The 144,179-nt window shown below is 42.0% G+C and overlaps 5 protein-coding genes across 11 annotated transcripts in view; 2 read left to right on the top strand and 3 right to left on the bottom strand.

Annotated features, from left to right (window-relative positions):
- The window catches only part of LOC135547343 (alpha-1,3-mannosyl-glycoprotein 4-beta-N-acetylglucosaminyltransferase A-like), a 51,161-nt gene extending 2,466 nt beyond the window's left edge, over positions 1-48,695 (top strand). The window contains exons 3-17 of the mRNA XM_064976270.1: positions 33,286-33,453; positions 34,014-34,154; positions 37,558-37,691; positions 40,312-40,358; positions 40,482-40,595; positions 41,357-41,432; positions 42,766-42,880; positions 43,232-43,362; positions 43,456-43,563; positions 43,796-43,870; positions 44,092-44,210; positions 44,872-44,950; positions 45,217-45,277; positions 45,444-45,556; positions 45,665-48,695. Coding sequence (XP_064832342.1) covers positions 33,286-33,453; positions 34,014-34,154; positions 37,558-37,691; positions 40,312-40,358; positions 40,482-40,595; positions 41,357-41,432; positions 42,766-42,880; positions 43,232-43,362; positions 43,456-43,563; positions 43,796-43,870; positions 44,092-44,210; positions 44,872-44,950; positions 45,217-45,277; positions 45,444-45,556; positions 45,665-45,691 — 1,508 coding nt within the window. The 3' untranslated portion in view covers positions 45,692-48,695. The remainder of the gene's footprint in view (positions 1-33,285; positions 33,454-34,013; positions 34,155-37,557; positions 37,692-40,311; positions 40,359-40,481; positions 40,596-41,356; positions 41,433-42,765; positions 42,881-43,231; positions 43,363-43,455; positions 43,564-43,795; positions 43,871-44,091; positions 44,211-44,871; positions 44,951-45,216; positions 45,278-45,443; positions 45,557-45,664) is intronic.
- Positions 48,696-56,836: 8,141 nt separating this feature from the next.
- si:dkey-4e7.3 (uncharacterized protein LOC402865 homolog) lies at positions 56,837-63,880 on the bottom strand. 2 transcript variants are annotated; one of them, XM_064976268.1, is made up of 7 exons: positions 63,732-63,880; positions 60,676-60,773; positions 59,370-59,560; positions 58,030-58,209; positions 57,843-57,954; positions 57,594-57,730; positions 56,837-57,501 (listed from the first exon to the last, which is right to left on the bottom strand). In XM_064976268.1, the coding sequence occupies exons 1-7, from the start codon at positions 63,824-63,826 to the stop codon at positions 57,154-57,156; spliced, it is 1,161 nt and encodes a 386-aa protein (XP_064832340.1). In that variant the 5' UTR covers positions 63,827-63,880; the 3' UTR covers positions 56,837-57,153. The 2 variants fall into 2 exon arrangements, with proteins under 2 accessions (XP_064832340.1, XP_064832341.1); XM_064976269.1 differs by having other exon boundaries at positions 63,747-63,879.
- A 4,219-nt stretch (positions 63,881-68,099) lies between these two features.
- LOC135547341 (inositol polyphosphate-4-phosphatase type I A-like) lies at positions 68,100-105,984 on the bottom strand. 6 transcript variants are annotated; one of them, XM_064976261.1, is made up of 25 exons: positions 105,836-105,984; positions 92,570-92,879; positions 92,386-92,430; positions 89,190-89,308; positions 88,571-88,687; positions 88,376-88,455; positions 88,127-88,235; positions 87,659-87,749; positions 84,367-84,514; positions 81,432-81,562; positions 79,211-79,315; positions 78,054-78,162; positions 77,603-77,620; positions 77,124-77,310; positions 76,463-76,774; positions 76,179-76,329; positions 75,651-75,803; positions 75,476-75,514; positions 75,109-75,281; positions 71,908-72,031; positions 71,395-71,662; positions 70,809-70,906; positions 70,582-70,694; positions 70,235-70,389; positions 68,100-69,935 (listed from the first exon to the last, which is right to left on the bottom strand). In XM_064976261.1, the coding sequence occupies exons 2-25, from the start codon at positions 92,673-92,675 to the stop codon at positions 69,803-69,805; spliced, it is 3,084 nt and encodes a 1,027-aa protein (XP_064832333.1). In that variant the 5' UTR covers positions 92,676-92,879; positions 105,836-105,984; the 3' UTR covers positions 68,100-69,802. The 6 variants fall into 6 exon arrangements, with proteins under 6 accessions (XP_064832333.1, XP_064832334.1, XP_064832337.1 ...); XM_064976262.1 differs by having other exon boundaries at positions 77,124-77,307; XM_064976265.1 differs by lacking the exon at positions 75,651-75,803.
- Positions 105,985-108,060: 2,076 nt separating this feature from the next.
- LOC135547340 (major facilitator superfamily domain-containing protein 9-like) lies at positions 108,061-117,824 on the bottom strand. The gene is made up of 6 exons (XM_064976259.1): positions 117,281-117,824; positions 115,524-115,611; positions 115,036-115,079; positions 113,813-113,942; positions 111,832-112,041; positions 108,061-110,225 (listed from the first exon to the last, which is right to left on the bottom strand). The coding sequence occupies exons 1-6, from the start codon at positions 117,365-117,367 to the stop codon at positions 109,321-109,323; spliced, it is 1,464 nt and encodes a 487-aa protein (XP_064832331.1). The 5' UTR covers positions 117,368-117,824; the 3' UTR covers positions 108,061-109,320.
- A 13,294-nt stretch (positions 117,825-131,118) lies between these two features.
- On the top strand, positions 131,119-138,010 carry LOC135546948 (transmembrane protein 182-like). The gene is made up of 5 exons (XM_064975506.1): positions 131,119-131,596; positions 133,732-133,864; positions 135,968-136,066; positions 136,308-136,445; positions 136,646-138,010. Exons 1-5 carry the CDS (start codon positions 131,438-131,440, stop codon positions 136,870-136,872), a joined length of 756 nt encoding a protein of 251 aa, XP_064831578.1. The 5' UTR covers positions 131,119-131,437; the 3' UTR covers positions 136,873-138,010.
- Positions 138,011-144,179: the final 6,169 nt, after the last annotated feature.

Raw genomic sequence — 144,179 nt, 5'->3', positions numbered from 1 at the left:
GAGTGTTGGAGGCTATTTTGTAAATTACATCACCGAAGTCAAGGATCGGTAGGATGGTCAGTTTTACAAGGGTATGTTTGACAGCATGAGTGAAGGAGGCTTTGTTGTGAAATAGGAAGCCGATTCTAGATTTAATTTAGGATTGGAGATTCTTATTGTGAGTCTGGAAGGAGAGTTTACAGTCGAACCAGACACCTAGGTATTTGTAGTTATCCACATATTCTAAGTCCGAACCGTCCAGGGTAGCGATGCTTGTCGGTCAGGGAGATGCGGGCCGCAATCTGTTGAAGAACATGCATCTAGTTTTACTAGCGTTTAAAAGCAGTTGGAGGCAACGGAAGGAGTATTCTATGGCATTGAAGCTTGTTTGGAGGTTTGTTAAGTGTCCAAAGAAGGGCCAGATGTATACAGAATGGTGTTGTCTGCGTAGAGGTGGATCAGAATCGCATCGCCAGCAGCAAGAGCGACGACATAGATAGATATATCTATCTATATCACACACAAAAGAGATGTTGGAACATTGATGCAGGGACTTGCATCCATTCATCTACAAGGGCATTAGTGAGGTTGGACAACGATGTTGGGCGATCAGGAAAGCTTGTGTGGCCTACTGCTAAGCCATTGCTGCTTTAGATGTTGCCACTTTACAATAACAGTTCCTACAGTTGGCAGAGTAGAAATTTGATAAACAGACTTATTGGAAAGGTGGCATCCTATGACTGCGCCAAGTCATTGTGCTCTTCAGTAAGGCCTTTCTACTGCCAGTGTTTGTGTATGGAGATTGCATGGCTGTGTGCTCGATATATATTTTTCAACTTTATTTGTGTATATATATATATCACACACACACAGTGGGGCAAAAAAGTATTTAGTCAGCCACCAATTGTGCAAGTTCTCCCGCTTAAAAATATGAGAGGCCTGTAATGTTCATAGGTACACTTAAACTATGACAGACAAAATGAGAGAAAAAAATCCAGAAAATCACATTGTAGGATTTTTAATGAATTTATTTGCAAATTATGGTGGAAAATAAGGATTTGGTCAATAACAAAAGTTTCTCAATACTTTGTTATATACCCTTTGTTGGAAATGACAGAGGTGAAGACTTTTGACAACGTTTTCACACACTGTTGCTGGTATTTTGGCCCATTCCTCCATGCAGATCTCCTCCTAGAGCAATGATGTTTTGGGGCTGTTGCTGGGCAACACGGACTTTCAACTCCCTCCAAAGATTTTCTATGGGGTTGAGATCTGGAGACTGGCTAGGCCACACCATGACCTTGAAATGCTTCTTACTAAGCCACTCCTTCGTTGCCCCGGCGGTGTGTTTGGGATCATTGTCATGCTGAAAGACCCAGCCACGTTTCATCTTCAATGCTCTTGCTGATGGAAGGGGGTTTTCACTAAAAATCTCACGATACATGGCCCCATTCTTTCCTTTACACGGATCAGTCGTCCTGGTCCCTTTGCAGAAAAACAGCCCCAAAGCATGATGTTTCCACCCCCATGCTTCACAGTAGGTATGGTGTTCTTTGGATGCAACTCAGCATTATTTTTCCTCCAAATACAACGAGTTGAGTTCTTACCAAAAAGTTATATTTTGGTTTCATCTGACCATATGACATTCTCCCAATCTTCTTCTGGATCATCCAAATGCTCTCTAGCAAACTTCAGACTGGCCTGGGCATGTACTGGCTTAAGCAGGGGGACACTTCTGGCACTGCAGGATTTGAGTCCCTGGCGGCGTAGTGTGTTACTGATGGTAGGCTTTGTTACTTTGGTCCCAGCTCTCTGCAGGTCATTCACTAGGTCACCCCGTGTGGTTCTGGGATTTTTGCTCACCGTTCTTGTGATCATTTTGACCCCACGGGGTGAGATCTTGCGTGGAGCCGCAGATCAAGGGAGATTATCAGTGGTCTTGTAAGTCTTCCATTTCCTAATAATTGCTCCCACAGTTGATTTCTTCAAGCCAAGCTGCTTACCTATTGCAGATTCAGTCTTCCCAGCCTGGTGCAGGTCTACAATTTTGTTTCTGGTGTCCTTTGACGGCTCTTTGGTCTTGGCCATAGTGAAGTTTGGAGTGTGACAGTTTGAGGTTGTGGACAGGTGTCTTTTTATATTGATAACAAGTTCAAACAGGTGCCATTAATACAGGTAACGAGTGGAGGACAGAGCCTCTTAAAGAAGTTGTTACAGGTCTGTGAGAGCCAGAAATCTTGCTTGTTTGTAGGTGACCAAATACTTATTTTCCACCACAATTTGCAAATAAATTCATTAAAAATCCTTCAATATGATTTTCTGGGAAAACAATTCTCATTTTGTCTGTCATAGTTGAAGTGTACCTATGATGCAAATTACAGGCCTCATCTTTTTAAGTGGGAGAACTTGCACAATTGGTGGCTGACTAAATACTTTTTTGCCCCACTGTGTATATACACTGCTCAAAAAAATAAAGGGAACACTAAAATAACACCACCTAGATCTGAATGAATGAAATATTCTTATTAAATACTTTTTTCTTTACATAGTTTAATGTGCTGACAACAAAATCACACAAATTATCAATGGAAATCAAATTCATCAACCCATGGCGGTCTGGATTTGGAGTCACCCTCAAAATTAAAGTGGAAAACCACACTACAGGCTGATCCAACTTTGATGTAATGTCCTTAAAACAAGTCCAAATGAGGCTCTGTAGTGTGTATGACCTCCCTACAATGCCTGGGCATGCTCCTGATGTGGTGGCGGATGGTCTCCTGAGGGATCTCCTCCCAGACCTGGACTAAAGCATCCGCCAACTCCTGGACAGTCTGTGGTGCAACAGTCTGTTGGTGGATGGAGCGAGACATGATGTCCCAGATGTGCTCAATTGGATTTAGGTCTGGGGAACGGGTGGGCCAGTCCATAGCATCCATGCCTTCCTCTTGCAGGAACTGCTGACACACTCCAGCCACATGAGGTCTAGCATTGTCTTGCAGTATGAGGAACCCAGGGCCAACCACACCAGCAAATGGTCTGACAAGGGGTCTTAGGATCTCATCTCGGTACCTAATGGCAGTCAGGCTACCTCTGGCGAGCACATGGATTGCTGTGCGGCCCCTCCAAAGAAATGCCACCCCACACCATGACTGACCCACCGCCAAACCGGTCATGCTGGAGGATGTTGCAGGCAGCCGAACGTTCTCCACGGCGTCTCCAGACTGTCACATCTGTCACATGCTCAGTGTGAACCTGCTTTCATCTGTGAAGAGCACAGGGCGCCAGTGGCGAATTTGCCAATCTTGGTGTTCTCTGGCAAATGCCAAACGTCCTGCACGGTGTTGGGCTATAAGCACAACCCCCACCTGTGGATGTCGGGCCCTCATACCACCCTCATGGAGTCTGTTTCTGACCGTTTGAGCAGACACATGCAAATTTGTTGCCTGCTGGAGGTCATTTTGCAGGGCTCTGGCAGTGCTCCTCGTTGCACAAAGACTGGGGTAGCGGTCCTGCTGCTGGGTTGTTGCCCTCCTACAGCCTCCTCCACGTCTGCTGATTTACTGGCCTGTCTCCTGGTAGCGCCTGCATGCTCTGGACACTACGCTGACAGACACAGCAAATCTTCTTGCCATATCTCGCATTGATGTCCCATCCTGGATGAGCTGCACTACCTGAGCCACTTGTGTGGGTTGTAGACTCATTTTCATGCTACCACTAGAGTGAAAGCACCGGCAGCATTCAAAAGTGACCAAAACATCAGCCAGGAAGCATAGGAACTGAGAAGTGGTCTGTGGTCACCACCTGCAGAACCACTCCTTTATTGGGGGTGTCTTGCTAATTGCCCATAATTTCCACCTGTTGTCTATTCCATTTGCACAACAGCATGTGAAATTTATTGTCAATCAGTGTTGCTTCTTAAGTGGACAGTTTGATTTCACAGAAGTTACATTGTTGTTTAAGTGTTCCCTTTTATTTTTTGAGCAGTGTATTTGTAATAATGACAATTACAACAATACTGAATGAACAATGAACACTTTATTTTAACTTAATATAATACATCAGTAAAATCAATTTGGTTTAAATAATGCAAAAACGGTGTTGGAGAAAGTTAAAGTGCAATATTTGCCATGTAAAAAAGCTAACATTTAAGTTCCTTGCTCAGAACATGAGAGCATATTAGTTCGCAACGACTCAGGCGGCCCAAATTGTTGCGTTCATTGCATGCAGAGCCAGGGTATATGCAAGAGAAATTACACAATTTCCCTAGTGTAATATTGCCTGCTAACATGAATTTCTTAACTAAATATGCTGGTTTAAAAAATATTTACTTCTGTGGGTTGATTTTAAGAAAGGCATTGATATTCATGGTTAGGTACATTCGTGCAACGATTGTTTTTTTTCACAAATGCGCTTTTGTTAAATCATCCCCCGTTTGGCGAAGTTGGTTGTCTTTGTTAGGAAGAAATGTTCATCACAGAGTTCGCAACGAGCCAGGCGGCCCAAACTGCTGCATATACCCTGACTCTGTTGCACAGAACGCAAGAGAAGTGACACAATTTCCCTAGTTAAAGGAAATTAATGTTAGCAGGAAATATTAACTAAAGATTCAGGTTTTAAAATATATACTTGTGTATTGATTTTAAGAAAGGTGTCGTTTATGGTTAGGTACACATTGGTGCACTGACTTTTTTTTGTGTGTGAATGCGCTTGTTTAATCACCCGTTTGTCGAAGTAGGCTGGGATTCGATGATAAATTAACAGGCACCGCATCGATTATATAAACTCGTAATATCAACCATGTGTAGTTAACTAGTGATTATGTGAAGATTTATATATATATATATATCTATCTATCTATCTTTTATATATATATATTTTTTTTTTTACAAGGTAAGTTTAATGCTAGCTAGAAACTTACCTTGGCTCCTTGCTGCACTCTTGTAACAGGTAGTCAGCCTGCCACGCAGTCTCCTCGTGGAGTGCAATGTAATCGGCCATAATCGGTGTCCAAAAATGCTGATTACTGATTTTTTTTTTTTAACATTTTTTTATTATTATTATTATTATTATTATTATTATTATTGTTTTTTTTAATGAACTTGAAATCGGCCCTAATTAATCTGTTGACCTCTAATAGTGGGTGTTTTACATTACAATGAGTTAATAATGTCAGGGTAGTGTTATTGTGTCAGGGTAAAAACCAAAGTGTTCTCTAGGGGACTCTAATCTTTGGCTACATTTACTGTTTTTGTTCTTTGCTACTTCATGTAGCTAACATATATGCTTCCCCTATTCTGTTGCATAAACAACATGCTGATTTCGGTCTACAACATCACTGGTTTTATCAGGCTTTATAGCTAGTTACGTTTTTCACTGACTCAGTAAATTTTATTAGCTACTTAGCTAGCCAGCTAACTAGCGATTTAGCTTTGGCGTCTAACAAGATTTAGGCCCAATATGCTAAGAGAAGACAAACTAGCCATTTTTTTTTTTGCAGATGTAAGAAACAAACTAGTGTAATTTATAGAAAGCTAGTGGATTTATATTAAGTAAAACGGGCATCATTGTCATCAACGTTATTTGTGCTGCATTGACCATATCGACTGAACACAAGTGTCTCATGGTCAAGCAACAGCGGTCCTTGAGTGACGGGACGAGGCTACGTCTGTGTGGAAAGCGGCATGGAGAGAGCGAGAGAGGGGTGACTAACGTAGCGGAGTGAACAATAAAAATGGACATTACACACGGTATATCACATTTAACAAATCGGACATTAAAATACCATTTTAACGAAGGTAAAGTAAAACCCGAAACCGGTCCGTGCATCAATACCGGTATATTGTAAAATACGGTATACCACCCAGCCCTATTCAAACTGGATATGTAACAGGTTCCTCTTTGTGCTATAGATAGTATCGGGATGGTTGCCATCACAGGGGGACATGGCTATCCATAAAAATGATCGCATCTGGCTGGCTGTGTGAGAATAGCAGGTTATTCAAGCCAGATGCAGCAAAGTAATGAAAATCCACAGCCATTGAGTTTTGCATGCCGAGGACAAGATCAATGCTCATGTATTTTGACATCATCATTCAGCAGTCAATTATTTCCTGGTTTGACTCGTCTATTTATTGATTTAGAAGCAATTTTACATGCTCCGCCATGACTACTTGATGCTCATTAAAAGTCCTAGTATGTTAAGATGCCAGCTATGTCTTCTGTTTCCCCCTCCTTTCTATTTTGCTTCACTCTCTTTTCGCAAATAACGAAAGCAATGTGATTCATAGGTGTGTTCCTTCCAACGAAATGCTTCTGTGGTTACTCTTCACAAAACTGTTACAGAAGCACACGCACGCCAAGGCCTCAGTGATTTAGGTTTTTTATAAGCTCAATGGTATCATAGCTACACAGCTCTCGAGGGAATCAAGTGCCTTTACTGCCTTAGCTAGGTCAGGCCAGCAGTGTTTCATCGCTTGGATCAAAATGAAGGACAAATTGGGTGTGTAGTATACCGATGTAGGCTAGTACATAAGAATCCTTAGTATAAGTTAGGATTGTACATCATAAAGCATCACTCCTCTTTTCATGCTTCTGTTGGTACCACCCTAACTGTTTGTGTTAAGCTTGTATGGAGAGGGCAGGCTTTTCCAAATCACAGGTATGAAAGGTGTGGCTCATTGTGAAACCAAATACTGTTCGTTTTGGAAATGGGTTGTTCCATTTGATTTCAATCACCTTTTGACTGTTCCCCTTTTTAGATTTGAACAATTTTAAAGCTTTCAAACAGTTAAACTATTTGATAATTTATTGAAGATTAGAAATTTTCACACCACATGACCGAAAGTATGTGGACACCTGCTCGTCAACCATCTCATTCCAAAATCATGGGCATTATTTTGGAGTACCCCCCCCCCCCCCCCTTTGCAATAACAGCCTCCACTGTTCCAGGATGGCTTTTCACTAGATGTTGAAACATTGCTTTGGGGACTTGCTTCCTTAAAGCCACAAGCATTAGTGAGGTCGGGCACTGATGTTGGGTGATTAGGCCTGGCTCGCAGTCAGGGTTCCAATTCATCCCAAAGGTGTTCGATGGGGTTGAGTTCAGGGCTCTGTGCAGGCCAGTCAAGTTCTTCCACACCCTGATCTCAACAAAACATTACTATTTCTTTTATGGACCTCGCTTTGCGCATGGAGGCATTGTCATACTGAAACAGGGAAGGGCCTTCCCCAAACTGTTGCCACAAAGTTGGAAGCACAGAATCACCTATAATGTCATTTATATGCTGTAATTGGAAATAAGGGGCCAAACCATGAAAAAAATCCCCAGACCATTATTACTTGTCCACCAGACTTTACAGTTGGCACTAAGCATTGGGGCAGATAGCTTCTTCCTTGCATCTGATAAACCCAGATTTGTCCGTTGGCCTGCCAGATGGTGAAGCGTGATTCATCGCTCCAGAGTGTTTCCACTGCTCCAGAGTGCAATGACGGCAAGCTTCACACCACTCCAGCCGACGCTTGGCATTACGCATGGTGATCTTAGGCTTGTGTGCTGCTGCTCAGTCATGGAACCCCATTTCGGCTGAACAGTTCTTGTGCTGACGTTGCTTCCAGAGGCACTTTCCAGAGAAAAGAAAATTTAGCTTTTTTTTTTTTTAAAGCAAATATTCCTGCAATTCTACACATTTTGCATGGGGCAGAGATTTTTTGTTGTTGCTGTTTAAAGCCAATTTCCTGCAATTCTATGCCTTCCATGTCGTGTGTTTATGATACCAGGTGTCGAAGCCTGAAACATGTACAAAAAATATATATTACACACACACGGTACCAGTCAAAAGTTTGGACACCTACTCAAACTATGAAATAACACACAATCATTTAGTAACCAAAAAAGTGCTAAACAAATCAAAATAGTTACCCTTTGTCTTGACAGCTTTGCACACTCTTTGCATTCTCTCAACCAGCTTCACCTGGAATGCTTTTCCAACAGTCTTAAAGGAGTTTCCACGTTTTGTGGGGTTACTACATGATTCCATATGTGTTTAGATATCTTCACTATTATAGTGTGTGTGTGGATAAATATTTTTTTTTTCTGGGACCTGCGCTCTGTATTGATCCCATTCTGGGTACAGATCTGGTCCATGGTCCTTCAGTTGACTATGGAGAATCTAAAGTGTTTGTCTGCCATCAGTTGACACTGCATACTCTTGAATACAGTGTGGGTGTCTTTTCAATCATAGAATTAGACCACTGTAATTTTGCTGGTACCAGGGTTGGGCGATATCCAGATTTTCATATGGTAATACCGTCCCTCTTTCAACCCCTGATTTACAGTATTACTGGCTTAGCACATAAGGTGGTGCCAAAACATGCAAAAAAACACCTTTTGGGCTTCTATTACCAGAATGCTAACAAAATAACCACACGTAATAGCCTCCATGGAAATTTGCTAACGATTGCAAACTGTTTTATTTTTAGCAAAGAAAGGCAGTACATCTCATAAAGTTGTGCGTGTAGACACTACTGTTCAAACATTTGAAGTCACTTAGAAATGTCCTTGTTTTTGAATGGAAAGCACTTTTTTTGTCTTATTTTAAAATAACTTCAAATTGATCAAATGCAGTGTGGACAATGTTGTAAATGACTATTGTAGCTGGAAATGGCAGATTTAAAAAATAAAATGGAAAATCTTCATAGGTGTGCAGAGGCCCATTTTCAGCAACCATCACTCCTGTGATCCAATGGCACGTTGTGTTAGCTAATCCAAGTTCATAATTTTAACAGACTAATTGATCATTAGAAAACCCTTTTGCAATTATGCTAGCACAGCTGAAAACTTTTGCCTTTTCCCCAAACAAGAATAGACTGCAGAGTTTCAGAAGAAAGTTCTTCGTTTCTCTCCATTTTGAGCCAGTAATCAAACCCACAAATGCTGATTCTCCAGATACTCAACCAGTCTAAAGGCCAGTTTTATTGCTGCTTTAATCAGAACAGTTTTCAGCTGTGCTAACATAATTGCAAAAGGGTTTTCTATTGATTAATTAGCTAATTCTAGTTTTATCATTTGAAAAGGATAACACAACATGCCATTGGAACACAGGAGTGATGGTTGCTGATAATGGGCCTCTGGACGCCTATGTAGATATTCCATTAAAAATCTGCCGTTTCCAGCTACGATAGTCATTTACAACATTGACAATGTCTACTCTGTATTTCTGATCAATTGTATATTTTAATGGGGGGAAAAAAACAGCTTTTCAAAAACAAGGACATTTCTAAGTGTCCCCAAACTATTAAAAGGTAGTGTGTATATAGGTAGGAGCTACCAAATTTTCATTTTTGGTGAGTTTGAACATCTATAACGTGACCCCTGTCAATAAACAGTTGGACTCCGCTATTCCTGCTTTCTCCAGTTGGGCTCTTTACATACACGTGACTGGCTCATCAGTTCTGGGGAACTACGGTAAGCTTCATAATGTGACCGGTGAATTGAAGAACAGTCTGCTTTATCTTAACATATTGCACCAGTTGACTGCAGGGATTTACTTAGAAAGGAGCTGCACAATATAATAGTTATGACGGTATTGGCTAAACCATTCGATGGCTATTTCCAAATACCCCGGTATACCGCCGAAGCCCAGCTGATATGTCACTGAAATTTTCAATTGAATTGAAATTAACTTCCAATTATTACCACCATGATGGCTGCTGGTTTACCCACTGTCAGATTTCTATTTAAGTAGGAATATCTATAATTTTATATTTCAATAGGTTTCAAATTCTGTCAATCCTCTAATTTTAAAACATATATTCACATTCAATTCAACATTGTGTGGACTCAACCATCTTTGATACCATTTGAAAGTTTACAATTATCCAAAAGGAGACACCCAGCCTGTATTCAAGAGTATGCGGTGTCTCAACCAATGGCGGGCATAACACAAACACATCAAATAGGGTCTAAGCTACAATATATTTGAAAATGTAAAAAAAACTTGCGTTTACGTGGCAGGGTGGGGGAATGCAAACAGCAGGTCTGGAACAAGGTAGCACGTCCGGTGAACAGGTCAGGGTTCTATAGCCGCAGGCAGAACAGCAGAATCTGGATTAGCAGCATGACCAGGTGGACTGGGACATACACAAGTTATCAGGCCAGATAGTCCTGGGGCATGGTCTTAAGGCTCAGATTGCCCGGGAGAGAGAGATGGGAAAATTAGAGGTCGCCTACCTAAGATCACACAGGACACCAGATAAGACCGGTGAATTACACCAACTAGGACAGGCTGATCCTAGTCCCACGGCACATGGGCAATTGCAGCATAGATACTGGAGACTGAGACTGGTGGGTTCGGGTAACACTATGTTCCTGTCCAAAGTAACTTTGGACAGGGCCAACCAATCAGGATATAGCCCTACCCACTTTTCCAAAGCACAGCCCCCACACTACTAAAGGGATATCAAGACTACGAACTTACTACCCAGAGACGAGGCCAAGTATAGTACATGAATATATCCACCACTGTACAAGCCTGAGGGGGTATAAAACTGGACAGACAGGAAGATAACATCAGTGACTCAACACACTCAAGTCATGTATAGTGGGTGGGGGGGGAGCCTGCTACAACATGGGAGAGTGTGAGCAAGCCCATGACTAAGCCCCTGTAATGGATCAGAGGCTGAGAATCCCAGTGGGGAGAGGGGAGCCTGTTGTTGTAACCGTTGTCATGGTAACCTGACAGCTGCATGTTCTAAATTCCTCAATTTTAAAGGGTAGGGAGCATGTTTTTATTCCAAGTAACAACAGTGTGGTCAAAAAGACTTAGGTAACCAGATCGTTACTGAAACTACAAACACTTATGGTTTTAAACATATTTATTCATTCATTTCCAGGTATCTTCGGAACTATCCACTATTTCTACTTTATGCTACTGCGTTTGTATGCTATCTCAAGCTGTCTAAGCCACACCTCATGCTCCTCAGACTTTGCCTATGTTATCTAGTGTGAACCCTGGGATGCTCTGTGGCCTTCTTGCTGTGGGCTCAAAATAAAATAAAATAAAATAATTATGCTCGAATTGTGTAATGGTGGTCCCTCATTTGCTCCTTTTTGTTTTGTCAATTTTTCGGCTTGTTCTCTGAAGTGGGCTTGGAGTTTTGTAACTTTTCCCACCTTGACTTCCACCTATAATGACAAAGCGAAAACTTAATTTTTTTAGCTAGTGTGTGTGTGTGTGTGTGCAAATAAATTTTTGAATAAAATGTAAGTATTCAGACCCTTTGCTATGAGACTTGAAATTGAGCTCAGGTGCATCCTGTTTCCATTGATCATCCTTGATGTTTCTACAACTTAATTGGAATCCACCTGTGGTAAATGTATTGATTGGACATGATTTCGAAAGGTACATCTGTCTATATAAGGTCCCACAGTTGACAGTGCATGTTCGAGCAAAAACCAAGCCGAGCTATGGAATTGTCCGTAGAGCTCAGAGACAGAATTGTGTCAAGGTACAGATCTGGGGAAGGGTACCAAAAAAGATCTGCAGCATTGAAGGTCCCCAAGAATACAGTGGCCTCCATAAATCTTAAATGGATTAAGTTTGGAACCACCAAGACTCTTCCTAGAGCTGGCCGCCCGACCAAACTGAGAAATTGGGGGATAAGTGCCTTGGTCAAGGAGGTGATCAAGAACCAGATGGTCACACTGACAGAGCTCCAGAGTTCCTCTGTGGAGATGGGAGGAACTTCCAGAACAATCCTCTTTGCAGATTGGCCGAACTAAAGCCACTCCTCAAAAGGCACACGACAGCCCACTTGGAGTTTGCCGAAAGGCACCTAAAGGACTCTGACAATGAGAAACAAGATTCTCGGGTCCGATTAAACCAAGATTGAATTCTTTGTCCTGAATGCCAAGCGTCACGTCTACCGGAAACCTGGCACCAGCTCTACGGTGAAGCATGGTGGTGGCAGCATCATGCTGTGGGGATGTTTTTCAGGGATTGGGAGACTAGTCAAGATCGAGGGAAAGATGAACAGAGCAAAGTATAGAGATCCTTGACGAAAACCTGCTCAGAACCTCGGACTGGGAAGGTGAACCTTCACCCCAACAGGACAACAACCCTAAGCAGACAACCAAGACGACACAGGAGTGGCTTCGGGACAAGTCCCTGAATGTTCTTGAGTGAATCAGCCAGAGCCCGGACTTGAACCCGATTGAACATCGTTGGAGAGACCTGAAAATAGCTGTGCAGCAACGCTCCCCATCCAACCTGACAGAGCTTGAGGATCTGCAGAGAAGAATGGGACAAACTCTCCAAAAATCTGTTTCATACCCAAGACGACTCAGGCTGAAATCACTGCTAAAGGTGTTTCAACAAAATAGTAAAGAGTCTGGAATACGTAAATGTGGTTATTTTAAAATAAAACAAATATTTGTAATACATTTGATAGACAACTGTTTTTGCTTTGTATTTATGGGGTATTGTGTGTGTGAGGTTGAGGGGGGGGGGAATATTTTAATACATTTTAGAATAAGGCCGTAACCTAGCAAAGTGGAAAAAGTCAAGTGATCTGAACACTTCCCGACGGCACTGTAGCTATTGGATTTTCCATTACTTTTCCCCGATTTTGGTTTAATTTGAAGTTATTTCTGTTACATTTTCGGGAATAGGCTGGCTTGTCGGGTACTCCATTTTATTACACCACCCCATTTTCCCACATGAATTCGGCGTTCTGATCAGGAACAAAAACAATTGAAAAGTGAGGTGTGACTTTGCATTGGGACTTGATGCGTATGCTAATCCATATGTTACGTTAATGCCTACCATTTTAAATTCAGACCTTCTGCTTTAATTTCTTCATTCACAACAGGAAGTTAGCAGCTTGCCATAGCCTACTTGTAAATTATGTTTTTTCCTTTTACTGTGAATAAAACGTTTGCTTCTCAAAATGTTGTCATATGTTCTGGTAATTATGAGCTGACAAGACAAATCCATTATTTGTTTATACAGGTCCTAAGAAACATTTTAAGACTAATCAAATGTATATCAAGAAAAAAATATGAAATAGCATTGTGCTACACTGCATTCCCCCAGGCTAAATGCCAAAGCATTTTTGTGACGATGGACAAGAACTCAAGAACAGAACTACATACATTTTAAATAGCGAGAATAAATGTAGCTCATTTCTGTGAAGCTTTGTGATTGCCGAGGACAAGTTTGATGTCAGACAACAATAGAATGTAAATTAATTAAAGACATTAAGGTGAAAGGCAACGTTTATACTGAGGGGTTGGCAGGACTTCTAGATGCATTACCACAATCATGACGAGGTCGGTTGGCAGGACTTCTAAATACATTACCACAATCATGACTAGGTCGGTTGGCAGGACTTCTAAATACATTACCACAATCATGACTAGGTCGGTTGGCAGGACTTCTAAATACATTACCACAATCATGACTAGGTCGGTTGGCAGGACTTCTAAATACATTACCACAATCATGACTAGGTCGGTTGGTGGGACTTCTAAATACATTACCACAATCATGACTAGGTCGGTTGGCAGGACTTCTAAATACATTACCACAATCATGGTTGGTTGCTGGACTTCTAAATACATTACCACAATCATGTCGAGGTCGGTTGGCAGGACTTCTAAATACATTACCACAATCATGACTAGGTCGGTTGCTGGGACTTCTAAATACGTTACCACAATCATGACTAGGTCGGTTGGCAGGACTTCTAAATGCATTACCACAATCATGACTAGGACGGTTGCTGCGACTTCTAAATACATTACCACTATCATGACTAGGTTGGTTAGCAGGACTTCTAAATACATTACCACAATCATGACGAGGTCGGTTGGCAGGACTTCTAAATACATCACCACTATCATGACTAGGTTGGTTAGCAGGACTTCTAAATACATTACCACAATCATGTCGAGGTCGGTTGGCAGGACTTCTAAATACATTACCACTATCATGACTAGGTCGGTTGCTGGGACTTCTAAATACATTACCACAATCATGACTAGGTCGGTTGCTGGGACTTCTAAATACATTACCACAATCATGACTAGGTCGGTTGGCAGGACTTCTAAATGCATTACCACAATCATGACTAGGACGGTTGCTGCGACTTCTAAATGCATTACCACTATCATGACTAGGAAGGTTGCTGGGACTTCTAAATGCATTACCACTATCATGACTAGGACGGTTGGCAGAAATGAAAGTACAAGGCTTTGTTGCCGGCATTACCGTTAAAATATTAGGAAAAGGCAGGAAAGTTGGCGGCATGGTAAAATGCCATGGTATTAAAGTTATAATTAACTTTCTTACCATTTCTACCATAGGCAAATAGGTCTAAAAGGTTTTGTTTTTAAATCAAAAGGTGTGCCAAAAAGTGGAACGGTCCTAATGTCAACGTGCTGTGCTCACATTATGAGAATATACAACCCACACATGATGTGCTGTAGCTTATTTTATGACGCGTCACTAAATATAGACATTTTCTAATAGCAGGAAATTAATTTCACATGGTCTGTCTGACTTATCGTGATCACAGTGAGTTGGTGTCAGTGAGGTATTACGAATTGTTTAGGTGTTTTGTTGGTATGATACATAGAAGTAGAATGAGACTTGTCTGTGGTATGCTAGTGTATTTCCTTGTTCTGGAATGTTTTCAGTCCTACAAGAGAAAGTCTCTACCAGGCATTGATTCAGTGGGTTAAGAGCAGAGAACGGGCAAACGTTGATTTTCATGTAAAATGTCATCTTTGAGGAAGAGGTTTGTGAATTGACTGTTGACTAGAGGTCGACCAATTTTAATTGTAATGGCCGATTTTAATTAGGGCCGATTTTCATAACAATCGGTATTTTTGGACACCGATTGGCATTTTTTTTTAGACATTTTTCATATATTTTTACACCTTTTTAACTAGGCAAGTCAGTTAAGAACACATTCTTATTTTCAATGACCACCCACTGTTCGTAGGCAAACTGCCTTGTTCAGGGGCAGAACGACAGATTTTTACCTTGTCAGCTCGGGGATTTGTTTTTGCAACCTTCCGCTTACAAGTCCAACACTCTAACCACCTGCCTTACATTGCACTCCACGAGGAGCCTGCATGGCAGGCTTGACTACCTGTTACACGAGGGTAGCAAGAAGGTAAGTTGCTAGCTAGCATTAACTTATCTTATAAAAAACAATCAATCTTAACATAATCACTAGTTAACTACACATGGTTGATATTACTAGTTTATCTAGCGTGTCCTGCGTTGCATCTAATCGATGTAGTGCCTGTTAATTTCTCATCGAATCACAGCCTACTTGGACAAATTGTTATTTAACAAGCGCATTTGCGAAAAAAGCACTGTTGTTGCACCAATGTGTACCTAACCATAAACATAAATGCCTTTCTTTAAAATCAATACACAAGTATATATTTTTTAACCTGCATATTTAGTTAATATTGCCTGCTAGCATGAATTTATTTTAACTAGGGAAATTGTCACTTCTCTTGCGTTCCATGCAAGCAGTCAGGGTATATGGAGCAGTTTGGGCCGTCTGGCTCATTGCGAACTGTGAGTCCATTTATTCCTAACAAAAGCCCTAATTAATTTGCCAGAATTGTACATAATTATGACATAACATTGAAGGTTGTGCAATGTAACATCAATATTTAGACTTAGGGATGCCACCCGTTAGATAAAATACGGAATGGTTCTGTATTTCACTGAAAGAATAAATGTTTTGTTTTCAAAATGATAGTTTCCGGATTTGACCATATTAATGACCCAAGGCTTGTATTTCTGTGTGTTTTATTATATTGTAATTAAGTCTGATTTGATAGAGCAGTCTGACTGAGCGGTGGTAGGCAGCAGCAGGCTCGTAAGCATTCATTCAAACAGCACTTTCGTGCGTTTTGCCAGCAGCTCTTCGCAGTTCTTCAAGTATTGCACTGTTTGACTTCAAGCCTATCAACTCCCGTGATTAGGCTGGTGTAACCGATGTGAAATGGTTAGCTAGTTAGCGGGGTGTGCGCTAATAGCGTTTCAAACGTCACTCGCTCTGAGACTTGGAGTAGTTGTTCCCCTTGCTCTGCATGGGTAACGCTGCTTCGAGGGTGGCTGTTGTCATTGTGTTTCTGGTTCGAGCCCAGGTAGGAGTGAGGAGAGGGACGGAAGCTATACTGTTACTGGCTATACTAAAGTACCTATAAGAACATCCAATAGTCAAAGGTATATGAAATACAAATGGTATAAAGAAAAATAGTCTTATAATTCCTATAATAACTACAACCTAAAACCTCTTACCTTGGAATATGGAAGACTCATGTTAAAAGGAACCACCAGTTTTCATATGTTCTCATGTTCTGAGCAAGGAACTTAAAACGTTAGCTTTTTTACATGGCACATATTGCACTTTTTTCTTCAACACTTTGTTTTTGCATTATTTAAACCAAATTGAACATGTTTCATTATTATTTGAGGCTAAATTGATTTTATTGGTGTATTATATTAAGTTAAAATAAGTGTTCATTCAGAATTGTTGTAATTGTCATTATTACAAATTTTAAAAATGGCCGAATTAAAAAATCAAATCTATCGGCTTTTTTTGGTCCTCCAATAATCCGTCTCGGTGTTAGTCATAATCGGTCGACTTCTACTGTTGACACAAGCACTGGGGTTCAGACCCTCCCTTCAGTAGAGACTTCACTGTTGTTCAGTCTTTACTCTAATGTTACACATTTACATTTACATTTAAGTCATTTAGCAGACGCTCTTATCCAGAGCGACTTACACGGTGCTGTTCTGAAATATTGAAGGGATTCCACAGAAATATACTGAAATAAGAAATCCTCACAAATGAAGAGACATCCAGGAACAGGCCTCAATCGGGCACTGCATTTTTTTTATTTATTTAAGTATTTGGTTGTCGTCGTAGTTAATGAGGAATGATTATAAAACTGCATTACTGCACGCGTTCTTCCACTCAAGCACCTAACCTCATGCTTGGGTTTACTGTTTGTCTGCGTTTTCAGGAGGAGGAACACAGACGTGCATAAACGTCTCCCCAAATGTCAGCCAGCGGGACGTTGAAGAGCAGCGTTGTGGCACAAAGCTTTGCATTCATGAACACTCGCTGGCTGCTCCTGCTGGCCCAACAGTCAGAATCCATAGCTAAGCTGTGCTGTGCTTTGGATCAGTGTGTCTTGTGTATCTCACATTCAGACCAGTGAGGGCAGTTGCTTTGGTACTACAGTAGTGTTCCTCATCCTGCCCAGCACCACTCCCTGGAATTTTATTTATTTATTTTACCTTTAACGAGGCAAGTCAGTTAACTTAATCTTATTTTCGATGATGGCCTAGGAACAGTGGGTTAACTGCCTTGTTTAGGGGCAGAACGACAGATTTTCACCTTATCAGCTCGGGGATTCGATCTGGCAACCCTTTCGGTTACTAGTCCAACGCTCTAACTACTAGGCTACCTGCCGCCCCAATGTTGCTGACCTGTACCTGAGATGGGTCACTGACATCATTTAGTTTCAAGTTATTTTCAAATGCTAGTTTTAATGGAAGCGGATGGTCCTCCAAGGTGGAAGAACCATAGCGTGGCTGTCCCTGGTATGCGTAAGTTTAGCAGACCTAAAATGAACACCTGACAAATGTGGGTAGGATGTCTATTTCACCAGCCATGTTGGCAGGTGGTCAGGGCTCCACAGTGTGACAATTTCACTCGCGTTGTGAATAAAATGGTTACATACGATCACATTTATAGTAAAATAAATGCTGCAGTAAATGTTTTCAAAGTATTTATTCCGTTTTTGTTTCATAGCTGGTAAATTAATTTCAGTCAAAGAACTACAAATCCCATATTACCCTATTCCACTTGCGCTGCAACACTGCCTGGCTGGAGGTTGTGCGCTCATGAAGCGCTGCGCACAGACAAACTTGGTCTAATTTACTTGAAATGAAAGTCTACTGAAGTGAGACTTTGTCCTTGTGTTGATTGGCTCTATACTAAACGGAACATGTAAAGTGTCAGTACCATGTTTGATGAACTGAAATAAAAGATCCCAGAAATGTTCCATACGCACAAAAAAAAGTATTTCTCGCAAATGTTGTACACACAATTGTTTACATCCTTGTTAGTGAGCTTTTCTCTTTTGCCAAGATAATTCATCCACCTGACAGGTATGGCATATCAAGAAGCTGATTTAAACAGCACAATAATTACACAGGTGCACCTTGTGCTGGGGACAATAAAAGGCCACTCCTAATTGGTGTATTTTAACACCAATATACCCATCCATTAAAAAAATGATTTTAATATGTCAATCTAGCAAAGCAGGCAACTAAAACCAACTTTATAAATGACTCTGTTCAAAGATGGGTAACATTAGACTATAACTGGCTAGACTATAACTGACTATGCAAATGGCACTGAGATACATATTACATTAGTACACAGATCATACACTTAACGTGAGCTAGCCAGCTAACAGTACGCTTCAACTTGGATGAGCGCTTCTCTCCCTCTGTCATTGTTGCCCTTGGTTTTAAGATGTAATCCGGAGACAGGTGTTTTATACAACAGCCTTCTGTGTTCTCTTTTCGACTCCCTCATATTTGCAATCAAATGCCAGTATTTTCTCCTTATCCTTAGCTATCATTCTCTGCTTCCACCAGGCATTCCACTGATTTCAAAACTCGGTCCTCCAGAAAGTGGAGAGCAAGAATTGTGGAGTTCATGATATCTTTAAGAAAGAGCAGCATTAGAAATTATTACCTACACATACTGAGCAGCTCACATACTTTTATTTTACCCCCCTTTTTCTCCCCAATTTCATGATATCCAATTGTTAGTAGCTACAATCTTGTCTCAACGCTACAACTCCCGTACGTGCTCGGGAGAGATGAAGGTTGAAAGTCATGCGTCCTCCGATACACAACCCAACCAAGCCGCACTGCTTCTTAACACAGCGCCATCCAACCCGGAAGCCAGCCGCACCAATGTGTCGAGGAAACACCGTGCACCTGGCAACCTTGGTTAGCGCGCACTGCGCCCGGCCCGCCACGGGAGTGGCTGGTGCGCGATGAGACATGGATTTCCTTACCGGCCAATCCCTCCCTAACCCGGACGACGCTAGGCCAATTGTGCGTTGCCCCACGGACCTCCCGGTCGCGGCCGTTTACGACAGAGCCTGGGCGCGAACCCAGAGTCTAGACTCATAATTTTAACAATTGTATTTGTATTTGCAGGTGGCATAGAAGTTTGTTATTAAGGCACATGAAAGTTCACATTCGAGAAGGCATTTCTGCCCCCAAAAATTTGATTGAATTTTGTTTACGTTCAAATGCCTCTCCTGTGACGAAGTGACGTACGACACATGCCTAGTTTCTTGAAACGAGTCACATTTTATGGCGTAAAGGGTAGATACACGGAGTATCCAAGTAAGCCTAAAGAGCTTGTTTTACGATGAAGCCCTTCTCCTTTTACTCCCACAACCCTTCCTGTCTTTGAACACAAGGTTTATAGAGACCATCTTTTTTCTCGGTTGAATCTTGGCCTCTTTTGCTAGTCTTTGACTCCATCCCCCTCAAGGTCTGTTTCCATCGCTCTATCTTCATCTCAAGGCCTCCTATCTAGTGTCTTTCATCCTCCCCCTCTCTCTCTCTCTCACTCAGGGTCCTACTTTGTCATTTCCATTTCAGTGTGGGTGTTCAGTCAGCCACAGGCAATGAGTCACTCTGAAAGTGAAGTGTTTGAATGGTCAGTGTAAGTGCATGCAGAGAACACTGTGGGAATGGTGTGGATAGACCTCGACGCTAACTGTCGGTATGCGTGGCTTTAGGCCTATGTTTCTTGGATTTTTTTTTTTGTGGGGGGGGGGGGTACTGTTGTGTGTAAGCATTTTGGTGACTGATTTTGAGTGTCGGTAATTGCAATGAGAATTGGCTGTCTAAGTAGTCAAGCAGCCTATTGGATGACCCTCAAGAATGTGCACTTCTCTGTGCAAGATCTCTGAATGTAGGACTGTAAGATCTGACAGAAGTACTTCTCAGCAGTTTGCTGCTCTATTGATTGGTCTCTTATTGTGTAGGAAGAGACCTTGACAATGGCGGTCAGTGCAGAACATATGGGTCAACAAGTGCTCGGTGGGAACAGAGGTCTGAGTGCTGATATCTGGGGACTGTGCTTAGTTGGCTGGGAGACAGGAGGTTGTTGTGAAGACCTTTATCCTTCAGTAAAAGTGCCAGGAAGGGAAATGTCACTTAGGCTAATCAACACATTTGAGGATTAAAAGGAATCGGGTTGAAATAAATCCCCTCCCTCCTCCCGCTCTGCTTTTCTACCTCATTCTCTCTTCTTCCTTGTCTCTCTCTCGCCGTCTGTGGGCATGTTTCTCTTAGCAGCGCTGCTCTGCCGTTTTTTTTCGTCAGTTCATTGCAAACACAATGGTCCCAAAATAGCTGGAGAAAGGCGTGGTTATGGCAAATGAATGCTACTGACTCAGGAGATAGTGGGGGGAGCCAGGAATTGTGCTGACCGTACCCTTGGAAAGAGGCAGAGATGGAATGAGAGAGAGCCTGTATCCCTTTTTGTTCTTCTGTGGTCTGTTTGGGTTTGTGTGTGGTATTTTCTGACTGAGGGAGAGGGACTCCTGCCAGAAACTTCTAAGATGGACCAAATGGAGAGGAAGCAGGAGAGCGAGACAGTGAGAAGGGCCCAGATTTAAGGAGCGAGAGGGAGAGTAGTATTGCGAGGGGGAAGAGTGCTGACCGGAGCCTTGGCCCTGAGACACTGAAGTGTTTTGCCTTGCTCTTTAGGATGAGTGTACACACACACCAGGTTTTTTTCTGGATCAATAAGAGGCTTAAGTGGTGGGCCGGCACATCGGTGCAGCTTGATGGGTGGGGGCATCATTTTAGAGGGGGCATCATTTTAGAGGTGGTGTGGAATTTTTTTTTTTTTGGGGGGGGGGGATGTATTTAAGTAAATTTCCTGCAATTCTACAAATTTCTCCATGGAGCTGAGAGAAAATGTTGCAGTTTTAAAACAAATTTCCTGCAGTTCTTTGCATTTTGCCATGGCTGACGCAGTGTTATTTTGCTTAAGCATAATAACAACCAATACTGCTAAATTCATTTTCAATTCTCCCTGACCAGGGCCAGCACGCCCATTTCTTTAGCTCTAGGCAAGATCAACATATGCTGCCCCTTTGTCATGCATGGCAGAGCAGAATGTGCGCAACAGTTAATAAAGATTTGGAATGGATTGATAGACTAGAATGTCTATCATAAGCAATTGGTGCATTTCAGTTGAACTTACTTATTCAGTAGCACCTGGGTTGCCAATTAGTCACATCGTAGAGTTACAATGTTACAACCGCTAGGCAGCCAACTGCCTATAGTAAGAAACAGTTGTAACTAATTATAAGCCACAACACCACGATTGTTCAAGTGTCAATAATCCGATTGATTGACGTAATTTTATATTCCAGTAGAACTGTAAAAAGAGTGCGATATCATTTGAGCTTTGGAAACAGGTGTTTTGAAAAATGCATGGCAGGCCTCGTTTTGCTGGAGGATTGTAAAAGAAGCTTAGGCCCTATTCCTGCTACGAGATAGGAAGGAGAGTCTGAGGAGCGGGGTGGTGAGAAATTCTACTTTTCAATTCACTTTAGGTCCTTGCCTTACCTTTCGCTGTGGCTGACAACATGGCATTCTTGATCAGCAGTAAGCACAAACTGTTCAATGACAAACCTTCTGAAACACATTACACTATTGAATAACTCAACCAAACCATATTACTCTTGAATAATGCAACAAATCACAAGCATGTATGTGCAGACAATTAAAGGGTTTATTTTCTGTCTATGCTCATTACATTTTAGCTTCAAGACAAAAGCACAGTTTGTTGCTATAACAGCGTAGCTGTGTTCGAATACCCAGACCAACATACTACGTAGTGTATATACTATTAGGCCATTTTAGTGTATTGTAAACAAAAGGTATCCTTTCAGTTGAGCGTGTCTACTGGAAGTTGACGTTGATGCTATGTGTTCCCTTTTTATTTTTTTGAGCAGTGTGTGTGTGTGTGTCAGTGCTGCATTGGACTAAGGTACAGTGGCATAGTATAGAGGTCGACCTATTTATTATTTTTCAATACCAATTTATTGGCGGACCCAAAAAAAAGCCGATACCGATTTAATCGGCCAATTTATTTTATTTGCAATAATGACAATTACAACAATACTGAATGAACACTTTTTTATTTGAACTTTATAATCAATTTGGCCTCAAATAAATTAAACATGTTCAATTTGGTTTAAGTAATGCAAAAACAAAGTGTTGGAGAAGAAAGTAAAAGTGCATTTACCATGTAAGAAAGTTAACGTTTAAGATCCTTGCTCAGAACATGAGAACATATGAAAGCTGGTGGTTCCTTTTTAACATGAGTCTTCAATATTCCAAGGCAAGAGGTTTTAGGTTGTATTTATAGGACTATCTCTCTATACCATTTGTATCTCATATACCTTTGACTATTGGATGTTCCTATAGGCACTTTAGTATTGCCAGTGTAACAGTATAGCTTCCGTCCCTCTCCTCGCCCCTACCTGGGCTCGAACCAGGAACACATCAACAACAGCCACACTTGAAGCAGCGTTACCCATCGCTCCACAAAAGCCGTGGCCCTTGCAGAGCAAGGGGAACAACTACTCCAAGTCTCAGAGCGAGTGACGTTTGAAACGCTATTAGCGCGCACCCCGCTAACTAACTAACCATTTCACATTGGTTACACCAGCCATTAGGCTGATGGGCTTGAAGTCATAAACAGCGCTGTGCTTACAAAGAGCTGCTGGCAAAACACACGAAAGTGCTGTTTGAATGAATGCTTATGAGCCTGCTGGTGCCCACCATCGCTCAGTCAGACTGCTATATCAAATCATAGACTTAATTATAACATAACACAGAAATACAAGCCTTTGGTCATTAATATGGTCGAATCCAGAAACTATCATTTAAAAAACAAAACGTTTATTTCAGTGAAATACGGAACCGTTCGGTATTTTATCTAACGGGTGGCATCCCTAAGTCGAAATACTTGTTACATTGCACAACCTTCAATGTTATGTCATAATTATGTAAAATTCTGGCAAATTAGTTCGCAATGAGCCAGGCTTCCCAAACTGTTGCATATACTGTGACTCTGCGTGCAATGAACGCAAGAGAAGTGACACAATTTCACCTGGTTAATGTTGCCTGCTATCCTGGATTTCTTTTAGCTAAATATGCAGGTTTAAAAATGCATACATCTATGTATTGATTTGAAGAAAGGCATGTGTTTATGGTTAGGTACAGTAGTCCAACGATTTTGCTTTTTTCGCAAATGAGCATTTAAATCATCCCCCAGCGCTGCATCGATTATATGCAACGCAGGACACGCTAGATAAACTAGTAATATCATCAACCATGTGTAGTTATAACTAGTGATCATGATTGATTTTTTTATAAGAAGTTTAATGCGAGCTAGCAACTTACCTTGGCTTCAACTGCATTTGCGTAACAGGTCTCCTTGTGGAGTGCAACGAGAGGCAGGTGGTTATAGCGTTGGACTTGTTAACTGTAAGGTTGCAAGATTGAATCCCCCGAGCTGACAAGGTGATAATCTGTCTTTCTGCCCCTGAACAAGGCAGTTAACCCACCGTTCCTAGACCGTCATTAAAAATAAGAATGTGTCCTTAAAACTGACTTGCCTAGTTAAATAAAGGTATAAAAAACAAAAAGAAATCGGCAAAATCGGCGCCCAAAAATGTGTTTGTTGTGAAGACTTAAAATCGGCCCTAATTAATCGGTCGACCTCTAGTACAGTATATACATATGAGATGGGTGATGCAATATGATCAGGGAGTACAGGAGGGGGCTGAGCATGCACTCTTGTGGGGCCCCAGTGTTGAGAATCAGTGAAGTGGAGATGTTGTTTCCTACCTTCACCACCTAGGGGCAACCCGTAAGGAAGTCCAGGACCCAATTGAACACGGTGGGGCTCAAACCCAGGGCCTCAAGCTTGATGAGCTTGAAAGGTACTATTGTGTTGAATGCTGAACTATAGTCAATTAACAGCATTCTTACATAAGTATGCCTCTTGCCCAGATGGGACAGGGCAGTGTGGTGGCGATTGCATCGTCTGTGGATCTAACACGTTGGTGTCCGCCACGTGGCTGGTTTTCCCTTTTATAATCTGTGATTGTGGCAGGGTCTACAGACATACGTCTCGTTTCTGAGCCGTTGAACTGGGACTCAACTTTGTCCCTATACCGACGTTTAGCCTGCTTGATTGCTTTGCGGAGGGAATAACTACACTGTTTGTATTCTTCCATATTTCCAGTCTTCTAGCCCTGGTTAAATGTGGTAGTTCCGCGCTTTCAGTTTTGCCGGAATGCTCCCTTTTTATCCACGGTTTCTGTTTGGGGTAGGTTTTCATAGTCAGTGGGTACAACATCTCCTATGCACTTCCTGAATCTCATTCACCATATCAATATATTTGTCTATTGTTTTCTGAAGCTACTCTGAACATATTCCACTCCGCGTGATCAATCTTGAAGCATGGATTCTTATTGGTCAGACCAGCATTGACTTGTCCTCATAAGGCCCTCCCCCACCTTCCTGTTTGAGTTTCTGCCTATAGGAGGGGAGGAGGAAGATGGAATTGTTGTCCGATTTGCCAAATGGAGGGCGGGGGAGGGCCTTCTATGCATTCTGGAAGGTACTATAGCAATGGTCGGGGGTTTTAGCAGCGCCAACGGAGATGGCAGCATCGCGACTAGTTCTTAAGGTTCTTGGTCACTTCCCTGACCAAGACCCTTCTTCCCCGATTACTCAGTTTGGCCGGGTGGCCAGCTCTCGGAAGTCTTGGTGGTTCCAAGCTTCTTCCAATTAAGAATGATTGAGGCCACTGTTTTTGCGAATATTTTTTGGTACCCTTCCCCAGATCTCTGCCTCGACACCATCCGGGTTTCGGAGCTCTACGGACAATTCCTTCGATCTCATTGCTTTTGCTCTGACATGCACTGTCAACTGTGAGACCTTTATATAGATAGGTGTCTTTCCAAATCATGTCCAATCAATTAAATTTACCACAGGTGGACTCCAATCAAGTTGTAGAAACATCTCAAGGATGATCAATGGAAACAAGATGCACCTGAGCTCAATTTCGGGGTCTGAATTCTTTGGTAAACAAAGTATTTCTGTGTTTTTAATACATTTGCAAAAATTGATTAAAAACTGTTTTTGCTTTTTAATAATGGGGTATTGTGTGTAGATTGAGAAACTATTTAATCCGTTTTAGAATAAGGCTGTAACATTGTGTAGGCTAGGCTACCTATGCCTTTTTTAATCCCAAATTATTGACTGGAATTAATCACTGTATGATTAAGATGCAAAGGCCAACATGACGCAACCCTACATACAGCAAGCTCAGCTCTGTTAGTGTTTGTCCAATAGCATTTGTCTTTGTGTAAAGGGTTTTCATCCTCTCTTGGGCTAAGAGGTTTTTTTTAAATTTATCAACCTCTCTAGGCCAGATGGGACTCTACTGTCCCACCTGACCAACATCCAGTGAAAGTGAATTGTAAATATTTAACGTTCTTGAAAATACACATGCAATATGTCAAAATAAAGCTTAACTTCTTGCTAATCCAGCCACTGTCAGATTTCAAAAGGCTTTAATGGTGAAAGCAAACCATGTGATTATCTGGGGACAGCACCCCATCAAACAAACACAGACAATCATATTTCATCCCGCGACACAACTCAGAAATAACGATATAATTCATGCCTGACCTTTGAAGAGCTTCAGTTCCAACTCTCGCAACATGAATTCAAAATATCTAATAAGTTGCCTATAATCTTTGTCCAAACATTTCAAACAACTTTAGGTATTTTTTTTACGTCAATAACCAATCAAATTTAAGACAGGATAAACTGCCTTCAATGGCGGATAAAAACAAAGTGGAGCGAACTTTCAGGTTTACCAACCACAACAGTACACTCGACCCTCAATCTGAAGAGCCCTACTTCATTTCTCAAAGGAAAAACATCAACCAATTTCTAAAGACTGTTGACATTCAGTGGAAGCGATAGGAACAGCAAGCAAGTGCCTTAAATCTGGATCCACATAGAAAACCCATTGTAAAGTGACCCCCCCCCCCCCCCCAAAAAAAAAACCCTCAAATAAGTTATTTTATACTCAGACATCATTGAAAAAGTTTTATAAACTTCAGTGTCTTCTATCCAAATCTACTAATTTGCATTTTCTAGCTTCTGGGCCTGAGGAGAAGGCAGTATACTTTAGGCACACTTTTCATCCGGACGTGAAAATACCGCCCCCTAGCCTAGATGGTACTTTTTAATTTTTTTTTAACCATGACCTGATTATTTTTCCTAATCTGTTCCCATCATAGCCTATGTATGTATGTATATGTGTGTGTGTGTGTGTCATAACTCCAGACCATAGCTGTAGCCTAAGTTAGCCTACTACCAGATAAAGAAAAACTCTATGCCCCAGGAATAATTCCCCCCCCCTCTCCCCCGTAGTTTTAGGAGGCTCGATGCAGCCGGCAGCTACTGCGACAATTTTTAAGAATGTAATTTCAGAATGTCTATTAGACATTTTAGCAAATCTCTATAGATTACTTTTAGCTGGATCCACTAGCTAACCGAACCTTTTTTAACCTACTTCCTACAAAAAACTAAAGCTGGAATTGGGGGCTGTATATACCCCACCAGGTGCTGTAGCAGAGAGCACAGTCTGACTAGGGCTGCTGGAGTCTTTGACAATTTTTAGGGCCTTCCTCTGACACCGCCTGGTATGGATGGCAGGAAGCTTGGCCCCGGTGATGTACTGGGCCATGCGCACTACCCTCTGTAGTGCCTTGCGGTCGGAGGCTGAGCAGTTGCCATACCAGGCATTGATGCAACCAGTCAGGATGCTCTCGATGGTGCAGCTGTAGAAATCTTTGAGGCCCCATGCCAAATCTTTTCAGTCCCCTGAGTGGGAATAGGCTTTGTTGTGCCTTCATGACTGAGTTGATGTGTATTGGACCATGATAGTTTGTTGTTGATATGGACACCAAGGAACTTGAAGCTTTCAACCTGCTCCTCTACAGCCCTGTCGATGAGAATGGGGGTGTGCTCGGCCCTCCTTTTCCTGTAGTCCACAATAATCTCCTTAGTCTTGGTTACGTTGAGGGATAGGTTGTTATTCTGGCACCACACTGCCAGGTCTCTGACCTCCTCCCTATAGGCTGTCTCATCGTCGTTGTTGGTGATGAGGCCTACCACTGTTGTCATCGGCAAACTTAATGATGGCGTTGGAGTCGTGCCTGGCTATGCAGTCATGAGTGAACAGGGTTGTCGGGAACAGCTGCTGATGCTCTCATAAATGCTTCAGCGTTGCTTGTCTCAAAGTGAGCATAGAAGTAATTTAGCTCGTTGGGGTATGTACGTACAGTCACTGTGGGGACGAAGCCAGTGACTGATGTGGTGTACTCCTCAATGCCATCGGCAGAATCCCGGAACATATTCCAGTCTCTGCTAGCAAAACATTTCTGTAGTTTAGCATCGTGTCATCTGACCACTTTATTGACGGAGTCACTGGTGCTTCCTGCTTTAATGTTAGCTTGTCGACTTACCAACCTGAAGATCATTGACGTCATGATTTTTCAGTTGACTTGAAAGCACCATAAGTCAGTCGAGTGAACTATCCCTTGTTATAACATCTTTGGTCTGACAGACGCTGAAGTGACACCCAGAATGCATTGTATGATATCAACCAACATGGTGCCACACACAGCTGTTAAATAGCTTGGCATTAGCTCATCATAATCATTACAACACTCAGTGTTTTGCACACGTGTCCTGTGTCCACTGCAATCTATGCAAGAATCAGAATGCATGTTTTGTCACCAGTACTTGAAAAGGTGAATAAAACCAGTAAATGCATTATGACCCACACATACGTGTGTGCTACAGCAGAAACGACAACATGATATACAGCAAATAAGCCACTTACTTTTGAAAGGAATGCACATGTGTTCAAAGTCCAATTTGTAAGGAAAAAACCCTGAAAGCAATGCGGGCGCCAGGCAGAAAATGTGCTGGGGGGGAAACGTTTGTGCACAGCCTGTTCTGCCTAGAGATGCGCAATGTCTTCATACTTGATCTGGGGAAACACTGGGGAAGTGCTTAGGCTCTCATTGAAGAGAAGTTTTCCGTCTCCAGTAAAGGCCTCAAACGTAAATTGTCCGTTTTTACTCCTGAACTTTAGGCTTGTCATAACGAAGGGGTTGAATACCTATTGACTGAAGACATTTCAGCTTTTTATTTTAGTAATTTCAAAAAATATAATTCCATTTTGACATGGGGTTGTGTGTGTAGACCAGTGACACACTTTCTATTCAATCCATTATGAAATTCATGCTGTAACACACCAAAATGAAGAGAAAGTCAAGGGGTGTGAATACTTTGAAGGCACTGTACTTTATATCTGGTTTAAGTCATTTCAAGTTTAGACAGAGTTTTTCCATCCCAAATGTGTTTTCATTTTTATACACACTGGTCTCAACTCTTGATAAACAAGAACAAGTGTCCACAGTCCCTCAGCCTCACTAACGCTTCATTTTCTCATGATCTTCCTCTTCCCAGGTCGTCTGCTCTTCATTCATCCCTCCCGTTCCCATTTGCCTCTGCATTCCTCACTAATGGGACAATTGTCACAGTTTTAGGGTTTTTCTTGTCCCCTTTTGACTACATGGGCAGCATTGGACACACACACAGACCACCACTTTCCTTTAATGCAGCTGCCTGACTGAACAGTGGACATGTTTCCTACTGCTCTCTTTCTGTGTCTTTATTTAGCCTGTCTCTGATCTTACACAATCAGCAATATGGAACTACCTTGCTTCACAGTGATGCAGTAATTTCCTCTCACTCATGGTCATGCCTGGGTGATGTTCATTTTATAGTGCACAAATCCATTGGCTGGTGTAGCATTTGTTTGTGGATGAAGGGAGATGTAAGATGGTGACAGAGAGCAGGATAAGAAGTGTAGAAGGAGCAGGGACAGATGGCGGGATACTGAGTGTTTGTGTGTGCGCCAGCCTTGAAAGGGCAAAGGATTTTGGCATGGTGACACGAGGGCATTACTGGCACACGCCAACCATGTCACATCTGTGGGGGGGGGATTAGAGTGAAAGATGGAGTGAGTGCGAAGTAGAGCTGGGACAATATACCGAAAAATGCCTAAATAACGTTTCTGCAGATGTCTTCGTTCGAAAACCATTATTCTGTCAACAGTAATAGCCTATGCATTATGTTGATTCCTGCTATAAAATGATCTGCTTGTCTTCATCTTGCTGTTGGCTGCTGTGTGAGCGAGCCACTCACTTACTCTTCCCACTGTGTGCACGGAGGAGGGGGAGAGATTCGGAGAAGCGTAACCATTTGACCTTTGCTTAATGTTTTCAAAACAACTACTGCGAAAGATGGGCATGTGAGAGTAGTGCTCACAATATGGGCAAAATGTGTCAGTATTTTTTTGTTGTTGACTATTTTATGTTTTTGAATAATAGATCTGAATTAGCTTTGAGTTGTGCGTGATTGTTTTAAACTGTTCAATTCAACCCAAAAATTATTTTCTGAATATTCTGCACTCATTTGAGATCATTTCTACACTGCCACATAAATTCACTCTGGCTATCTACTCCGATTTCAGAGCACTCTTGTCTGAGTGTACCAGAGCGCACAACCTGGTTGGATATGACCGGTGTCAGTAAAAAAACATAAATTATAACATCACAGTTAGTCACCAATGCTCTATATAACAGTTCATATTTAAGGGGAAAACCAGAGGGAGGTGGTAAGCAGTTATAGTACGTGGTAAGTAAAATGGTCCATGAGTTCTCTCATTTGTCTGGAAGTAGCTAGCCAACGTTAGCCAGTTAGCTTGGGTGCTTGACTGCCCTAGTTAGGTCAGAACACTCGGATCAGCCCTACTCCTCGGCCAGAGCGTCCAGTGTGTGCTCTAAACACTCAGAGCAAAATGCTTCGAATTTACGCACTCCAGAGTGACTATACAAACACATCCTTGGGTGAACTATTGTCATGGAAATAGAATGTTAATTCTACACTTAGAATATAAATATATAGTGGGCACTTAAGTGTTTGACATGACAACGAATCAAAATGTCAGGGAGAAGTTATTGTGACCGGTTAGGAACCAAAGTAAGGGTGTGTTTCCTAGGGGACCCTATAATCTTTAGCTACGTTAAATTTATCTTCAAGTAGCCAACATATTCATGCTTTGCCTATTCCTCTTTTGATTTAGAAGATATCTTTCCACAAACATGCTAATTTAGGCCGACACCAGCACTGGTTTCAGGCTGTATTAGCTAGGAAGGTTTGCTCTGACTCAGTACAGTTATTAGATAACAACATGATTTCGCTAAAACTTGCTAAGAAAATACAAAATAGCTAGTGTAAATATAGTCGCTAGTGGATTTCTATTAAGAAGCGAAGTGGAAACAGCATTGTTGTCATGAACATTATTGCTTGTGCTGCATTGACCATGTAGACTGAACACAAGTGCCTCGTGTTAAAGCAACAACTTGCGGTCCTTCAGTGACGGGACGGGGCTACGTCTGTGTGGAAAGCGGCATGGAGAGAGCGAGAGAGGGATGACTAATGTAGCGGAGTGAACAATAAAAATGGACATTACACACGGCATATCACATTTAACAAATCGAACATTAAAATACTGTTAAAGTAGAAACCCAAATCGGTCCATGCATCAATACCGGTAGATTGTAAAATACAGTATACCATCCAGTCCAAGATGAGAGAGATTTAGGGCTGTGGTTTAAGCTCTGTCAGGAGTCTTGTTCTTGGAGGCTGAAACAGTAGAAGTGTGTGTGGTGGGGTGGTGGTTTCTCTTCGGCAGCGTGTATAGGCTGTATCCCTTATAGCGTCACAAGATCAGCCCGCACTGGATCGACACACCGCTACACTCAGGGGAACACGATCAGAGATCAATAACCACAACTACTGCAGTGTGTGTGTGACCTGTGTCTTCTGCAATGGCAACCTGTTCATGCTGTGTGTTTTAACCTCAGAGGGATTGACTCGTGCTGTCGGTTAGTTGATTTTGCTTTCACCTCCACATCAGATGAGATGGAGACATTCCATTGTATTAACCTGGGGATAAGTGGCTTTGAGACTATGATTTGACTGCTCTTCTCTGTTCTGTGTTCAGCATTCTCTCTCTAGATTTGTCTCTCCCTCATGGAACGGCTGACCTACTTTAAGAAAGTAGCTTAGAAACATGTTGCCGTGCTCCAGGCAGAAAGAACACAGCCGCAAGGCATTGTGGCATGGCAAGGAGGTTGTAGGTGCACCTCCAACTGGGAGACAGTCACTCAGACGCGCGCCACGTCAACTGCTTTCCCTTTCACACATTCTCCATTTTTACTCTGTAATGGGTATGAGCCACCAAACAAAGCACTAATGGACTAATGGATGTATTGATTGGCACAATAAAGAAATAAAAAAAATCAGTCTCAACATGTTGTATGGGAACTCCTATCCATATACAGGGTGTTGCTGTGAAATGTTTTGAGAAAATCAATTGACCTGATGAGAACTTTGAGATGCATGGTTCTCGAGATATAGGACACTTAGAGAGAGGGGTAGTGAGAACATTTCAGTGTCAAGTTAACTCAGCCACCCATATAAATACTGTCACACACACTAAAACTGTACAAGTACCTCATCAGCACTCATGAACACACCGTCAGCAGCATGAATCAGTGAGGGGTATGGAGGTCACACACACACACGAGATCAGTGTCACAGTAGGAAGTAGGTGGGGACAAAGTCATCAACGGCATTTTGGGAGTGTATGGTTCATGTTGCTAGTAGCCTATGTGTGGTAGTGATTATGACTGCACAACATAAAGCCTGTTTTTTTATTTGTGGAGTTTTCTTCACTATCAACAGAGGTGTAAGGTTTAATAACACACCCCATCAGAGACTGAATAACTCCAGGAGACTGAGTGACTTGATCCTGTCTGTTAGAGTGGTGTGTTCTCTCTGTGTGCTCCGTCTCAGAACCGGCAGTTTCTTCAGCATTTCCTCCTTAGTGATGCCACTTACTGTTGATCCTGGGTGTTCCCCTGCACATGCTTCCTCTCTGGGGTTAAAGGGGGACAACCGGGCAAGCCAGGGAGCGGAAGGAGGGAGAACGAGGTAGAGCGAGGGTTGGGGAGTGAGTTTGGGTGTGACACACATCAAACAGCAATGTAATGAATCTAGATGTCTTTAATACCGGCCACTAGGGACAAGCTAACCACGTATTACTTTATGCTTAACATCAAGTTTTTTTCTGTTTCAACAACCTTAGGGAGAGTGGGATAAAGAGAGGTAGATGAAGTACTAGGAAGAGTGAAAAGGAGAGTGAGGTAGAAGAGAACGCGAACGCACTTGCGTAGGCACACACACAACTACTGTACATTGACATTTCCACATTGCCCTGTGTGATCTAGCTTCTTGAATGAATTCTGTAAGAGCGTTGTCTTAGAGGAGCTAATCCTCCTCGCGTGTTGCCTAGGGTTTAGGAAGGTTGAGGTGCGAACTTGCTCTCTTGCACTTTCACACACGTACATATGACCTGTTTTCAGGAAACTAGGCGTATGTCACGACTTCACAGGAGACGTTTTGAACATAAGCATTTAAAAAAAAAAGTTGTGGCAGAAATGCTTTCTTGAACATGTTAACTTTCGTGTGCCTTAATAACAAACTGTATATAAATGCACACTTGTGTATGCACGCAAAGACAGTGTGTCACGGGCTGGTTTCTCAGTAAAACCCAGGCATGAGCACTGCATCACTAACCTCAAACAGCAGAGGTTAATTCCAGTAAAATTACCCCCCCCCTCAATTTCCTCCTTTCTGACCACAACCTCCCCTCAAACTTCTCATTCCTCCCTCACACCAGTCGAGATAACAATGCCAGGAACGGGGTTTCTCATAACACTCAGTATACCACAGCACTAAGGGGGACGTATACTGCCCCCACAGTTTGTAAAGATTCTTACAACACTTAATGCTCTATTTTGTATTCGAAGTTGTTGCATGACTATTAGCCTACGCTGGGACACAGTGAGATTAATGTTGGAGAAAAGAGCAGGAAACTAATCCTTCCCCCCTCTATCTCCCCCTCTCTCTGTCCCTATAGAGAAGTTGGTAGCATACCAGAGGGAGTTCCATGCCCTGAAAGAGCGCCTCCGTGTGGCCGAGCACCGGACCCTGCAGCGCTCCTCAGAGCTCAACAACATCCTGGAGCAGTTCAGACGGGCCATCGCTGAGACCAACGGCAGCAAGGACGCTCTCATCAACTTCTCAGGTACACACACACAATATATTTTACTATCGTTGTGGGGATCTAAAATTTGATTTCCATTAGGAATCCTATTTTCCCTAACCCTAAACCTAACCCCTAAGCTTAAAATAGCCTTTGTCCTCGTGGGGACGGGGGAATTGTCCTTGTTTTGGTATCCTTGTGGGGACTTGGGGGATTTCCGATTCCCACAAAGATAGTAATACAAGCACACAATACACACAGGATGGATCTCCATTCACTAGTTTCAGGTCACTGATCACAATATACTCCCACATCAAGAAACATGCAAGCTGAATCCCCCCTTTTCTTAATTGGGAACTCAGGTTGAGTGGACTGGATCATTCAGTTCTCCTCTTATATAATAGTGTCTTTCCCCTCACTCCGACTGCTGCCTTCTGGCTGTGGTCCATCTCCATCCTACCCAGCCCTTTAGTAATGCTGGACTATAAGTAAAATTAACATGAAGCTCTAACTCCCACCACCACCAACTGTTCTACCAGTTGTAACTTTATGATTCTCAACCATTCTACCAACTCTGATTCCTCCTTGTATTGTTATGGCAGATGAGACACAGAAGTTGCTGAAGGAGCTGGCCAGTAGGAAGCCCCTTCAGGTGCCGAACATCTACCACCATATGCCTCACCTGCTCAACAATGAGGGCAGTCTGCACCCTGCTGTCCAGGTGGGCATGGGCCGCACTGGAGGTGAGACATACACACATACATTTGCTCGCTCACATACAGTACCAGTCAAAAGTTTGGACACACCTACTCATTCAAGAGTTAGAGTTTTTCTTTATTTTTACTATTTTTCTACATTGTTGAATAATAGTGAAGACATCAAAACTATGAAATAACACATGGAATCATGTAGTAACCAAAAAAGTGTTAAACAAATCAAAAATATATTTGAGATTTTCAAAGTAGCCACCCTTTGCCTTGATGACAGCTTTGCATCTCAACCAGCTTCATGGGGTAGTCACCTGGAATGCTTTTCCAACAGTCTTGAAGGAGTTCCCACATATGCTGGACACTTGTTGGCTGCTTTTCCTTCACTCTGCGTTCCAACTCATACCAAGCCATCTCAATTGTGTTGAGGTCGGTGTGATTGTGGAAGCCAGGTCATCTGATGCAGCACTCCATCACTCTCCTTCTTGGTCAAATAGCCCTTACACAGCCTGGAGATGTGTTGGGTTATTGTCCTGTTGAAAAACAAATGATAAGCCATCCCATCTGCTTAGTAGGACAATCGGTGCAGAATGCTCTGGTTGCCATGCTGGTTAAGAGTGCCTTGAATTCTAAATAAATCAGTGTCACCAGAAAAGCATCATCACACCACCACCTCCATGCTTCACGGTGGGAACCAAAGACTAGGCGGTTGGAACCAAAAATCAAAAATTTGGACTCATCAGAGAGAAGGACAGATTTCCACTGGTCTAATGTCCATTGCTCGTGTTTCTTGTCCCAAGCAAGTCTCTTCTTATTATTGGTGTCCTTTTAGTAGTGGTTTCTTTGCAGAAATTTGACCATGAAGGCCTGATTCACACAGTCTCCTCAGAACAGTTGATGTGTCTTCCTTTCCTGTGGCGGTCCTCATGAGAGCCGGTTTCATCATAGCACCTTTTTTTTTGCGACTGCACATGAACTTTAAAAGTTCTTGAAATTTTCCTGATCAAATGACCATGTCTTAAAGTATTGATGGAGTGTTTCTCTTAGCTTATTTGAGCGCTTCTTGCAATAATATGTACTTAGCTCGATTTGGACAAATCAATTTTCTTTGCCTCAAGTCCTCAACTGGCAGCTTCATTGAATACTCCACGCAAAACACCAGTCTCGACGTCAACAGTGAATAGGCGACTCTTGGATGCTGGCCTTCTGGCAGAGTTTCAAAGAAAAAGCCATATCTCAGACTGGCCAATAAAAAATTAAGATGGGCAAAAAATGTTTTTGCGGGTACTATTTAAGGAAGCTGCCAGTTGAGGACTTGTGAGGTGTCTGTTTCTCAAACTAGACACACTAATGTACTTGTCCTCTTGCTCGGTTGTGCACCGGGGCCTCCCACTCCTCTTTCTATTCTGGTTAGAGCCAGTTTGCACTGTTCTGTGAAGGGAGTAGTACACAGCGTTGTACAAGATCTTCCGTTTCTTAACAAATTCTCACATGGAATAGCCTTTATTTCTCCAAACAAGAATAGACTGATGAGGAGTTTCAGAATTGTATTTGTTTCTGTTAATTTTGAGCCTGTAATCAAACCCGCAAATGCTGATGCTCCAGATACTCAAATAGTCTCAAGGCCAGTTTTATTGCTTCTTTATTAGGAACAACAGTTTTCAGCTGTGCTAACATAATTGCAAAAGGGTTTTCTAATGATCAGTTAGCCGTTTTTAAAGGATAAACATAGATTAGCTAACACAACATGCCATGTCATGGAAACTTGTTGCTCTGCTGCTGCTCTCCTGACAAATCAAGTTTCATTGGTCACATGCACGTATTTAGCAGATGTTGTTGCGGGTGTAGTGAAATGCTTGTCTTCCTAGCTCCGACAGTGCAGTAGTATCTAACAATTCAGTTAGTATCTAACAAGTGAACAATAACTTGGTTTAGGGTCAAGAGCGCCCTACCTGTCCTCCTCTCTCAATCTCCCCCCTCTCAGTAAGTCTATTTAATTTTCTATCCTCCCTCATTCACTTTCTGTTTTCTTCCTCAATTTCTCTCTTTGTGAGGGTGTGGGACATTAAGGTTATTTATAGCAGTGCAAATTGGGACATCAGAATGCGGAGAGTGAGATGGAGAGAGAAATTAAATGACGAAGATCTGAGAATGGGAGTAGGAGTGATTCTCTCCAGCCTGTCTTTTAGGCATGACTCATAGGGAACATCTATTCATATGTGTTCAGGTTTTATTTAGGTAAATTTGTCTTTTTTTGTATAATTGTGTGGGAATGAGTGCTTGCCATGTATCGGCCCGCAGGTGGTTTTATTTTGTCACCTAAGTTTTTTTTCTTAGCTCCGAAAATGACATTTTCAGGCCCACTGACCATCCGCTTAAGAAAAAAATCGTCCCACGGCTGAATCTAGTTGATGACCCCTTGTCTAGGATCTAAACTCAAACGCATCACTCCTGTGTCTACCAGGCCTTACTATACACCCATGGACACACTGGACCACCCCGCAATATTCTGTCTCTGTGCAGACGTCAGCTCACCAATCATGATCAGGGTTCTGTTCTGAGAGATAATGGGGGGGGGGGGGGTTTGTCCAGTTTGTCTCTGCTGTGTGGAGCGACAAAGCAAAACGTGGATTGATTCGCCTCGCTACACAGATCAGTCCACCACTCATCTCCGTCTCTCTGTGTATTGTCTTCCCCAACCGTTCCCCCTTATTTTCCCGTGTTTGTCCTAGAGCTGCTTTCCATATTAACCCCATAATAGAGATGAAACACCCACACACTGTAGGCACGTGAGGCTTTGTACCATAGTGCTACAGTCACTCTTTGTGTTACTCCCAGTTCTCATTCTCACTCCTGGTGCAAATGGGTAGTGTTTTGGGGAGAAAGAATGTTTTCCTTTTTTTCTGCCCCACAATTTGAATATTTGGAAGGCGAACAGCCCACGCTCTCCAGTCTAAAATAAGAAAGAGAGAGTGGGAGTGAGGGAGGGAGCACATTTTATGTGGTCCTCAGTGAGAATGAAGAGCGGAGTGCTATTGAGTACAACACACACACCCCTGTTTCCCAGCGAAGGGATCCCTGGGCCTATTGTGTCTGTGTGATACAAATGGAGTAATATGTCTGTAATACAGTCTTCCATTCCAGTGTGGTTTTCAGTGAATCTCCCCGTCTAAGGTACAGAACCGTCTCTATTCCCCATTTAGGACACATACAATGGGACTGATAGCCAGGAGAATAACAATATGCTGTCTCACCCATCTCCCTTGCCCTCTCAATTTCCTTAGTTGAACTTCTGCCCTCCATGAACTGAAAATGATTGTTTTCTTGTAATACAATGTGACTTAGGCGTCACCACATTTAACACGTTCTGTTCTCTGCCTGTGATTCTTCCTCTATGGTCTGACCCTGTTCTTACCCTGGGCCTCTCATCTCTGCCTAGTCTCCATGGTGATGGGTATTCCTACCGTAAAGCGGAAAGTGAAGTCATACCTGGCCGAGACTCTGCACTCGCTCATCGACAAGCTATCACCTGAGGAGAAACTCGACTGTGTCATCATCGTCTTCGTTGGAGAGGTGTGGGGAAACGCATTCTCACACTCGCAACTCACTATATATATATTATATTATATTACTGCTCCAAAAAATAAAGGGAACACTAAAATAACACATCCTAGATCTGAATGAATTAAATATTCTTATTAAATACTTGTTTCTTTACATAGTTGAATGTGCTGACAACAAAATCGCACAAATTATCAATGGAAATAAAATTTATCAACCCATGGAGGTCTGGATTTGGAAACACACTCAAAATTAAAGGGGAAAACCACACTACTGGCTGATCCAACTTTGATGTAATGTCCTTAAAATGAGGCTCAGTAGTGTGTGTGGCCTCCCCGTGCCTGTATGACCTCCCTACAACGCCTGGGCATGCTCCTGATGAGGTGGCGGATGGTCTCCTGAGGGATCTCCTACCAGACCTGGACTAAAGCATCTGCCAACTCCTGGACTGTCTGTGGTGCAACGTGGCGTTGGTGGATGGAGCGAGACATGATGTTCCAGATGTGCTCAATTGGATTCAGGTCTGGGGAACGGGCGGACCAGTCCATAGCATCAATGCCTTCCTCTTGCAGGAACTGCTGACACTCCAGCCACATGAAGTCTAGCATTGTCTTGCATTATGAGGAACCCATGCTAGTCTCATGCTACCACTAGAGTGAAAGCACCGCCAGCATTCAAAAGTGACCAGAACATCAGCCAGGAAGCATAGGAACTGAGAAGTGGTCTATGGTCCCCACCTGCAGAACCACTCCTTTATTGGGGGTGTCTTGCTAAATGCCTATAATTTCCACCTGTTGTCTATTCCATTTGCACAAACAGCATGTGGAATGTATTGTCAATCAGTGTTGCTTCCTAAGTGGACAGTTTGATTTCACAGAAATGTGATTGACTTGGAGTTACATTGTGTTTAAGTGTTCCCTTTATTTTTTTTGAGCAGTATGCATGTATGTTCCATGACATGTAATTTTTCCAACAATTGTTTACAGACAGATTATATCACTTAATTCACTGTATATATACACAAAGTTGACTGCCTTTATACAGCTTGGAAAATTTCTGAAAATGATGTCATGGCTTTAGAAGATTCTGGTAGGCTAATTGACAGAATTTGAGTCAATTGGAGGTGTACCTGTGGATGTATATCAGTGCCTCTGCTTGACATCATGGGAAAATCAAAATAAATCAGGCCAGACCTCAGAAAATAAATTGTAGACCTCCACAAGTCTGGTTCATCCTTGGGAGCAATTTCCAAATGTCTTAAGGTACCATGTTCATCTGTACAAACAATAGTACATAAGTATAAACACCATGGGACCACGCAGCCGTCATACCGCTCAGGAAGGAGACACGTTCTGTCTCCCAGAGATGAATGTACTTTGGTGTAAAAAGTGCAACTCAATCCCAGAACAGCATCAAAGGACCTTATGAAGATGCTGGAGGAAACGGGTACAAAAGTATAAATATCCACAGTAAAACGAGTCCTATATCGACATAACCTGAAAGGCAGCTCAGCAAGGAAGAAGCCACTGCTCCAAAACCGCTATTAAAAAAGCCAGACTACAGTTTAAAACTATACATGGGGACAAAGATCATACTTTTTGGAGAGATGTCCACTGGTCTGATGAAACAAAAATAGAATATTTTGGCCATAATGACCATTGTTATGTTTGGAGGAAAAAAGGGGGAGGCTTGCAAGCCAAAGAATACCATCCCAACCGCGAAGCACAGGGGTGGCAGCTTCATGTTGTGGGGGTGCTTTGCTGCAGGAGGGACTGGTGCACTTCACAAAATAGATGGCATCATGAGGATGGAAAATTATGTGAATATATTGAAGCAACATCTCAAGACTTCAGTCATAACGTTAAAGCTTGGTTGTAAATGGGTCTTCCAAATGGACAATGACCCCAAGCATACTTCCAAAGATGTGGCAAAATGGCTTAAGGACAACAAAATCAAGGTATTGGAGTGGCCATCCCAATGCCCTGACCTCAATCCTATAGAAATTTGTTGGCAGAACTGAAAAAGCATGTGCGAGCAAGGAGGCCTACAAACCAGATTCAGTTACACTAGCTCTGTCAGGAGGAATGGGCCAAAATTCACCCAACTTATTGTGGGAAGCTTGTGGAAGGCTACCTGCAACATTTGACCCAAGGCAATGCTATCAAATACTAATTGAGTGTATGTTAACTTCTGACCCATTGGGAATGTGATTAAAGAAATAAAAGCTCAAATTAATCATTCTCTTCTATTATTCTGACATTTCATTCTTAAAATAAAGTGGTGATCGTAACTGACCTAAGACAGGGAATGTTTACTACGATTAAATGTCATGAATTGTGATAAACTGAGTTTAAATGTATGTTAACTTTTGACTTCAACTGTGTGTGTGTGTGTGTGTGTGTGTGTGTGTGTGTGTGTGTGTATGTATGTATGTATGTATGTATGTATGTATGTATGTATGTATGTATGTATGTATGTATGTATGTATGTATGTATGTATGTATGTATATATATGTATGTGTATATATATATATATATGTGTATATATATATATATGTGTATGTGTGTGTGTGTGTGTGTATATATAACACACACTGTGATATGCAAATAATATTATATTCGGTCTTTGCAGATGGACACGGAATACGTCCATAGCGTGGTTACTGGACTGGAGAAAGAGTGAGTGACATCACTTCCGGTCCTTAAGCTTCCTGTCTTTGTGACGTTTCCTTTCTGATAAACCCCCTGGCGGTTTAGCGAGAACAGAAGTAGGATGACAACGTGTGCATGTGTCTATCCCAGGTTTTCTACAGAGTTCAGTTCAGGTCTGTTGGAGCTGATCTCTCCTCCTGCCAGCTACTACCCAGATCTCAAAGAACTCAAGGAGACTTTTGGAGACTCCAGAGAGCGGGTCAGGTAAGAAAACACACAAAGTAAAACTATCAACATTTGATTCTGTAAAGAATCCAAGGAAGTTAATCTTCAATTGGTGACAAACGTTGGCAAACGGTCAAATAACAGCCACACACCGTCACGCCTGGACCTCTCCAGCCGATCTCCACTGCTCACACCCCAAAATTGATTTGTTCTGGGTATTTGTCATTGATGTGTCACATTCGGTGGGCATTACCATTGACAATACGGTGAGAAGGAGAGAGGAGAGTGGGAGGAGCTGTAAGGGGTGGGCCAGGTGCTCAGTATTCCACAGGCATCTCTCAGTGAGCTCAAGGTCAACTGCACCCCTCTTATCTCCTTCCCTTCCCCCCACCCTCTTACATTGACTGTGCTGTGGAAACCTCGCCTCGCTCTCTCTGCCGCGCGGCTCCCTCTCGCATGTGTGGGGGTTGATGGAGACCTGATGTTTGAGGGTAAACCATGGTTGAAATTGGTCTGATGTGTGCTTGTGTGCTGCCCTTTGTTAGCTCTTGATTATATTTTTGCTGGCTCATTGAATATTTATGAGAAGCTCACTGGAATCCCTGCTGCTGAGGTGGAATGAAGAACAATGCAACTCATTAGCGTGTGTGGGTGGGTGCTCGCTCACGTGTTTGTATGCGCTTATCCTGGTCCCCACACCGTTTGTGGGGTAGTGATGTGCACACCTGCTCCCTCCAGCCACCAGTTATTTAGTGACCAGGTATGAGGAAATGATTCATCATTGTGTGTTTGTGTTGTAGATGGCGGACCAAGCAGAATCTGGACTATTCCTTCCTCATGATGTATGCTGTGAGCAAAGGAGTCTACTATGTCCAGGTGTGTACGTCCTTGGAACAGACACACATTCTGCCCCTACTAAACCTGTGTTCCCATGGCAACCTGTTGGAATGTGCCCGGCAGGAGCGGTATTTGTCTGGGGCAGAGCTGTAGTACACCTTGTACCAACATACTTCAGCAGCATAGGGTTTGTTACCACGGAAACACTGGTAAGCCGGTAGTTTGGAACAAGGTGTGCCCAATTTGGACGAGGTCATTTGCTAGTCTGTGTTGGTATAAGATGAACATACTGCGTCTGAGAGTTGGGCAGCCTTTTCTCCTCTGAGTGAATATAAAGATCAGACATACTGTACAGGTTGTTGTACATCTTTGATCATACCACCTGCTCTACTCCCTTTGACACACACACACACACACATACACACACACATACACACATACACACATACACACACACACACACACACACACACACACACACACACATACACACATACACACATACACACATACACACATACATACATACATACATACATACATACATACATACATACACACACACATACACACACACACACATACACACACACACACATACACACACACACACACATACACACATACACACATACACACACACACACATACACACATACATACATACATACATACATACACACATACACACATACATACAAGCTGTCGAAGCGTTCCACAGGGATGCTGGCCCAGGTTGACTCCAATGCTGCCCACATTTGCATCAAGTTGGCTGGATGTCCTTTGGGAGGTGGACCATTCTTGATACACTCGAACTGGTGCGCCTGGCACCTACTACCATACCCCATTGGAAAGGCACTTAAATATTGTCTTGCCCATTCACCCTCGGAATGGCACACAGACCATCCATGTCTCAAGGGTTAAAAATTGTTCTTTAACTCGTCTCCTCCCCTTCATCTACACTGATTTGAAGTGGATTTAACAAGTGACATCAATAAGGGATCATAGTATTCACCTGGTCAGTCTGTCATGGAAAGGTGTTCCCAATGTTTTGTACACTCAGTGTATAATGAATTAACACATTGGATCGCATCCTCTATTAACCCCTTCTGTCGTTCTTTCTGTCCTTCTGTTTTGGTTGTTTTCATCTTCCGTCCTGTGTTCTCCACTCGGGAGGAGGGGGCAGAGGTACTGAATGCTGTCATTGACAGTGTAGTTCAGACTATTGTAGGCCGTAGACATCATACAGTGCCTATAGAAAGTAGCTAAGTGAGAGACTTATGTGATGTTCCGTGTTTGTGATTAGTAGATGACGAGATGTGATGGCCAAACCCCTGCTCACCAGTCCCCCCCCCCCCCTCTCTCTCTCCAGTTGGAGGATGACATTGTGGCCAAGCCCAACTACTTTGCCACCATGAAGAACTTTGCTTTGCAGCTCTCCTCCGAGGACTGGATGATCCTCGAGTTCTCCCAGCTCGGCTTCATCGGTAACACGCACGCGCGCACACACAAACTCCAGGCATTTAGCAACCCTCTAACAAGCTATTAGTCAGCAATTAATGGTCCTTAACTAATGGTCACTGAGGCTTAACGAGGAATCCTTGACCCTTAACGAACAATGACTGTCAGGTAAAATGAAAAAGTCAACAAACATCAGACTTTTGGAGTATAAAAAAAACAGAGCATGGTTTGAATAGCCAGCCCACTGGTTTTCCTTCTTTCTCCCTCCCTCTTTTTCACCTTCCTTTCCCTTGATCCTCATTCCCCATACCCCCCTCTCCTTGTTTCACTCTCCTCTTTCCACTCTCCCTCCCCATCTACCTCTCTCCTTCTCTCAGGTAAGATGTTCCAGGCTCCAGATCTAAATCTGATCGTAGAGTTTATCTTTATGTTCTATAAGGAGAAGCCCATTGATTGGCTACTGGACCACATACTCTGGGTCAAAGTGTGTAACCCAGAGAAAGACGCAGTACGTACACACCCTGTTTGGTTGTTTGTGTGTGTGTGTGTGGTATCTTCATCAACTCTCTTGACTCTCTCCATCTACCCTTTCTCCCTACAGAAGCACTGTGAGCGGCAGAAGTCGAGTCTGCGTGTGCGGTTCAGGCCTTCTCTCTTTCAACATGTGGGGCTACACTCCTCTCTGGCTGGAAAGATCCAGAAACTCACTGTGGGTCATAAACCTCTATCACCCTCCCTCTAGATCACTCACCCTGCATCAGCCTTTGATCAAATTTCCTGTACCATATTTCCTAAATACCCCCAATCACTACCTTGATATGTCCTAAACCGACCAACTCACGGCCATTATACTAGGCCATGCTAACTCTTTCTCCCCCCACCCCCCGGTATGACCACTTCCTGTCATCCATGCTGGTGTCTCACTTCCTCTTCCTGTTTAGGATAAGGACTTCCTGAAACCCTTGCTCCATAAAATCCACGTGAACCCGCCTGCTGAGGTGTCCACGTCTCTCAAGGTACAGCACCTTTAAAAACACAACTTTCTACCTTGGCCTTATGAGTTCAAAGATGTATATTGTTTTTTACGCATGTTTTCATTATTGGCTTTTTATTTCAATAAGCTAGTATGCCCGGTATTGAGTGTTTTGAAATGTGTTTTAAAAGTTTGCTTTGTATAATTATTTGAGAAGTTTACTGAAAGGTTTTGAGTGCATTTAGCTAATGTTGTGCTGTGTAGGTGTACCAGGGCCACACGCTGGACAAGACCTACCTAGGAGAAGACTTCTTCTGGGCCATCAACCCTACTGCTGGAGACTACGTCCTCTTCAAGTTCGACAGGCCCGTCAGCATAGAGAGGTGAGTAGGGAGTTTGTGTGTGTGCGCACGCATGCCTTGTGTGTGCGCGCACAAGAGGGAAAAGGGAGGTCGTGTCACACACTCTTCCACAAGCTTTAGCGTGCCTGTCTCTCTGGGGCTCAGTGTGCTAATGAGTGTTCTAAAATAAGAATTCCCAGGACTGCCTCCTAGGAGAGGGATTCACGGAAAGAAGGAGCGGAATGGTTTGGGGGGGAGAAAGGAAGGGCTAAGAAAGGGATGTGGAAGAAGGGGCTAGGTGAGGGGATGTGGAAAGGGATAAATGAGAAGAGGCTATAGAGGTGTTAGTCAGGGAGCTTCAGAGGGACAGGAGGAGAGACCAACTCATCACTGTTTCATGTGTAGTGGTTCTGTTCATAGCAGTCGGTGACCTCTCTCCAGTGTTGGGGTCTGGGCTTGATTTGCACCTGTTAGCCATGTGATTTGTGACAAGATTCATTAACAGCTTAAGTGGAGGGGTGGGTGAATGTGCTCGTGTGCCATTGCTGCCTCAGGCTTAGTTTAGACTTGTCAGATGTCATTCTAAAAGCACAGCACATTGTGTGACAGGACAGTGTTGCGTGTAAGGAAGGTGTGGGTATGCGTATTCATGAGTGTGCCATGGGACGTGAATATGCATTAATAGGTGTTGTGTGATTGGCAGGTTCCTGTTCCGCAGTGGGAACCAGGAACACCCTGGGGACAGGATAGAGAACACCACCGTAGAGATACTGCCCTTCTTGGTAAGTTGACAACATTCAGATGACAGTGTGCAATGATGTGTAAACAGAGGCAGGACACTTGTCTGATTTGGTTTATTGACCGATCACTTAATGTGTATTGATTTGGTTATTGACACGATCATGAGCATTGCCTGCTCCAATCGATATCAGTGCAGGAGGCGGGAGATGAGCACAGTGTGTAGTTTTCTGTATGTTAGTGTTAACAAGGCTCTCTACTTAGTGTATGCAGAACCTTACACAAATAATCCCAAAATGTCTGTCTGAAGGAAACTGGACCAAAGACCAAAGAGAAGTACAAGCGAACTGAAGACCGCTACTACAAAATCGGTGAGTGGACCTGCACCAACCCTCCTGTCCTGTTATCTTTCTCTACTCAGAACGCACCCTGATCACATTACCCACTCGCATTTTTCCTGCCACAGACTGATCAACAATGTACAAACTCAATACCAGCTCTTATTTTCTCTCTCTCGCTCTCACTCTCGCTCCTTAGGTCAGTTTGAGAAGGGTGTGGCAGAGGGGGCTGTAGACGCCTCCTTCAACCCGGTGGTGGCGCTGCGTCTCTCTGTCATCAAAGACTCTGCTGTCTGGGCCATCCTCAGTGAGGTCAGCCAGTCACATAGCGTCATCTGTCTTTTAATCTTTTATCAAATGTATCTATTGTTCTATGTGCCCAGGTGTGTGACATGTCTGTGTTCCTGTGTCTCTTTGTAGATCCACATAAAAAAGCTACCAGGCTGACATAAGGCGGGGGGCCACAATCCAGGCCCCCGGCCCCGGGGTGCTCGCAGACGCGCCTAACACTTGCTGACCAGGGGCCCTCTGGCAACCAGCAGTTACATCCTCAGAGCTCACCAGAGCCACTTCTCTCAGGGCTTCTGTCTGAGGACACTCTCATTCAATCTGTCTCTCGCTCACTTGCTCTCACTCTTGCTCTCCTTCTCTATCTTTTTGCGTAAATGTGAATACTACTGTACAAAAAAGAGACATTTAAAGTATCAGAAGGAATTGGGTGTGTCCTGCAGAATTCCGTTCCCAGCTCTGACAGTTGAGGTAACTGTGTGTTACAGAGGGCTTGTGACTCGGAGAGACTGACCTGAGGGGCTGATGTCACCCAAACACTGGTGCAAAGTAGGTGCTCACTGCTCCATGTGCTCTCAACCATCTCTGGTCTGGTCAGCTGGGGTATTGCACTGTCACTGGAGCCACAGAGCCCCCTGCTGGTGACTGAAGGATGTGTATTAGCCTCATGGACCTGTTGCTTTTTGTTGTGTTCTTGCTAAACAGCAAGTAATAGACCAAGTAAGGTGTCAGTCATCTTATGGGGGTGGATAACTGCCTTTATCCCTTTCTCCTCAGCTCTTCTTTTGAGGGAATGATGGCAAACAAAGCGGAAAACAAAATGTGGTTCCCGTATCTTTAAAGTGACAGGTCTGCCAGACTATCTCTTGATGAAGAATGCTCTGGGTAAAAGTAACCTGTAGGCGCAGATCTAGGGTCAGCCTACCTGTCCCGGTCCCAACCCTAGTCATTCTAGGGCAAAACCTACATTACCTAAGAGCTGTGTCTGGGACAGTTTATTCCTATTCATTATTAAATGAATAATCTTGGTGACTGAAGGAAACCGTATTTATCATTCTACTTCGTTTGACAGGAAGCCAGGCTGGAAGATGTCCTTTTAGTGGTAAACCAATCAGACTTTGGCCTACTTCGCTTACCTGAAGGGATATTTCTATATTGATGATATTATTACTACTATGACAATGATCTATGAAGGTGAATTAATTTATTTGAAATAAATACTTAATTTGTACAAGAGGTTTAAAAGTCAGAACTTGTATTTTTTATTCTGTGAAGAGTTTATACTACGGTAGTTATGTGCCTGCACCCGCTCTTTTTGTTCCGAAAATGAATCATTGTTTTCACAGTGCGGCTTGGTGTTCCATGTTCTCTTATCTGCTGGTTGGTTCAGATAGAGGTTGGCTCCAACTGCTGGTCCGGAGTCTGTTTTTGGATGACCTTTCCTAGACAGTCAAAGTTAAAATGAGAGATGTCAGAACAGTCCTTGAAGCTAGAACCCTTAATTGAAACATTAAGTTGAACCTGCTTCTGTTTTGGTAAATAATAAAAGGCAGAGATTGGCCTGAAGAAATGTAACCACTCTCAAATTCACAGTGGACTGACCATCCAATATATCAAAATGAGAGATTTAACCAAGGCTATACAGTGTTTGTTTACTAACATTGGAGTAAAACAAGCTTATTTGGGTTCTGAGGGGGACTGTTGAACCAAGTTCATGAGGTTATATTATTCACAAATCAATGGGTGTGTATTTATAATTCCAAAAATGGATGTAGCAAGTTTAAGCCAGAGATGCTGGCCGAGGCTTGTGCTAGATCAGACCCAAGTGCCTTAAAATCCTGCTCATCCGAGATGAAGCAGAACTTCCTGAATGGCTCTGTTCCAAACCCTTCACTCCCTCTTTCCGCTACCCTACATAGGGGTGTGTTGACTCGCCCTTGGAGGTTTGAAATGCTATAGGTCCTTACAGAATACATGATACTTGCTTGACAGATGGCTACACAGGGGTAGTGGTTCCACCATTTATTTTATACCTTTATTTTACTAGGCAAGTCAGTTAAGAACAAATTCTTATTTTCAATGACGGCCTAAGGACAGTTGGTTAACTGCCTTGTTCAAGGGCAGAACGACAGATTTGTACCTTGTCAGCTCGGGGATTTGAACTTGCAAACCTTTCGGTTACTAGTCCAACACTCTAACCAGTAAGCTACGCTGCCGCCCCGCACCATAAATCACCACCAATTGTACAGTGTGCCACATGTTTACCGTCAGCAATGGGGAATATATTTTTGGGGACATTATTACATTTTATCTTCTGTAAATTGGGAAGGAATCTCTGTAAACTGACGATCAAATGCTATTTAGAAAGTTGCACTGAATTTGTTTAATGTTCTATACTTTTTTTTTTTTGGTGTGCTCTCATTTACCATCTCCAATGGATGTCATTTCACACTTCTGACATCCTCATGAGTTCTAACCCATGTGATGCCTGAATCTTTGGTACTCTATTGGGATTTGGGCAAAACTTTCAAAAGCTGGACACCTTGTACCAGGTTTGCTTGTTTGTAAATGTTTGTTATTGATGGTGTGTGTGATTTGATTGGTCAACCAACCCCCTTTGCATGGAGCTGGCCCTTCCCCTGAGCCCCCTGGTCAAACCAGATCCTTGCTCACACCTGGGGCTTATGTAAAGAGTGCAACATTCTAAAACCTTCAGATAGAAATGTATTATTTAGATCTGATACTCTAGAACTGCGAATCGTGCCAGATCTATACATTACTTTGCCATTGCTTTGCAGATAAATGTATTTGCGACTTCCTGTATAAACTCGTGCCATTCATGTGGAGGATGGCTGGGGCAGAGGGGAACGCAAACTGTGGGTGTGCCTCAGTAGTTTAAATTGGGTTCCTTTCATCTTTGTATTTTGCCCTTCATCCACGCTTATCGAAGACTGTATATAAAAGCAATATGGAGGATGCCTGCCTAGACCCTAGGAGTGGATGAAGGATAGACTATTGAGACAGCTCGGCTCTCCCACCCCTGCCTGTCTCCACCTACTCCCCATCAGTCCATGTGCCTTCATGTACATTAGTATGTCTGCCTCTGCTTTTGACATGGATGTACATTCTCACCGTTTTAAATAAATCAAATTTGTTAAAACAATTCATGCCCATCTGTTTTCTGCCTTGGTTTCATTTTTTTCAAGTAACATAGTCAGGAGAATGACTCATCACCATCAGCCACACATCCATGTGGAACTATCCAACCAGCCAGTATCGAATCAGACTGCATCATGTTGGAGACTCAAAGTTGCTATATTTGAGTTCTCCTTGCATTCGTACTCCTTTTGATGTTCTGTGAGCCTTGAGTGGCCCCTAGCAGTAGACTTGAAAAAGAGCGATTGTAACGTAAACTTTTTTTTATTCAGGAACTAAACACTCAGCATGCATATAGTTCACTTCCGCATTCCCAGGATACTTTGCGAATCAAAGATGGTGGCTTGCATAACAACGGACGTGTCAAATTGTATTTTCTTATACATTTCTTGCGTAATTGATCTAAAAGCTGTCTTAAACGCATGTCTCCAACACGACTGCGTTATGAAGGTAACGTTACCGTTAGGAAAGCCTAACTGAGGCTGCTAGGTAACGTTGACAGTTTAACTTGTATACCATCCTTTATTTTAACGCGTAGGCCTACCATTAATTGTGTTGGTTGGCTAAGCCACACACTTCCATTGCAAAGTGCACAGCTTTCTGCACCAGCCTGAATATTTCTAGTTATGTATGGTGTCAAATCCGATCCAAAAGTCGAACGAGCACTAGATGGCGCGCGCGAGCTAGATTAAACATTTGCTCGAGAAGAAATGTGGTCGAGCGAGCAGAGGACGGGTTCAGTGAGCGTAGACCGGTGGCGCACACATATTATAGTTGAGAGTTTACGAGTGAGTGAGCAGAAATTCATTCCCGCACGTATTAAATTAATTAGAGAATTTTTTTGTTAACCTGAAGAAATATTTTCTACATAACGAGATTCAGAAATTACTGCACTCTCACAAATACGGTGGACTACCAACTAATTTTATGCCTTAATTAAACAACTCTGCACATATGTATCGCTCCACCTTCCTCAATCTCCATTGCCATACTTTTGTTTACCTTTTTACCAATGTCTATGGATTGTACAAGGATTTTAACTTGGGAGTTAAAGGTATGGCACCACACTCAAGTCATGTATGCTTAAACATACTTGTATGTTCATTTATTTGTTTCTTAAAGTGGCAATCAGAAGTTGAAACAATAAAGCGTTCTTCTTGCCCCTGTTTAGTAAAAAGCTGAGGGATGGGAATGGGGACATGTAACTGCTCTCAAATTCATAGACCGCGTTATGGATACAAGGACTGACCATCCTTAAACCCCCATAAGAGATGACCCAAAGTTCCTTGCCTAAGACCTCCAATGGGTTTTGAAAAGGAAGTGAAGAGTTGAGCAAAGTGGGACAGGGCCTTTGTCATTGTTTTAGGTGGAATCTTATGTCAAATGATACATTTATTCTGTTTGCACTTACTGTAAATCTTTGTTCTACTTTGTGCTCTTTCCTCCGATGGCTCTGGCTTGCTGATAACATCTGCTCTGATGAAACTCCCTGTGCAATTTGACTCTATTACTGACTATTCAATAAAATGTCCATTGTCAACTATAAATAATTTTAGATTCTGTAATTGATAGATAACAGTAGTTCTCAATCAGACAATTACTATTTTAAAACATCTGTTTTCCTCAGTGCAATGTTTGGAGAATGCATGGTGTTTTTGTTCTCAGCCCTCCTTTGAATGCTGTGTGTACAGATTCTGTTCTAAATGACCACCGAGTCCATCCTCACCACCTCCATCACTGCAACGGATTATCTGATCTGCTGAGAGGGTCATTGGCTGTCCTGCACAAATTGAGGGCAAAGAAGTGTGCTGGGAAGTTCATTGCCGACCCCTTCCAAACATTCCCCTCTGGCAAAACCTCCTGCCACAGAACAGTTTCTTCCCCTTTGTCATTGGCCCTCACCAACTGTCCACCTGGTCCTCTAATCCATGGACTTTGCACTATTCATCCACAGACTATGCACCTTGTAAACATATGCTAAATGATGCATATAATAGGAGTATATTTTAACCATTTAGCTGACACGCATTCAGAGCGACATACAGGTAGGAAATAGGGTAAAGTGCCTTGCCAAAGTGCACATAGACAGATTTTTCACAGTCTGCTTGAGATTTGAACCAGTGACCTGGAAGAACAGCCCAACGCTCTTAACCTGTAGGCTACCTGCAGTTTAAAGTGTACATACTGTATGTGGATATTTTCTTTTTGTCTGTATATTCTGTTTGTGGCAGCACCATTTCAGTCAAGTTCCTGAACATGCAAATGTATTTGTTGATTCAGTTTACATTGCATTATTTGTGATTGGTTATGCTCTGGATGAAAGGTAGAAGATTCCCCTTTTGTATTTTCAAATAGTTTTTTTTGTTTAAGAGCATGTGCTTTGTTAGGCTTAATACCCCAAATATTGGCTCCTGCCTGCTATTAGTCGACTCGTTTCATGGTGACAGAAGAGCTGACCGCTTTTCGTTTTGCTGGCTAATAAGTAATTCGCTAAGTTTAGCAAGTACATTCCACTCAACGTGACGTCAAATTGGATTTTTATAACGGGTTGTTGTCTTAACATCTGGCACATCATAATGGCACAATTGCCAGAAAATAGTGTAACATTCGTTTTTTGAAATTCGTCCAAGTGTTTCTTGAACAGAGATTTTGAGATCCTCAGTCCAACTTCCATCACTCAAAAGACAGGATTTATTAACAATTATACACTGGGTGTTTTGAGCCCTGGATGATGATTGGTTGAAAGCCATGGTACATCAGACCATGTCCCACGGGAATGACATTTTTTTTACTGTTTTAATGACATTGGTAACCAGTTTAAAATAGCCATAAGGGACCTCATGAGTTTGTTTTATATGGCCAATATACCACTAAGGGCTGTGTCCTAAAACAGCCCTTAGCAGTGGTATATTGGCCGCCACCTCTGGCCTTATTGTTTAATCATAGCAGTCAAAACAAGTCAAATTATCTGGAGTGTTTAATAAGGGGGATTTATCTTTTCTCTTGTGACATATTCTTAAACTTGCAAGAATTATAATTTTGATGGAAACCAGAATGTTGCTTCTTAGCCTATGCTGTTAAAAAGTACGTTGATATTCCTTAATTCGCCCGATAAAATTCTGGGGGGAAAATATTGGATTAATGTGGCAACTCCGCTCTTGCTGCGAAAAAAACATTTTTGAGTGAGTTTTGTCATTGGGTTATACATTTCTGCCAGACCTGGCAACCCTGCCAAAGGTGACAAGACTGAAGAGATAGCAATTTGATCAATTGAGAGCGAAAATTTGACAATGACAAGTGGCTATTTCTGGTGGTGCACTGTTTAAAAATGTAAAGCGTCCCCCCACCACCCAAATTATACACGTTTAATTCACATTTATTTTCTTATAGTTCAATATTGTTTGTTGTTGTTGATATGTGGCAATGATGTTCTGCTTACTTAGAGTCGCACTTGTAAACTCTCAAGTTTAATTTGCACTCTTGACAGTCGTGTGTGCACTCGTGGCACCCGTCCTCTGCTGGCTTGACCATTTTCTTCTCTCTTTTTTTATATATATTTTTTAATTAATATCAAATCAATACATAAAGCACATGAGGGAACACAAGAATACATAGATTACAAACAATAGACAATCGAGCTAGGGGGTACAATATCACATTACAATTACACAAGGACCTTAAGGGACATGCATATACTTACAATTCTAACAGCTTTTTTGTTAGTAGAGCATTTAACCGTCTTAAAATACAGTTCAATTTATTTTTGTAGGGTACGAAAATGTGGTTTTCTGTTTGTAAATTTACATTTGTGTATATGAAATTTGGCCAAAAGAATAATGAAATTAATTACATAAAAATGATTCCGCTTATTTCTATTGTATGTAAAGAATCCAAACAGTACATCTCTCCACAATAGTGTAAAATTTTCATAAATGTGTTCAATTACAAACCTACTGATGTCTTGCCACAGTTTTCTTACATACATACAATGCCAAAAAAGATGCACAACTGTTTCTGGGTGGTCATTACAAAAGGAGCAATTTGAGTTGATGTTTTCCTTAAACTTCTTCATATAGTGGTTGGCAGGATAATATTTATGAATCATTTTAAAGGAAACTTCCTTAATTTTGTTAACAAGTATGTATGTGTGTGGCAACATCCAAACTTTTTTCCAACAGATATTATCAATAAATCCATTCCAATAAGGCATGACATAAGGTATAGATACAACATCCTGCTGAAACAAGGATCGTATCGCTCTGTTGTTGAATGGACCAAAAGAGAAACAAATCTTACCTACTGATGAGCCAACAGGGTTAATGGAAGGTAGGCTCTGAGGGTCAGGTCTTGACACGTTCCTGAATAATAGAGCAACACCTGAGGGAATGGCATCTAAAACAATTGCAAAATCTTTAGGTGTTACAGGGACCTTGTAAAGTGATAAGAATTCCTTATAACTGAGTAAAAGACCCTCTGCATTTACCAGTTTGCTCACCAATAGGATATTATTTCGGAACCAATATTCTAAAAACAGAGGTATTTTTATACAATATATCCCGAATATTCCATATATAATATCTGTGTGGAGAAAAATTGTGTTTATAAATTAAGGACCATGACAAGAAAACCTGCCGATGAAAAGCAGAAAGTTTCACTGGAACTTTGTCAATATTATAATTGCAAAACAACATCAAGTTCAGGGCACCAAGAGTAGAGAAGACATGAGGAATAAAATTCCAATTTTTATCCAATTGATCTTAAAAGTATTATTTAAAGTAGTAAAGTCCAGACAATTCAGTCCGCCATTCTCATAAGTGTTCATTACAACAGTTTTCCTAATGTAATGGGTACGGTTTCTCCAAAGAAAGTTGAAATGTATCTGGTCTAACTGCTTGCTTATTTTACGGTCAAGATATAAAGATAGAGCACCATATGTTAGTCTAGAGATACCTTCAGCTTTGGTTATTAGGACTCTACCTTTTAAATATAGTTTCTTCTGTGTTTTTTTAATAAGAGGGTTAAAATTTAGACTTCTGATCCTTTGTAATGGTTATTCCTAAATATGTAAGTTCTTGTTTTACTGGAATACCATAATATGAAGGTGTCACACAATCTTTGACAGCTATGAGTTCACATTTATTAATGTTAAGATATAGACCAGACGTTTTGGAAAAGGATTGTATCACATTGATCGATATGGTAATTTGGTTAGCGTCTTTCAGAAAAAGTGTAGTATCGTCAGCCAGCTGGCTTATAATAATTTATTTACCAGCTATGGAAATACCTTGTACAGGACTATTATTTAAAGAATTTGCAAGAAGTTGGGTGATTAATAAAAACAGGTACGGAGAGATAGGACAACCTTGCCTAATTCCTCTCTTTAACTCAAATCTAGGTGAGGTGCCATATTTCAATTTGATAGAGCTGTTACCATTTGCATAGAGTCTTAATAGCCTTACAGAAAAAATCCCCAAAGCCAAGTCTCTCAAGGGAGTGGAAGAGAAACTGATGCTCTACTGTGTCAAATGCTTTATAAAAATCTAAAAATAATATGAAGCTATCCTCAGTTATTAGGTCTGAGTAGTCAAGTACGTCTAATACTAGTCTGACATTGTTAGAAATATGTCTGTTCCTCATGAAGCCTGACTGTGTTTCATCAATGATTGCATCCAGGACTTCTTTAATTATTTTTGCAAGTAGTGAGGCTAATTATTATAGTCATTATTAAGAAGACAAATTGGACGCCAGTTATCGATGAGCAGCACTTCTTTTTTAGGTTTAGGTATCAGTGTTATTAACCCCTGACTCATTGTAGGAGGGAGAACATTGTTTTTAATACTCTCTAAAAAGACTTCAAATAGGACTTGTTCAGAAAATAATTTGTAAAATTCTGATGTAATTCCATCAACACCTGGTGATTTATTGTTCTTTAGATGTCTGATAGACTCTATAATCTCTTCAACTTTGATGGGTTCATCACACTTTAGATTCTATATCACTGATAGAGTGAACATTATTCAGTGAGTTAAAAAACATATCTGTGGATTCCTGACAGTACGTAGAGCTATACAATTTTCTGTAGAAATTGCTGCAGTATTTAGCGATTAATTTTTGGTCATCTGTAATAACACCATCAATGTTTAACTTATGGATAGTGTTATTTTTAGAGTGAAATTTCTCAAGTCTAAAGAAATAGGATGAATTATGTTCTCCCTCCTCAATCCATTTTTTCCTAGATCTAATAAAGGCTCCTTCTGCTTTTAATTTATATATATTATCCAGTTTATTTTGTAACTCAATTAGTTCCATCTTTTCCTCCCCCAAGAGGTCAGCTGGGGACCTCTGAGAAAGGGAAGTTATCTTAATGATCACCTTTTCCTCCTCAGCTCTTCTGGTCTTAGCAAGATTACTACCATATTTTCCAAGATATTTGGACACCTCAAATTTAAAGAGCTCCCAGTTCTTGCAATAAGATTTTTCTTCACAAGCCCTTTCCCAAGTGTGAGAGCAGATCTTTAACCTCAAATGTAACTATATCATTATTTAATAGTGAGCTATTTAGCTCATTTTCTTCTCTCTCGATTTAGTGTTTGCTCATGCAATGACGCTTCATCTTGCTCGCCCGCGCCATTTAGTGCTTGTTCGTCTTTTGGATCGGTTTTGACGCCATAGTTATGCCACGTTTAAGACAACTGGAAACTCGGAAATCTCCGATTTACGAGTGTTCAAAACAACTGGGAACTTGTGAAAAATCGATTTGAACAGACATTCAACTCGGAATTTTAACTGGGAACTCCGGTCTCTTTCTGGAGCACTGACTTTCCGACCTGAGTTCCCAGTTGTTTTGAACATGTCATTAGTAGTAGTCCTGGGTAGGCTTTATGTATTCATGCATATATGTTGTGTGGTCAATGTAAACGGTGAGAATGATCAAAAACACAACACCAGTCTTGGTAAAAATAAATAAAGTATTTAGCTAACCCTGTGTTGTCTGTTTCTGCAGGGGGGAGATGTCAGTGTCTGTAGGAGGGCCACTGTTGTGCATTACAGACCACTTTCTTGAAGTGCAAGAGATCTGTGGTGAGATCATCAGTGACAGCAATGACATTAATTCAACACTTAATCCTTATGTATGGAACTGACTAGTTTCTGATCTACCTCTATTTTCTACAGCTAGAACTTTTTACTTAACACTTATTTTTCTTAAAACTGTATTGTTGGTTAAGGGCTTGTAAGTAAGCATTTCACCATAAGGTCTACAGCTGTTGTATTCGGCGCATGTGACAAATACGATTTCATTTGAGATAACAGGTCTAGATTCCGGGGCAGGAAAGGCTATTAATGGACCAACGTTGGAAATCTCTGGACAGACAGTTAACCCACAGTTCCTAGGCCATTGAAAATAAGAATTTGTTCTTAACTGACTTGCCTAGTTAAATAAAGGTAAAATGATTCATATTTTTACTTTTGATACTTAAGTACATTTTTTAACTTCCATTTACTTTTGTACTTAAGTATATTTAAAACCAAATACTAGACTTTTACTCAAGTGGGTGACTTTCACTTTTACTTGAGTCATTTTCTATTGAGGTATCTTTACTTTTACTCAAGTATGACAACTGGGTACTTTTCTACCACTGGATATAGTGATCAAAGAATATTTGGTAGACTTTTTTCCTCCTGCCATGATGGGTAGAAACTAAAGTGTTGCTGTGAATAGGCCTACCACAATTACAACTAAAGACATTTACATATGTGCGGGAGAACTCTATGCTGGGCTGTACTTCTGCTTCCATGTTCTGCAATGAGCAAACTTCAAGAAACTCTATAAAGCAGGGGTGTATTCATTACGGAAAATGTTTACCGTTTAAGAACCAAATGGAAACAGAACGAAACGGGGAGGGACCTACCTGAATTTGTCTAATTGAAACTCTCCTAAACGGTTTCTGTTGTGAAATGTTTTGCAATAGAATTGACGTATTCATTATACCCAGGACTGTCCTTCCCCTTGACTGCTCTGAAGATAGATTTCTAAATTGTGCATCTGTTGTGAATAACTGGGTGTAATAAATGTACCAATAAAACGGATTAAGTGTTGCGAATGTGCTTGTGACATAATGGAGTGTTTAATGCACACGATTGCTGGTATGAGTTGTAATTCAATTGATTTATTTAAAAATGTTTATCTAAATGACAAGGCATGATTCTTGACATCAGCGTGAGCTGACAATATAGTAAAAGGGAAAAGAGTTGCACAACTGAATGCATTTAACCGAAATGTGTCTTCCACATCTAACCCAACCCCTCAATCAGAGAGGTGTTGAGGGCTGCCTTGACGTCCACGATCTTGGGTGACTGGATGAGGTTGGAGTTGTCACTTTTCCCTGGTTACGGTCCCATAGAGCATTCTCGTAGTTGTTTGTTTACTTCTACAGTCTAGTGGTTAGCTGTAGCAGACCTAGAGATTACTTCAGAGCGTCCATCATCATCTGCTCAAACCTCACCATGTTCACCTTCTTCATGACGAAGGCCTTGTGAGTCTTCTTCAGCATGCCCAGTGTGTCCAGGATCATCATGCCACGCGTGTGTGTGCCCGTCAGCTCCACGCTCACTGCCATGTGGTCGCTCTCGGTGACAAAGGTGTTGTCGATGGCTGCCGCCATGGCGTAGGAGTCACATGACACAAAGCCCATGCCGTCAACCATCTCCGCCTGGGAGCGCTCGCTGTTCGACTCTTCCATACTGTGGCGGAAGATCCGGGCCATGAAGCGAGCCTTCTCTGACTCCTGGGCCAGCCAGTCATCACACCACGACTGTCAGGTGGAACCAGAATAGGAAAACAACATCAATCATAATGTGGAAGGTAGTGTTCTATCATTTATTGATTACATGAAATGAATGTTACCCAGGGCAGCTTGCTGTAGCAGGTGAACTCCCAGCTGGCTATGTAAGTGGGACACAGGAAGTCATTCAGTACGATGTAAGCTGCTTCCGGGTCGGCAGCGAAGTTAAACTCTGCACACACTGTGGTGTTTCCTCTGGCTGAAGACAGGTACCACATTGTTAAAACCTATGGCAATTGACCCATTTATCTATTTGCCATTGGTATACTAGATAAGTTGATATTCTGAAGCAAATAAATCATAGCCCTTACACTCTGTGTTGCCTCCCATGATGTAAAGGTCTTTAAGTTTGCTGGGGAAGGATGGCTCCATTCTTACAGCCAGAGCTAGGTTGGTGAGGGGAGCCGTGGCCACCAGAGATACCTGGCAGAAACACCTGCATTTACAACAGGGACACACACACACATATTGAGTAGCCTGCGTCTACTGCTCTCTCACCTCTCCAGGGTTTTCATTGACTATCCGGATCAGTGCGGATACCGCTCCTTCCATCTGCAGCATGTCCAGCCCCGGAGCGTTTGGGTCTGGAGCATCCCCCAGCCCGTCCTGGCCATGGAAGTTTCCCGCACTGATCACATTCCCCAGGATAGGCTTGGCAGCACCACGGAATACCGGGATCTAGAACACAGAACAGAGGTCAGAACCCTGAATGCAATAGTTTCAAATTGCAACATTTATAGTATTCCCTCTACACATTCACTTGCTATGAATTCAAGAGCCCAGCTTATGTAAGTGGGCATCCCAAAACACGGAGTCAAAAACTAGTCTGGGTGCCAATCTGTTTCTTAAACCAACTACTTTGTTTATGTCATGGCAACATTTGATGTAAACTCCAGCCTCTCCACAATGATGCTCTGTCTATGTACTACTGCTGTAAACAGAACATTATGTCAAATCAGATCTCAGTTTCCAGAGCTCTAGAATTGGGTAGAGCTCCACAGTCATGTGTCTGAGACAGAGAACAACAGTGTATATTCAAAGAGGAAGAGAAAGAGGTCAACAGACTATTATCGCATCCTTCCCCATCATGTATCTCTTCCCCTCTGTGTAAGGGTATGCATACATTAGTCTATACACCGAATGTACAGAACATTAGGAACACCTTCCTACATATGAGTTTGCCCCCAGAACAGCCTCATTTCATAGGGGCAAGGACTCTACAAGATGTGGAAAGCATTCCACAGGGATGCTGGCCCATGTTGACTCCAATGCTTCCCACAGTTGTGTCAAGTTGGCTGGATGTCCTTAGGGTGGTGGATCTTTCTTGATACACACAGGAAACTGTTGAGCGTGAAAAACCCAGCAGCATTGAAGTTCTTGACACAAACCGGTGCGCCTGGCACCTACTACCGTACCCCGTTCATAGGCACTTACATTTTTTAGTTTTGCCCATTCACCCTCTGAACAACACATATAGACAATTCATGTCTCAATTGTATCAAGTCTTAAAAGTAATTTTTTTACTCGTCTCCTCTCCTTCATCTACACTGATTGAAATGAATTTAACAAGTGACATCAATAAGGGATCATAGCTTTCACCTGGATTCACATGGTCAGTCTCATGGAAAGAGCAGATGTTCCTAATGTTTTGTACACAATGTATAAGCTTTACTGTTAAATGCACTTTCTATATTTTGTGACAATATAAGCATATTCCCTGTATCCCATTGGGTGCTTGTTAACTTCAACAAATATGTCAAGACAATTTTAGCTAAATAAACGATATAATCTAATTGAAAGGGACTAACATTGTCTACCAAAGATTAACAGCACTATACCTCCAGTCTGTTGCAGGCTTGGAGCACCCGCAGCGTGTTCTTGCACACGTTCTCCACATTGGTGTTGCCATGGACACAGGTGATGCCCAGGACCTCTACATTAGGGGTGGCCAGAGCCATCATGATAGCCTGAGCATCATCCACCCCACAGTCCACATCCACCAGCAGCTTCTTACTACTCATACTGGAGCCTGAGACACAGAACACAAGGAAAGATCAAATAACCTAGCCACTATGATACATTAACACAGAGACAGATAAAAAATTATAACCTAACCACTATGATACATTAACACAGGAACATAAATATTGGATTCAGATAAAAAAAAGTATAACCTATCCACTATGATAAATTAACAGAGACAGATAAAAAATTATAACCTAACCACTATGATACATTAACACAGGAACAGAAATATTGGATTCAGATAAAAAAAGTATAACCTATCCACTATGATACATTAACAGAGACAGATAAAAAATTATAACCTAACCACTATGATACATTAACACAGGAACAGAAATATTGGATTCAATCTTGGAATTGGTACACACTGAACATTTCTAAACTAAAACACCCATTAATATTCAATTTGCAGTCTGATCCAAGCTTTCAATAAGTAGCCCAGTTATGTTTTGTTTTTTTACTAAAAAGGTAACTGAGGTACTGATTTATTTATTCTTTCAAGTTGAACAACCTCTCACCCAATGAGATACCAGAGTCAGACCATGCACGTGATAATGGAACAAACACAACTGTTCCTTATTACATGCATGGTCTGACTCTGCTGTCTTGGTGTGTTCTGATCAGGCTGTGTTCTAGGCTCCAGTATGAGTCCATTAACCTCTATGACCTTTTTGCCTGTCTCACAAGCAGGTTAGCACTGCAGAGTGGTCACTAGCTGGCACAGCCACAGTCTAACTTTAACAACACTGCTAACCCTAACCTTAAATTAAGACCAAAAAGCACATTTTTATTTTCATTCATTTTTACTTTACAGCTGGCTTATCTATGGGGAAATCGCTCAGTTCTGCCTCCAGGACAAGACTCATGGCAATAAAAGTAAACCTGCATCTCACAATCTCTCTCAGCAGTGTCTCAATATGTTCACACCTGTCCAGGTATTGTGAGATCTGATCATCTGCAGTTATTGTTGCACAATTGCAATAAAGAGAACATCGACCGTACCTATATTGTTCAGTGGCCTGGGATTTAGAATTACAATGAAGTCGGACAGCATAATCACACAGGACCCACCGACATGACATGTAGTACATGACATCTTAGAATAGAGGTACAGCCTACCTGTAGTTGAATAGAATAGGACTGGGCTGTGTCGGTGTGGACAGGCCGCTACTCCTCTTGGTCTGGATAACAAGTGACCGTCACATGCAACTGGGAACCTTTGAGCGGCCAGGAGGGTTGTGAAAGAGAGGGAGGAGTGAAGTTAGTAACTATAAACTAGAGGAGAACTTGTCTAATAAATCAGACTGAGATACCAATTGTTGATATACAGTTAAACAAGCCACTGCAAAAACTTGGAAAGTTTCCTTACAGGACAGGATGTTTAATGAAATGACATTTCAACTTACTCTACCGGTTGTCTGAGCGCTCGGTCCTTCAGTGGGACGAATTTTTAGACAAAAATATCCCCAGGATAAATATTATTTAACCACTGGTAGTGTATCACCTGGCACATGGGCAAAACCATGTAAACACCTGCAAGACCTCGGCATGCATCGGGAGCATGCGCTTCTGTCTTGTGCAAGTGCCTTAGGTCATGAGCAAACAAATCTTGATTGCTACAGACAGAGACTTGTGTTTTGAAGTCGGTTTATTAATACTTTCTGGTGGATATTTTGTCTAAAATTTTGACCCACTGAAGGATCAACTCCACGGACAATCTTCAGTTCAAATATAATTGTATTCAACATTCCTTGACAGACAAGGGATGTTTATTTTTTTTCTGTGTAAATCGAATGTGTTGCCACAATTGGGACTAGAGAAGAACAAGACTGAATGAATGATCATGCAGCTTAATGGCTTAAATTCCTGTATGATTTGCAGTCTGCTACAGTATAGAGTTTTATTGTGTAAACACATCAATATTATTTAAAGCTGCAATATGTAACTTTTTAGGCAACCGAACAAATTCACATAGAAATGATAGTTATAGGTATGTCATTCTCATCGGAAGCAAGTCTAAGAAGCGGTAAAACTGTTCTGAGCTATTTTCAATGCTTGGCTTTAAAAAGCAACAAATCCCTTTGAAAACGCCCTGTGACATTGATAGGAGTCAGTTATTCTAGTGTTGACTATATTGACTATAAAGTGTAAATTGTATAATTTTGGTAATAACGTCTGTCTGTCTAAAACGGAGTTTGGAACTTCACTGCGTCACAAAGGATAAACGCAGGTTGGGTTTTGATTTGTCCATTTTCCCACCAACATGGGGTGAACAGCTGTGGTGATTTCTCTATCCAATAGCATAGCGAGACGGCTGTTACACAAGCACTTTTTTTAAACTTGACAATCGGCCAGGAAACACCTCCAAGGCTGACATCTCGTTTTTCAAATGAGCAACAGAAACACATATGCCAAACGCGTGTTCAGTGGTCTTGAAGTTTTTGCGTCTTTCCAGTTTTGTTTTGTACACCAGCTTCAAACAGCGGAAAATACAATATTTTGATTTATTTGTCACATAAACGGAAATTAGGCAAACTCTTAGAATTTTAGCAACTAGGGAATAGTTGTGCGTCTTCTGTATATGCACCTTGAAAGAGAGCACACGGTGTAACCTTATAACAACAGTGGTGCTATTTAACCTGTCAAAGGCAATACAACACCGCACATGGCAGCGAGTCTGAATGCACAAATCGTTCGCTGAATGTAAACAGCCTCTGAATTTGGGGAATATTTATGGAAACATTTGGGTCTTTGCATGTCAAAAACGTTACACGAGTTGACGTGTCAAATAACACTATTTCACGTGTCAAAAAGCTTGTTGACTATGCGTTCCATAGTTGACCAATCAGGACCTGAATATGACTCCACGTCATATAATAATTTAACGCGTTCATTGTTTTTTTACGTAGTTATTACACATTGATTACACTATCACTAGTATTTAATATATAAAACGATTCATTGATACGCATGCAATGATGCTGGTAAAGTTGTCTCGCGCACTTTCAGTGCTGGTCATAAAAGAAAGCTAGCTCATGGATGCAAACAATGTTCTTCCCCAAAACAGGAGGATGTTGGGAAAACTATATTGGGTATTGAGTAGACTGATACCCCATTTCATTGAACCCCAATCCTTAGGTAAAGCTGTACAGTGCAATATGAATGTCAATGCACACAATAGGCTGACTGGGGAGGTGAATTCAGTCAGTCCTGCAATAAGAGCTACAACACTAACATTTGCATAAACTCTTCACAGTTGTGTTCTGAGGGTGTCACCGAGTAGAATGGTAACCCATTTCATTGCTTCACATTCCAACCTTGTTTAACATGATCTAGTCTAAATATGGCATAATTCCACCAATTATAACCTTCTGCGTCACTTTCAAATAGGTTATTTTATTTTGAAGGCAAACCGCAAATTCCACTATAGTGCCAAATCCTTATTGTGGCTCGCTTCACAACACATAACCCAGTGCGGTCGAGCCTCACTAGCCAGACGAGGCTCGCTGGCTGCTAAAAACGCTAGCTTTGGGCAACAGGGTTAAGTAGCTGGCTAGCTAATTATTTTAATGAACTGAATTTCAATAGGCGAACAACAAGTGGCTACCTAGTTAATACTTACTCACAAGGATTCCTAAATCATTGTTCAGGATAATTAAAATGACTGTAGTTTCTACTGGTCATTGTTTTCAGGCTGGTTGTATTGGTGCTAGCTCGGTACCAAGCTAAAACTAGCTATCCCAGAAGTTGCGGTCGAAAAAAGAATGCCTCATTACCATCGCGTTATTGTAAACACATCGGTTGTGGCCAGTGTGTGCTTGAAACAGACTTTTAGGTACAGCTTTTTGAAACCGACTTTTAGGTACAGCTTTGACAGTGCTACTGATTGATATTGGTGGCGCTTGGTTTATACGTGCAAATTCATCACACACAGCATTCTAATAGAATTGTGTTATTTGACGTGTCAAATTAAAAGTTTATTTTGACACGTAAAGACCCAAACGGCGTTCCATACATATTAGCTACGGGAACACAACATGTGGGAGTCTGTGTATTGGTTGAACGAATAAAGTCTCACGATGTTGTGTCCCAAAGTTATGTCATAAGCTCTATCCATAGGCCTCGCTTTAAATTAATATTCGCAATGTTTAAATACAAAATAAATGTATATGCACCTGCTTTCCACTAACCTCCGTGTATGTCTACGGTAAAGATGAACAACTTCCAATGCGCTTTCAACATTGAATCTCGATAATCTTGCCGCAGTCATAGACCTTTCTCTCGTTTCCGGGTTGGGCCATCCGTGCGCTGCATCCCAATATGGCGGCTGGAGCGGTATTGCAAACTATTTTTATTTTTTATTTTTTTTGTATTATTAACAACAAATCAATACATACAGTACATGAGGGGACACAAGTATAGATTATATACAATGGAAAATTGAGCTAGCGGGTACAATATCACATTACACAAAGACCTTAAGGGACATGCATACACTTATAATTCCAACAGCTTTTTTGTTAGTAGAGTATTTAATTGTCTTAAAATCCAGTTCAATTTCTTTTTGTAGGGTAAGAAAATGTGTTTCTTTTGTTTGTAAATTTACATTTGTGAATGTGAAATTTGGCCAAAAGAATAATGAAATGAATTACATAAAAATGTTTCAGCTTATTTCTATCGTAGGTAAAGAATCCAAGCAGTTCATCTCTCCACAATAGTGTAAGACCTTCATAAAAGTGTTCAATTATAAATCTACTGATGTCTTGCCACAGTTTTCTTACATTAATACAATGCCAAAAAAGATGCAACACTGTTTCTGGGTGGTCATTACAAAAGGAGCAATTTGAGTTGATGTTTTCCTTAAACTTCTTCATATAGTGGTTGGCAGGATAATAATTATGAATAATTTTAAAGGAAACTACCTTAATTTTGTTAACAAGTAGGTATGTGTGTTGCAACATCCAAACTTTTTTCCAACAGATATTATCAATAAATCCATTCCAATAAGGCATGACATAAGGTATAGATACAACATCCTGCTGAAACAAGGTTCGTATCGCTCTGTTGTTGAATGGACCAAAAGAGAAACAAATCTTACCTACTGATGAGCCAACAGGGTTAATGGAAGGTAGGCTCTGAGGGTCAGGTCTTGACACGTTCCTGAATAATAGAGCAACACCTGAGGGAATGGCATCTAAAACATTTGCAAAATCTTTAGGTGTTACTAAGACCTTGTAAAGTGATAAGAATTCCTTATAACTGAGTAAAAGACCCTCTGCATTAATCAGTTTGCTCACCAATAGGATATTATTTCAGAACCAATATTCTAAAAACAAAGAAGTATTTTTATACAATTTATCCTGATTATTCCATATATAATATTTGTGTGGAGAAAAATTGTGTTTATAAATTAAGGACCATGACAAGAAAACCTGCCGATGAAAAGCAATTTGGTTAGCGTCTTTCAGAAAAAGTGTAGTATCATCAGCCAGCTGGCTTGTAATAATTTCTTTACCAGCTATGGAAATACCTTGTTACAGGAATATTATTTAAAGAATTTGCAAGAAGTTGGGTGATTAATAAAAACAGGTACGGAAAGATAGGACAACCTTGCCTAATTCCTCTCTTTAACTCAAATCTAGGTGATAGTAATGACTGTAAACTTTTTTTCACAATCTTTCTGAAGTTTTGTACGGAGCTCGGTAAAAAAGCGTCTGTTCAAGCCGCCACCTTGACACATCTTGCCAACTAATTTTCAGGGTAAGTTGCTAAAGGCAGGTTGATTTGTTTCTAAAAGTTGCTAAATGACATTGTGATGTCATTGCGTGATAACGTAGAATACATATTAACGTTACTCAAATTGACTGGCCATCTCGGCAAAAATATGATTTGACATTTGTTCTGGTACAGACTCCCACTCTTTTCTGTTCTTCTGGCTGTACAATTTTGATTGAGACATGTTGATTGATGTTGTAAGTTCTGTTCAAGATCAAACATTCGTGACCAACTATATTCATTGGGTTTGGCTCGTTCTACCCCTACTACTGCTGCTGTAGTCAGCCAACAATGATTTGCAATTGACTGAAATTGCTGCTGGCCTGCTGCTGCCTGTGCACGAGCTGAGTGCCTGCTGCAGATGTCACTCACAATGCACTTGTTCAGCCAGGCACGTGTGTCGTGACTGAGTGTGTGACAGAGAAAATCTTTTGTTTGTGTCATTTAGAGGAAAAATGCGTGCATTTTAGCATTTGAGTCACTTTTCAAAAGTTGCTAAAAGTTCCAAATACATTTTTAAAAGTAGCCAAATTTGTTGCTAGGTGCTGTCTGAAAAGTTGCTAAATCTAGCAACAAAATTGCTAAATTGGCATCACTGGACCGGAGTATGGGCGAGTGGGTTTGTGGAACGGAGTAGGTGTGTCGAAACGAAATGTGTGTGTGTGTGGAAGGGAGTGTTTTGTGTGAAAGTGCTCTACTATAGTTTAGCCGATTTTGTCTTGAAATGATGGTCTGGGGGCTGGAACATGATTACAAATAATTTGCAGACTGCAAATTGCCCGAACAGATATAATGTTTGACTAAAACAATCATTTCAAACCTTGCTTACATTTGTATATGATCACACGTGTCTCTCTATCATGCATGGGAATACTTTTACACAAATAATAGTACATTTTCAGTTATAAAACTGACAATTGTTTATTTTTTTATTAAAAGTATTGCTGATGGGTGTACAGTTGCTTCATGCGTTGTGTGCATATATTTACTGTGACTGTCACCCTAATATTGGCTACTAGGTATCCCCACATACTGAACATACTGTATCAAGGTGACATCTAGATGGTTATCAATATTAGTTATTTCTGGTGTTTTTTCATGATAGTGAAAAAAATGGCCTGATCTGTTTCACCTGTCCTTGTGATTGTTGCCACCTCCTCCAGGTGTCGCTTGCTTCCCCAGTGTATTTTTCCCTGTTTCCTGTCTCTCTGCGCCAGCTTGTCTTTTATGTCCAAGTCAACCAGCATGTATTTCCCGTGCGCCTGCCTTTTCTATTTGCTGGTCCTCCTGGTTTTCAAAAGTCACCCACCAGGAGCACCAACTACATTTGTCCAAGAAGAGGCAAACAAAATAAAATCCACACCAAACTTAAAGACAGGAAGCAAACCAAAATGAAAACAGGAGAGACCAGATAAAGGATTATTTTTTAATTAAAAAAGAAATCAAACCGAGAGAGTCAACTAAAGGTGTTTTCCCTCCATCTCTCAAGCCAACTGGAGCACTGGGCCAACCAATATCACCTGGGCCAGCACAGGTGAAACAAAGTAACTTCAATCTCACAACATGATCAATTTAACTGTGTCGCCCAGTTGCGGCCCACTATTTGGAAGCGAACCACTCTATTTCGTCCCTATGTTATATCGGCATCGAACACGTCACCCGCCCTAGGAGAGGGGGTGACCATGACAATTTATTGGGGGGGGGGGGGGGGGTGCTGCATCAGATGACCTGGCCTCCACAATCACCCAACCTAAATCCAATTGAGATGGTTTGGGATGAGTTGGAAGGAAAAGCAGGCAACAAGTTCTCAGCATATGTGGGAACTCCTTCAAGACTGTTGGAAAAGCATTCCCTGGAATGAGTAGGTGTGTCCAAACTTTTGACCGGTACTGTATATATGGAAGGAAATTTAACCTCCAGCGAGAGCCAGCATGCTAACAAGCCAGATACATTTCCGTCAGTAGCTATCCTTCTAAATGTGATGGTCACTGGATGAACTATGATGTGAACATTTTTGGCTGAAAACGAATTAGTAGCCAGTTGTTGTTGCCCATTGTGGAATCATATCTAAATCTCTGGTTCATGAAGGCTATGTCCCCATGAGCTCCCGAGTCTAGCTAACGTTAGCTAGCATCGCAAATTATAATTTTTATAGCTAGCTGAGTTGTTTTATAAGAAAATGGCTGATATGAATCAAACACTGTAGCTAGCTAGCAAGGCCTCCTGGGTGACAATGCCATTGCTAGACCCGGGAGCTTAACTAGGGATAGTTTCCCTGGGTCATTTTGCAAATGCATTTGTGGTACAATTCCCATTTAGCATTTCTGGCACAAATCCCAGTCAAGTCATGGGACCACTATAAGACATTTTCCCCCATAATCGTCAAAACACCTATAAGTGACTTATTGGAGCTTCACAGTCAATTTTAGATCGTTTTGGATTATTTGAACATGATACGCGAATAATGATAATATCGGTCTCATGACTTGAATGGCATATATGCCACAAATGCTAAAACGTTAGCATGTGGAAACAGTGCCAGGTAAACTAACCAAATCATCGATTGCTGTCATACCTTGTCCATAGACTGCTTACAGGGTAAGGAAACCAATGTGTCATTTTGTAATTTGGGTTAACTATCCCTTTAAAGAGGCCTTTTCAAGACAGTTTAGAACTGTGTGTGCGTGTGCATGCGTGCGTGCAGACAGACAGACATAGACAGACAGACGATAGAGACCCGAGGGATACTTTACAAGTGTCACACAGGAATTGGTGAAGCCGTTTAATGCTCTCATTTTAACAGCTCAAGTTACTGAGGAGAGTTTATGAAAGCACATTTTACAGCAAAGCCTGTACCTATACAGATGCTCCTACTTGAAAGTGTGTGGTTCATTAACATTCATTACATACAAAGACAAAAAAAAAAAAAGCAAAATTAAATGAGTAAAATTCTGGCAGCATTTTGGCTACTTTTTTCAGCAATTGTCAGTGCATCAGCATCAAGGATATTTAGCAAAATAACGTTTAAACAAATGTTTTGAATGTCTCTGTAATGGAGAACAAAATCTATAGGTAGACATGGAAACAGAAGCCAGTGAAAGGTTCACAGTACAGTTTTAACGCAAAACACTGTCCATTTTAAACAGGCTTCTATGCAGTGTACAAGTCCCTTATTTCCAAAAGTACAATAATAACGTGATGATTCTCTATCTACATGCATTCAGACACCTCCTTTTCGCTCCGTTGGTTGTAACATGAACAAGCCGGTGTTGTGTTTTGGTCCTGTCGTGAAGTCAAGCAGGAGCTCTTTTAATAAGAGACGAGATGAACTCACAGAGAACAGCTGCAGACATACAATAGAGCAGGAACTTTCTTCATGTCTCCTATAACACTGTTCCTGTACTCTGTGCTAATATTCTAGTTTGGCTCAGTCTCTAGTCTGATGTACAGAAAATATGCCTACCATCTAGAACCTGGACCTGTATAAAAACAACTTCATGAATAGAGAGGGGTTGTGGGGGGGGGGGGGGTACAAGATTTGGACAATATATTCCTTTTCAGTTTAATAAAATCTACACGCATGTGAGCACAGCATTTAGTTGTGTTGTGTTTGGATTAAGTTTGCTGTGTGTAAAATCTATCCATGCTTGCATCTTATATAGTGGAGCATTGTACCATGCACTCAATGACAAAATCTAACACTTTAAACAAACATGTAGTGGCAAGTGAAAGATGAACCTTGACCATTGTAACTGTATAAGCCTCTCAGTGGACTACCAAGCCTTGCATACACAATATCTTTGCTGTAAAACTAAAACACAGGATACTGGCCCTCTACTTTACACGAACCCTGTCCATTAGATGTATTACCAAATAGAAAAGGGATAATAAAATAACATGAGATGGAATAGTCTTCATACATCAGAGATACAAGTATGTCTTTGTCTGATCTCTGAATATCATCAGTTCCCTGCGCTTGTGGTAGGAGTGGAGTGTGAGAGCAAGTAAGGTTTTGATGCACTGCATACAAAGGTTTTGTTGTTTTTAAATGTACTTGAGTTGAATTTTCTCTTTAAAGTTCCATGAGAGACAGTGGTTAGAACACAGGCCTTATGATAAGAGGTCACATTTTGGTTGAATGCATTCAGTTGTGCAACTGACGAGGTATCCCCTTCCACTTTTCCTTTCTAAATAAAAACTAAAACAATTTGAAAAGCTGTTCTTAAGTTGTTGTTGTTGTATGTGTAGTGGTTGTCATGACATAACGGAGTGAGTCTAATCGCAAAAGAGAGTGAATTGCTATCAAACCATCTACCACAGATAACATTAAATCATCAACAGGGATGCAGCACTATATATAGGGGGTAGTTGCTTTTGTTATGTTGTTTTGCTTTTATGTTGTTGTTGATGTTATTTAGTCCATTTCCCCTTCTATTGGCTACTTTAAGAGATGGGCAGCTGGTCTGTCCAATCAGGTCTCTACTTTTCCATATGTGCCCTCAGGTGGGCGGTACTGTTTTGGAAAGGCCTTCAGCTGGAGGGAGTTGAAGGCGTATTTACGACATCCTACATTCTTCATGGTGTTCTCTCGTCTGCAGCCCTCACTATTGGGAGGAGGAGATGAGAAGAGAGAGGAAGGGAGGGTAAAGTAGAGGAGAGAGAAGGAGAGGAGAGAAGGAAAGGGGAAGAGGAGAGAGAAGGAGAGGGGAGGGGAGGAGAGAAGAGAAAAGGAGAGGAGAAAAGAGGGGGTGATTGGTTAAAAGGTAAAAGGAGATGAGTTCGAGGGTATATGAAAATATGAAGTTATTATAAACATTGACATAATTCTTCCTTTCCTCAAATTTTACATGATAAACGCTACATCTTGTCTCGTTTTGTTCAGGCAGTTGTGTGGCCAGCTGACCTGCGCATGCAGTCGAGGGCCTGGGAGAAGACCTGTGGGGCCAGTCCGTGCTCCTGCTGGAGGATGAGACACTGCTCCAGGGTTAGAGACATGGCTGTACGGTCTTTAGCACTCTTACAGCTGGTAAAACGCACTCCGTTCAGACGTCGACAAGCCTGGGGAGGGAGGGACAGGGAGAGAGAGAGAGAGAAAGAAGAGGGGGCAAAGGAATATGGGTGAGGAGAGGAACGTAGAGTAGAGGAAGAAATGGGGAAGTATAGAGTGTCAGGCAGACGCTAACTCATTCAGTTAGCGATAGAAGTGTATTGTGGAGAGAGAGAAAGAGAAGAAGGAGAGAATGTCTCTACCTCCGCTGCCTGCCACAGGATCTCTACGTTCTTGCTCTTCCTGGCATTGATGTTCTGACTCAGCAGCTTTAGCAGCTCAGGCAGGCTGGTCTGACTACGGATACAAGGGAGGCCTGGAGAGAGGGAGAGAGGAGAGAGGAGTATCATTGCACTGACGTACATTTTAAGAACCAGGTTGTTTACCATTTTATTAGGGGTTGAGGTTAAGATGAGGCTGTGTGACTCACAGTCCTCAGGTAGGACCTCTTTAAACTGGTCATAGTATGAGCTGAGTCGAGCCATATTCTCCATGTTAATCCCCTCCTGGAGAGACGTGTCTCCAAACCTATAGACACATAGACAGACAGACAGATTGGATTTTTTTTCAGGGGGAATTGTACTGCTCATTAAGCAAAGCTACAACACATCAGAATTTCTTAGTCTATAGGGAGTAGACCTAATGTTCTCACAGTCTCCATCATTGGCATCGTTGAGGAATTACCATAGCGTTTTTTACAATCATCTCTAGTTTGTACTGGCAAATCTAATAAACACGCTTCGAAAACACACAATAACCAGATGCTCGTGATTATTCGAGGTAACCATCATCACTTATATGGTATTACCACAAATGTCAGCTGGCTGCTATTGCCATGGTAACACACCTCCTGACTACCCTCTCTCTTCCATTGCGCTGCTGTCCTCTCCTACCTCCATCTCTCCTCTTATCCCGTATCTCCTTCAAACCACTTATAACCTCTCCCACTCTTCTTTCCTCCCCCTTCCTCTCCTTGTCTCTCATCTCTCCTCTTCTCTCCTCTCTCATTTACTCACTTCTCGGCCAGCGTCTGTTGTTCATTGATTCCCACATTGAAGAGAACAGGCTGAACCCTCAGCAGCATTCCATTCTGGATCTCCCGCGGCAACGCATCAAACATCGCTGCTGGTAACGGAACCCTGACGTTGAAGCCGTCCCGGTTCCCGGTGATGACAGGCAACATATCTGGGCCGAAGACCGAGGTAGCCTGGGTAACCTTAAAAGTGACGTTTCGCAGGTCCATCACACCAACACTCATGTCCTCCAACATGGCCAGCTCCTCCCCTTTAAGATTGAAGAGAGTAAGAGTCGGTTTCAGTTGTCTATTTGAAAATCTATAAATAAAGTATAGAAAATTAGTAGGTTTCAAATCAACATATTTGTGTGTGTATTCTAAGACATAAACACAAGAATACACACACACACACACACACACACACACACACACACACACACACACACACACACACACACACACACACACACACACACACACACACACACACACACACACACAGTCAGCAGGTTACCGTAGGTGCTGAGCAGGCCCTCATACTGGACTAGCAGGCCGATGATGTGGAGCTGCCTGAGGAAGCCGTCGTCATGGAGACAGTTCCTCAGCTTGATGATGAAACCACAGATCAGAGCTGACAGCTACAAAAGGGGAAACACCATTACAACTATTCATCATCTATATAATCACCAATACAACTACTCATCATCTATATAATCACCAATACAACTACTCATCATCTATATAATCACTAATACAACTATTCATCATCAATACAACTATTCATCATCAATACAACTATTCATCATCAATATAATTACTAATACAACTATTCATTATCAATACAACTATTCATCATCTATATAATCACCAATACAACTATTCATCATCAATACAACTATTCATCATCAATACAACTATTCATCATCTATATAATCACCAATACAACTACTCATCACCAATACAACTATTCATCATCAATACAACTACTCATCATCTATACAATCACCAATACAACTATTCATCATCAATACAACTATTCATCATCAATACAACTATTAATCATCTTTATAATCACTAATTCAACTATTCATCATCAATACAACTATTCATCATCTATATAATCATCAATACAACTATTCATCATCTATATAATCATCAATACAACTATTCATCATCTATATAATCACCAATACAACTATTCATCATCTATATAATCACTAATACAACTATTCATCATCAATATAATTACTAATACAACTATTCATCATCAATACAACTATTCATTATCTATATAATCATCAATACAACTATTCATAATCAATACAACTATTCATCATCTATATAATCACCAATACAACTATTCATCATCTACATAATCACCAATACAACTATTCATCACCAATACAACTATTCATCATCAATACAACTATTCATCATCAATACAACTATTCATCATCAATATAATCACCAATACAACTATTCATCATCAATACAACTATTCATCATCTATATAATCACCAATACAACTACTCATCACCAATACAACTATTCATCACCAATACAACTATTCATCATCAATACAACTATTCATCATCAATACAACTATTAATCATCTTTATAATCACTAATTCAACTATTCATCATCAATACAACTATTCATCATCAATACAACTACTCATCATCTATATAATCACCAATACAACTATTCATCATCTATATAATCACCAATACAACTATTCATCATCAATACAACTATTCATCATCAATATAATCATCAATACAACTATGCATCATCAATACAACTATTCATCGTCTATATAATCCCCAATACAACTATTCATCATCAATACAACTATTCATCATCAATATAATCACCAATACAACTATTCATCATCAATTAAACTATTCATCATCAATATAATCACCAATACAACTATTCATCATCAATACAACTCTTCATCATATATATAATCACCAATACAACTATTCATCATCAATACAACTATTCATCATCAATACAACTATTCATCATCAATATAATCACCAATACAACTATTCATCATCAATACAACTATTCATCATCAATACAACTACTCATCATCAATACAACTATTCATCATCAATACAACTATTCATCACCAATACAACTATTCATCATCAATACAACTATTCATCATCAATACAACTATTAATCATCTTTATAATCACTAATTCAACTATTCATCATCAATACAACTATTCATCATCTATATAATCATCAATACAACTATTCATCATCTATATAATCATCAATACAACTATTCATCATCTATATAATCACCAATACAACTATTCATCATCTATATAATCACTAATACAACTATTCATCATCAATATAATTACTAATACAACTATTCATCATCAATACAACTATTCATTATCTATATAATCATCAATACAACTATTCATAATCAATACAACTATTCATCATCTATATAATCACCAATACAACTATTCATCATCTACATAATCACCAATACAACTATTCATCACCAATACAACTATTCATCATCAATACAACTATTCATCATCAATACAACTATTCATCATCAATATAATCACCAATACAACTATTCATCATCAATACAACTATTCATCATCTATATAATCACCAATACAACTACTCATCACCAATACAACTATTCATCACCAATACAACTATTCATCATCAATACAACTATTCATCATCAATACAACTATTAATCATCTTTATAATCACTAATTCAACTATTCATCATCAATACAACTATTCATCATCAATACAACTACTCATCATCTATATAATCACCAATACAACTATTCATCATCTATATAATCACCAATACAACTATTCATCATCAATACAACTATTCATCATCAATATAATCATCAATACAACTATGCATCATCAATACAACTATTCATCGTCTATATAATCCCCAATACAACTATTCATCATCAATACAACTATTCATCATCAATATAATCACCAATACAACTATTCATCATCAATTAAACTATTCATCATCAATATAATCACCAATACAACTATTCATCATCAATACAACTCTTCATCATATATATAATCACCAATACAACTATTCATCATCAATACAACTATTCATCATCAATAAAACTATTCATCATCAATATAATCACCAATACAACTATTCATCATCAATACAACTATTCATCATCAATACAACTACTCATCATCAATACAACTATTCATCATCAATACAACTATTCATCACCAATACAACTATTCATCACCAATACAACTATTCATCATCAATATAATCACCAATACAACTATTCATCACCAATACAACTATTCATCACCAATACAACTATTCATCATCAATATAATCACCAATACAACTATTCATCATCAATACAACTATTCATCACCAATACAACTATTCATCATCAATACAACTATTCATCATCAATACAACTATTCATCATCAATACAACTATTCATCATCAATACAACTATTCATCATCAATACAACTATTCATCATCAATACAACTATTCATTATCTATACAACTATTAACATCCGATGTAGAACATCATTCATACTAATATAATTGTGTGTGTGTGCGCGCGTGCACACGTATCTGTGTACATGTGTGTGAACGCATCTTTGTGTGCATTTGTGTGTGTGTGTGTGTGTGTGTGTGTGTAAACCCACCGTCTGGCAGAAGACCACATCTCTCCTGTACTGTAGCGTGAGGTTCATGGCAATGGTGGGAGCACTGTCCTGCATTAGGAGGAACACCATGGACTTCTTAGCCTTGTCACTCATCAGAGACACACACTCTGACAGGGTGGTCAGGAGGGGGTACAAGGCCTCACTCCATTCACCTGGTAGAGAAAGGAGAGAGGTTATACAGTATATCTATACACACGCACACACACACACACACACACACACACACACACACACACACACACACACACACACACACACACACACACACACACACACACACACACACACACACACACACACACACACACACACACACACACACACACACACACATTATTGTTCTTACCTGGGGAGGGCTTTTCCTTTTCTACATCTGGGCTGCTGTCTGAAGGGGAGATAATAATAACATATTTATTTTAAAGACAGAGTGATGTGTGCATTTGTGAATGCATGTCTGCTAGTTAAAGAATAATACAGAACAATATTACAATATGGAGGAGTCAGACTGGACATGAACCTACAGTGCTGTTGTCTTTCATGGTTTGACTGACATGTGATGGTCAGATTAGGGAATGATGACAATGAGGATGATGATGATGGAGGAAGAGAAGAAGAAGGAGATGAAGATGATGATTCTGGCTGTATCCAGAAGGCTTCTCTGTTTCCATGGATACCTCAAGGGATTCACACACATTCCCTTTTATCCCCTGACCCAATCAACCAATTAAATAATACATGAACCAACCACTCAACCAGTCAACCAATTAAACAATACATTAATCAACCAATCAACCAATCAATCAATCAACTAAACAATACATTAATCAACCAATCAACCAACTAAACAATACATTCATCAACTAGTCAATAAATTAAACACTACATTAATCAACCAATCAACCTGTCAATCAATTAAACAATACATTTAAAAAAACAATTAACCAATCAATCAGTTTGCCTAGTTTACTTTAACAGCTGCCTCATTTCATTTCAGTGCGTGCGTGTTTACCTTTCTTAGTAGTGGCATTGGTCTGCTGCGGCGTGTTTACCTTTCTTAGTAGTGGCATTGGTCTGCTGCTGAACGTCCAGGAACACATCCTCACTGCTGCTGTCACTCTGCATCCTGTCTTTGGCCAGCAGTCTGTCCACCCTCTGGATCACACAGTCCAGACTCTTATCCACATTCAACCATACCTTCTCCTGAAGGGGGGTTGAGAGCGACAGAAAGCGAGAGGGATAAAAGATTAAATATGAAATACACTTTCTATATAAATTCTATACAATATTGTTGTTATTCTCAATTCTTAAACAAAATATATCAATGACATCCTACCCAGTTCTCCTCATGCCAGTCAGCCTGTAGGGAGGAGCGCTTGTCTCTCCCCCCCTCTCCTTCCTGGTATACCGAGTGGCGAGGGGAGATGGAGTGGCGAGAGGGGGAGGTAGAGTGGCGAGAGGGGAAGGTAGAGTGGTGAGAGGGGGAGGTAGTGTGGCGAGAGGGAGAGCGGGATGGAGAGGGTGAAGGAGTGAGGGATGAGGGGGAGGGAGTGCCCTTCTGGGAAATGCATTCTGGACGGGCAGCAGAGAGGGCCAGGATGGCAGAGGACAGCAGCTTAGAGTCACAAACTGTCACCAACTGACGAGTCTGGAGAGGGGGAGAGAGATGGAGGTGAGACAGGGAGAGGATGAGAGAGATGGAAGAGTGACAGGGAGAGGGGAGAGATTGAAGAGAGACAGGGAGAGGAGGAGAGAGATGGAGGAGAGACAGGGAGAGAATGAGAGAGATGGAAGAGTGACAGGGAGAGGGGAGAGATTGAAGAGAGACAGGGAGTTGAGGAGACAAGGGATATATAATAGTGTGTATTAATACAGTGAAATACATATTGATTGTATAGATAGATACATGTTTCAATGCTTCTCTCCCCTCTGTCTTCCCCCCCCCTCCCTCCCTCCTTCTCCCTCCCTGCCTGCCTGCCTCTCTACCCCTCTCATACCTTCTCAGACAGGATGGCGAGAGTTCTCTCCAGAGCGTTTGCTGAGCGTTCCTTGGCAGCGCGGGACAAACGTTCGGTGTAGTAGCACACCTGGGTCTTCAAGGTGTTGATCTGACCAATCAGCTCCTTCGCTCTTACCACATCCTGAGGCAGGTAGGTCACCGGCTTGGAGCCAGACCCAGCACTGCTGGTAGGTGTGTGTTTATATGTGTGTGTGTGTGTGTGTGTGTGTGTGTGTGTGTGTGTGTGTGTGTGTGTGTGTGTGTGTGTGTGTGTGTGTGTGTGTGTGTGTGTGTGTGTGTGTGTGTGTGTGTGTGTGTGTGTGTGTGAGGGAGAGGGAGAGGGAGAGAAATAAAGAGAGATAGAGAGAGAGAGAGATCAGGGTGAAAATGGGCTAGTTTAAAATGATGTAATACAGAACACAAACAAACACATCCACTGATACTGCACACATAAACGGAGCAGGTGACAGATCTCACCATTCCTCCTCATATGCGCTGATCAGAAAGCAAGCAAAAAGGAGACATTTCAAATGAAAGGTTAGAAATCTAAATGAATGATAACACTTAAATCATGAACTGATGTATCTATAGCAGGGTTTCCCAATTGACAGCCCCAATTGATTTTATTTGGTTCCCAAGATTTCTAAGCAAATAAATATTAATACACATTTTCGGTGTTGGACATAAAAGACTGTAAAATCACCAGGAAATCAGCTCAGTTATTTTAATTTAGGAAATCTGTTCCCAAATATTCCCATGCATAAATAAAGAGGCATATGTGATCATATTCCAATATAATAAAAGTTTACAAATGTTTTTGTCAAATACTATATTTGTTTGAGCTTTTTGTGGTGAATTTGCAGTGTATAAATTATTCAAAATGCTGTTCCGGTCCCCCAACCATATGCTCAAGAAAATATGGTCTCACTGTTTCCTTTCCTCCTCAAACTTGTGGATGAGTTTCCGAAGACCACAGTGCTTAAAGCCTTGGTGGTGGGCTGCTGGGGCACCTATAGTCACTACGTCATAGGTCCTGTCTGGGAGAGGAGAGGAAGGGAGATGGAGGGAGGAAGTGAGAGGAGGGAGAGGAGAGATGGGAGAGAGGGAGGCGGAGGGAGAGGAGAGGAAGTTGAAGGGGTAGAGAGCACTTTTAGACAGATATAAACATGCTTGCTGTGGAGAATTACATTGAACCAGATGGATATAATGATGGATATAAAGGACATAGAGACTGACAGATATATGACTGGCCACTCCCTCATAGACTGGTTCCTCTCTAGGTTTCTTCCTAGGTTTTGGCCTTTCAAGGGAGTTTTTCCTAGCCACAGTGCTTCTACACCTGCATTGCTTGCTGTTTGGGGTTTTAGGCTGGGTTTCTGTACAGCACTTTGAGATATCAGCTGATGTACGAAGGGCTATATACATACATTTGATTTTAAATTTGATTTGATATAAGGTTCCCTACGATAGAGACTGATAGATATATAAGGTTCCCCACCATAGAGATTCATAGATATAACAGGTCCCCTACCATAGAGTCTGATAGATATGACAGGTCCCCTACCATAGAGACTGATAGATATGACAGGTCCCCTTCCATAGAGTCTGATAGATATAACAGGTCCCTACCATAGAGTCTGATAGATAAAACAGGTCCCTACCATAGAGTCTGATAGATAAAACAGGTCCCTACCATAGAGACTGATAGATATAACAGGTCCCTACCATAGAGACTGATAGATATGACAGGTCCCCTACCATAAAGACTGATAGATATTACAGGTCCCCTACCATAGAGACTGATAGATATAACAGGTCCCTACCATAGAGTCTGATAGATAAAACAGGTCCCTACCATAGAAACTGATAGATATGACAGGTCCCCTTACCATAGAGTCTGATAGATATAACAGGTCTCTACCATAAAGACTGATAGATATAACAGGTCCCCTACCATAGAGACCGATAGATATAACAGGTCCCCTACCATAAAGACTGATAGATATAACAGGTCCCCTACCATAGAGTCTGATAGATATAACAGGTCCCTACCATAGAGACTGATAGATATAACAGGTCCCCTACCATAGCCAGACTCTCCTTGTACTCTCATCCTCTGGACGTGCAGGTTAGTGGGGATGAACTCCAGCTTCTTCTCTGCTTTCAGAGTACTGGACTTAAAGGAGGGACCTGGAAGAGGAGTAGGATGGATATGTTATGATGATGCCAACTATTGTACTTTTGCATGTTGCTGATGGTCTCTTTCTGTATGTTACTGACGCATTAGTGATATTAAATATTATATTATAGTGCTAACAGTGCTAATGTAGCAGGTTTCTGTTGTAGCATGTCATGTTGTAGCATGTCATTGCATAGCCCTATAAATTGTACGCGAAATTCATCATATTTTAAATAAACTTTAACATTTGGACATTGTCTTTTTTATTTATGTTATGAATATGTTAGATGACCAAATGTAAAAGTTCATATAAAATACCATGAATTTGGCATGCCATTTATAGGGATAATCATTGCAGTCAGTGGCGACCCATCATTCAGGGCAGGTTGGGCAAAGGCAGCTCCAAATTGATCCAAACTGATTGGCTCAGTGTTCTGTCACTCATGGGGAAACTACATCACCGCCAAGTCAAGGGGAGAGCTAGAATATTCTAGCCCCTTGGATGATGCCATAGAGTTACATTAGAAGTGCCCATCCAAGGAGGCATAGGGTCAATGGCCACAGATAAAATGACTTCAAATCACTTCATATGTACAATAGCTTTGATTGGGCTGATCATGTTAACATCATACTTTCAGAATATTAGCTAGCAGTCATCATCATGAATCAAGTCAATCTACTGGCAAATCCTTTTTAATCCTTGTCTTAATGAAGATAAATAATGAAGATAAAACGTATCAGTGCTCATCGGCCATTGGACATAAACATTACACAACAAGTTGGAATCGCAAATTCAACAATGAGTGGTTTGGAAGGAATCAGTGACAGTGGCTAACTGCAAAAATTGCAAAGCAATCACTAGCCAGCTATTCAGTGGAGTGGCTGTGTGGTCCCAAATCTGAGATTAGGAGTCTCTTTTCCAAGTTTAAAATGATAAACATTCAACATTGGCCATGCTGCCAATGAAGCATGATTTGTGCTGCGCTCAAAACAACTGTTAACTCGTACTGCAAAAATGTGACTTCAGTGAGTTCAAGACAACTGGGAAGTTGGAAAAAAACGAGCTCTGACTGGGAAAAAAACATTTTAAATTCGGAATTGTAAATCCGGCCTCTTTCTAGAGCTACGACCTGAAGATCAATGATGTCATCATGTTTTTTTTCAACCTTGTTTTTTCTTTCTTCGAGTTCCCAGTTGTTTTGAAAGCACCATAAATCCAGGGTAGCCTAGTGGTTAGAGCGTTGGACTCGTAACCGAAAGGTTGCAAGTTCAAATCCCCCAGCTGACAAGGTACAAATCTGTCGTTCTACCCCTGAACAGGCAGTTAACCCACTGTTCCTAGGCCGTCATTGAGAGAATACCAGACTTTAATGACAACATTTTCCCACAAAAGACCTCTGCGCCACCTTCCCGTTCAAGTGAGCACATCACAAGGTGAGTCCAAAAATGTATTCTACTGCATAAATTATGTAATAATATGTGTACTGTATACTGTAGCTAATAAAGTAATACAAAGTGTATGCTGTGTAGTAAACTGTTAGTAGCCCATGTGCCTCACCCTAATAATTTCCTATATTGCATATGTAGCCTATAATCTGTTTTAGAGAAATATTATGAATATTGTAAGAGCTTTCATTGTCTGCTAAAATGCCTCCTTTATTTATCCTACAGTTCTGACTGTTGTACAGGGAGAATAATGTAAGAACAGCCCATGTGTTGAATTCTGTTGGTGTACATTTCAAAAGTGCTGAACAATAGTTATATTGACTACGTCATTAATGGCTCGCTCAGTAATGTCTTAATTGAAATAAGGGATTGCCTCTTATCCGCTTGTAGTCCCCTTATACTATAATTTGTACATCTTAATTGTCATTAAAAACCACATTTGTCAGCCATATCAGCTATGTTTTTTAAAAGGCAGTAAATGAGGCTGAATTAACTGTTTCACTGAGACAAGGCTCCCCCCAAGATTCACATGCTAAAATCGGCACTGATTGCGGTGTTGTTAACATTTATACTAACAACACTGATATTAGTAATATGTTTTAAAATGTTTAGGGGCAGTCTAGCAGGATTGGAATGTATTCTGGTATGTTGGTGTAATGTTCTATAAAGTATGGAGCGAACCTTTATATTCGTGTAGGTCGCCAATTGTCTCCTGGTAGGTGAGGATGATGGTCTGGTACTGAGCAATAATCTCCCTCCTCAGGTTTTCCCAACATGGAGACAACTCCCCCAACTCCTCCAGTTCACACACCCTACACACACAAACACACACACACACACACACACACACACACACACACACACACACACACACACACACACACACACACACACACACACACACACACACACACACACACACACACACACACACACACACACACACACACACACACACACACACACACACGTGGTACACTGCAAAAGTAAAAAGACTCAAAACACCATTATTGTGTAATGAAACCATATAAAGTAGTGCACCTAACCTGAGATCTGGTGTTTGGAGGGTGTTTGAATGTAGACCCAATGTAAGTGTTCTGATACACAGAAATTGTTTTAAAACAATATTGTCACGCCCTGACCTTAGTATTCTTTGTTTTCTTTATTATTTTGGTTAGGTCAGGGTGTGACAAGGGTGATTTATGTGTTTTTCTCTTGTCTAAGGGTTTTGTATGTTTATGGGGGTGTTCACTAGTCTCGGTGTTATGTATGTCTATGGTTGCCTAGATTGGTTCTCAATTAGAGGCAGCTGTTTATTGATGTCTCTGATTGGGAACCATATTTAGGCAGGAAGTACCAGTGACTCGCTCAATACGGAAGTGGTAAGATGACACGGATGCTACACTACAGGACTGTTTTGCTAGCACAGACTGGAATATGTTCCGTGATTCATCCAATGGCATTGAGGAGTATACCACCTAAGTCAACGGATTCATCAATAAGTGCATTGACGACGTCGTCCCCACAGTGACCATATGTACATATCCCAACCAGAAGCCATGGTTTACAGGCAACATCCGCACCAAGCTAAAGGCATATTCCAGGCATTATCTTTCAGGAGCGGGACACTAATCCGGACGCTTATATGAAATCCCGCTATACCCTCAATCGAGCCATCAAACAGGCAAAGCTCCAATACAGGACTAAGATTGAATCCTACTACAGCTCTGATGCTCGTCGGATTTGGCAGAGCTTGCAAACTATTACGGATTACAAAGGGAAACACAGCCGCAAGCTGCCCAGTTCACGCAAGCCTACCAGACGAGCTAAATGCCTTCTATGCTCGCTTCGAGGCAAGCAACACTGAAGCATGCATGAGAGCACTAGCTGTTCCAGACAACTGTGTGATCACGCCTTACATAGCCGATGTGAGCAAGAACTTTAAACTGGTCAACATTCACAAAGCCAGAGCATGCGCAGACCCACTCAGAGCATGTGCAGACCCACTGGCAAGTGTCTTCACCAACATTTTCAACCTCTCCCTGACCGAGTCTAAAATACACACATGTTTCAAGCAGACTACCATAGTCCCTGTGCTCAAGAATTTGAAGGTAATCTGCCTAAATGACTACTGCCCAGTAGCACTCATGTTGGTAGCCATGAAGTTATTTGAAAGGCTGTTCATGGCTCACATCAACACCATCATCCAGGAAATCTTAGACCCGCTCCAATTTGCATACCGCCCCAACATATCCACAGTTGACGCAATCTCAGTCACACTCCACACTGCCCTTTCCCATCTGGACAAAAGGAACTCCTATGTTAGAATGCTGTTCATTGACTACAGCTCAGCATTCAACACCATAGTGCCCACAAAGCTCATCACAAAGCTAAGGACCCTGGGACTAAACACCTCCCTCTACAACTGGATCCTGGACTTCCTGATGGGCCATCCAGGTGATGAGGGTAGGTAGCAACACACCTGCCACGCTGATCCTCAACACAGGGGCCCCTCAGGTGTGCATGCTTAGTCCGCTCCTGTACTCCCTGTTCACCCACGACTCCAACACCATCATTAATTCAGTTTGCTGATGACACAACAGCGGTAGGCCTGATCACCGACAATGATGAGACAGCCTATAGGGAGGAGGTCAGAGACCTGGCAGTGTTGTGCCAGGACAAAAACCTCTCCCAAAATGTGAGCAAGACAAAGGAGCTGATCGTGGACAACAGGAAAAGGAGGGCCGAACAGGCCCCCATTAACATCGAGGGGGCTGGAGTGGAGCGGGTCAAGAGTTTCAAGTTCCTTGGTGTCCACATCACCAACAAAATATCCTGGTCCAAACTCACCAGGACAGTCGTGAAGAGGGCATGACAACAGCTTTTCCCCCTCAGGAAACTGAAACGATTTGGCATGGGTCCTCAGAGCCTCAAAAGGATTATACAGCTGCACCATCGAGAGCATCCTAACCGTTTGCGTCCCATCTAGTATCACCATCTGGCTCGCCATCCGACCGTAAGGCGCTACAGAGGGTAGTGTGCATGGCCCAATACATCACTGGGGCCAAGCTTCCTGCCATCCAGGACCTATATACTAGGTGGTGTCAGAGGAAGCCCCCAAAAATTGTCAAAGAATCCAGTCACCTAAGTCATAGACAGTTCTCTCCCCTTCTTTTTACACTGCTGCTACTCGCTGTTTATTATCTATGCATAGTCACTTTACAAATTACCTCGACTAACCTGTACCCCCACACATTGGCTCGGTTCGGTAATCCCTGCATATAGCCTTATTATTGTTATGTAATTTTATTGTGTTACTTTTTATTTTATTTTGGACTTTAGTTTATTTTGTAAATTCTATTTATTGAACTGCATTGTTGGTTAGGCGCTTGTAAGTAAGCATTTAAGGTTCTATTCTGTTCTATTTGGCGCATGTGACAAATAACATTTAATTTGATTTGTTACACACGTCATGTAATGCTTAAAAACCTCTCAGGATGATGTTTCAATACTCCAGCAGAGTTAATGTTTCGTCTCCTTCACCTTGGTGGCAGCTCAGTTGCAATTAGTTTTGGTGTTACAAAGCACTTCATTTTAACAGTGTATAGCAGCGTACCTGACAGCGTCCTCCTCCAGCAGTAGTTTGACAAACTGCCGAGGGATGTGTAGAGAGAGGACACTCTCAGCCATCTGCTCCAGGATACGTAGGTGGTTCCCATCCGTGGTGGGGAAACGGTACATACGAGACATGGTGCCCCCAAACACTGACAACACAGCAAAACACTAGTCAATACGTCAATTAATCATTCAAATCATAATTTATTAAATGCATTTATTTGATTTAACCCTTATTTTACCAGGTAAATTGACTGAGAACACATTCCCATTTACAGCAACAACCTGGGGAATAGTTACAGGGGAGAGGGATGAGCCAATTGGAAGCTGGGGATTAGGTGGCCATGATGGTATGAGGGCCAGATTGGGAATATAGCCAGGACACCAGGGTTAACACCCCTACTCTTACAATAAGTGCCATGGGATCTTTAGTGACCACAGAGAGTCAGGACACCCATTTAACATCCCATCCGAAAGACAGTACCTTACACAGGGCAATGTCCCCAATCACTGCCCTGGGACATTGGGATCTTTTTTTTTAGATCAGAGGAAAGAGTGCCTCCCACTGGCCCTCCAATACCACTTCAGCAGCATTTGATCTACCATCCAGTGACCGACCAGGACCAACCCTGCTTAACTTCAAATGCAAGCCAGCAGTGGGATACAGTGTGTCAGTCAGTCATAATTCCTAAATCTGTAAACTCTCTGTATTGTTAGATTCTGGGTTAAACTTGGAACATTGTTATACTAGAGACATGATACATCAGAAGTAATACTATAGTATCTGATGAGTGATAGAGACTGGTTTTGACATCAGAAGTTAAATGGTTATCTGTAGGAGCCAGATGGCTTTGGAATGTGCTGGGTAGAGGGGAGGCAGTTAAGGGAGTGCTATAGGTGATATGGGTGGAGAACTTTGTATTAGGCATCGAGGGGGTTGAGGTCAGGTCAGGTCACCTTAAGGGAGAAGGAATGGTTTATTACCCCATCACTTCGTCTTCCTGTTGAACCATAACAGATGTAAGGGTTGGAGAGAAGGAGGAGTGCATCTAAATTGGAGTATATATACTTGTGTTGGTGGAAACATGTTTTGTCTGAATGCAGCTGTATTGATCTTCTGGGAAGAATTAAACTTGGTTAAGCTTTCATAATGTCCGTAAAGTTTTTTTACTCTGAGAATTAGAACCTAAGAGTATGCTATGAATAGAGAAGGACATACATACTATCTCATTTAAACACACACTTAAAGGGTAATTTCAACACTTTCAACCAAATGTTCATTATCTCCAGCACAATACCAGTGTCTACATATGTGAAACAGCACATTTCTATGTTTTGTGGAATAGAAATAGTTAAAAAGTTCTACCCGATGACATCATCAAAAGTGAAAACATTTTAAAAACAATCATTTTTAATACTGAGAATCATGGTGACGTGGGAATCAACTCAAATCAAATTGTATTTGTTACACGTACTGAATACAACTGGTGTCGACTTTAATGTGAAATGCTTGCTTACAAGCCCTTCACAACGATGCAGAGTCTTAAAATATAAATAAAATAGTAACACAGAGAAATAAAATAAAATACACAAGAATGGCACTACATACAGGAAGTATCAGTACCAGATCAATGTGCAGAGGTACAAGGTATTTGAGATAGATATGTAAATGAAAGCAAGCTAAAGTGACTAGGCATCAGGATATATAATAATAATAATAGTAAAATAAAGAACAGTAGCAGCAGCAAATGAGTGTAAATGTGTGTGTGAGTGTAATGTGTATGTACATTGTCGTGAAAAAGTATTTGCCCCTTTCTAATTTTTTCTATTTTTGCATATTTAGGAATGTTATCTGAATGTTATCAGATCTTCAACCGAAACCTAATATTAGATAAAGGGAACCTGAATGAAAAGATACACAACAATTACATACTTATTTAATTTACTTAATTAACAAAGTTATACAACATCCAATGCCCCTGTGTGAAAAAGTAATTGCCCCCCACCAGTGATGTACTGGACCCTCTGTAGAGCTTTGAGATCAACGGCGGTGCATTTGCCATACCAAGCGGTGATGCAGCCAGTCACGATGCTCTTGATGGTGCAGCTGTAGGACTTTTTAAGGATCTGAGGGCTCATGAGCAATCTTTTCAGCTTCCTGAGGGGGAAGAGGTGCTGCCGTGCCCACTTCACGGCTGTGGGGGGTGTATGTGGACCATGTTAAGTCCTTAGTGATGTGGACGCCAAGGAAAGCTCTCGACCCGCTCCACAACAGCCCCGTTGATGTGGATGGCGACGTGCTCTCCCCTCTTTCTCCTACAGTCCACGATCAGTTCCTTGGCCTTACTGACGTTGAGAGAGAGGTTGTTGTCCTGGCACCACACTGCTAAGTCTCTGACCTCCTCCCTGTAGGCTGACTCATCGTTGTCGGTGATCAGGCCTACCACCACCATATCGGCAGCAAACTTGATGATGGTGTTGTAGTCAGGCGTGGCCATGTAGTCGTGGGTGAACAGGGAGTACGGGATGGGACTGAGCACACACACCTGAGGGGCCCTGTGTTGAAGGCTGGGCCCGTGGTCAGGAAGTCCAGGATCTAGTTGCAGTCCCTAGTTTTGTGATGAGCTTGGAGGGGACTATGGTGTTGAAAGCTGAGCTGTAGTTCATTAACAGTATTCTCACATAGTTATTTCCCCTCTTGTCCAGGTGGGAGAGGGCAGTGTGAAGTGCAATAGAGCCTGCATCATCTGTGGTTCTGTTGGGGCAGTATGCAAATTGGAGTGGGTCTAGGGTTTCTGGGATGATGGTGTTGATGTGTATCATGACCAGCCTTTCAAAGCACTTCATAATTACAGATGTGAGTGCTAAAGGGCGATAGTCATTTAGACAGGTTATCTTGGAGCTCTTGGGAACAGGGACAATGGTGATCAGTTTAAAATATGTTGGGATTAAAGACTGGCATGAGGATAGATTGAACACGTCTGTGAATATGTCTCAATCAAGAAAATACCCTCCCTCTGGCTAGAAACTCATTCCCCGATTTGAAAATTGCATTTTTTTAATTACATTTTTTAATTTGAATCCTACCCTGTGATGTCACAGAGAAGCATTTTTTTAGGACATTTGTTTTCTTTTTAACCACAGATTATAGAAATGTGCTGATTTCACATACACTGTTTTGGTGATGGAGATAATTAATATGAGGTTGAAAAGTGGCGGAATTGCCCTTTCAGACCAACACACACTTGCCAATAGAGAAACACACGCTGACACACACTGGAACACACACTCACCAGCCTTCAGCAGTGTGTCTTTGCACAGAGACGCAGACTTGGCCCTGATGTTCACGGACTCAGTCAGGCTATCATCCACTGGAAGAACCATCTGAGAAACACAAAAGGAACAGACATCTTCATTGTATGATTCGTCCTGGATGCCCTTCACTTGAACAGTAACCTGAACCGACTGGCTGAATTTCTACCATGTGGATTTAATCTTTCTCCTTGTCCTTCTTGGTCACTGATCAAACAAGTGAAAGCAGTTTGGTTGTCCCTAGCTTGCCTCGGGCAGTGATCTGAATACAGACAGGTAAGCCAGGAAAGGGGGAAAAGTGCAAAAAATGATCCTACAAACATTTAACAAAGTAGGTCTACAATACATACTCTGTGGTCCATCATCAAACAAATCAGATAATATGGGTATTACTAAGTTTTGACCTTACGGTCTTCCTTCCTCAGTAAGATCCAGACCAGGCCACTCACCCTGCCATTGATGGTGTCCTGCCGGGCGACAGGGGCTCTCTGCTCCCTCCTCTCCTCTATCTGCCAGGCGATGATGGTGATGTTGCCCATGCGCTCGTTCTCCGCTGACCTGGGGACAGACAGTAATAGGTGTCTCTACAGTACTGAGGCTCTTATGCCCATACCCGGCCCTACTATTTAACAATAGCTGAGGATGTATGTGGAGGTTGTGTGAGTGTGTGTATATGTGTGTATATGTGTGTGTGTTACCTGAGGGTTAGGTGGAGTCTGTGGTGTTTGTCCTGCAGCAGCTCCTTCACAGGGAACATGGCTGACCCCAGCAGGTACATCTGGGAGTGGAGTGTTTGATTAGTTTGGGGTTGAAGAGTTAGGAAGGTTGTGAGGTTTTGGGCAGTTGACTCTAGTGGGGGAGTTGGAGTAGTTTTTGAGGGTGAAATTTCGTACCGTGCCCTGGGAGCGGTCCTTGACGTCGTACACAGATAGCTTAACCTGGGTCTGCTGAGTGATCAGAGAGTCCTGGAAGAATGCTATACTGCTCAGATAGATAGGATTACTAGTACCCTAGAGAGAGAGAGAGAGAGAGAGAGAGAGAGTGAGAGAGAGTAGCAAGACCACTCCTTCACTAAAACATCATTATCAGTAAAAAAAAGATTGTACTTTCAATGACTGTGATATGTGGTTGTTTATCCACCTTAGTTGAATTCACTGACTGTAAGTCACTCTGGATAAGAGTCTGCTAAATGACCAAAATGTCAATGTAAAAATTAACAATTGCAAAGCACACTGGGAATTATCATTGGCCTTTTTGGGGGGGCAAAGCTCATTATAATAATATCCAGCATGCTTTACAAGTGTTCATTTTACATCTACATTTACATACAGGTAATTTAGCCAGCACTCTTATCACACCTTAGTGCCATCAGCCTTCTGATACCAATGCATGGTTAAAGGGGGCCACAAAATTGTGAACCACTATAAAGAATGGTATAGAAAAGTTACACGATAAATTAGAATGTAGTTCAGAAGTAATTCAATTACTGCCCATCTCTGGGTGTGGTTCTACCTCTATGATCTCTGTCTGAGCATGTTTGGTCCAGAAGGCCTGGGGAGGAGTGGTACAGCTGACAGCCACAAAGCTGGTCGGTTTACGGTCCAATGCTGGGGTGATCAGCTCACTGCATGCTGGGGGTACAACAGGGAAGTGAACATTAAAGGAAAAATCTGTCATCTCAATCCTGGCCCTAAAATAGGGATGGGGCTGGGGAAATGTAATTGGTTACCTTTCTCAAATTCATAGTCAGAGTAATACAAGTACATTTTTCATGTTATGATAAGTAAGACTGTTGTAATAAACTAATAAGGCATTTATAAGCTTTATTCTTCAAGAATCAATGGGTACTGTTTAGGGTTTCCATTTGACCGGCAACATTTTAATTGACCGGACATTTAAAACATTTACCGGATCCATATGCATTGGGTGCGTAACCTGATTAGGGCGTCCTCCCACAGTGCTCAGAATGACATAAATCAAATTTAGAATATGGTAATTCATATTAACCGAACATCTAAGTTGAGGATGCAACGATGTGCGGCCCTTCTTACCGAATTCTTATGTGCACTTTAAAAATGTTAGACTAAAATCCAATCAAATCAAACTTTATTTGTCACATGCGCCGAATACAACAAGTGTAGACCTTACCATGAAATGCTTACTTACAAGCCCTTAACCAACAAAATTTTTAAAAAGTTAAGAAAATATTTCCCAAATAGACTAAAGTAAAAAAATAAATAATAAAAAGTAACAAAAATTAGTAACAATAATGAGGCTATATATAGCGGGTACCAGTACCGAGTCAGTGTGCGGGGTACAGGTTAGTAATTTGTACATGTAGGCAGGGGTGAAGTGACTTTGTATAGATAATAAACAGTTAGTAGCAGCAGTGTAAAAAGGGAGGGGGGTCAATGTAAATAGTCCGGTGGCGATTTTATTAATTGTTCAGCAGTCTTATGGCTTGGGGGTAGAAGCTGTTGGTCCTAGACTTGGCGTTCCGGTACCGCTTGCCGTGCGGTAGCAGAGAAAACAATCTAAAACTTGGGTGACTGGAATCTCTGACAAAATGATGGGCTTTCCTCTGACACCACCTATTATTTTGGTCCTGGATGGCAGTAAACTTGGCCCCAGTGATGTACTGGGCCGTACGCACTACCCTCTGAAGTTGCCATACCAGGTGGTGATGCAACCGGTCAGGAAGCTCTCGATGGTGCAGCTGTAGAACCTTTTGAGGACCTGGGGACCATTGCCAAATCTATTCAGTCTCCTGAAGGGGAAAAGGTTTTGTTGTGCCCTCTTCACGACTGATTGGTATGTTTGGACCATGATAGTTCATTGGTGATGAACCACAGTCCACAATCAGCTCCTTTGTCTTGATCACATTAAAATACACCTCTGCTGTCTTCAACCAGGATCTCAGCAATCACTGCCTCATTGCCTGCGTGCGTAATAGGTCCACGGTCAAACGACCATCCCTCATCAATATCACGCTCCCTACAACATTTCAACGAGCAAGCCTTTCTAATCGACCTGGCCCGGGTATCCTGGAAGGATATTGACCTCATCCCATCAGTAGAGGATGCCTGGCTGCTCTTTAAAAATGATTTCCTCGCCATCTTAAATAAGCATGCCCCATTCAAAAAATGTAGAACTAAGAACAGATATAGCCCTTGGTTCACCCCAGACTTGACTGCCCTTGACCAGCACAAAAACATCCTGTGGTGTTCTGCATTACCATCGAATAGCCCCCGCGATATGCAACTTTTCAGGGAAGTCAGGAACCAATGTACTTAGTCAGTTAGGAAAGCTAAGGCTAGCTTTTTCAAACAGAAATTTTCATCCTGTAGCACTAATTCCAGAAAGATTTGGGACACTGTAAAGTCCATGGAGAAAAGAGCACCTCCTCCCAGCTGCCCACTGCACTGAGGCTAGGAAACACTGTCACCACCGATAAATCTACGATAATTGAACATTTCAATAAGCATTTTTCTACGGCTGGCCAGGCTACCCCGACCTTGTCCTACAGCTCAGCACCCCCTGAAGCAACTTTCTCCCCCACTACTCCTTCACCCAAATCCAGACAGCTGATGTTCTGAAAGAGCTGCAAAATCTAGATCCCTACAAATCAGCTGGGCGAAACAGTCTAGACCCTCTCTTTCTAAAATGATCAGCCTAAATTATTGCAACCCCTATCACTAGCCTGTTCAACCTCTCTTCTGTATGGTCTGAGATCCCCAAAGATTGGAAAGCTGCTGCGGTCATCCTCCTCTTCAAAGGGGGAGACACTCTAGAACCAAACTGTTATAGACCTATAGTATATCCATCCCGCCCTGCCTTTCTAAAATTTTCGAAAGCCAAGTTAACAAACAGATCAACGACCATTTTGAATCCCACCGTACCTTCTCCACTATGCTATCTGGTTTCCGAGCTGGTCATGGGTGCACCTCAGCCACGCTCACAGTCCTAAACAATATAATAACTGCCATCGATAAAAGACAGTACTGTGCAGCCGTCCTCATGGACCTGGCCAAGGCTTTTGACTCTGTCAATCACTGCATTCTTATCGGCAGACTCAATAGCCTTGGTTTCTGAAAAGACTGCCTTGCCTGGTTCACCAACTACTTCTCAGATACAGTTCAATGTGTCAAATCAGGAGGGCCTGTTGTCCAAACCTCTGGCATTTACTATAGGAATGTCTCAAGGTTCAATTCTCGGGCCGACTCTTTCTCTGTATACATCAATTATGTCGCTCTTGCTGCTTGTGATTCTCTGATCCACCTCTACGCAGACGACACCATTCTGTATACATCTGGCCCTTCTTTGGACATTGTGTTAACAAACCTCCAAACAAACTTCAATGCCATACAACAATTCCGTGGCCTCCAACTGCTCTTAAATGCTAATAAAACTAAATACATGCTCTTCAATGAATTGCTGCCCGCACCCGCCCGCCCGACTAGCATTACTACTCTGAATGGTTCTGACTTAGAATATGTGGACAACTACAAATACCTAGGTGTCTGGTTAGATTGTAAACTCTCCTTCCAGACTCACATTAAGCATCTCCAAACCTAAATTAAATCTAGAATCGCAAAATTTCGCAACAAAGCCTCCTTCAGCTATTAACCGCTAACAGAAACCCTGGTACTGTTATAAATATCAAAGACAATTGAACCAGAGTGAGAAGGACTTCAGCAACATCACTCACCCAGGCTGAACTCCAGCACTGGCTCATCTGGGTCCTGACTGTTACCTACAAGAACACAAGATATTATTATATATTTTTTACAACTACAGCGACAAACAAGGCAAGTTTATACACATACTTATGTTCAGTGGGCAAACATACAGGAATACTGTTACTACGGTAACTATGGTAACATGGCCCTTACCTGCCAGAGTCAGCCCCATTATCTCAGCCGAGAGGTCAAAGGTGTTAGCCCGGTACACGGACCATGGCCGGTGACGCGGGCTAGCCTTCCCCTTCCCCGACATCATGGCTGGGGGTTAAGGGTCAGGGGGTAAGGGAGGTTGGAGAACGGGATTTTGGGTAAAGAGTAGAGGGGTGGAGGGCGTTAAGAACAAATACCACACGTCCTTCTCACACACACACACTCTCTGCAGATCAGATCCCTATGTGTGTTTTGGAAGGATCCTTTCCTGTGGGATTATCTCTTCAGTCTCTGGACTCTTAGTGTGGAGCTGGAGGGAGGGAGAGAGAGAGAGAAGATGACAACAAAAGTATTAGCCACGTCAACATAGAAAGTGAATAGATGGAGTGGACACACACTTCACCTGATCTTTATTTGACATCTACATTACCCTTCTCAGTTGGATTAAGCAGGTATTGTTATGCTGGTGATGCACATACACTGTAGCTAAGGAGTGTCATGAATAGAACAATGGCAGTGAAACCCAGCTGCATCGCCTATGTGCAATTCTAGTCAATTCTACATCTACATATGCCAGGTCCATAATTGTTGGCACTCTTGATAAAGATGAACAAAAAAGACAGTATAAAATAAGCTATGTTGCATGCTCCAAAATGGGTTTATTATATTATTTTATACTAACAAAATTGCTCAGAGAACAAGTCATTTAAAAAACATCTAGGGCTCCAGGACCAGTGGAAGCAAAATAGCCCATAACATAAAATATCCACAACCATATTTTACTGTAGGTATGAGGTACTTTTCTACATACAGTTGAAGTCGGAAATGTACATACACTTAGGTTGGAGTCATTAAAACTTGTTTTTCAACTACAACCACAAATTTATTGTTAATTAAAAACGTATTATGGCTGCAGGGGCAGTATTGAGTAGATTGGATGAAAGGTGCCCAGAGGTGCCCAGAGTAAACTGCCTGCTCCTCAGTCCCAGTTGCTAATATATGCATATTATTATTCATATTGGATAGAAAACACTCTGAACTTTCTAAAACTGTTTGAATGATGCCTGTGAGTATAACAGAACTCATATAGCAGGCAAAAACCTGAGAAGAAATCCAAACAGGAAGTGGGAAATCTGAGGTTAGTCGATTTTCAAAACAGCCCCTATTGAATACACAATGGGATATTGGTTATGTTGCACTTCCTAAGGCCTCCATTAGATGTCAACCGTCTTTAGAAACTTGTTTGGGCATTCTACTGTGAAGTGGGACCGAATGAGAGAGGAATGAGTCAGAGGTCTGCCAGCAGTCACGTGCTGGTCACGCGCATTTCACATGAGAGGGAGCTGCGTTCCTTTGCTTTTCTGAAGACAAAGGAATTCTCCGGTTGGAATATTATTGAAGTTTTATGTTAAAAACATCCTAAAGATTGATTCCATACATCGTTTGACAGGGAGGGACTGGTGCACTTCACAAAATAGATGGCATCATGAGGGACGGAAAATTATGTGGATATATTAAAGCAACATCTCAAGACATCAGTCAGGAAGTTAAAGCTTGGTCCCAAATGGACAATGACCCCAAGCATACTTCCAAAGATGTGTCAAAATGGCTTAAGGACAACAAAGTCAAGGTATTGCAGTGGCTCTCACAAAGCCCTGACCTCAATCCCATAGAAAATTTGTGGGCAGAACTGAAAAAGCATGTGCGAGCAAGGAGGCCTACAAACCTGACGCAGTTACACCAGCTCTGTCAGGAAGAATGGGACAAAATTCAACCAACTTATTGTGGAAAGCTTGTGGAAGGCTACATGCAATGTTTGACCCAAGTTAAACAATTTAAAGGCAATGCTACCAAATACTAATTGAGTGTATGTAAACTTCTGACCCACTGAGAATGTGATGAAATAAATAAAAGCTGAATTAAATCATTCTCTCTACTATTATCCTGACATTTCACATTCTTAAAATAAAGTAGTGACCCGAAACTGACAAAAGACATAGCATTTTAACTAGGATTAAATGTCAGAAATTGTGAAAAACTGAGTTTAAATGTATTTGGCTAAGGTGTATGTAAACTTCCAACTTCAACTGTATGCTTCCGTTTTTCAACGCCAAACTCACCATTGGTGTGCATGGCCAAAGAGCTCTATTTTCATGACATCTGACCATAGTGTTGGTTCCAATCCAAGTGCCAATGCCGTTTATCAAACTCCACACATACCAGTGGTGGATTTAGCGTTGAAAAACGGAAGCATATGCAGAAAAATATCTCAAAGCTACGATAAAATATGGTGGTGCATCTTTGATGTTAGGGGGCTATTTTGCCTCCACTGGTCCTGTTGCCCTTGTTAAGGTAAACAGCATCATTTTAACTTTACTCAGTATGAGGACATTTTAGCCAAAAACCTGGTTGCCTCTGCCAGGAGGCTGACACTTGGCCGCAAGTGGATCTTTCAGCAAGACAATAACCCCACGCATTAATCAAAATCCACAAATAAATGCTTAATTGTCTACAAAATGTCATTTTGCAATGGCATTTCAGTCACAGGACTTGAACCCCATTGAACACCTGTGGTTTGAATTGAAGGGGAAACCATAAGAGCAGACAAAGGATATCAAGGATCTGGGAAGATTCTGTACGGAGGTAAAGTATAAGATCCCTCCCGTCGTGTTTTCCAATCTCATAAATTATTTTAGAAAAAGGCTCAGTGTCATTATCCTCAGAAGGTGACGGTGCTAGAGTATTGAAAACAGGGGTGCCAATCATTTTGACCCCTATCTTTTTTATTACTTGTTTAACACAATCTTGTTCTCTGAGCAATTGTATTACTATAAAATAATATCATGTCCCAATTTTTTGAGCATACAATATAGCTCACTATTTGTATAATTTATTTATACAAATACTGAGTTATACGCTGAGTGTACAAAATATTAGGAACACCTGCTCTTTCCATGACATAGACTGACCAGGTGAATCCAGGTGAAAGCTATGATCCCTTATTGACGTCACCTGTTAAATCCACTTCAATCAGTGTAGATAAAGGGGAGGAGACAGGTTAAAAAAAGATTTTCAAGCCTTGAGACATGGATTGTGTATGTGTGACATTCACAATGGGCAAGACAAAATATTTAAGAGCATTTGAACGGGGTATGGTAGTACTGTAGGTGCCAGGCGCACTGGTTTGAGTGTGTCAAGTGTTGCAACACTGCTGGGTTTTTCACACCCAACAGTTTACCGTGTGTGTCAAGAATAGTCCACCACCCAAAGGACATCCAGCCAACTTGACACAACTGTGGGAAGCACTGGAGTCAACATGGGACAGCATCCCTATGGAACGCTTTCGACATCTTGTAAAGTTCTGTTCTGAGGGCTATAAAAAGTATTTTTTGCTAATCTTTATCAATGGTGCCAATAATTATGGACCTGACTGTACTTGCCTTCAAGTAGTTTTACATGTATACTTTAAAGTTGACTTTCCATTCTGGTTTCAGTTGGTGCTCCTCTATAATTCTTGATTCCTAACAACACATTGAAATATTCAACCGCTCGGAGACAGGGATGAAAACCAAGAAAACTTCCGCTTTCATGAACTGATGGGAGAGTTGAGTGTGATCCAGAAAACTCCAAACTCCAGAGCCTGGGGGGACAGCGAATGTGTGTGAAGTGCTAGGAATCTTTGGATATTCCAAAAGGAAAGCATCTGACAACAGTGAGTGAAAGGTAGAAGATGAGGTACACCGTGATGGATAATCTGTGCACAGTGGCGACTGATTTCTATTCAAATCAAAGGGCTTTATTGGCATGGGAAACGTGTTAACATTAAAAAGCAAGTGGAATAAATAATAAATAAGTAATAAATAATCAGGAAATAACTACTCATATATTTTTTTAGGTATTTCAAATGTTATTTTACGGCTATGTAAGGTGTTGTAATAATGTGAAAATGGTTGTAGTACAAAAGGGAAAATAAATAGACAGATAAATATAGTTTAAATTCACAATGGTGTTTGTGCTTCACTGGTTGCCCATTTCTTGAAGCAACAGGTCACAAATATTGCTGCTGTGATGGCACACTGTGGTATTTCACCCACTAGATATGGGAGTTGATCAAAATGTGATTTGTTTTAGATTTCTTTGTGGATCTGTGTAATCTGAGGGAAATATGTGTCTCTAATATGGTCATACATTTCGAAGGAGGTTAGGAAGTGTAGCTCAGTTTCCACCTCATTTTGTGGGCAATGTGCACATATCCTGTCTTCTCTTGAGAGCCAGGTCTGCACATAGTCAAAGCTTTCCTTAATATTGGGTCAATCACAATGGTCAGGTATTCTGCCACTGTGTACTCTCTGTTTAGGGCCAAGTCACATTCCAGTTTGCTTTGTTTTTTGTTAATTCTTTCCAATGATCTTTTTGTTTTCTCATGATTTGGTTGGGTCTAATTGCATTGCTGTCCTGGGGCTCTGTAGGGTCTGTTTGTGTTTGTGCACAGAGCCCCAGGACCAGCTACCTGAGTCGATTATTCTCTAGGTTCATCTCTCTGTAGGTGATTGCTTTGTTATGGAAGGTTTGGGAATCACTTCCTTTTAAGTGTTTGAAGAATTTAACAGCTCTTTTCTGAATTTTGATAATTAGTGGGTATTGTCCTAATTTTGCCCTGTGTGCATTATTTGGTGTTTGGTATTAGTCTGTTATTTCTGTACTGTTTTAGTGTTTCACCATAGTGAAGGCTCAGGTTTTCTTGGTTGGATGGGTTTCTCAATATTCTTTCCTAGGTTTTTGCTTTCTTCATCAAACCAAGTTGTCTGAAATGGATCTAATTTGTTGTTGCAGATTGTTTTTTGGAAGGTTTCTACACCACCCTGCTTCCATCTACAGCATTTTTTAATAGTGGACAAATGTATTGTGATGGGGGGGGGGGGTGTTCATGTTGAATTTGGCACCATTGAAAATGAGACCCTGGTCTCAATGGGCTCCCATGATGAAATAAAAGTCAAATAAAATAAATAACACACACACATCCCAGTTTGCATGGTCCTAGCCAGGGAGAACACCTGCTACACACAGCATGAAAAGCAGGCCAAGCTCCCAGAATCCTTTGCTTCATTGCTCCTTCCTCCCTCTTGGCATTAGCCCTGTTTCAAAAAATAGGATGGTTCCTGGAGGTAATAACAGATCATCTGACTGGATAGATGAAAGAAAGTGGACACTGCTTTCACTTCTTGTTTACCATCAGATCAGTGAGTTCTTCAAGGAAGGAAGGTGTCTTTTGTAAGTATTGGAAGAATGAAATCCCTACCAGAAATACAATACTTATGTCTATACTGAGTTGAGCTGGCCAGTTCCTTATTCTACACTAACATGGCATATATAAGGAGCTCTGTTTCTATGTATAAATATGTGTATTTATGACCGTTCTCTAACCTCTAATCAAGTGTGCATATTTGCATCCAATATGAATTTTGTCACAGAGATGCTTACTGCTGCAGCAGCTACACCTAGACAACTGAATGAAAACAGGAAACAGGAAACTCACTCTGTCGCCTTGCCTAACTGTCAAACACAAACGTACAACCATGTCCGCCTGGTCACAGACCAGGGGGGGAACTGTGACTCTCTCTCTCTCTCTCTCTCTCTCTCCCCCTTTGACCTCATAGTTGTTTTCAGGGCAGAAGAACCCTCACAAGGCCTTCATTTGATTTTCTCATTGCATAACCCTGTACAATCACATCAGTTTAAAAACAACTCTGTTTCCTTCTCTCTGCTCTCTCTCGATCCCTTTCTTACAAAATGATCTCCCACACTCTCACCTCTCTTCTCTGCAGTATTGTTAACAGCTGATCAATGCGGTTCTGTTACACAACACACACACACACACACACACACACACACACACACACACACACACACACACACACACACACACACACACACACCAATTCTGATTTCAGCAAGACAGAAGAGGCAGAACGGAGTGGTGGAGGAATAGGAACCATAAACTGACAAGTAGAAGATTTTTACAGACAGGGGGAAGGCATTTTGATGACAACACTGAGGGACAACTGTCACTTGAGTCAGAATCACGGAGCACAGCCACGGAGGTGCTGTCTTGCTTAGCCATGAGGTTTTAAAGTACGGTGACACAAGCAATATGACTAACCTGGTCTACTTCTTACTGATATGCAGAGACACAGCAACACATCAAAGATGTGATACATTTTAGGTAGAGGGTAAATTCCAAAATCCACTGCTCAACAACTTAATTGTTTATTTAATTTATCTCGGCAAGTCAGTTTAGAGCAAATTCTTATTTACAATGACGGCCTAGGAACAGTGGGTTATCTGCCTTGTTCAGAGGCAGAATGACAGATTTTTACCTTGTCAGCTCGGGGATTCAATCTTGCAACCTTTCGGTTACTAGTCCAACGCTCTAACCACTAGGCAACCTGCCACCCCAGCTTAACAGCTTTTCTTGTTCATGAATAGAGGCAGCAGATAATAAAATATTGAAAAGATAACATAATAAAAGAAGTGAAATGAAAAAGATGAGATGAGAGACAGAGAGTGAAGATAAAAAGAGAAAGGAAAGAGTAAAAAAGAGAAAGTAGTGAGAAGTACTTCTGAGAACTAATCTAACCTGAAAGGATTTTGAGCTCGCCCTGAGAGCAAACGTTTTCCATTCCTGTGGCATGTCTGAGATGCTTGACATTTCCTCTTACAGAAACTCCCGCGCGCACACACACACACACACACACACACACACACACACACACACACACACACACACACACACACACACACACACACACGGACACACACACGGACACACACACAGGTGAGCGCATACACACACACACACGTACGCACGCACACACACACACACACACACAAACACACACACACACACACACACACACGCACACACACACACGGACACACACACACACACACACGGACACACACACACACACACACACACACACACACACACACACACACACACACACACACACACACACACACACACACACACACACACACACACGTTCCTTCCCATCTGTCTTCCGGATCTGTTTATTGTCAGGTAAATAACTTTTCAGTACTGGAACAAAAGGGCACAGGAACTCAAGCTGAGCCTTTGTGTGTAAGGGTAGGTGGATGGGTATGTGTGTGTGTGCACATGCAGCTATTTGTTTGTGACTGTGTATGATACTTGAATAGAGACCCTCATGTGTGTGCCTGTGCATCCATCCAGAGGGCTTCTGTGTATGCAAGTCTATTTAGCATACACACACACGTTCCTACTCATGAAAACATAGGCAGTCACAGAGAAGCGCACATTCACCATCATACAGACATAAAGACTCCTACCCTCCCAGAAAGGCTGCTTGTTTACCCATTCAATCACTGCCAGGGTAATCTGGCAACTCCATATGAAACCAGACAGTGGGCAATTAGCACCACTAGAAGTCTGGTAATGGGCACTGGTATCATTAGGCTGTATGAATCATTGTCAGTGGGAACAGGCTTTAACACATTGTAATCCTCATAGCCTGGGCCCCTGGGGCTCTGGGAGAAGGACTGTGTGATGCCCCGTCTTTCTGGATCTGAGGCACAGCCATGGGAAGCCAATCAGACATCAGACATCCATCACAAATCATGATGATGGTGACTTGTAGTTCATTATCAGTGGATTTGGCCCAGCAGGAGGGATCAAACCCCACAACACTGGTGTTGCATCAAGCACCCTGCTCCAGGAGACTGAAACATTAGAACTGTGGATATCTGACCCAACGCATCACTGGGGGCACACTGCCTTCCTTCCAGGACATCTACAGCACCCGGTGTCACAGGACCACCAAGAAGATCATCAAGGAACTCAGCCACCCGAGGCACGGCTTGTTCACCCCGCTACCATCTAGAAAGTGGAGACATCACAGGTGCTTTAAAGCTGGAACCGAGAGACTGATAGAAGCTGTTTATCTCCAGGCCATCAGACTGTTAAACAGTCATTACTAGCCAGCCTCCACCCAGTACCCTGCCCTGAACCTTAGACACTGTAACTTGCCTGCAGGTACTCTACCCTGCACGTTAGAGACTGCTGCCACATGTACATAGAGTCATTGAGCATTAGTCACTGTAGACCCCTTTCCTGCAGTCAAATGACCTAGTGGCCTAATGGGTGGAATGTTATTCATATTTATCATAATTTCATAATTAATTATTAAACATTATTTGAAAAACTCGCCGAAAATCCGGTGTTTCTATGTCAAACGATTTTGTTATATTTCAGTCTCCTATGACGTATATAAAGTGTAATTATTGGGATGCAAACTCCAAATGTAATACATTTCAACGTAAATTTGATCTGACATGGTACAGGTGTCTTCTTTTTTAAAGCCCATAACCATGTGTGTGAGGTGGATACTTTTGTTTCATAGTAGATTTGTTTAAGACCACCAAGAAACACCTTGTTTGACCCTGATTTAGCCCACTGCAGTAAAAGGTTAATAATGTTTACATAACGTTTACCCACTTTATATGTACAGTATATACTGTATTCTAGTCATGACTCATCCTTTAAATCAAATCAAATCACATTTTATTTGTCACATACACATGGTTAGCAGATGTTAATGCGAGTGTAGCGAAATGCTTGTGCTTCTAGTTCCGACAATGCAGTAATAACCAACAAGTAATCTAACTAACAATTCCTAAACTACTGTCTTATACACACAAGTGTAAGGGGATAAAGAATATGTACATAAATATATATGAATGAATGAGTGATGGTACAGAGCAGCATAGGCAAGATACAGTAGATGGTATCGAGTACAGTATATACATATGAGATGAGTATGTATACAAAGTGGCATAGTTAAAGTGGCTAGTGATACATGTATTACATAAAGATGCGGTAGATGATATAGAGTACAGTATATACGTATACATATGAGATGAATAATGTAGGGTATGTAAACATTATATTAGGTAGCATTGTTTAAAGTGGCTAGTGATATATTTACATTTACATCATTTCCCATCAATTCCCAAAACTATAGTTTTGGCAAGTCAGTTAGGACATCTACTTTGTGCATGACACAAGTAATTTTTCTAACAATTGTTTACAGACAAATTATTTCACTTATCATTCACTGTATCACAATTCCAGAACAACAGCAAAGGACCTTGTGAAGATGCTAGAGGAAACAGGTACAAAATTATCTATATCCACAGTAAAACGAGTCCTATATCGACATAACCTGAAAGGCCACACAGCAAGGAAGAAGCCACAGCTCCAAAAACCGCCATTAAAAAAGCCTGACGATGGTTTGAAACTGCACATGGGGACAAATATCATACTTTTTGGAGAAATGTCCTCTGGTCTGATGAAACAAAGAACGGTTTGGCCATAATGACCATCTATATGTTTGGAGGGAAAAGGATGAGGCTTGCAAGCCAAAGAACACCATCCCAACCGTGAAGCATGGGGGTGGCAGCATCATGTTGTGGGGGTGCTTTGCTGCAGGAGGGACTGGTGCACTTCTCAAATTAGATGGCATCATGAGGGAGGGAAAATTATGTGGATATATTGAAGCAACATCTCAAGACATCAGTCAGGAAGTTAAATCTTGGTCGCAAATGGGTCTTCCAAATGGACAATGACCAAAATCATACTTCCAAAGTTGTGGCAAAATGGTAACAAAGTCAAGGTATTGGAATGGCCATCACAAAGCCCTGACCTCAATCCCATAGAAAGTTTGGGCAGAACTGAAAAAAAACGTGTGCGAGCAAGGAGGCCTACAAACCTGACTCAGATACACCAGCTCTGTCAGGAGGAATGGGCCAAAATTTACCCAACTTATTGTGGGAAGCTTGTGGAAGGCTACATGCAAAATTTGACCCAAGTTGAACAATTTAAAGGCAATGCTATCAAATACTAATTGAGTGTATGCAAACCTCTGACCCACTGGGAATGTGATTAAAGAAATACAAGCTGAAATCATTCTTTCTACTATTATTCTGACATTTCACATTCTTAAAATAAAGTGGTGATCCTAACTGACCTAAAACAGGATATTTTACTAGGATTAAATGTCAGGAATTGTGAAAAACTGAGTTTAAATGTATTTGGCTAAGGTGTATGTAAACGTCCGACTTCAACTATATATAGTTATATTCCAGATTCTGGACCGGATGCTAATTTCCTGCAATTCTATCCATTTTGCCATACGGTTTTGCGCTGCGTATTTATATACTGGATTTTTGACATAGCCCATTCAAATGCATTGACTGTTGTACATATCATTCTTAGTATATCTTGTGTAAATGAATATTGTGTTTATACATATAGATTGCATTTGAATTACTGCCACAGTGCTATTTGGTTGTTAATTGTATTAGACATTTCTTGATTAATTTTATTTTGTATTTTTGCGTACTGTTTGACATTTACTGCATTGTTAGGAGCTAGTAACATAAATCTGCTAAACTGTGTACTCGACCAATAAACTTTGATTTGAACTTTGATTTTGATCTTCCAGAGATCCATTACAGATCAGACATCCACAGTCTGTGGGGTCCTGTCAAGAGAAGGGATAGCTTTATGGGCTTGAGGATGGGGGAATTTGGTAGATGAGTGGTTTTGGGAGTTTGAAGGGGAGGCTCCTCCTTCTTGGGCAGGGAGGATGAGAGAGGGGATTTTGCATTGTAATGAAAGGTAGTGGGGGGAAAGGTATCCTGTTTTTTGAGGAGAGAAAGTGGTAAGAGAAATTGGTCTTTGCCTGTCATAAGGTGACCTGGGTGGGGGTTGAGAGAGAGGTAAAGTAGCTGGTCCTATGGGGTTTGGGGTACTTCAATTCTGTGATGGAGAGGCTGAAAGAAAGGGTCCGGGTTGAGAAGATGCCAGCTCAAAGTCAGCTGCTCAGACACCCTTCTCCAGGGATGCATGGAAGGTGAGGACAGTGACCCAGTTAGGAGGACCTGGCTCTGGCTGTGTGGTAAACAAGACATCCTGCAGAGACTGTCAGTACTGTCTGGACTGGAGCATCTCTCATCCTCATCTATTCCCCTTCCTTCTTCCTTCTTTCATCTCCACCTCCCCTTTTCCTCTCCCCCTTCCTCTCCCCTGCCTACCATTGTCCATCTCTTCTGTGGTTTTCTCTCTCTCTGTCTCACTCTATTCTCTGCTCCCCAGTCTATTTCTCTCTCATCTCATCCCCTCTCCCCTCTTTATTGCTCTATTTCCATATCCTCTTGTCTCGTCCTTTCACCTCTCTTCTGTTGCTCTCTCCTTCCATACAGGATCTATTGATCCAATCAGAATATGGGTTTAGCTGACCTTGCTCTACACTGTTAGGATGCAATCATTTCCATGGTGTTTTGGAATGTTCTATCAACTGATGATGGATTGCCATGGTAATGCAGAATGTTCATTCAAATGACGCTAACTGATGTGGCTCATGGAATGGAATGTATTTTTTGCAATGTCAGTTGAGTTTACTGAACAAATCATTACACAGATTGAAGGGTACACTTCCTGATTTTACTTCCTGGCATGGGTACACTCAAAATGGCTTCATGCCACCACTGACTTGAATGGAGATGCCCTTTCTATTCATTCTTATTTCTAAGACTCTGGATCTGTCTGAAAGTACACACTATTACCTATTCAGTAGTACACTACCAGAGCCCTAAGTGACTGACCAATGTGGTTGTAGTGAGCAGAATGGAAATATATCATTTGACATGTGGAATCTCTAACTGGCACACATGTAGGAGCATAGATACAGAATCCTGACAGAACTGATATACTGTCTATGTGTTGGAGAATGTACTGTAGGTGGTGGTAACTCTGATCTGACTCTGATCTCACAGGCCTAACCAATCAATCCCTCTCATTGATCAGGTAAAAGCTGAGGTTTAATATCAAACAACCCAGTACATCCTTTAGCCATAGAGGAAATAAATCTTTGTGTAAATCCCAATCTAAACAGATGACTCTCCTATCCTTTCCTTCATCTGCACTGTGAAGGTGTCTTCACTGTGAAGGTGTTCTTAAATCAGTGTTGATAAAGACAGAGATATTAAGAGAGGAGGTCACTTGAGACCATTGAGATACACCCCTTATGGCGGCTTTGAGAAGCAGAGTACACTCAGGGGACTCAGTCTCAGAGGTCAACCAGACACATAATGAGGAAGGAACCCAGGACAAAGAAGCTCTTGTTACACCTGGACAACAAGGTTGTTCTTCCACACTGTCAGACAGCATGAGAAAGTGACCTTTAGTAATATTAATGAGGGGGAGGAAGATGAAGAAGCAAGACCTTGATTTTCATAATTATACTGTTCTGAGTCAGACTCTCTCTCGCACGCGCACACACACACACACACACACACACACACACACACACACACACACACACACACACACACACACACACACACACACACACACTACTGGTCATGGAGCTTTTAATCATGTTGAAGCTATAAATTCTTGCTTAGTGGACTGCTTTACTGACACTTGAGGGTCTATGATAAAGACTTAAGAGAGATAGCCTTGCGCTGCTTATGGTCAATGGTTTTAATCAGTCTGCGTTCATCACACACATGCACACACATAGCTGTCTTGTCATAATAAATAAACTGCTAATGATTAAACAGATCAAAGGTAATCCTCTCCAGAATATAATGATTTTGAACATCTCGTTCATGCAGTCACTTAGCCCACAGTTAAATACAACCACACGCAATACCACTCACTGCCTTTGCTGTAGGCCTAAGTGATGCTGCTCTTTGTAAGACTGATCCGGGCGTCAACAAACCACCCGCAGTTTGTCTAGGGCTGTACTATAGGTTGTATGATGCAGACATAAAGAAATTAGGCTACATACACCATTGACACCATTGGATAAATATAGTACCTGAATCAATCATACTGTTATTTGTATTCTATTGCACTAGGCCTACACCAGTCTCAATGAGTGTTATTTCCTCTGATGCTCCGACAATAACAAATATTGTGTCATGATGAAATCTGCTATTCTGAAGCTCATTCAAAGGTAACTCGTTGTTGGTAGTGCTTATTTAATGAGCAGTTCCGTTATTCAGAAATATGCAACAACGGGATGGTCATGTCATGCAAACAGACCTTTTTCATTTGACATCACAGAATAGCGATTTTATAACGTGTTTATTGTGGGCTGTCAATATATAGCCTAATACATTTCAGCGATAAAAGCATACATATTTAAATATACTTACTTTATGAGACGGGTAACGGGTAACCATCCCTGTATTGAAACGGTAAGTGTGCAGTTTATCTGATAGCCTATTGATGCTCATCTCGGTTCCTCCTTGAGTCGACGGAGTCTGCAGTGGTACAGGATTTGCCCTACCCCATGCTCCGAGTGACACATTTTTACGTAATAACCCTGCTGGGAGGCCCGCCCATCCATTCCAGTGGGGCTTTTGCGCGCTCCATCTGCAGTCTCGTGCTTCATAAATTGTGGCGATGTTGAACTGAAATAGTAATTGTGATTCCACATTTGTGCCACATTTGCTTTAGGCCTGAATTATATTAAATATTGTGCTTATTCGTTTATATTGTATTGTTCTTCAGGCAATATAATGTTTGTGTCATCATCCCAAATCAACTGCATTATACTTAAAAACATTTCCAACTTCAACCAGTAAAATGGCTCTTTGGCTAGCTTTTGCTACAGCCTATATCAATGAGCGATAGCATTCCAGCTAACAACTGCTGCATCCAAAATAGTTATGTTGCAAAGATCACAACCAAATATAATCTTAGCGAATGTTCAAGCAAGAACCAACACACCATTGCAAGTAAATGAGAACCCCCAAAAGAGATTTTGTTTAGAAGTAATAAAAAGGTACATCTAGGCAGATGGCGTTGGCTTTCTTAAACCTTGATCAGACTGATAGTTTTATTACGCAAAATGGCACACAGCACCATCTGGATGTGGGCAACAAAGGTTCAACATTCACCTGATGTTACCATTTCTGTCAAGTCGTCTACACATAAAGTTTGACGCATACATTCGATAAATCCAAGGTATGCACAACACCGAACGCACTGCAACTGCCTCTGCAACGCAATGCTGCAAGGCAAACGCAGCGTTCCATTGGAAATACATGTACTTCTGGTGTACCAAAACGCAAAAACAATGTAGGCGTTACTACCACCAAGAGTCGTGCCAGTGTGTCATGTAGTGTGTCTCCTAACTTTGTGTATACATGGCTACCAAGGGAAGCAAGGTACTGTATCGTTCATTTCTGTGTTTCATAAATTCCTTCAATTTGCAAGAGGCTGAATGTATCTAACCTGAGAATCTATCTGATGCTGTTTGGTCAAGTAGAGTGTGACATTGTTGCCGCCCATAGCATTGAATGTAAGGAAAGCCAGGGAGCATTTGGCCTCCCTTAATATTTTTAAATAAATGTATACATTGTGCCCCTGGCCTGAGAGCATGGAAGCTCAGTGTAGCTAATTAGATGTAATAGGCTCGTGTTAACTGGCCTGGTGCATCGCCTGGTGCATCGTTGCCCATGTCAGGAAGTTATCTTAGCTACCAAGCATTTTAGTAGGGTGAGTCAACATGTTTTTCTACTTACACACACACAACCACACACATCAGTACCATGGACCGCCACATCATATTTAGCTTACATTGATTGGACTAAATAGTTATGGGTATATTTTAGTTGTCACTGTTTTAGACTAAGCATAGGTGATTTGAACATGTTAAAATGCTGTTGGAATATTAGAGGCAGCTCCTGTTTTCTTTTTGACTTGCAGTAACTCTCCGTGGTTCTAAATTAAAGGTTGTTAGTCTGAAAATGTCAGAAACATTATCTTGCTTGACCATGCTGTAGGTCATTTGTTACATGCAATGTGCATTGTGGACTTCAACAGACAGATGTTGCTCTCCGGGTTTGTGATGAAACCAAGGTGTGTCGTCTTATTGTCTCGGCCTTAGGCCCATATATCATGGTGGTCTTGGTAGAGATGGAACAGTGTTCATAGTATTATGCTGCGTTCATGACAAGTGGGAATTCGAAAAATACTAATTATAAACCGGGAGCAACAAGTTGAGTGCATTCAGTTGCTTTAACCTCATTAAGAATGCAGATCGGGTAATGGCAAACAAGCAGTGTCAACTACAAACTAAAAGTACAGCTATTATGCTTGTAAACATGTTTGTGTTAAAAAAAACAAATAAATAATGTGTTCTTGTTGTATTTAACTGCTGAAAACGCTGTTATCAAGGTCATTTCCTTAGTAGGATATGTCAGAGTTCAACATGTGGGAGCACAGGGATGATAGACGAGTTTCTCACTAGTAATTACAAGTTGGAGGGGCGTTCGTGTTGATTTTCCTCAGTCGTATCGAGATGCCAATAGTAACAGAGCTAAAACCACCTTGTAGGAGAAAGAAATCTCACAAACTTGAACATTCAGTCATCCAACATCAAATAAAACATTTAATAAAACTGAAGTTATGGAACTGTCGTTGGCATTCACCGAGCACATTCACAAGTTTAGATATACTAGAATTGGATTGATCTATCATTCAATAAAATAATTTTGTCTTCATAACATTCAGTAGCATTTGGGTCATTGTAAGGGCAACCCCATTCAAAATAAGAGGAAAACGTCATATCAAAATAATAATTCAAATGTTTTATTTGATTGATAATTAAGCCCACTTTCTGATAAATCAATTCATCTGAATAAAATCAATATGGACTATGGGGTTTAAAATGAAAAGCAAAAAAATATATACAAACGTCCATTGAAAATGTCCTGATACCTTAGTTCGACAGGATCCTGTGAAAAAGCAGTGCAATGAGGGTAAGTGGTTAAAAAAGAAATAGGCTGAAGTTACCAACAGACACTTTTTGAAAAATAATTGTATTCCCCCACGTGGGTTAGAATTTAGGGAATGTAAGCTTATCCTAGATTTGTGGCTGTGGACTACCCTTACTCAAGCTCAATTCAGTGCTTGACCCTTTTCCCCAAAGTGTGTACTCATTCACTCCCCCACAATGGATTTAAAGGTATTGGATTGGTGTGGACATTTTCACACCAATCTAATTATTTTCAACCCTCAAGGGAGGGTGAATGAGTACACACTGCAGTGAGAAGGGAAAGAAAATGGAATTCGGCTCCAGAGAGGTAAGGCATTCCTAGACTATTTGTAGTGGTTATAAAGGAAGAGCAGGAGTACATTATATTTATATTTTGTGTTTTTTAATGTTATTATTGTCTCTCACAAGAGACATATATAAAACTATGACTATTCCTAGGCTTTATTAACATGGCTGTATGTGCCATTGACATGATGACCTATGCTATAGTCTATTTGAGCATTGACCCCCTCACTCCTTTTATACAGAGGGCTGCTGGCCTAGTTGTTTGTTCACGGTTAAACCTGTTTGGTGTACTGAAGGACGGGAACAGCAATGCTGATGATGACCCGGTTCCTTTCAGGGTGCTGTGATGTCATCACTTTGAGACCAAACCAACAGAACAGCAGAGCGGAGATGTGGCTCCGTTGTCAACAGCTACAAAACAAACAACGAAACAACCCGCTTACATGTGAACAACAAACCCCAACAGTTCTGTATCAGCTCTCTCTCCAGTGCTGTCTGTAGACCAGACATCTCCTGAGGATGGTAGTTTCGCATCGGTGCTCTTTCTCTCTCTCGCTCATTCATTCACTCTCACTCTCTGTGTGTTTTATCAAGTTTGGCCTCTTTCCTCTTGCATCTCCCGTCCCATTTGGGAACTCTTACCAGCAGCAGTGCGACGGCCGCTAACGCCAGCCCCACCCCCAGACTCGGTGGCCCGCAGGGACTAAACTCCTGGGCCAGCCCCGAAAGCAGGGGGGCGAGCACCCGACCCACCGCCGTCACCGACTGCCCTGCCCCGATTAGTGTGCCACTGGCGTGAGCTCCCCCTTTCTGCAACTCAAGGTCTGTGATGCAGGTGCGTCCGATGGTCGTGGAGATGGCAAAGAAAGTGGAACTTAACAACACGTGCCAGACACTCGGCGCCATGGCATAGAGCAGGATCAGGCAACACGTGAGGACTGTAGAGTGTAGCAACAGTGCCGGCATGTCATTACCGTACAGTTTGGTGACGGGCCCCACCAAGCAGCCGGCCAAGGCCCCCAGGGTAGAGCTGTAGCTAATTAGATAACCTGTGGCTTTGGGCTTCAGCATGAAGCGCTCCTCCATGGCCAGAGAAAAGTTGCTGTAGTAAAGCATAATGGCGATGGCCATGAGCAGACGCACCAGGAACAGGTCCCACATGTCTGAGGAGGCCACCGTGCGGATCTTGGAGCCCACTGAGGAGAGCTGACGCCAGGCAGGTTGGAGCAGTGACACCTCCCCCCAGTCTAGGTCCCAGCTCCAGACCCTCTGGTTTGTTTCTGGAGCCCCCGATCCTGTGACTGCTGGTCCCGACGCTGTAGTGTGGTTGTTGCTGTTGCCATGGGATGAGTTTTGCTGTGTCGAGGTGACGTGGTTGTCGTTGATGTGGCAGCTGGCTTTACTTGCGCTGCTGTTGTAGTTAGCATTGGCCTGTGGGGTTAGCGCATCGCTCCAGGGAAGCAGCCAAACCAGACCTGGATGGAACACGACAAACACAAGGTTAGAAAGCACATAGACTGGCTAGGCATTTGCTGTATGATAATATCTGGGGGGGGGACTGAGAGACTGACATCAAAGCCAGGACTGAGAGACTGAAAAACAGTTTATCTCCAGGCCATCAGACTGTTGAACAGCCAGTTGGTGCGCACACACACACTCACACAAAACACTCACACAAGCTATCACACACCTCATGCACATGAGTTCTCCTGCACTCACATATACACTCACTAACACACACACTCCCATACTAACAACACACGCACTTACACACAATCACTCACAATCACACACAGCCAACACTGCTGTCCCACACTGCTGCCCCACAGCCAACACTGCTGTCCCACACTGCTGCCCCACAGCCAACACTGCTGTCCCACACTGCTTTCCCACAGCCAACACTGCTGTCCCACAGCCAACACTGCTGTCCCACAGCCAACACTGCTGTCCCACACTGCTGTCCCACAGCCAACACTGCTGTCCCACACTGCTGTCCCACAGCCAACACTGCTGTCCCATGTTATAGAGACATTAAACACGGGACACTTCCCATTTCTTTTATACAGTTTTTCACACAAGCTCATTCTAATGCAAAAATCACTGAAGCTGGAGAATTATATCTCCCTCTCTAACTTTAAGCATCAGCGGTCAGAGCAGCTTACCGGTCACTGTACCTGTACACAGCCAATCTGTAAATAGCCCACCCAACTACCTCATTGCTATTTATCCTCGTGCTCTTTTGCACCCCAGTATCTCTATATCATCTGCACATTTATCACTCCAGTGTTAATGCTAAATTGTAATCATTTCGCTTCTATGGCCTATTTATTGCCTTACCTCCCTACTCTCTCCTTTTGCACACACTGTATATACATTTTTTCTATTGCGTTATTGACTGTATGTTTGTTTATGTGTAACTCTGTGCTGTTGTTTTTGTCGCACTGATTTGCTTTATCTTGGCCAGGTCGCAGTTGTAAATGAGAACTTGTTCTCAACTGGCCTACCTTGTGAAATATATATATATAGTTTTTTTTAAACATCTACTACTCTACATTGCATTTTAGTTACACTGTTTGTACACACCATATTTATTTATTTATACACTGGATTCTTGACATGGCTCATTCTAATATATCTACTGCAGTACATATCATTCTTAGTATATCTTGTGTAAATTAATCCAATGTATATACGTATAGATTGCATTTGGATTACCGATACAGTGCTATTTTGGTTGTTCATTGGATTCGTTACGATATTTCTTGTTTTATTTATTTTTTACTTGTGTACTTGTTTGACATTTTACTGCATTGTTAGGAGATAGTAACACAAGCATTCCGCTGCACTCACTATAACATCTGCTAAACTGTGCACGTGACCAATAAACTTTGATTTTATTTTCACTGTATTGCTTGCACCTATCCCATTCTTTCACATTCACAAAGTGCTTAGAATTAAGGTGTGATGTAGAAATGGTGGGAATTTGTGAAAACCAACATAATTGCCTTATACACCCCCTTTGCCTGCTCATCTCCCCTCTCCTTGCCCCTCCCTCCCTTCATCTCCCCTCTCCCCATCCACCTGTGTTGAGGAGGAAGATTGCCGCACAGGTGAAGGAGGAGGTGTAGAAGCCTCCCTCGTGCTCTGTAAGGTATCCCCCCACCACGGGTCCCAAGATGAAGCCCACGCTGGAGGCAGCATTGAAGTGTCCCATCACCAGGGGGCGCTCTGCCTCAGACACAAGGTCAGACAGCAGGGCCCGGCAGATAGACAGGGAGTGCTTGAACAGCCCTGGAGGACAGAGAGAGAGGGAAAGGACACGACACAGATAAAAAAAATACTGAACAAAAATATAAATGCAACATGTAAAGTGTTGGTCCCATACTTCATGAGCTGAAATAAGAGATCCCAGAAATGCCCCATATACACAAAATGCTTATTTCTCTCAAATTGTGTGTACAAATTTGTTTACTTCCCTTTTAGTGAGCATTTCTCATTTGCCAATATAATCCATCCACCTGACAGGTGTGGCATCAAGAAGCTGATTCAACTGCACGATCATTACACAGATGAACCTTGTGCTGGGGACAATAATTGGCAACTCTAAAATGTGCCGTTTTGTCACACAACACAATGCCACAGATGTCTCCAAATTTTGAGGGAGTGTGCAATTGGCATGCTGACTACAGGAATGTCTACCAGAGCTGTTGCCAGATAAAATTATCTTAATTTCTCTACCATAAGCTGCCTCCAACGTTGTTTTAAGAGAATTTGGCAGTACGTCCAACCGGCCTCACAACCGCAGACCACATGTTAACACGCCAGCCCAGGAATTCCACATCCAGCTTCTTTAACAGCGGGATCGTCTAAGACCAGCCACCTGGACAGCTGATGAAACTGTGGGTTTGCACAACCAAAATAATGTATTGCACAAACTGTCAGAAACCGTCTCAGGGAAGCTCATCTGCTTTCTTGTCGTCCTCACCAGGGTCTTGACCAGACTGCAGTTTGGCGTCGTAACCGACTTCAGTGGGCAAATGCTCACCTTCGATGACCACTGGCACACTGGAGAAGTGTGCTCTTCACGGATGAATCCGGGTTTCAACTGTACCGGGCAGATGGTAGACAGTGAGTAGTATGGTGTTGTGTGGGCAAGTGGTTTGCGGATGTCAACGTTGTGAACAGAGTGCCCAATGGTGGCAGTTGGGTTTTGATATGCGTAGGTATTAGCTACAGACAATGAACACAATTGCATTGTATCGATGGCAATTTGAATGCACAGAGATACGGTGACGAGATCCTGAGGCCCATTGTTGTGCCTTTTCATCTGCCACCATCCCCTTGTGTTTCAGCATGATGATGCACGGCCCCATGTCATAAGGATCTGTACACAATTCCTGGAAGCTGAAACTGACCCAGTTCTTCCATGTCCTGCATACTCACCAGACACATCAACCATTGAGGATGTTTGGGATGCTCTGGCCCTACGTGTACAACAGCGTGTTTCCGCCAATATCCAGTAACTTCGCACAGCCATTGAAGAGGAGTGGGACAACATTCCACAGGACACAATCAACAGCCTGATCAACTCTATGCGAATGAGATGTGTCGCGCTGCATGAGGCAAATGGTGGTCACACCAGATACTGACTGGTTTTCTGACACAAGCCCCTACCTTTTTTTAAAGGTATCTGTGAACAACAGATGCATATCTATATCCTCAGTCATGGAAAATCAATAGATTAAGGCCAAATGTATTTATTTCAATTTACTGATTTCCTTATATGAACTGTACCTCAGTAAAATCTTTGATATTGTTGCAGGTTGCATTTATATTCTTGTTATATTTGTGTGTAACAGAATGTTACTGATGAATTATGTCTTTAATGTATGTATTTATGTACGTAGTGGACATCATGGTGCAATCAAATTGACCCTTAGTGGAACATCAATGTATTTTCTTGTTTTAACATTACATGTGATTAAGATTCACGTAAAAGGTAGAGCTCTTTCAAGGCTCAAGCCTCTGAAGCAGGACGTCCCCCCCCCCCAGACAGACTCACCCACAGGGATCCTAGCCAGGACAAACAGGCCGATGCTGGTGGACATCCCCAGCAGGCCGTAGCCCAGAGCACTCAGCAGCAGACACGTCAGCATAGAGTACCGCCTCCCCACCACGTCACTCCAGCTGCCCTGCCAATCACAACCGCCATCATCACATCACAGGAAGGGGCATATGGGAAAGAGTAGTATTTTCTCACATAATAACACAAGGCATTAAACATCTCCACAATGTTGCTGGATACAGTGTTCATCTCAATGGTTAGCACTGGCTTTCTTTCCTTCAAAGCCCCAGGTAGACGAGGAAAGGATTCCACTTAAAACTATTGAGATGCAGCCTGGCTGCCCAACAAACAACATATGTATGAGATAATGAGAGCCCGCCCCTCTGAGGTCGTAACACGAGGACATGAGTGTGAGTGGTCAGGTGACCCCAAACAGAGGAATTCCACAGCCTGGTCCTCTTGGCCAAGCAACCCAGGCGCCTCCACTCAGTCTCTCACTACACTGATATATGAATGACACACACACACACTTCTATGCACAGCTAGAAATACACACACACGTAGGTGGGCCTACACATGCAAACACATAACACAAAACTTGACTAGATTGTGTGCGTGTGTCCATTTCTACATGCACACTATGACAATATAATGAAATCAGGGTAAATTGAATTTGCTGTGCTCTGGATGTGGCCTGTGAGGATTACCATAGAGACCTTGCTGTTCCCTCTTCCCCCCATCACACTACCCCTCCCTGCCTGTCTGTTCACTGGGACCACAAATGACTCCTTCTCCTCCTTTAATTTGTCTCATGACCTCTGAGATTTAAACCAATTTCAGGAGACCATGGGGGAGGAGGAGTGCCTTACACAACTCAACTATGAGAATCTCAATCTCTCTTCAGAGAAGGCCTCACTCAGTGTACAGTAACAAGTCAACCTTGTTAAGAGACATGGATTCAGAGGAATGTGTGGATGTTAATTGAGTGTTAATGGTTAGGGCATGGTGGAGCATCCAGCTCCAGTCCACTGCTGGTGTACCATCAGAACCTCAGATGATGACAAATGACACAAACACCATGTCGGGAGAGGTCTTATGGTAGGGTTGTGTGTGTGTGTGTGTGTCTGTGTGTGTGTGTGCAAGCATCACACTGGTATAGCACAAGGCATGCAGTACTACAACACAAGTACTTGTCTTCAGAACACCAAGAGAATACTTACTACTATAGTGCTAGAGAAGAGTTGTAAGATCCCATATGTGGAGCCTGAAACATTAATCAATGCATTAGGTACAGATTATGGCACAAGAAGGACATTTATGATTACAGCTAGTCTACAATGCATGCCGCTTTGCAGAAACTACCAGACCCTGTGACCTCAATCAGTGCCCACAGCGATATGAAGTTATGAAATTAGACATATGATTGAGCATATCAGCTGGTGATTTCAAACAGTTACGCTACACGCCATTCCTTAATCTGTCATCCTTCGATGCCTGATGTCCTCAGTGGTCTTCTTCATTTTGTTCCATACAATATTTGGCAATATTTAATGCATTAAAATGAATTTGACAATGTATTGGTTTGCCTGCTCCTGCTAAATTATACCACCACGTCTGATGTACTGTATGAAAACATCTTACAAACTTTGGCGCTGATGTGAACTCTTCCATATTTAATGTATTACATCATCATCATCATCCCACCTACCTACTAAGCCTGCCACGGTGGGGCTGGCCCCCAGCGCCTTGACATGGTGACTCAGCAGGGGAATGATCATGCTCACCCCAAACAGGTCCTGGTGAGGAGAGAGAGAAGAAGAAAAAAATGATGAATGACACCAAAGACTTGAGTGACTGCAGTAGGTGTACATTCAGTTGAAACCCTGTTGAGCTACAGTAACTGCATTGTCATAGACAATAAATAGACATGTAAACAAACAATGACCAAAAACAAAAATCCAGGATGCAGTTGAATGATGTGTATCATGATCAGAGGTTGACCTATCAATAGCCAATGAAAACACAGTCACATTAAGGGTTAATGTGACCGGCCTGACAAATCACCCTTTCTAATATTCAGCATGCATCAACGTTAGTGCATGTGTGTGTGCCCTTGCTTTAAAATGTTCTAACTGTTTATAAAGGGTGGGGCTCACAAACGCTGCAACTTATATTCAGCAGGGTAATGAGGCATTAGTGATTCAGTAGTTTTGTCTGTGGAACTGATTTATTCAAAAGGACAATGACTGAATCAAACATAGTGAAGCAACTGCATGACAAACCACCAGTGTTGTTGGAGATAGTTGCTACTCTGTGGATGGGCTGGTATCTCCATGGCTGCTCTGTGGCTGGAGTTAGAGAGATCAGATAGAGACCTAGGGTATACCATTTTTTTCTAGCCTGATGTTTAGTGAGTGTGCAACAGAGAGAGTTCAGGGCCTGAGGAGAGAAATAGACACTCTCCCAACCTGTTTATCTGCATTTATGAGGCCATCTCCAGAGAGGCTCTTGCCAGAGACTTGATTGAAGTCACACTGTAGCTCCTGCTGTCTCACAGCCCCACCCATTAAACTTAACTGTTTGATTATCCTCAGTTCAACTCTACTTCTCTATTCAAACTGGGCACAAACATACGGTGTGTGTGCCCTTGAGCAAGGCACTTAACCCTAATTGCTCTGGATAAGAGCATCTGCTAGATGACTAGATGACTAGAATGTTCATGAGATGTTCTGCAGCATGCACTTCCATTCCTTTTATCTGGATAGCATTACACACAGAAAACGTTTAGCATTCCCCAATATAAATGTCTTCAAAATGATCTGTGTCACTCCAGTTCTGTGAGTTTACATTGTGCTAAGTGTGTGTCCAGTTCAAAATCCACACCGGATTAAATAAACATGACATCAATCTAATCCTGTACAACAGGATATTTATGTTTATCCTGCTGAGTTTTACAGAGTCAGTGTGATGTTCTTGTGAACAACCTGAGCATCTGAGAATAACAAGTCCTTCTGAGGCGAACTCACATTTCCAAGGACTGGATTATGCTGGACAGGTTGTTTTGACAGTGCTATGATAGAGCTCAGCCCGCCTCTTCTAAATAGCTGGATCAGCATTTGAGTGACTGGAGAACAATCGAGTAGGCTGTTTAATACATCTGATGTATTTTGTGGTAGCCTGCAGGTCAGGTTCTCAAATGTCATGATGGAGCAAGGAGCCGCCTGAACCAGAATAATATTTTACATAGTCTAAAGCCCCTAATGTCATGATGTAGCCTCTGTACAATTGACTACAGCCAACAGATCAATAAACTGATGTCATCGCCACTCATTTGCCTCAACCGTAAGGTTGTGTCCAAAGTGACTGCTGTTCTATAACCTTTAGCGAAAGAAATTAAAGAATGACAGCAATACCAAACGTTCTCAAATGTAGCCACATGTTCAACAAAGGTTATGTTGCACTTACCATGAACCCCACCACATAGACACATTGTATAATCCGCTTTCGTCTCCTTGGTATCTGATTTAATATGCTACATTTCGCGTTATTCATTCTCCCGCAATGACAGCTCACCGATTGTCAATGCGGAAGCGCTCACTGGCTGTTACAATGCCGATCAACCATAACGAAGACAGTACAGTATGAAGATAGGCTACAACTGCTTCTCCAATAGAAATCCATGATCACAATTGTAGGCGATGTCATGGCGACGTTGGCTAGCTCAACTCGTGCGTAGAAACACGTCATCGGGTCTAACGGTCGTCTCCTGCAGAACTGCGCATGTGCACGCCATCAAAAAAACGGCACCTCTTCGATATACAGTAGTTTTTGAAGACATTTAAAAGCTATAAGTTTGTCACTTTCACGAGATTGAAGTCATAACATATTAAACTACTTAATATATTGCCTTGAATCTAGGTTGTGCAATTAGATTTCGAGAAGATTAACAACTAAGGAATATGTTTTCACTTCTCTCATTGACTTCTCGACCCCAAACCTCGGCGTAGTCTGTTTGGTCTGTTTGGTCTGTTCCGCAAGAGTTCCTGGAAGTCTCGCGATGATGCGCCTATGGTTGTCGAAACTCTGTGGCCATAACAAAGAACACCCCCCGGTCCGTGCGATAATCGCTCTCTTCAGTGATGTTCTTGTTCGATTCAACTTCCCGAGAACCTCAAGTCATTCTGTTGATGATTTGCCAATATTTTCATATTCGACAGAAAATAGCCTACATTTAATCAATGTGGATTTAAAAAATGTTTGAGCTGCTGAGGTCACATCTCTTCCCATTTGGCGCAACGAGAGGCCTACCAGATGGTATCGACCTGACGTCAGACTAGGCCAAGCGCTGTATTTTAATATAGTTGTCAGTCACAAGGGCACCATACAGCTCTGATGGGAACAAGACATAGAATAGCCTAGAATATAATATAAAATCATATATACAATATAATAGAAAGTATCTATTGTTATATTCTGGACTCTTTGTTATTCTGCATACAGTCAGTCTCACTTGGTTTCACTGCACAAACCTGCTTGCAATTATTAAGTCATTACTTAAATAGGTAGTGTGATAAATAAAGTTATGTGCCTGACAGCCAAGGGACATGGCATGCACTGGACAGCAATCTTCCAGGTGAAGCCAGGTGTTTTACTTACAGCATGGTGCTCACTGTCTGGCAGTCAACTTGAATATATACAAATAGATCCAGAATACTAAGAAAAGGCTAGAATAAACACGTCTATCAAACATTATTTTCAGTGTACTACAGGTATTTACCATTGAGTTGCACTTGCTGAGAATGACATGTTCTGACTATGCAATGTTGGCACAAAGCCACATTGTCACAGGTAGAAAGATTGTTCATAAAATGCAATAACACTGGAGCATACAATTGTGATTGGGTAAGTGGTAAAAGTAGGAACATTTTACGGTTGCTATTACTCCACCTACTGGACTTGGCTGGAACATTAAATGCTGCCCCTTCTCACTATGCATTCCACTTTTCTAGCATCTGTTTCATCGAAGATATGGACTTACAGACTTATCACTGGCATATTTCACACTGTCATAGCAGGTAGATGAAGGCATTCCCTTCCTCATTCTCATCTTCTTCAGGCCCAGGGACCCAGAGGTTGAGTTCTCCAGGGGAGAATCTTAGTTGCATTTCCTTGATTCCCCGCATCCTCTGACTCCACTTTCCTCTCCTCCTCAATACACATTGGATGAAAAGGTCAGAGGGACCTTCTCATCCAATGGATTTTGAAAAGGAGATGAGATGATGCACAAATCAAGGAAATGCAATGGAGATTTTCCCAAGGTATCAGGTTAGCTGATCTGATCTGATCACACACACACACACACACACACACACACACACACACACACACACACACACACACACACACACACACACACACACACACACACACACACACACACACACACACACACACACACACACACACACACACACACACCCTGTGGGAAAGCTAAGTCAGCCTCTGTTTATAGACAGTATGTCTAGTGGAATTTTGTTTACCCATGGTGTGTAGCGGGACTGAAGGGGTGTGGAGTGTGGATATCAGGTTGCTGCTGTGTACACTGTGTTGAACAGCTGAGACACTGATAGTTCCCAAATAACTACACGCACACACACACACTAAACATGCAGGGGAGACACACAGCAGACTATCTAATGTATGGTGCATACACAAATACAAGCTCTGTACAAACTATTAGTCTCAGTCGGCTTACATGATGGGAAGTGCTTTAAAGACCAACATAAATGTAATCTGTTGCCTAAGATCGCCAATGCGCTCTCTGTCTGTGTTTAATAAAGTAATAGTATGATATAATAAAGTAACAGTATGATGTAATAAAGTAACAGTATGGTGTAATATAGTAATAGTATGATGTAATAAAGTAACAGTATGATGTATAGTGCTGGCAATTAACCGAAATCTCAGTTATTGTTTGGTTTTTAAACAACTAATTGACCAACATCGGTTCAATTATTTGAATTCCATTTCATTCGTTTATATCTGTGAGCTCAATGCGCTCATTTCACAGTTTCTCTAGAGCTAGATCAGAGCCAGCCATAATTTTGCTATGTAGTAGGGAGTTGTAGTTTCCAACAGGCCAATATTCTGCATTGTTTAGCGCATAAAATGTTGTAATTAACTACAATGACCATAACCCATTGTGCATCTACTTGTCCGGTCTGTATTTCTTTTTCGTCTGCCACACCGTCCGCGTCATTGCGCAAAAAATAGTATGCAATATCATGTGGATATGTTTGCACAAAGTTCCTCATCCTTCTGCTACCTTCTGCTACCATTTATGTCAAGCCGTCTACGTTTGACGCATACATTCGATAAATCCAACATATGTACCACACCGAACGTACTGCAACTGCCTCTGCAACGCAATGCTGCAAGGCAAACGCAGCATTTCATTGGAAATGAATGTAATTCTTGTGTAACAAATGGATACTGCTGTTGGTGTGTTTGAAGTGATATGTGTTGAGCAAAATGCGTGATGTAAGGGGATATAGAGCAGCTGTTGCTTCGCAAGGTATCTCTACCTGAAAATGCATGATCTTAGTGATTGATAGTCGGCATTCAGTGGCAGGTAGCCTAGTGGTTAAGAGCGTTGGACCAGTAACCAAAAAGTTGTTTGTTCCCGAGATGACAAGGTGAAAAATCAGTTTATGTGCCCTTGAGCAAGACACTAAACCCTAGTCACTCTGGACAAGTGTGTCTGCTAAATTACTTAACATGTAATTAATTACAAGTGTGCCTTATTTATTTTGAAGGACTAACAAATAGTGATTTTGTCAGACAGCATAGGCAGTAGCGCTATAAAGATGAGATGATAACTCGGAATTAAATAATAAAGTAATCAAATAATACAGCATTCAACCCAAATAATCGAAACCAAAATCGTAATCCGTGATTATTTTTTAATAATGGAACCAAAACCAAACCGACATCAAAAAGCACTAGTCACTTAGCACTAATGATGTAAAAAGTAACAGTATAATGTGCTGTTATCTCCATCTCTCTGGAGAGTGACTGTTAATGGAATTTATATGTTTAAATTAATGATTAGAATATTCCACCCAGAAACCATATAATTGTATGAAATTGATTAGAATAATAAAATTATTATTAATGATGTGTGTAGTTTTAGCCAGTAAAAGTATCATTAATGATGTGTGTAGTTTTGTCAGAATTAGGGTAAAACAATATATCTGTACAATATGTCTTTATAGTATCTTAAACACAGATTATATGAGCAAAATTCGCTGCCGACCTTGGCTAGGGGCCACTGAGAGATATGGGTGAGGGCAGGGAGTACTTCTCACGGCCTCCCTAATCTTGGGGGAGGACAGGGAGTGCTTCTCACGGCCTCTCTAATCTTGGGGGAGGGCAGGGAGTGCTTCTCACTGCCTCTCTAATCTTGGGGGAGGGCAGGGAGTGCTTCTCACGGCCTCCCTAATCTTGGGGGAGGACAGGGAGTACTTCTCACGGTCTCCCTAATCTTGGGGGAGGGCAGGGAGTGCTTCTCACGGCCTCTCTAATCTTGGGGAGGACAGGGAGTGCTTCTCACGGCCTCCCTAATCTTGGGTGAGGACAGGGAGTGCTTTTCACGGCCTCTCTAATCTTGGGGGAGGACAGGGAGTGCTTCTCACGGCCTCCCTAATCTTGGGGGAGGACAGGGAGTGCTTCTCACGGCCTCTCTAATCTTGGGGGAGGACAGGGAGTGCTTCTCACGGCCTCTCTAATCTTGGGGGAGGACAGGGAGTGCTTCTCACGGTCTCCATAATCTTTGTCGGTTGGGTAATGATACAGTATGTGTTTAGTAGACCTACTGTTCGTGTGTATGTATGTGCGTATGATATCTACTGTTCGTGTGTATGTATGTGCGTATGATATCTACTGTTCGTGTGTATGTATGTGCGTATGATACCTACTGTTCGTGTGTATGTATGTGCGTATGATATCTACTGTTCGTGTGTATGTATGTGCGTATGATATCTACTGTTCGTGTGTATGTATGTGCGTATGATATCTACTGTTCGTGTGTATGTATGTGCGTATGATACCTACTGTTCGTGTGTATGTATGTGCGTATGATATCTACTGTTCGTGTGTATGTATGTGCGTATGATATCTACTGTTCGTGTGCATGTATGTGCGTATGATATCTACTGTTCGTGTGTATGTATGTGCGTATGATATCTACTGTTTGTGGAAGTATGTTCGCCGCAATAAAATGGATGTCTTTTGTATTGTGGACTTCAGAACGTTCTCGTGAATAAACTGCACTAACCTTTTGCATAAGCTGAGTCTTTGACTAATTATTATTAAACCCATGGTCTTATAAACCTCGGGGATTGGTCAAAGCTATTGATTGATTGTTATTTTCATTGGGATTGAAAATTCCCCTGACAGTGACACAGAGGGATCAAAGAGACCCACTGGAAATCTCTCAGCTGATTAGACCATGGCTCTCACAATAACAAACAACGTTAGGCTTGCTTGCTTTATCCCTTTTGTGCTTCTGTGCAAAGTGCTTATTTCTTATTTGTCTGCCCCTGAATTATGTGTTTTTCAGCCAGGTCACCTGTGATACAAGTTAGTATTTTTTTTACATTTTACATTTTTTATTAACAAATATCAACAAACAAAAGAGGAATAGTCACATGCAAACAAGCATACATACAAACTATGTACATTGCCAGAAATCCTAAACAAACAAATCATATTCATTAATAATACAAGTTTTAATTGCCTTTTTGTTTTTCATTTTGTTAAAGTAGTGCCATATTGTTTAAATTCATTTCTAAAGTGAAAAAAGTCAGGTTTTGAATTAGATCATTTGCATTTGTGAATATTACATTTACCTAGTATTATTAGCAGTTGAATTAAATATACTTAATCTATGTCAGAATTTCTGAAATAAATCATTACATCAAAACCATTTAATTGTACATCCAGTCATATTTTTTTTGTAACAAAATTCTGTATGTCAATCCCCAAAAATTATACTATAAATACAGGCAAAAAACAAATGCAAAATGGTCTCCTCCATTCCACAGAAATCACATTTATAGTCAATATTCTGCTTGAATCTTTCCAAACCATGTTTCACAGGATAAATTCTATGTAACATTTTAAATGAAACTTCCTTTACCTTGTTACTGAGATAATATTTGTTAGCAATTTTCCATGCTTTCCCCCATTGTATATCACCATAGATATTTGGCCAAAATAATCTTGCTGAGGGAATTGTAGTAACACAAACAATATTCCTAATCTGTTTATTACTACATTTATATTTGACGTTAATATTGCCAATTAATATATTTTCATGTAAATCTATGTTACTTACATCAACCATAGAGGAATTTAAAAGAGAAACAACACCCCTTGAAATCGCATCAAAAACAATTGCATATTCTTTTGGGGTTATTGGAATTTTAAATTTATCAAGATATTCCCCATATGAGAGTAGATATCCATCCTCATTCAGTAACTGACTGTCAGGATTTGGCCAGGGTTGTTCCGGGTTTTGGTCACTAGATGCCCCCATTGTGCTTTTTGACCTTATGGTTTTTCCCTTGTTCCCCATTATTATTTGCACCTGTACCTCGTTTTCCCCTGATTGTATTTAAACCCTTAGTTTCCCTCAGTTCTGTGCTCTGTGTTTGTATGTTAGCACCCAGCCCTAGTGTTCTGTGTTTTCTTGTCGATTCCGGTGGATGCTCTTGTGGAATTCTGTTTTTGTTTTTGAGTGTCTCTTGAGGCTTTTTTGTGCTATTCCTACCACCTTTTGGATTTGCCATTTTTGTATTTAAGGACTTCTCCTTTTTACTTTATTAAATACACCGTCTTAAGTACTGCTGTGTCTGCCTCATCTTCTGGGTTCTGCTGACTATTCGTGGCTCAGTTGGTTAAGTGACTGTTTCTCACTCCGGAGACCCAGGTTCGTAACCGGGTCCTGACAGAAACACAGAGCCAAAAATGAACCCAGAGGCAGCCAGTTCCCAGGACCTTTTGCCATGCTGTCCCACCACCAGGAGACTGTCCAACGCCACGAAGCCGCCCTGGTTCAGCAAGAGGCCTTAATGGCTAGACATTCTCATCTTCTGTCGGAGATGCTGACTTCCATTAAGCAAATATCTGATCGTCTTACCCCGGCAACAGTTCCCGTCCCAGTACCTCAGATTCACGTACCCATGGCAGTTAACCCCCTGGCTGAACCTCGTCTTCCACCTCCCCAACGGTTCTCAGGTGATCCAAGTGCTTGTAAAGGGTTTCTCACCCAATGTTCTCTCTCCTTTGAGCTACAACCCTCGCCGTTTCCCACCGACCGGTCTAAGATCGCTTATATCATCACCCTGCTGTCGGAAAAAGCCCTGGCCTGGGCTACTGCTGTGTGGGATGCCCATAGTTCCTGCTGTGCCAGCTACTCTGCCTTTGCTGAGGAATTCAAACGAGTGTTTCAAGGCCCAAGCAGTAGTTCTGACTCAGCCAAACAGCTCCTGACTCTCCACCAAGGTTGGCACAGCGTGACGGACTATGCCATCCAGTTCCGCACGGTGGCAGCAGCAAGTGGCTGGAACAACGAGGCGCTCACGGTGTGCTTTCTGAAAGGCCTTTCCGACACTATCCAAGATGAACTGGCCACTCGGGAACCACCGGACAATCTCGAGTCCCTGATCAAGTTGGCCTCACGCATTGACCAGCGTCTGAGAGAGAGAGAACTCAACCGTAGACCTCCAGCCCCTATATCAGTCCCTGCTCCGAGTCCCCACCTTTATCCTCGCTGGCTCCATCGGAACCCATGCAGATTGGACGCATCTCCCAGGCTGAGAGAGACCGCCGGATGAGGGAGCGACGCTGTCTATATTGCGGCAAACCGGGCCATTTCCGTTCCACGTGTCCCGGGCTCCAGGGAAACGCTCTGTCCCGTACAGACCGGGGGGAACTGTAACAGGAAACATAACCTCCTCCCATCCGTCCAACTCCCGTCTGCTCATTCCAGTCACCCCCTCCTGGGACAACCACAAGCTTCACCTTCAAGCCTTGGTAGACTCTGGAGCCGCAGGTAACTTCATGGATGGTGTCTGGGCGAAGGAGAATGGCGTTCCCTCTGAACCTCTAAGTGAACCCATGAGGGTCACTACATTGGATGGAAGCCCTTTGGGATCTGGACTTGTCACTCATGTCACTACCTCCTTGCGACTTTCAGTTTCACAACACCAAGAATTGATGAACTTTCATTTGATCTCCTGTTCCGAGTTCCCTCTCGTCCTTGGATACCCCTGGCTTCACAGCCATAACCCTCACATCGACTGGTCTGTGGGCACTATCAAGCAGTGGGGTCCTACGTGCCAAGCTACTTGTATTTTCCAGAATTCCCGAGTTCTACTCCCGAGTCTTTAGAATCCATCGACCTGACCCGAGTTCCCGAGTGTTACCATGACCTCAAACTGGTGTTTAGCAAACAGAGGGCCACCATGCTACCACCCCATAGACCTTACGATTGCCCCATCAACCTGTTTCCGGGCACTTGCCCCCCAGGGGTCGGATCTTTTCCCTATCTCCACCCGAACGAGCTGCTATGGATACCTACATCAAGGACGCTCTGGAAGCAGGCCTCATGCGTCCATCCACCTCCCGGCGGGAGCAGGGTTTTTCTTTGTGGCCAAGAAAGACGGTGGATTACGTCCTTGCATCGACTACCGGGGACTCAATGCCATAACCGTCCGTAACCGTTACCCGCTACCCCTTATGGCCACAGCCTTCGAGCTGCTCCAGGAAGCAGTTGTTTTCACTAAGCTTGACCTGCGGAACGCATACCATCTTGTGCGGATCAGACCTGGTGACGAGTGGAAGACCGCTTTCAACACGCCTACTGGTCACTATGAATACTTGGTGATGCCCTTCGGCCTGACCAACGCCCCAGCGGTGTTCCAAGCGCTCATAAACGATGTGCTTAGGGATATGCTTAACATATTTGTGTTCGTTTACTTGGATGACATCCTCATCTTTTCGAGCTCCCTTCAAGAACACACTAAGCATGTCAGACAAGTACTCAAACGCCTCCTGGACAGCCATCTGTACGTTAAGCCGGAAAAATGTGAATTCCATTCATCCCGAGTACAATTCCTGGGATTTGTAGTGGAACCCGGTCGAGTCCAAATGGACCCCAGGAAGGTAGGGGCGGTAGCGGATTGGCCCACCCCCAAATCCGTTAAGGAAGTTCAGCGTTTCCTGGGCTTCACAAACTTTTACCGCAAGTTCATCAAGAACTTCAGCTTGGTGGCAGCCCCTCTCTCAGCTTTAACCAAGGGTGGCAATGCAAGGTTTTTGTGGGGAAGAGAAGCTGAGACGGCCTTCCAAGGACTCAAGCAGCGCGTTCTCTCTGCTCCCATCCTGATACTACCGACTACAGATGAACCATTTGTGGTGGAGGTAGACGCATCAGAGGTTGGTGTTGGAGCTGTCCTGTCTCAGAGGGGTGAAGACAAGAAGCTTCATCCGTGCGCTTTCTTCTCACACCGGCTTACCCCGACTGAGAGGAACTACGATGTGGGGGATCGTGAACTCCTAGCGGTTAAGATGGCATTGAAGGAATGGAGACACTGGCTCGAGGGGGCTTCTCACCCGTTTCAAGTGCTTACGGACCACAAAAATCTGGAGTATATCCAGCAGGCGAAGCGGTTTACTCTAGACAAGCTAGATGGTCTCTTTTCTTCAATCGATTCCAGTTTATCCTCACCTATCGGCCCGGGTCGAAGAATCTCAAACCGGATGTCCTGTCCCGAGTCTACGCTCCTGCCATTCGAGATGACACGGACATGCCTGTCCTTCCTGCTGCTAAGATTGTGGCTCTGATCTCGTGGCAAGTTGAGGATACCGTGAGACGTGCTCAAGCTAGCGAACCGGACCCGAAAGGAGGTCCTGCCAATCGGTTGTTTGTCCCCAAGGCAGTGAGGACTCAGGTCCTTCTGTGGGGGCACTCCTCTCGCCTCACCTGTCATCCGGGCGTAGGTCGCACCTTGGAGTTCATCCAGCGTAAGTTCTGGTGGCCTACCATAAGAGAAGACGTTGCCACTTTCGTCAATGCCTGTCCCGTGTGCTGCCAGGGCAAATCTTCTCACCTCCGCCCTCAAGGACTCCTTCACCCTTTACCTGTTCCCCACAGACCCTGGTCCCATATCTCATTGGACTTTATTACTGGACTTCCTCCATCCCATGGCAATACTACTATCCTAGTCATAATCGACAGGTTTTCAAAGGCGGCCAGGTTCGTCCCTCTGACTAAGTTACCTTCTGCCAAGGAAACGGCTGAGTTGGTAATTAATCATGTGTTCCGAGTCTTCTGCATTCCTCAAGATATGGTTTCTGACAGAGGTCCCCAGTTCGCCTCAAGGTTTTGGAAGGCCTTCCCCTCATGGGGGCTTCTGCCAGTCTATCTTCAGGGTACCATCCGGAATCCAACGGCCAAACAGAGAGGATGAATCAAGAGCTGGAAACCACCCTCCGATGTATGACTCGTGACAACCCGTCCACATGGTCATCCTTTATTGTTTGGGCCGAATACGCGCACAACACCTTGCGCTCCTCCTCCACTGGTATGTCCCCGCACGAGTGTCAGTTTGGCTATGCTCCTCCATTGTTCCCGGACCAGGAGGCAGAAGTCAGAGTGCCTTCAGCCTTGAAGTTCGTCAGACGCTGTCGGCTTATGTGGAGGAAGACCCGTCTTAATCTTATGCGTTCCTCACAGAGGTACCAACAACAAGCCAACAGACATCGCCATCCCGGGCCTACCCTGCGCCCCGGCCAGAGAGTCTGGCTCTCCACAAGAAACTTACCTCTACGGGTGGAGTCTCGCAAGCTGTCCCAAAAATACATCGGTCCCTTCAAGGTTGCCAGGAGAGTTAACCCAGTTTCTTATCGCCTACACTTACCCAGATCCCTTAAGATTAATCCCACATTTCACATTTCATTGTTAAAACCTGTTGTTTTTTCCCCTTGTCCCGGCAGACAGACCTCCCCTCCGCCTCGTGTCATTGGAGGCCAGCCGGCTTATACCGTCCATCGGATACTGGATTCCCGCCGGGTGCAGCGGTCCTGGCAGTATCTGGTGGACTGGGAAGGCTACGGTCCCGAGGAGCGCTCCTGGGTTCCTGCCAAAGACATCCTGGATCCTGACCTCATTCGTCAGTTCAGGGCCCTCCACCCTGAGAGAACTGGTAGGAACGTCAGGAGCCGTTCCTAGGGGGGGGATTCTGTCAGGATTTGGCCAGGGTTGTTCCGGGTTTTGGTCACTAGATGCCCCCATTGTGCTTTTTGACCTTATGTTTTTTCCCTTGTTCCCCATTATTATTTGCACCTGTACCTCGTTTTCCCTGATTGTATTTAAACCATTAGTTTCCCTCAGTTCTGTGCTCTGTGTTTGTATGTTAGCACCCAGCCCTAGTGTTCTGTGTTTTCTTGTCGATTCCGGTGGATGCTCTTGTGGAATTCTGTTTTTGTTTTTGAGTGTCTCTTGAGGCTTTTTTGTGCTATTCCTACCACCTTTTGGATTTGCCATTTTTGTATTTAAGGACTTCTCCTTTTTACTTTATTAAATACACCGTCTTAAGTACTGCTGTGTCTGCCTCATCTTCTGGGTTCTGCTGACTATTCGTGGCTCAGTTGGTTAAGTGACTGTTTCTCACTCTGGAGACCCAGGTTCGTAACTGGGTCCTGACACTGACCAACCAAAATCATTTTATTCTCAATCCAGTTACTAAAAAAAGACTTATTTTTAAATCGTCTATTTTGTTGTTCCATGGAAAGTATCTGTGAGGAGAAAAATTGTGTTAATACGCTAACATCCAAGCTAAAATTGCCTGCTTATGGAATTTGGCCAATTTTACTGGGATTTCATCAACATCAAAATTATATCGACGCAAAAATTCTAAACCACCAACAGAGTCAAATATATACTTAGCGAATACATTCCAAATACTGTTCTGGTTCTTAATATACTTCAGAATCCAATTGATTTAAAAAGTATTATTTAGAGTATTGAAATCTAAAACCCCAAGACCTGCTTGTTCATGGCTATTAGTGAGAATATCTTTCTGTAGATTGTGAGGCTTATATCTCAGCAACCAGAGGTTCAATTTATTCTTTGTATTCTCAATGGGGCTAAAGTTTAATTCACTCCTTTGTTTTTCATCCATGCATATAACAATCGCAAGATAAGTAACCTTATTTTTAATTAGGATACCACATACTTCCTGTAAAACACAATCCTTGAGTGGAAATAAGACTGACTTATTGATATTCATTTTTAAACTCGAAACTAAGGAAAAGTCTTCAATACAGGAATCTGCGATACAAGTCGGGAATGACATCGAAACCGGCCACTAGGGGCAACAGTGAGTGCTGTTACCTTTTTAAGTAGGTTTCACTTTAGCTAGGACACTGTGGACAAGGATGGTGGATGGCTGTAAGTATGTAAGCATGTACTTCTGATTTCAAAGGTTGCAATTTCAAATCCAGCAATATAGCTTTTTTTCCCATATATATATTTTAAGCCTATACCAAAACTTAACCCTTACCATAACCATTCAGAGTTAATGCATAAGCTTAATAATTTGTAGTTAATGCCTGAACTTAACCCTAACCTTTAAACTTTGGAATTAATTCCTGAATTTAACCTGTAAAATCTTCGACATTTGAAACTACCTCGAAATTTGACGTTTGAGAAACATGGATGAACGTCTAATTCTGACGTGAGACTGTGAGAGCTAGTTGGTGGTTTTTTCCCCCAGTTACTCTCAAAGGGGTAATGGGGGATAAAAGTATTTGTTTTTAGATGTAGGATCTTCATTTGAGCCAGTTTAATACAGCAGGAAAATATCCCAGCAGCAACAGGAAATGTGAATTATAATTCATGGACCTTGTTTGTAGGGATTGATACATTTTTCATTAGGGCAAATCAAGTCTGACATTTTAAAGTGGAAATTACAAACTTTAGAAGCCTTTTTAAACCTAGAATATGCTACAAGTTTGAAGCAAGTTTCCTGCTGTGCAGGAAAACTCTCAGCAACAAAAGAGTGATTAAATTAAGATCCCACATCTGCATTCCGATCTCAGATGAGAGGAGATAAAAGTGGAAAGTAAAGAGAAGCGGAGAAAAGCCCATAGTTTGCTTCCTGTGTCCTCAGTGGCAGCACTGTGCTAATTAGGCTGTGTGCCTCTTGTTGATGTGCTAAATATCCCTGTGTGTGTGGCAGTGTGTTTCTATGGGCAATGTGCTAAATATCCCTGTTACACGCTAATGAGCAGCCAGCTAAGCTCAGTTCCACTCACACTCAGCCAGGCCATTGGCTACAAACTGGTTGGAAAATAGCTTTGTGTTATTGTTTATAGAGTAATACTGCTCTCTATTTATACAGCGATTTTACAAGTTCTCAAATCGCTTTAAAGTGTATACTGGTACTTGCTCAGTCCACTACCAATATGTTGCACCATCCTACTCTCAGAGTGCTCAGTACTTTGTTTATTTCCAATCAGAAGGGTCCCTCACTGCTATAACTGTGCTAAAGTATTACGTGTGATATTAAATTACAGTAGGCTATGCTGCCAAGCCATTTAAACTGTACAGATGCCAGTGGAGTAATAAAACGTTGGAGGCCCTGGCCGTTCTATCAGCCAGATCTCAGAGAAGATAAGAGAGTTTGGCGTCACATCATCTCTGTCTCTGCTGTCATGGAGTCAGATGACAACTGTGGATCCCATGGAAGTGACGCATCCTGTTTTCAATACCCACCACCTACTATCGCCACATCCCAACATGGGGCGGTGGCTTGGGGTTGTGAGTGTGTGTGTGTGTGTGTGTGTGTGTGTGTGGTGGTCCCACCATGGGGCGGCGGCTTGGGGTTATGAGTGTGTGTGTGTGTGTGGTGGTCCCACCATGGGGCGATGGCTTGGGTTTGTGAGTGTGTGTCTGTGTGTCTGTGTGTGTGTGTGTGGTGGGCTTTAACTTGGGGGAGGCAACATTTCAGTCTCACTGCTTACCCCCTCCCTCTATGATTTTCTTGTGCATGTGGGGGGTGTCCAGTTGCTGGTAGATATTTCTGTGTTGGACCCCCCCCCCAACCCCAGACCGCTCCCGTGACAGTCGGGAGAGTGTGGGCAGCAGGCACCTTCAATCAGCCCCCCAAAATAGCACAGGGAGAGGTATCCACGCCCCTGTGAGTTCCCTGACTATTTCCTCCTGCCCAGTCCAGTCCAGTCCTGCCCAGCCCATTCCCGTTCTCAGCAACCCACAAAGAGACAAACAGAGAAGAGCCAGGATAAGACCAATACATAGCATAGTGACATTCCATCTTGGAGAAAGAATCTCAGCTTGGAATATATTGGGACACTGGGAATATACACACATAGCTATAGAAGTGTGTTAGTGGACCCCGCATTGACAGACACACTCCGACTGCGGGAAAAGAGTGTGCTTGACTTCTCAGAGGAACACACAAGCACATACAGGGCAAGCTGATTGGGCCAAGGTTCTCCATACAGTGGCACTGTGTGTCTGGCCTGTCCTGCACCATGAAGCTGAGTGTGGCTCTGTTCTTCGCGGGGCTGTTTGGGGCTCTGGCAGCCATGTTTGTCCTCCTCTCCTTCGGGACAGATTACTGGCTCCTGGCTTCTGAGACATGCGACGAAGAAACTAACAGAACCATAGGACCTGGGGGCATTGCCATAGAGGTAAGGAACATGGAGCTTCCTGATTACCATCATGAGATTTTCTGTTATACTTCAAATATTTTAGTCCAATATTTACCTATTATATACTATAGTCCACTAATTATTACCTATGTAATAATCATGTAATAATGACAAACCAATGACTTTTCATTGAAACAACCAGCACTACAGCAGGTGGAAACAGCAGGTGAAAGTAAGAAAAGGTTTGGTGTAACCTCTCTGGGATGTTCCTTTTCCTGGTCCTCTTTTCTCTTTATATCAGTGGTCATAAAATACAAACAAAGGAGACGAAAAAGGTAGTCATTGGCTAAGACTGTTGTTTTGTCTCTATTTGCTGAATTGAGGGTTAGGGGTTGGAGGTTAGGGTTATGGTGGGTTTGGGTAGTCTGGGAGGATCAGCTGGTCAGAGACTGATTATAGACCATAGAAGTCAAGGAAAGTTGTTCCTTTTCTGGTTGGAGTCTCCTTAGAGGAAGTGGTGTCGGGGTCAAGGTCAAACCTGATTCCACTAATCAAAGCCTTGATGTTTATATAATTAGTTCCATCAGCTGTGTTGGTGCTGGGCTAGAACAAAAATGTGTGTGTGGGAGGGGGGGGCAGACCTTTACAATATGAGCCAGAGTTGGGGGGGGGGGCAGACCTTTACGATATGAGCCAGAGTTGGGGGGGGGGGCAGAACTTTACAATGCTGAAGTAGCCTACAGTCAATTCCTCTGGAAAAGCATTTCCTGTATTATATTACTGCCCTATTAAGACATATTTGTTTAAAAAAAGTAATAACATGGACCACCACACTATTTTATTTTCTATTTTAGGGCACTTGGGGGTATCCGAAACTAATGTGTAAAAATGATTTGATGATACTTTTTAATCTGGCCTTAGAAATAACAATAAGATATGTAAAATCAGGTAATGCCAAATTTAAGTCTAAATGAGAATGCTTGAATGATTGAAATGCATCAGAGAGGTATTGACAGGTTCAGAAAAGCAGAAGGAAGATCACCAGCATCATTGTGTATTTCATCTTTCTTAGAGCAGAAGATCAATTCATTTCCCCCAGTCATTATGTGTGGTTTTGTCACTGTTCAAACCGTTCAAATACTAGAGCCAAATTCATAGGAAGAAAACTAATTTAACATGCCTCATTGGCTTTAGAAAAACATTGGTTGCCTGGTCAAACAGCCTCGATCACACCGACAGCATCATTGCTTTTTGGAACACCAGAATTACATTCATTTCACATGGAACGCTGCATTTGCCTTGCAGCATTGTGTTGCAGAGGAAGTTGCAGTGTGTTCTGTGTTCTGCGTGGTGCATACGTTGGATATATCCGATGTGTGCATCAAATTGTTTGAGTAGACTTGGCAGAAATAGTAGCAAAAGGTGAATGTGAACTTTTGTTGCTCACAATTTTCGATTACATAATGAAAAGTTTGACTGCAGAATTTATTATGCAGCATTGATGCAATGACGCTATCAGTCTGCTCAAGGCGTCAGAGGCCGAAAGCACACAGTCGCGGGTTAAAAAACAACAACAATTATGATAAAACTGGGGGGGGGACAAAAATGTAATTTCAGAATGTCTGGGGGACATGTCCACCCCGTCCCTATAGCAAAAGTCACACCACACTACAGTATACATACCTCCCTAGGGGCTGCTAGTGAAACCAGACACTGTTTAATGCAGTTGCTCTGCAACCATCCAGAAAATGAGACACGTTGGATTCCTGAGTGATAGAAATACAACACCACAGTGATATGTAGTTGAATATCAAATATCACTCACTACAGCAGATCCAGGTTCTCACAATGAGCAATGACAAAGGAATGTCTGCATGATATCCATACGATCAAAAAAAGCTAAAGGTGTTCCCTCAGCGTGACCCTTGACCTTACAGTCAGCAGTTGTAGCACTAGCACCATATACTATGACAACATTTATGTGAACCAGTTGGCAAGGTACAACATAATACATGACATTATGGCTAATGCTAGAAAAGAAAATACCAGGCAAAATGTGAAGACGACTAAGACTTTTTATGACATGTTATTATGTCATTGTTACGGCTGTAATATGAAGGACTTATGATGGAGTGTTCTACTAATGTGTTGTTACTATTATTATCTTCCCTCAGCGTGGTGACATGATTCTGGTGGAACCCGGTATGGGGTTCCCCCCAGACACCACCTTCTACCACGAGGGCTTCTTCTGGAGGTGCTCCTTCGGGGGAAACCTGGACGATGACACCCTCTTGAAGTTCTGGATCAGTAAGTCAGATAACATATTCTGCAAATTCTGTTAAATTTAACACTGAGAAAGTGTCTATATGGGTCCATACTTTTAAAATATTAAATTAACACTGTGCTTAGTGCTGACGCCTGTCACACTTCAACAGTGTGAATTAACACTTTCAATGTGATGCAATAACACCTCATATGCTATTTTTAATACTAGGAAGTGTATATAGTTTACACTAATGGTGAAAGCAATAACACCTCAGATAGTATTTTTAACCATTACACCAAGAATTCTATATCTCTTGATGAGGTCAGTCAGCGTTGGGTTAAGGACATTACAATAATATTAACATGTTTTGATTGCTACATGCGCTTATGTAACCATTTCAAAAGAATACATTGCTGAAAACAGACACACTCAAACTTTAATTAACATAACCATAGACCACTAAAACTGATACAACACTTCCACTTACGGTTGGCCAGAAATAACTAATTGAAAGCCACGTCGCCCACTAAGCCATGCCTCCAATATAATTTCCCAGTGTGCCTTACCTTTTAAAGGGAATTGTAGTTACCACGCATGACTACATTTGTTTGTAACAGAGGCATGGTTATTGAATTCATTCATCTTCAGTCCTTTGGACTTCACCGAGTGAGTTTTGACTGTAGGTGAATGTTATCACTAATTAAACTGTTTTTGAAAATGCATTACATATATTATAAGGCCTTACTTTGATGATCAAGTTGTACCATATCACAGTGATGTTAGGAACCTCATGGTTTACAGGCCTCATGCGGTCTGCAAGTCAAATTATGCTGGCATGTAATTCACATTGGAATTCAGCCAGAACAACCAACAGTTGGTATTTTTATTCCCCCGCAAGCTGCATGCAGAATGACTGTCAGGGTTAGGAACACTAATAAAAGAGACTACCAACACCATTTTAAACTGGAACAACCATTTTTGTAACGGGTGCAATAAATGTAACTAACTGATTGGATTAGTTTAGAAAAATGTATGTTATTTATCTTTGTGTGACAAGATTAATCAATCAATTAATGTACATAAACACAGATATTAAAAACAATCCTAAAAATCTAGCTGCAGTAGAGCATGCGGGAAATATGATAATGGACGTGGTTTTGTCGGGAACGTTTTACTCTCCGCAGAGTAAATTGACACAATCACACTCTTCCATTCAACACTGGTTATTCACTCTTAGAGAGTTAATTTAACTCCTGAATCAACACTAGAAATGTTACACAGAAAAATCAACACTAGGTAACAACGACCAATTTCCTGTGTACTTGTATTAAGTATAACACTGGGGTTTTGGCCATACACAATATGCTGGTTTGTATACTCGGACAAAGTGTGTAACAGCCCCAGTGCTTTTTAGAAGGCATGTACAACGCATGTGTTTATATGCATGTTTGGATATTGGGAAACACATATGACTGAAGCTTTAGAACCTACCTCTCCATTCTCTACTCTCACTCTCTTTCACTCTATCCCATTACTTTCTTTCATCTACATTTGGGTCAGTACAGGGACAGTAGAACAATGCAAACAGTTCATGAAAGTCATGAAGGTAAATCACTTGTTTATCGAATGTGACTTCTGATGCTTTGACGTAGTATGAGACTCCTATCATGAGATGTTATGTCATGTGACTCTATGGAAAGGCTGTATCATGTGATGTTATTCAAGTCCTTTTCCATCTGATGAAATGTGTTGAAAATCTCTAATAGGGAACATCCAGGGAGGGTCATTGTCACAAACACCCTAAAGCTCAGGGAACGACCTTGCGAGGATCTGCTGAATTCCACAGGGCAGAGGAGAGAGGGAGAGGAGGAAGATAAATAGATCAAAATAAAGTATTAAGAGTACAAATTAGATTAGATTTAATTCAATTATCAAATTTAATGCATTCGATAAAACCTGAAGACAATGCCAGCTTAGTCTCTGTATTGATCCTACTAGTATATGCTGTCTTTGTAATATAAGGGCCCTTGATGGGGAGAGGATATTTGCTAATGCCAGTGCCACAACCTATTGCTTTTTTTATTAGTTCTATAATGTGATATGATTTAATGTATCTAACAATGGGCCTGTTTGTCTCTCCCTAGCCAATCAGCCCCACTCTAAAGTCTGCACACACGCCTACCTCTTCCCCTTTCCTGTGTCTCAACAGACTCACAACGCCACCGCATATGACTCCGCAATCAGTAAGTGCTTTTCTCTCTCTCTCTCTCTCTCTCTCTCTCTCTCTCTCTCTCTCTCTCTGTGTCTCTCTCTCTCTCTCTCTCTCTATCTATCTCTCTCTCTCTGTCTCTCTGTATATATACTTTATATGCCATTGCCATGTAGCCTACTTTGAGATTGTGAGTGAGTATTCAAATTAAAGTATAATTCTGTTGCTCACTGGTTGCCATGGTTCTAACAATGATTGACATTTCTATTGTCCAGTCTACAGAGGCTTCTGGAGTATCTTCATGCTAATTGGGGTGGCTGCCGTCGTTTTAGGTGGGTTCTTCATCATCTGCGCCGCCCCATTTGCCAGTCACCGTCTATATAAGGCTGGGGGTGTGCTCTTCCTGACATCTGGTGAGTCATTGGCCTATATCATCATCAGTTTTAGGATACAACATTTAAGATAGGCTTGAGCACAACAGTTTATCTCTGTTGAAGAGATGTACAAAGATGAAGAGCTCATCAATACCATCACTGATACAAATATCTGCTGCAGCCAATCTGATACAGTCTACCGCTATCTCTCTCTCTCTCACCCTTCCTGCTCCCCACAGCTCTGTTCCTTCTTGTTGTGGTGGTGATGTATGTGCTGTGGGTGGAGGTGCTGGATGTGGTACAGGTCTACGTGGACCACCAGCGCTCCTCTATTTGTCCCACCTTTGACCTCACCATCCACTACGGCCTGTCCTTCTTCTTCGCCCCCGTCGGCATCTCCTTCTGCCTGCTGGCAGGACTCCTTTTCCTCCTCATTGGCCGGTCCGTACGGATGCAGTACCACTGATTATTGTCGCTGTGGCAAGAGTGTGATGATGCCCATGGTAGAAGGCGGGGCGCTGAGACTTCCGGAACGCTGCAACGGTTGGGGCCATTTCCATTTAAATTTGTTTAATTGAAGAAGTAAAATTAAATTCCAATTTTAAAATGTCTCATAGCTAAGCATTGCGGTAAATTGGAAGTAGAATTTCAGTTTACTTCTTGAATTGACTTCATTGAAAAGGAATTGACCCCAACCCTGCTCTGTAACTTCAAGAATGTGTTGGAAATCTCTGTGTTCTGTCAATCATCCAGAAATGGAATGGGACTTCTTTGAACTCCGTGGTGTGACTGATTTGACAGGTTACAATGACATGTTTCAGTCACTGCAAGTGTTTGACAGAGTTCGACAGAGTTCCACCCAACATGACACCCTATACCATCATATTAGTGCACTACTTTCACCAGAGCCTCTATAGGGAATAGGGTGCCATTTGAGACACAACCAACGCCTCAGTCCCCCATCACTACATGCTCTTCACCTGACATCTACAGTACTGAGAGACACAGGATTGGTTGGTTGAACTGTGGTGGCGGCTGTTGGTGATTTGCTTATACAGGTTGTCGGCTGTCACATGTCACATGTTGCCATAGCAGCGAGTTGGGAATGACTATGGTATAGGATGTTTTGTTTGTTGAATTCTTTCTCTTTGTATTTGTATTTTTAGTCAAATAGTTTTAGAAGGCTGCTACTGTCATTTGCTGAGTGTGCTGAGGCTTTAACATAAATGAAGGGTGAACAAGTCACTTTATATGCTTCTCTATAGATTTGATTACCACTTTATAAATATAATACACGTGTATTCCTTTTTCAATTATTAACACATTTTGAGAGAAATACCTTACCATTATATAAGCATGCGGTGTGAAGAGTTAGAATTAAGGTATAGAAATCAAGATTAGAGGCTCTATTCAATCTGGATCGCTGGTGCGTTACATATTGCGTGACAGAAATGTAAAGATGATTTCTGATTGAGCGGACATATGCAGCTTTGGTTAAAATGTTTTAGTAAAGTATTTGTTTGCCCTGTAAATAGTAGACACTGTAATGAAATTACTACATGCAGTTTAAAACACAAATAAATTGATGACATTTGTTTCATGAATGTGTTTTCTCGTTGCCATTTTATTCTAAATGAACGTGTGTTGATTACTTGAACATACAAATGTTTTCTAAACTAATCCAATCAGTGCGTTAGAATTCTGTCCCCGTTACAGGAATGGTTTACGTCGTCCCACAACGTTTCTAACCTCGTTCACAATGCAAGTTGCAGGTGAATAACAATTCCAACAGCTGGATGTTCTGGTTGGATTCGAACAGCTATTACACACCACTTTGCAAGTCATCATAAGGTGACTTCTAGGTCAGGTTTTACAATTCTGGAAACTTTTCCAGAGATCCTGGTTGGAAGATTCCTGGGAATTAACAGGAAATATGGAATCCTTCCACCAGGATTTCTAGAAACTCCTCCCATGACAAACCACACCACCAAGTTTCCATGGGAAGACTATTGTGTCACCAACACCTGGTATCTGTGGATGGTCACTGGGGGGCCTCTGGTTCAGGTCACCCAGGAGATCTTTGCCCTCAACCTGGCTGTCACTGAGCTCTTCTTCTGCCTTCTCTCTCCATTTACCGTCTTCAACTACCTCTTCATCAAAAGAGGACCATCTTCCAATTTAGCAGCTACATGTTCGGCTCGGTCACTGTCGGTCGCCCTTTGCTCCAGGACTTGATCTGTGTAGGACGCTAGCTGGCGATGGTCCACCCACTGGTCTACCTGAAGTACAGGAGTCTGAGGTACAGGGCAGTGTGTGTGGCTCTGGTTTGGCTGATGTCCCTCGTCCTCTGTGTTGTGATAGGCTTCATAGGCGGCATGCTAGTCAACGTCTGCCTTTTCGCAATCACTGACCAATCAACTTTTTCTACTGTGTGTCCATCCTGAGGGTGGTGGCCAGGTTTGGTGTAGGGGATGGAGGGAAGGAGGTACAGGGAAAGAAAGAGGGAGGGAACCTGAAGAAGAGAAGAGCGTCCCGTACTATTCAGCTCAAAGAGAGGGATGATAGTCTTACTTTAGAGGAAGGGTTGTCTGGCATCTGGTTATCATCCTCAGGTCAGAGCCATGTTTAGGCCACAGTCTATAATGGCTCTCATCATTCCTTCCCAGTCCTTTCAACCATGTTATTGTTGTTGTTCAGAGGTTGTATTATTTCTCGTTTCTGGGGATATGTTTGTGTTTATGGTGTGTGTAAATGTGTTCTTTAAATCAAGAACTGTGTTTTTGAGTGAGTTTGAAATCACACGTCATTTTCTGATCGTCGATTTCAACTAACAGGCTTGGAACTTAATGTACTCCTGCAGGTTCCCGCTGGACTTCTTAAAACACTACTGACAGGAGATGAAATGCACCTGCGAGCTTAACTAAGCTTGATTACAACGAAAACCCCCACATGGATGAACCATTAAATCAGTTGATCTCTTGTTACCGTGTCAAGTGATTATGATACCGGACAGCTGATCTAGATTCTCTACTCCCGCCCCCAGTGAAATATCGACCTATCAGTAGCATAGGAAACTGTAATGCTGGTGATGAATGTAAAAATACTTATTTGAGCAAAATAATATCGAAGTAGTAGCCTATATTTTTGATCAAACGTTTCACCTTAAATGACACAATAATACAGTATAAGTCATTCAAAATAACTGTATAGATGACATTTTCAGTTGATAAAATAATATAGATTATATAGGCTTAACTCAATGATTTACCTGATTTAGTTACACATTTCAAATATGGACTGTCCTGGGACATTCTATTTACTCCCATCTTGATAACACCTCCTTTGGCCGCCTTTCCTTCCAGTTCTCTACTGCCAATGACTGGAACGAATTGCAAAAATCCCTGCATTTGGAGACTTATACGTATCTCCCTCACTAACTTTAAGCGTCAGCTGTCAGAGCAGTTTACCGATCGTTGCAGCTGTATACAACCCATCTGTAAATAGCCCATCCAACCAACTACCTACCTCATCCCCATATTTGTTTTTGTTTTTCTGCTCTTTTGCACACCAGTATTTCTACTTGTACATCCTCATCTGCACATCTATCACTCCAGTGTAAATTTCTAAATTGTAATTACTTCACCACTATTTATTGCCTTACCTCCTTACTTCATTTGCACACACTGTATACACATTTTTCTATTGTGTTATTGACTGTACGTTGTTTTACTCCATGTGTAACTCTGTGTTGTTTTTGTCGCACTGCTTTGCTTTATCTTGGCCAGGTCGCAGTTGTAAATGATAACATGTTCTCAACTGGCCTACCTGGTCAAATAAAGGTGAAAAAAATATATAATAATAATAATAAGGAATGACCATATCAGACAATTTTCTTTTAAAGACAGCTGTATTTAATGGATTACGTAAATTGGAAACAAATATAATAATATGAGTAGGCTACACTATTAGTTTTTAACTCATACAAAGTGTTGGGTAAACTGCCACAATAGATTTGCTGTGGTAAACAAGGAAATCCTTTTTTCAGTTGTATGTAATGAACGGCAAATAGATACATCGCCATAGTCTGCTTTTAAAGGAAGACTTAACTGATCCGATAATAATACCAACCAGAGGGCGAAAATGTTGGCTGCAATAAAACTAAAAGATAACTTCGACATCTGCATTAGGGAGCGGTAAATAGCTGGCCAATGTTGGTTCCCAGCTAGCAATGAGGAATCGGCCTGGAATCGGGTGTCGGACTCGGCCCGGAATCAAAATGAATGACTGCCCTGAATCGCCTAAGTGCATCAGGCTGTTTCCGTCTACCAGAATTCAGCCGACTTTGCAGGGATCTTACCAGATTCCCACCAGAAGCGGCCCGATGCATTTTTAAATAAATGTAAACAAAATTACCCTATTTAGTCATTTTAAATACTACTATTATACATACAAATTATACACATGCACAATTTCTTTTACATACTTGTCGTCATATTGTCTTGTCCCACCGCTGCAACTCCCGTAGAGGCGATGGTTGAGAGCTTTGCGTCCTCCGAAACACAACCCCACCAAGCTGCACTGCTTCATGATACAATGCATGCTTAAACCAGAAGCCAGCCACACCAATGTGTCTGAGGAAACACAGTACACCTGGTGACCGTGTCAGCGTTCATGTCCCTGGCCCACCACAGGAGTCGCTACAGTGTGATGGGACAAGAACATTGTGGCCGGTCAAACCCTCCCCTAACCTGGACGACGCTGGACCAATTGTGTGTTGCCTCATCGGTCTCCTTGTCATGCCAGGCATGGGTATCAAACCAGCATCTGTAGCAACGTAGTTTGCAATGCAATGCAGTGTCTTAGATGCTGCGCCACGCGAGAGGCCCCATCCACAAAAAATTTCATGCTTATCAATTGCCATGCTCAAAGTATCAAAATACTAAAATACTACTTAAACAGGACTCTTGAAGAATTCAATTTAAATGTTAATTGTATTTTGTTGATCACAGAAATAATGAGAAAATATGGAAAAATAAATAAATAATAAAATGTTAATTATATAAAGCAGCTGGTGTAATCATCTGCCAGAGAGTAGCCCCAATCGTCCTGAGCCCCAAGTAAAACATTTGGGCCAGATAACTCACACCGGGATTGGCCAGAGCTCCATCCCTGCATCCTAGCCATAAGTAATACTGCCGAAGGCGGCCCAGACTCAGGCCACATGACATCGGCCGAGTCTGACTCTCGGTCTGTCATGTGCATTTTACTGAGGAGTGGCTTCCGTCTCGCCACTCTAACATAAAGGCCTGATTGGTGGAGTGCTGTAGAGATGGTTGTCCTTCTGGAAGGTTCTCCCTTCTCCACAGAGGATCTCTGGAGCTCTGTCAGAGTGACCATTGGATTCTTGGTCACCTCCCTGACCAAGGCACTCCCCCGATTGCTCAGTTTGGCCGGGCCGCCAGCTCTAGGAAGAGTCTTGGTGGTTCCAAACTCTTTTCATTTAAGAAAGATTGAGGCCACTCGGTTCTTGGGGACCTTCAATGCTGCAGATATATTTTTTACCCTTCCCCAGATCTGTGCCTTGACACAATCCTGTCTTGGAGCTCTACAGACAATTCCTTTGAACTCAGGGCTTGGTTATTGCTCGTACATGCACTGTAGACTGTGGGACCTTATATAGACAGGTGTGTGCCATTCCAAATCATATTCAAATCAATTGAATTTACCACAGGTTGGCTCCAATCAAGTTGTTGAAAGATCTCAAGGATGATCAATGGAAACAGGATGCGCCTGAGCTCAATTTCGAGTCTCATAGCAAAAGGTCTGAATACTTCTGTATATAAGGTATTTCAGTTTTTTATTTTTAATACAATTCCAAAAATGTTTAAAAAGATCTGTTTTCGCTTAGTCATTATGGAGTATTGTGTGTAGATTGATGAGATAAAAAAAAAGATTTTAGAATAAGGCTGTAACGTAAGAAAATGTGGAAAAAGTATTTCTGAATGCACTGTATACGCTGAATATATGGGGCGGCAGGTAGCTTAATGGTTAGAGCGTTGGGCCAGTAACCGAAAGTGTTGCTAGATCAAATCCCTGAGCTGCCAAGGAAAAAACTGTCATTCTGCCGCTGAACAAGGCAGTTAACCCACTGTTCCTAAGCCATCATTGTAAATACTGACTTGCCTAGTTAAATTTAAAGATACCAAAAACTATTTAGTCCACTCAATGTTGCAAGATATTATGTGGCTGCCCATACTGATTTCTGTGTTTGTGCGTGCATAAAAAAAAATGTCATGCATTTTAGCTAGGTAAACTTTTAGTTTTTGTTGTTATAGGCTACCTAGCTAAAATGCTTGCTCGCTTAACTTCATCGTATGGGCATCAATGAACCAGCTAAATGAGCTAGTTAACATGAGCCTACAAAGCTACATCTAGGCTACATATTGAACTTGCTTAGAAATTGATTTGATTGGTGTGAAGCCAAATAGGGTTTACCTTGGGTGGCATTGTGCTGCACCTGAACAACCCACAGTTGAGCTAAACTCAATGCTGATTGGCTAATTATTTTATCAATGTGCTAAATTCTTGCTGGCATGAATCAATCAAATGCTACGCCGGCAACATCTCATACTCTGTTGGTCCAGACAGCATCAGATACATGGGCTACACATACTGAGGGGCACTGTTTCCCTCACTCATCAGATACATGGGCTACACATACTGAGGGGCACTGTTTCCCTCACTCATCAGATACATGGGCTACACATACTGAGGGGCACTGTTTCCCTCACTCATCAGATACATGGGCTACACATACTGAGGGGCACTGTTTCCCTCACTCATCAGATACATGGGCTACACATACTGAGGGGCACTGTTTCCCTCACTCATCAGATACATGGGCTACACATACTGAGGGGCACTGTTTCCCTCACTCAGAAGATTCCCCCGGGGAGATTCAGCCACTTGCAAATTTACAGAAAATAATGAAAACACAAAGAGGCGAAATATAAATTATTTTGTCATATACGTTTTTTATTGGTCAAATATTTGAGTAAGCCTGCCTTTCCTTGTCATCCACAAATATACACACTACTGGTTGCAATTGAGATCAGCTGTGAGGGTGATTTTAGGCCTATTGATGGTTTAGTGAGAGATCATCTTGTGATAATCTAATGTTTGCAATTGGCTTCAGCTATTTGTAATATGTACTACAAATGTTATATATGTGTATTATCTTAATTACATTTGCAACATAAAGCCTGTTTAGGAGTTCAATCAATCATCAAGCAAATGTATTTATAAAGCCCTTTTTACATCAGTCGATGTAACAAAGTGCTATTCAGAAACCCAGGCTAAAACCCCAAACAGCAAGCCATGCAGGTGTAGGTGTAGAAGCACGGTGGCTAGGAAAAACTCCCTAGAAAGGCAGGAACCTAGGAAGAAAACTAGAGAGGAACCAGGCTCTGAGGGGTGGCCAGTCCTCTTCTGGCTGTGCCGGGTTGAGATTTTAACAGTACATGGCCAAGATGTTCAAATGTTCATAGATGACCAGCAGGGTCAAATAATAATGATATTAACAGTGATTGTAAAGGGTACAACAGGTCAGCGCCTCAGGACTAAATGTCAGTTTGCTTTTCAGAATTAGAGACAGCAGGTGTGATAGAGAGAAAGAGTCGAAAACAGCAGGTCCGGGACAAGGTAGCACATCTGGTGAACAGGTCAAGGTTCCATAGCCGCAGGCAGAACAGTTGAAACTGGAGCAGCAGCACG

Source organism: Oncorhynchus masou, chromosome 10 (assembly GCF_036934945.1).
Source record: "Oncorhynchus masou masou isolate Uvic2021 chromosome 10, UVic_Omas_1.1, whole genome shotgun sequence".
Taxonomy (NCBI): domain Eukaryota; kingdom Metazoa; phylum Chordata; class Actinopteri; order Salmoniformes; family Salmonidae; genus Oncorhynchus; species Oncorhynchus masou.
Note: the sequence above shows the minus strand (reverse complement) of the source record. Positions and strands in the feature narration are given on the sequence as shown.

Coding starts and splice junctions, on each gene's coding strand:
- LOC135547341 (XM_064976261.1), bottom strand. CDS start 92,675: ATGATGTCGGGGAAGGGGAAGGCTAGCCCGCGTCACCGGCCATGGTCC. Junction 87,750..88,126: donor AGGACACCATCAATGGCAGG/GTGAGTGGCCTG, acceptor TGTGTTTCTCAG/ATGGTTCTTCCAGTGGATGA. Junction 76,775..77,123: donor TCGCCATCCTGTCTGAGAAG/GTATGAGAGGGG, acceptor CCCCCTCTCCAG/ACTCGTCAGTTGGTGACAGT.
- si:dkey-4e7.3 (XM_064976268.1), bottom strand. CDS start 63,826: ATGACTGCGGCAAGATTATCGAGATTCAATGTTGAAAGCGCATTGGAA. Junction 59,561..60,675: donor CCTATTCTATTCAACTACAG/GTAGGCTGTACC, acceptor TCTGTGTCTCAG/GCTCCAGTATGAGTAGTAAG. Junction 57,731..57,842: donor CATGGGAGGCAACACAGAGT/GTAAGGGCTATG, acceptor ACCTGTCTTCAG/CCAGAGGAAACACCACAGTG.
- LOC135546948 (XM_064975506.1), top strand. CDS start 131,438: ATGAAGCTGAGTGTGGCTCTGTTCTTCGCGGGGCTGTTTGGGGCTCTG. Junction 131,597..133,731: donor CTGGGGGCATTGCCATAGAG/GTAAGGAACATG, acceptor ATCTTCCCTCAG/CGTGGTGACATGATTCTGGT. Junction 136,067..136,307: donor CGCATATGACTCCGCAATCA/GTAAGTGCTTTT, acceptor TCTATTGTCCAG/TCTACAGAGGCTTCTGGAGT.
- LOC135547340 (XM_064976259.1), bottom strand. CDS start 117,367: ATGAATAACGCGAAATGTAGCATATTAAATCAGATACCAAGGAGACGA. Junction 115,080..115,523: donor CACCGTGGCAGGCTTAGTAG/GTAGGTGGGATG, acceptor TTAATGTTTCAG/GCTCCACATATGGGATCTTA. Junction 112,042..113,812: donor CCTGGCTAGGATCCCTGTGG/GTGAGTCTGTCT, acceptor TCTGTCCTCCAG/GGCTGTTCAAGCACTCCCTG.